Source organism: Hemibagrus wyckioides, linkage group LG22 (assembly GCF_019097595.1).
Source record: "Hemibagrus wyckioides isolate EC202008001 linkage group LG22, SWU_Hwy_1.0, whole genome shotgun sequence".
NCBI classification, from domain to species: Eukaryota; Metazoa; Chordata; class Actinopteri; order Siluriformes; family Bagridae; genus Hemibagrus; species Hemibagrus wyckioides.
The window spans coordinates 21,694,477-21,838,655 of NC_080731.1; the positions used below are offsets into that span (position 1 = coordinate 21,694,477).

Genomic DNA, 144,179 nt, shown 5'->3' on the forward strand with positions numbered 1-144,179 from the left:
ACTCCATTTGAGGTACCCCAGCCTCCAGCAGCCGTTCCCTAATGATGCGACCTCGATGAGCTGGAGCATTGTCGTCCATGAAGATGAAATTAAGCCTGTGTTGTTCATGCAGGGGCACAATGACTGGATTAATGATGTTATTCAGGTAGTATTGGCTTGTCACTGTACCATTCACAAGATGTAGGGCAGTTCTGTATTGAGTGGACACACCTGCCCAGACTGTAACACCACCACAACAGTGGCTGATGCATAGCGCTCTCCTTGACGTCTCCAACATCGTTGGCGGCCATCATTTCTGCTTAACGTGAATCGACTTTCATCAGAGAACAGCACTGACTCTTCCAGTCTCTCTGTATTTCTGTCCCAACCTGCTGATGACACTCTGTGACACTCTAAGCCCAGTGGCCACTTCCCTCTGAGAACATCCTGTTTGAAGCCTCACAATGGTGAGGTTCTGTTGATCAGTTGTTAGGTGTGGTCTTGGTCTCATGATGTCAAAATGTGAACAGCATGATGAAGAGGACTGTTTAAATACCAATTCTAACTGAACCAGAAAATTTATTGGTGGATTCATGGATCAAACACCAGTTGTGAATTTTGCCGTTAAGCACCTTGTTAGAGAACAGCAAGTTCTGCAAAAAGTACTGAAACACTGAACAATTGGACATGTGCATTCAAAAGGGTAGAGAAGGTCAAATTTCACCTGTAAAGGTTATAGTGCATTTTAGGTGCATACTGAAATTTCACCCGAAAGCCCAATATCCTTAACTTTTTGTGAGAAGTGTATTTGCAGTGCATCAATAACAGTAGGGCCTCAAGTGTATTGGAACTGTTTTGCACTGGTGTGCAGACCTTTGGGCTTCCTTTAAAAATATGCTGTGACCACATCATAGAGAACACAGGGATTGCATTGTATATTGCTGGAATGAAGAGGGTTAAATAGATGCAGTGTCATCGCTGGACACAGTGTCCACAATGAGAGGACAGAATGGTTGTGGGCAGTATCATTCCACTTCAGCATCCTGTTCACCTTCATGGAAAATGAGGGCATATTGGACTCCACAAATGATCTCCATCTCTTTTGTTTCCAATACATCTACTTGACAAGAGTCCAAAGGGCGGCCGCAGAGTTCCGCAATCAATGGAACAACCACAGATTATCTACACAGGGAAGAAAATAATGAAGAAATGCCTCTACAGTTAGAGACTGAAAACAAGATTGTTCTTGCAGTAAATGACTTTAATGCCAATCAAGTTTTGCACAGGATTCAATAGACATTAAATCCACTGAGAGATGATGAAAACCATGGCAGACAATTATTTGTAGACCTGGTGAAATTTTCTTAGTGAACAGTAACAAAGATTCAGAGGTATAAACATTGTACATAACTACTGTTGTACCCTCTACATAGGCATGTTGGGATCATCTGAGCCTGACTGGTGTTCCTGTCCACAAGAAAACACCAATTTGATCTACAATTACCTCACTTGTTTAACAATGTCATTATTACCCAGTAACTTATGTTATACATAACATAAGTACATAACATACAGTCACTGTAATGGACATAAGGCTGTCCATTACAGCGTGGTGTAGTTCCTCATCATCAGAAGAAAGATCAGATTGAAAGTTAGACAGCATTGTCATCATTGTTGGTTGATTAAATCTAGTTCACTGTGTCAGCTGTCAGAATCAGTGACAGTGGATGATTGCTGAGATGCAATTGGATGGTTCACTATGGTCACGGTGTTACTGGACTGTGTAGCGTCTCCAGGTCGGATCACTTGCTCATGGGGTCAGTTGCATCCTTCTCAAAACTCTATTAACCATTACGCAGCTCACAACTGGGCCTCACTGCTTATAGTTATTTCATTTTGACTCAGCTGACATGCTGTAACTCATGGGAGCCAGGCTCCGGGATGTCTGATGGCTCTGGATAACCAATGACCCCCCCAACGAGACTGGAGACAAAGGAGGAATCCTGCTTCCATGAATGTTGGAGTTCTGCAGACCATCAGTACTGATAGCCCAGCCTCACACCCCTGGAACTCCCCATCAACTTGTGACCTTAACATGCAAATCACCCTGCGCCTAGCAGTTTTACTGCCGTTAAAAGTCAACAAGAATTCCCTAATCTAAACCGAATCAATGCCTTGTCTGGGGGATGACCAAAGTTCTGACTGAAGACACATACACACACATACACATACATACACACACACACACACACACACACATACATACACACACACACACACACCCAAAGCGTCTGGAAGTGCTCCATCCTGACCCCCACACGCAGACACATAAGGAGAGTTCCTGTATTCAAGTTTCAATAAAACAATAGTAAAACCCTCCCTGACCCATGCCTAACACACCTGTATATGTATTCCCCTTTTTGCCTTTATATTTTTTTTTATTGTTGTATTACCACTCATGACCTGTTGTTCTGTGTTTTCATGAAACAGAACATGTTTTATAATATAAGATTGTATGTTTAATTGCCTATACCCAGTTTCCTCTCCTCTCATACTGTCTACTATCAAAATGATCCGCTTTTACTTTTAGAAGCAATAGTGTAGGCCATGTGGTCATTCTAGTACATAATATGAGCCTACTATACGTTAATATAAACTTTATCTATTCCCCGACTTCACCATAAAGTATGCAAATGAGTGCCCGAGCGGAGACAAAGAAACTTTTTCCCTCTAAAAGTTTCAGGTGTTGGATTGGTCGCTCTGAAAAACTGGGCGCAACCAAGGGATCAATAAAAACCCTAAGCACCCATCTATCGTGGCTACCCGACTTGACTCCGATCTTTCTCCGGGACAAGACTTTCACTTTTTTCTGAGACTTTGTCGGCAGCTTCAATCAAAGATTGAAGATTTATTTTATTTTTTTCTACACATTTCCCTCCCCACCCCACAAGAAAATCAACAGCCAGTCAGCAGAAAAAAAGGTTACACATCAAACAAAAGAATGGTAAAGAAACTGAAAAAGAAATCTTTCATTACAGATCCAAGTTATCTGCATCTATATGTTCTAAGTGGCTTATGAATGGTTACCAGACATAATAAAATTCCTGAGTGGATCCCATTATAGGATAGCCAATCTTTTCTAGATGAATAAAATACAAGACCTCTTTAATCGAGTGAGCACCCACTGGTGGCAACGGCTCCTTCCACTTAAACAGGATCATTCTCCTAGCAAGAAGGGAGCTAAAGGCTAGGAGGAGAAGACCACTTGAGTCAGAACCAAAAAGTGCAATGAATGGTTCTAGTGGTATTTGGCATATTTTTGACAGAGCATCAAAAATAAAATTCCAAAAATGATATAAATTTGGGCATGTCCAGAACATATGCAGCAGCATAGCTGGTTCCTGCTTACATCAGTCACATGTGGGATCAAAGTCCTCTCTGATCTTAGCTAGTTTTACCTTAGACCAGTGAAGCTGGTGGACAATTTTAAATTGAACTTCTGTGTGTTTGAGGCAGACTGATGATGAGTAAATTCTATGTATTATCTTTTGCCAGAGTTTATCTGAAATTTGTGCTTGTATATCATTTCCCCATTTACCTTTAAGTACATCTAATGTGTCTGAGTTACTTGTGTTTAACAACTTGTATACAGCCATAATCATCTGTTTAGCATCTGGCTTACATCTATAAACAAAATCTAAGAGGGATGAAGGAGAAAGGGAAAGTGTCAGAGTTACGGGAAATAAAATTCCTCAGATGTAGATACCTATAAAAGTGTGTCCTACGAGTTGTTCAAATGATCTAAAGATATTGTCAGTGTAAAGGTCGTATAATGGCAACACCATATCTTAACCATAGAATCTCTATAAATCTCTATAGGATGGAGCAAACATACAGTGCTCATTCAGTGGTGCTATCAAAGATAGATCAATAAGCTTGAAATGACACCAAAACTGATTCCAAATTTTAACGGAGTGTATAACCAGTGAGTTTGAGGTAAAATAAGATGTGGGCTGTTTTTGTGGCAATTTAGGGCATAATGATGATAAGAGAGATATTGATCCCATTGATGCTTCCTTTATAGCTACCCAGATGAAAGGATTGATGGATCATACTTCACCTAGAAGTATGTTGCCCTCACATTAGCAGCCCAGTAGTAATAAAGAAAGTTTGGAAGTGCCATTCCTCCTAATTTACGAGGCCTCTGTAGAATGCTTTGTTTAATAATTAGAAATTTGACTACTTAAGTGATTAAAAAATTATTTTGTTAAAAAGATTGTACAACACTGAAATAGGTATAGGAATTTTGGAAACAGATTCATTTAAACTGTGTTTATTCTTCCACCCAAGGAGAGAGGTAGCAGGTCCCATTGTTCAAGATCTAATTTTATTTTAGAGAGTAGAAGCTGATAATTAGCCTTGTACAGATCAGCATGGTTATGTGTTACCCAAATATTGAATTTTTCTCGGACTGATCTTAAAGTGGATTAACACAGGAAACTGTGCTATGTTGTTTTTAATTGACATCATTTCACTTTTTTGTAGATTAACCTTGTAACCAGATATTTCACCAAAGTCGTTCAGTAAATCCACAAGTTTTGGTAGGCTATGGAAAGGATCAGATATGAAAAGCAGCATGTCATCAGCATAAAGGGAAACTCTGTGTTCAACACCCCTATGAGAAATACCTTTAATATTGGTATTTTCCCTTCATGTGATAGCCGATGGTTCAATAGCCACAGTAAAGAGAACGTGTGACAGAGGGCACCCCTGTCTCGTACCATGCTGAAGCTCAAAGAAAGGTTATTATTTGTCTGAACGGCAGCCAGTGGGGATGAGTATAGCGCTTTTATCCATGATATAAATTTAGGGCTGAAACCAAATTTACTAAGAGTGTTGAAAAGAAAATCCCAATTCACTCGATCAAAAGCTTTTTCCACATCGAGGGAGATAATTGTTTCCAAAGTGTAAGATAGAGATGGGCTATATATAACATTCAACAGGCACCTAATATTAAAAAAAGAATATGTGTTCTTGATAAAGCCTGCTTGGTCAGGTGAAATAACACAAGACAGAACCTTCTCCAGACGGCGGGCCTGAAATTTTGCTAAGATTTTTGTATCTGTATTCAACAACGAATCTGGATGATATGAACTGCAGTCAGGAGGATTCTTTTCCTTCTTTAAAATTAAGGAGATAACTGCTTGGTGCATGGTTGGAGGTAACGATCCAGAGGAAAAGCTTTCTTGGAAAGCTGACACCAACAGAGGGGTGAGCTGATAGGGAAAGGTTTTAAAAAATTCTAAAGGGTATCCGTCTGGCCCAGGTGATTTACCAGATTGCATACTTTGGATTGCTAGGGCTATTTCTGTATCAGATATAGACTCATCTAATTGCGATGCTTTATCTACACTTATTGTAGGAATACATAAATTTTGAAAAAAGGCCTCTAATGTTGAAGAGTCAGCCGATAAAGGAGCAGTATATAATGATTTATAATAGTGGAGGAAATGGCCATTGATTGTTGAATTTTCAGTACACTTTGTATCATGTTCATTTTTAATTTCTGGTATAGCTTGTTTAGCCAATTGGCAAGGGGTTAAATCTCCAAGGGCGATAGTTAGATCTTGCACTGGGGATATGGATTAACAAAGTTAGTGGAGAGTGGTCTGATATCATTATGGCTTTATAATCAGAATCTTTATAATCAGAGGAAAAAGTTTTTTATCTAAAAGAAAATAATCTATACGTGAAAGTCTTATGTACTGGAGAATAAAACGAGTATTTTCTTGTAGTAGGATTTCGGAAACACCAAACATCTGCTAATCCATAAGCCTCCAAGAAACTCTAACTATAACTTTTGCTGAATTGGAGGTTGCCGTTTTCTTAGGGGAACTGCGATCTAAAACAGTGGAAAGAATGCAATTTCTATCACCACCTATAATAAGGTGGTGGGTTGCCATATTTGGGATCCGAGACAGGAAGCTAGCAAAAAAAAAACCTTCATCATCCCAATTGGGTGCATAAAAATTGGCCAGAATAGGTGGGAGCCCATATACTTGCCCCCGACTACAATAATATAGCAGCCCACATTAAATTCAAATTTTTATTTGTTACATACCAGTGTTAATTTCGTTGATGAAATATTTTCATTATAATTTTCGTCAACGACAAGTTTTCACTGATGAATACGAGACGATAACGAAATAAAAGTAAGTGATTATAACGAAAACTATAATTAAAATATATTGACATTTTCGTTAACTAATAAAAATGAGATGAAAATGAGTGACGTTTTCGGAAACGTCCATCGGTCCAATCCGAATTCATCTTGGGGCATGGTGTGGTAAAGTACTGATCCACCTGGCACGCGGGATGCGAGTCCACGATATCATTTTGCATACATTGGGTGTCTGTGTGACTTAAACGATAATGAAATGGCAACATTTGGGAGAAAAAGAAGAGAAGATATATGGGTCAATTTCACGTTTGATGTCAAGACAAACAAGACCTTGTGTAAACCGTGTGGAGTGGAAATCGCTGGTAAAAACACAACAAATCTAAAGTGATATCTGCAAGGGAATCATCAAGGGAATTCACGCAAAGGTAAGCACGCCATTTTTGCTAATGCTATTTTGTCAGCTTATCTGAGTCGGTGTGCTTTTGCATAACTGAAACAGTATAGCCTCTCACTGACCTGTACTAACTAGAGAAGTGTCTCCGTTAGATCTTACATTAAAAGTGTTTGACATGGTAAAGATAATAAATGGTATTTGTTGCAGTCCTCAAATTGAATCGGTTATGTAACAAAACGAAGAGTGCACGTTTGAAAAAAATGTTTTATTTAATGTAAGATGTAATGTAATGTAATGATGTTTCATTTGTGAGCGAATCTGCCTGTTTTAGTTTTAAGTAGGCCTAAACGAACTCGTTCACTTGATGTACTGACTCATATTTGTCGTTCACTGATCTCCCTCTTTGGTATGACAGTACAGCGCCGTATGTGTGCAGGCGCAGCTCTGTCAGTTCACCAATCAGTCATCAAAATGTTAATCAATCTTGTTTAACAAGGCAATACAAAGATCACTGAACGCAGCCCCACATTTAACATAATCTTAGATTTTTGTGTTAGTTCTAAATGCAAAAGATGTTCTAAGTGTTTTAAGACATAATTTATTTGTGTCTTGGTTGAAGATTTAAGGATTTAAAAATATAATGTTTTCATATGTTTGATAATGTTTTCACCACAAGAAGAGTGAAAGGAGTAGAAATATAGTACAGAGACTACTTGTGCATGTGAGCATAGGGGAGTGAGACAGAAAAAGATTAAACCTGATTTGTTCCCTATCTTTCTAGTTCACAGATAAAAAAGACCTCAAATGAGAAGGATGGGCCACTGAGTTCACATAAAACTAGTACATCCCAACAGAGTGTTTCAGCAGCTCTTTTTAATGCATCAAAGTACAAACGTGACTCTAAAGAACAGCTGACTAAGGAGGAGGCCATAGCAAGACAAACTGGCCACACAGGATTACCCGTCACGACAACTGAAGATGAGGACTTTATCTTAATGATGGAAACAGTAGATAGGAGGCTGACTGTTCCAAAGAAAAGTAAAATAAGCAATCTGATTGACAAACAATATGAAGATGAAAAACAAAAATTCAAAAAGAGAGTGTCTGCTGTCAGGAAAATATCTATAGGCATTGACTTGTGGACAAAAAAGGTCTATCTGCTTCATTCCTTGCCATAAGTTCATGCTACTTTTATACTGAACAAAATAAACCTGAACACATATTATTAAACCTTGAAGAAGTAGCCCACACACACACACACACACACTGCACAGTCAATTAAGGCATGTGTGGACAAATGTTTGCGTGGGAAATACCAAAGGAAAAGATCCTTACAATCATAACAGACAATGGAAGTAATATGGTCATGGCATTTAAACAGATCAGAACAGAAGAAGAAACCAGCTCTGGCTCTGAAGACTCCTCTGAAGAAGGGTGGAAAATGACTCTGATTCGGAAACAGATGATGACCTACGGTTAGAGTGATTTATTTGTTACTCTTTTACATAACAGTCAATGAATATGAGATGATGAAATATAGATACTACAGTATGTGCTCTAGTTGTGCATCTTATTCTTTTCATTTTTAAAATGTATTTGTAATGTCATGTAAAAGGATTTCCATCATGTAGATTTGAATTTGAGGGTTAAATTTGGTTGAATTTCTCATTAGGTATCATCATGATACCTAAAAAGCTGAAAAGCTGTTTCGTAAGTCATCCATTGCAACACAGAGGATGTTGGACATGTGTGGCCTTACTGTTGTAAATGACTGCCCCACGCGCTGGTCGAGCACATTCAACATGGTTGCACGACTTCTCAAAGTGAAAGACACAGTCTTCCAGCATGGGATGGGACAGCTTGCTTCCAAGTGAGTGTCAAAAGCTTTCATCTTTGCATGAGCTACTGCTGCCTTTTGCAGAACATACCAAAACCCTTCAGAGTGACACTATGTCCATGTCCCTGGTGGTCCCAGCCCTCGATGATCTACTCAGCCACCTTGCTGACTTTGAAAAGAACACTACCTACAGAGACCTTTCAACTCTTGCACAGAAAATGAAAACCAGTGTGAACCAGCGTTTTGCTTGGCTCTTGGATCCAACTGATGAAAAGTTCTCATCACTTGCAGCAGCTGCCTGCTTTGTCAACCCTACTCAACTAGTGAAACTCTAGTTGATGTGGCTGATGACTTCTTGAGGAACTTCTTAAACATGCGGAGGAGTATGTGATAAAAAAAATCCACTGCTACACACACACACAAGATGAGGATCAGTCTGAAGATGATGCAAAAGAGGAAAAAACTGAGGAACCAGAAGATGCACCCTCCTCATCAAAGCTGCCGCAGAAGGCCTAGACAGAAGACCTCAACCACCAGCATGAGGGAGCAGGTCAGAAAGTATAAGGAAGAGCTTTCACAGCAACCCATCACTGAAGAAACAGGAATAGACTTTTGGTTGCCATAAAGTGACACCTTTTGCTTTAGACTTGTTGGCTATGACAGCTTCTCAAGCCTTTGCAGAAAGGGTTTTCAGTGTCACAGGTGACCTCACTAGAGGTCGGCGCAATAAAGCAAGGGTCACATTGGCACAAAGTGCTTTCCTTAACATGAATCGAACCAAATAGAACTGTTTTATTTGGCTGCCACTGATAGCACTTCTTATAGCACCAACATGCACATTCTCAGTGTATGCTTACAGGTCTGTTAGTGTCATTTGATATCGACCTCTACTGTCAATGCTGAAAATAAGATGAGTTGGTTTTTAGTTCCATGCATTGTTGGCAATGTAGCCTAGCAGTTTTTTATTTTAATATTAAATTAGCACCAAAATAATATTTTGTTCTGTTTTGTTGAGGTGTAAGAAGGAGGGGGCTGTTTCAGTACAATTGCTGATTCCTTATGATATAAATAAACTGTTTATTATTAAAAGAGAACTGTTGATTTAGTTCATTTTTTTCAGGTCATACAGTATTTGCAATGGCATTACTGCCAAATACAGTTTTTCTTTTTATTTAGTTTTTCTTTTTATTATTTTAGAGTTGCACTTTTGCTTTAACGAATGAAGAATGTCATACGCAAGTCATAAACAATGCATATCTTTTGGCCTTTTGTGGAAAGGCTATATTCCATATATTTAATGAGATTTGGTTTTATCTAATTTAAAGTTAGAATATTAGTTTAACTAAATTACACTTAAATTAAACCAAATATATTTTCGTCAACTAAATCTACAGTAGATTTGGTCGACTAAAACTAGACTAAAACTAAAACAAAGCAGATGACTATAATATGACTAAAACTAAAATTGCATTTTAGTCAAAAGACTATGACTTAAACTAAATTAAAATCTACTGTCAAAATTAACAATGTCACATACACAATCCTACACAGTATGATGTGCAGTGAAATACTTACACGACTGTTTTTTTGACCCTTGAAAAGGAAAAAGGAACAAGGATGTCAAATGACAAAGGAAAGAATAATATATATTTAGAAAATTTTTACAGTAAGTAAAATAAAATATTAATAAAATATAAATAAAATAAGGTATAATTAGAAATCTGTAGAAATATGTATAAAGATGTAAAAAGTACAACTGTAAATATAGTTGCAAGCAACGCCCAAGCAATGGCACCATCGCCGCCCAGGTACACCAGACACAATGGGCACAGTGGGTACATACAATTTTCGGGGAAATACCAAAAGGACAAAAGTGACAATTTTGGTGTAATGAAAGTGATCAAAGCAATATACACTGATGGCAGAAAGAAAACTTCTCTCCCTCTGAACTATATAAGGACAAAAGTGACAGTTTGGGTGTAGTGAAACAAATGACCCAAAACATGTATACACATTTCAGGAAAAGAAAATTTGTATAAGTATTTTATTACTAAATTTATTGATATATGTTATATATTGATATACAGCTCTGGAAAAAATAACAGACCACTGCAAAATAATCAGTTTTTTCAAGTTTTTTCTTCCAGGTTCATGTATTGGTGGGATGAACAGTTTTGTTTCATTTTTTGTGAACTGCTGACAATATTTCTCCTAAATTCAAAATATAACTATTGCTATTTAGAGCGTATATTTAAAGGAAATGACAACACATCAAAATAACCCAAGATCATGCAGTATTTGCAGAGCTTTAATAACTCAAATAAAACAAAATGCAAATAATTTGTAAACAAATTGTGTTAATGCTTTGGATAAATGACATTAAGAGATCAGTATTTGGTGGAATAACCCCGATCCGTTTTGGCTCCATGATCTCCACCAGTTTCTCACATTGCTGTTGGGGAACTTTGGGGAACCACTCTTTTTGCAAAAAAGCAAACAGCTCAGCTTTGCTTGATGGTTTGTGACCATCCATCTTCCTCTTGATGACATTCCAGAGGTTTTCAGTAGGGTTCAAATCTGGAGATTGGGCAGTGCTCTCTTATTTTTTTCCAGAGCTGAATATGATGATATTATGATAATAATATGGTACTTTTAATAATATTATACTAATATAATATACATCATACTGTTTTTCTTTTCCTGAAGTGTATATACATTTTTTGGTTGACTCTGTGTATGTAAATTATGAACATGAAGCCATATTTTAAAAAAGAAAATAAAGTGGAAAGAGCTTCTAGTGGACAGAGTCTAGTACTGCAGGAGTCAGGCCAAAACCATGTCCAGTCAATGGACTGATGAATGTAAAAATTTGTTGTGAGCCGTTTGAGCATCACAAAATCATGAAACTAAACAAACTTACTCACAACCAGTTGTTCTTTCTATGTGAAATGTTTTGAGACATTAGGACTTTCCACTGTTAAGATATAAGAACATTAATTTTCTTCTATTATGTCCTTATTTAAATCCTCACCATAGCAACATCATTCACAATATCACAAATTCCTTCACAGTTTTACATCAGTCATGTCCTGACATTATTCTGACTGATTTTCAACAAAATCACATAAAAGAAAGGGACAAAACATTAGAGATTTCTAAAAGTGACACACTGAGATGACTGAGACTCACAGTAGTCATGTCCGTGTGATCAGCTTTCTTCTCTTAACATAAAGTTGAGGTTTGATGATCACTCAATATTCACCGAAGTTATTAGCCACTTCCTGTTTCCTTTTATTTGCCATAAGTTTAAGGGCTTCTCACGGCTGAACCGTTTGAGATCAAAAATCCCTTATCAACTTTAGATCCTCAATGTCTTCAGATTTTGTTTGATCAAAATCATATAAATCCCCTAGAAGGAGTATATCAAATTCTAATGGGTGTGTTTTACAAACATCCCAAAATAACTGACTTCCTGTTAAGCAGATCCCATGACAGGTGGGTGAACGTCATTTAGCTCAATGAGATCTAATTGTATATGTCATGCATATACGTGCAAGTGAATATGAGCTGTGCAGCTATATTTCTGACAAAGTTCCAGGGGGCGCTGTGACAGCCCTGTGCCACGCCCGGGGACCAGCCACACTGGACTTTCTTATACCCATTTACACTCTCTATGGGAAATAATTTGGAACATTAGGCCTTTCCACTCGGAAGATATGAGAAGATTCATTTTCTTCTATTATGTTCTCATGTAAATCATCGCCATAGTAACATGATTCAAGGTATCAAAAATTCCTTCACAGTTTGACATCAGTCATGTCCTGACATTATCCTGACTGATTCTGAACCAAATCAGGTGAAAGTAAGGGAGAAAATATTAGAGATTTCAAAATGTGACACACTTCCTGCTGCCAGTTGGTGGCGCTATGACCGAGACTCACAGTAGTCATATCAGTGTGATCAGCTTTCAATGCTTAACATAATCCTAAGGTTTCATGTAGATCACTTAATGTACACAGAAGTTATTACCCACTTCCTGTTTCGTTTTATTTGCCATAAGTTTAAGGGCTTCTCATGGCTGAACCGTTTGAGATCAAAAATCCCTCATCAATTTACATTATCAATGTCAAGATCATATTAGCCTGGGTTTGGTGGCGGTTGTATCAATGTCGAGATCATATTAGCCTGGGTTTGGTGGCGGTTATAATAATGTCTTGAGATCATATTAGCCTGGGTTTGGTGGCGGTTGTATCAATGTCGAGATCATATTAGCCTGGGTTTGGTGGCGGTTGTATCAATGTCGAGATCATATTAGCCTGGGTTTGGTGGCGGTTGTATCAATGTCGAGATCATATCAGCCTGGGTTTGGTGGCGGTTGTATCAATGTCGAGATCATATTAGCCTGGGTTTGGTGGCGGTTATAATAATGTCTTGAGATCATATTAGCCTGGGTTTGGTGTTTCAAATTCCATTTTGCAAACAATTCAAAATAACTCACTTCCTGTGGATTAGCCTTAATGACATGCAGTGTGAAAGTTGTTCAGCTCAATGAGATCTAAGTGTGGACCAAGTTTTACATGGATACGTGCAAGTGTGTATCAGCTATGCAGCAAGATTTTCCAGGGGCACTGTGATGGGTGTGTGCCACGCCCAGGGCTGAGCCAGAGTGACCTCCTAATGGCCGCAGATTCCAACCTGTCTACTGATTTTCATGAGTTTTTGAGCATGTTAAGACCCCCAAAAGTGCCCAGAGGATTGAAAAAAAATTATAAAAAAAAGAAAAGAATAATCTTTAGACGAACAAGAGAACAATAAATAAACAAACTATATAAAGTGTGTGAAGTGTACAGACAGCAGCAGTACGGGGTGGTCATGGAGTTAAATGAAATGAAGAGCAGCAGTGTTATTGTCCATCTTTAAAGGGCAGTAGTGCGCAATAGTCCTCTTTATGTGTAAACAAGAGCAGAAATGTGCAACATGTTTTATGTTTTTATACTTTGGTCCTGCAATGTGTAAATGTAGAGAGTGGTTGGTTTGGTGTGTTCCAACACGTGTGAAGGAAACAGCAAGTCCAATCAGTTGAGTCCTATGTGGAGTTCTGGTTGACGCATTATCTGCGTCTACAGTTGTTGCTATGGTAGGCTTTTATTAATCAGAATAGCCACCTCCCTCGCCTTTGAGCGGAAGTTGGAGTGATATAATTGTCCGATCCAGCCCTCCCTTAATTTAATTTGGTCATAGGTGCGCAAATGGGTCTCTTGAAGAAAAGCAATATCAGCTTTGAGGTGTTGCAAATGAATAACTTTTTTTCCTTTTCACAGGATGGTTAAGAGATTTAACATTCCAACTAACAAAATTAATTAAACATCCATTTGTCTGTCTAGAAAAAAACAGATTTTTGTCATGAAGGGTTAATAGAAAAAGTGAAGCTCCAAATTGCCAAAAAATAGAAAAGGAAAAAAAGAAAGAGGAGAGAGAGAGAGAGAGAGAGAGAGAGAGAGAGAAAGTGAAAAAAAAAAAAAAACTACTTACTGGCATGAATCCCATCCCTATCACCCATTAGAACCAGGTGTTGACCCAACCCACACGAACATATCCACACATTGTGCTTATTTGGATTCCTATTGAGCCCAAACCAGGCTCTCACTGAACCATCATAATAACTTGAAACATGTAAGTTACATAAACAGGTCTAAGCATAAACTAGTCAACATCATCCTTAATACGGTTATGAAGCATTAATTACAAGGAACATTCTACTAGAATAAAAACTGAAACTTAAACATTATCACACTAACGTAATAAAAACATTAAAGTTTTTTCCCGATCAGTACTGCGTTTACCATCCAGGTGCCAATGTTACGGAATATGAACATCCTTCATCCTTCTGCAGGAGTAATAACAGTATGCCTAACACAGTGCATGGCTTTATCTTGTCCTTGCCCTTATAGGTGATATAAAATCGTGCAGAATACAAAATGCTGCAGTGTACACATTCCTGGCCTTGTAAGAGTTTTTTTGACCTCTCTAAGTGCCGCACGAGCCTTGGCCACACTCAGAGTGTAGTCAGGAAATATAGCTATTTGCTCCCTGTTAAAGCGAAGCAGAGTTCGGGACCGGACACGGCACAGTACCTCAGCACGGTCCTGATGGTAGTGTGACTTAGTGACAAAGGTGCGTGGTTTCCCTCCTTGCTTCTTGGGAGCAGGACTTCTATACAAGTGATCAATGAGGAGGTCCTTATCCATCTGCAGGACTTCAGTCAGTAATTTAGATACAGACCAGGTGGAGCTTGACCCTGATTTTTCCAGGACTCCCAGAATTAGAATGTTACATCTTCGCAGTTTCCCTTCCATATCATCATACCTCGCTCTCAGTTTGGTCAGTCCTGCATGGAGGCTCGTTATTGTAGTTTGCATTGTGACCACTTCATCAGACCATGTAGACAGTCCGCCTTCCTTATCCTTTACAGTAGCCTTAATCAGGTCCATTTCGACATGGGTTAACGCAGTGCATCTGGTGATTCCGGCCTTATCAGGTATCTGTAACTCAGCCAAAATGGAGTTCAGTTCTTCGGCCAGTGCACTTCTCAATTCTTCTTTAATCACAGTTAAAATGTCACTCTTGAGGGATATGACAATTTGGAATTTGAGGTCTGTGACATCCATTTTATCCATTTTTTGCATAGGTGAAGTAGCGATGTGGCTGGAGCTCGGCTCACTAACAGGGCTGAGGGCCGAGGAGGTGCTTGGCCTAGTGCTAGATGATCCACTAAATTTGTATTTTCTTAAGTTCGCAGCTACAGCCGACAACAAAAAAGTACTGTACTTGTCACTAAGTTATGAGTACGTATTGTTGACCAGTAACTGAATTAAACTAACAATTAAAATAGGGTTTTAACATATAAAATATTATTGTTCAGCGAGAGCCTGACAAAACGCATCCTACTCCATAATTATCTCCATAAACTCCACCAAACTTCATAATTTTAGAGGAGCATGACTTGCAGAGTCTAGCGAGTAACTTATTTAAGATAAAAATATTTGGAAATTCACATTCACCACTGGTCAGTGTGACTGCACTCTAACTATACAAAATAAACTATACAATGAACACCATAAACACCCTAACTACACACTACACACTTCTCACTCTCTTTATTCTCTCTTTTAGCTCCTGTATCAGCTCTTGAGGTCTGTCCTACATGAGTGAAACTTCATCAGTCAGTGACGCTCTCATGTAAACGTCAGTGTTCTGGTTTGTTGCAATGGTCCTTACGTGATTATCGAGATGTTGTCCTGGCTGAGTGTGATCGGACATCATGCAGGTCAAAGGAGGGATTTAACATCTCTCATGATCAGTACCTGAGAGGAGATTCCTCTCTCACCATCACTGCAGCTGATTACAGTCAGAGGAACGTGTACGCATGTGAATGTGAAGACTCAGACTTCTCTTATGTTCGCCTCATCATAGAGAGTAAGTGTCTTTATCTCTTCTCCTGCTGATAAAACCTTCACTTATTATTATTATTATTATTATTATTACTATTAGGATCATAATCAGAGTGGAGTTCATCAAACAGTGAGGGTTTAATACTGAAATGACAGACATCAGGATTCAGACCTCAGACGTAACTGCAGACTTCACCTTTATTCAGAAGTTATGTGAGAGTCAAAGGTGTGGGTGGAGTTTATCTAAACAAAGGCGTGTCTCAGTTCCACTCGATTTTCACCTTGAACTCCAGCATTTTTTTCTAGCCTGATTTCGGATTGAGGGATTCTGCAGGGTTGAGTCCAGCGCCACCATCTGACCGTTTGAAACTACAAAATGTCCGACTGAACTGTGTGTTTTGTCTGTAAACACAATCACACACACTGTGGAATGTCATTCAAGGACAAGCTGAAATAATTCTCATTATTAATAAATGAATATCATTGTCCATTTAAAGTCCACTAAACTATTGATTTAAACTATAATTTTAATCTATTGTACTTAATGTTTAATCAGAGACATTAAAGGTGAGTGTCTGTGGTTAAAGGCAGTCTTCTAGACACTACTGAAAAACTCAGAAATCTGGCAGCCTCACAGGTGTGAAGTCCACACAGGTGATGTTCAGAATCTGAAACAGTCTTAAGGAGCTGAGGAACCCGACTCTGACCACCAGGAACTTCCCCCACATCAACACTGCACTCTGAATGGGACTGTAAGGCTTTATGTTTGTATCTAAATCTAGCTGAAGTTCCTCCATGTTTTTTCTCCTCAGCTGTGTTCTCACAGGTTCAGATGGAGTCTGGTGAAGATCTGAAGCTGCATGTGTCTGTACCAGAACCAGTGGAGGTGATTTATAAAAGCAGTGGTTCAGCTGATGAAGTGATCTGCAGGGTGAATAATCTCTCACTGCAGTGTAAAGATAAATACAGAGACAGAACATCACTCACTTACCCTGAGCTCACACTGAGACACATGGAGCCGAGGGATAGTGGAAGTTACACCATCCGGGACACGAAGAATGAGGAAGACATTCAGATATACGCCGTCTCTGTGGAAGGTACAGTGAGGGAAAAAATTATTTGCTCCTCTGCTGATTTTGTACGTTTGCCCACTGACAAAGAAATGATCAGTCTGTAATTTTAATGGTAGGTTTCTTTGAACAGTGAGAGGCAGAATAAGAACAAAAAAACCAGAAAAACAAATTTCAAAAAATTTCTACATTGATTTGTATTTTATTGAGTGAAATAAGTATTTGATCCCCTATCAATCAGAAAGATTTCTGGCTCCCAGGTGTCTTTTATACAGGTAAGGAGCTGAGATTACAGTAGGAGCACTCTCGGGGAGTGCTCTTAATCTCAGCTCCTTAACTGTATGAAAGACACCTGTCCACAGAAGGAAGCAATCAATCAGATTCCAAACTCTCCATCATGGCCAAGACCAAAGAGCTGTCCATGGATGTCAGGGACAAGATTGTAGACCTACACAAGGCTGGAATGAGCTACAAGACCATCTCCAAGCAGCTTGGTGAGAAGGTGACAACAGTTGGTGCGATTATTCCCAAATGGAAGAAACACAAAAGGACTGTCAATCTTCCTCGGTCTGGAGCTCCATGCAAGATCTCACCTCATGGAGTTTCAATGATCATGAGAATAGAATAGAATAGAAGTTTTATTGTCATTGTACCATTTGCATGTACAACGTAATTTAAAAGTGCCAGCCAGTCAAAGTGCAGCAGTCATACATACATTCAAACAATTTTAAAAAGTACTAATTAGTATATAAAAAATAAAAAATAAGATAAAAAATAAATAAATAGGTACAGAAAATTGTACACAGTCACATTCACCATCTGTCTATTTTGTTTCACATCTCATGAAAACAGTGTTTTTTGATTATTGAGAGTGGTTATGGCTGTTGGATAAAAACTGTTTTTCAGTCTGTTTGTCCTGGCTCTGATTGTCCTGTATCACCTCCCTGATGGTAACAGTTCAAACAGATCATGTCCAGGGTGTGATGTGTCTTTGAGGATGCTTTGGGCTTTCCTAATACAGTGTGAAGTGTGTAGATCTTCCAGTGTTGGGAGCGGGCAGCCGACGATCTTCTGGGCCATGTTTATGACCCTCTGGAGCACTTTCCTCTGAGCCACTATGCAGCTGGTGAACCATACGTCGATGCAGTAGGTTAGTATGCTCTCTATGGAGCACCGGTAGAAGGACACCAGTAGTCTCTGAGTGATGTTGTTCTTCCTCAGCGCCCTAAGGAAGTAGAGTCTCTGCTGGGCATTTTTCAGCAGCTCAGAGGTGTTTGTGCTCCAGGTTTGTGTGTGTGTGTGTGTGTTGTAGACAAGCAGCATGCTGTTCCTGTGTGGGTGATAGTGCTGATTCTGATTATTCTGCTCAGCTGCTGTGTTGGAGTGGGAATATACCTAAAGTGGAGACACCATCTGAGAATTTTGGTAATGTGTGTGTGTGTGTGTGTGTATGTGTGTGTGTGTGTGTGTGTGTGTGTGTGTGTGTGTGTGTGTGTGAGAGAGAGAGATCTAATACTGATGTTTGGTTTCTTTTGGAGACACCAGAACAGAACAAGAGCTTCCTGAGTGTCTTTTTACTGAAGAAGAAAAATCCATAAAACCTTCTTTTCCTACAGGATATGATGTAATCTTTACCCACATGTCCCCTGAGACAGGATCTATCTTACCTGGACTTATTTCTACTGTCTGTTGTATAGAAGGGAAAACACACACTGATGTTTCCAGACACGTTCACACACACAGTCTGGAAAACATTACTGACGTTACTGACGGATTCGGAGTAAAATCCTAGAGACGCTCCGGAATAATGACATCACACACTTTCCTCAGTCACTTTTTTCTTTAAGGTGCTGACAAGCTTCAATACAACAAACTACAGACGACTCGTTAGATTTCATAAACTTTTTATCAGGAGCAAATCGTCCAGCTAAACAGACAGACAGACCTTACGAAGAACAAAAACAAGGAAGTGACCATCCACCAAAGTGGAAATAAAAGCTTCTTAATTTTGTTTATTTTAAACACAAATTTGTTTAGAAAAATATTTATTACATAGAAAACATCTAATTCACTAAAGATGTGTGTGTGTGTGTGTGTGTGTGTTGGAAGTTGAACAGACGACTGCAACAGGTATTACAGCTTGCACAGCAGGCTGAAGAAGGAACAGAGGAGAACATCACAGAAGCGGAGCAGTCGTTCAATCAGCTGGAGCAGCATTACAACACTACTGAGTATTCAGAACAGATCTCAATGCTCTGCACGGCAAAGAAGAAGCAGTTGCAGCAGCGTAGAGAACGTCTAAGGAGAAAAGAGGTATGTTTCCTGTTTGTTCTCTCACTCACACACACACACACAAGCACACACACACACACACACACACAAAGCCAAAGCAGCAGTAATTTTTTATCATCTGAGTGTGAGTATGTGCATGTGACAGTGTTAAGTGGACACAGAGTTTGGCCACACAGAGAGTGGACTTTGAGCAGGTCCCAGTCCAGGTGGGATTCATCGTGTCTGATTACTGCTTGGTGATGTGCAGCTCTCTGTCTCCCTCTGGTGGTGAGAGTGACTCTGACCACAGCCTGGGTCAGGTTTTTGCTGGTCACGCCTGTGGCAGAGTGAGGCTGAGCCCTTCCTAACACAGCAAAGCGTTATTAGCTGATTTCACATCCTTAAGCAGCTGCATGAGCAGCTTTCATCTGAATCAATTATGGTGGCCTTCAGATTTTTAAAACGAGATAAGTCATATCATGGAAATCAGACGGAGATTCAGCTGTACATAGAAACATTTGAAGATGGCATTAATACCTTCAGGAACAAATATCAGTTTACAACATCTGTCCTGAATCCGTGGAATCAAGTGACTGGCTGCTTGACTTCTTAACTGATGTGCTGAGAGGCAATGAGCTTCATCACCATGTTTGTGATAGGAACTACAGGAATGCAATAGAAGCTGCATAATCTGTCAGAATGAAATCAACTTGCAGCTCAAATTCAGCTTTTCAGATCAAGACATTGTTTAAAATTGTGAAGGGAAATTGACCAGCTGCTGATCAAGATGACACACCACAACTCCCTGAGGGGTTTTGATATTATGATGGATCAGGATTGTTAGTCCTGGTGTTGTTGAGAACACATCTGCAAACTGGTCCACCAGCTCTCTTAGGTCTTAAGGTTGTGTTCCTGGACGATCAGAACCACTCGGTTGATTTCCTGGAATGAGTGAGCTTTGGGTGTCTCTTGGATGTCACAGAAGAATTAGGGAAGGAGGAGGTCTGAGTTCTTTTCTTCCTTATCTACTACCCGCTTGAGCATCTATTTTAGTGTCTGTTTGAAAGTTCCACCAAACCACCTGTTTGGAGGTGGTAGATGGCTGTCTTCAAATGGTAAACCTTTTTAAGGTGGCTTTCTGAAGTGGGACCACCTCTGGGTATCTGGTGGCATAGTCCATGATGACCAAGATCTACTCGAGATGTACTCGTGGCTAACTTCAGTAGCAGACTGACAAGATCCAGATGAGCCAGGTGCATCAGCAGGGGGGTTCTGGATCAAGGGACCAGGAGAAGGTCACAGGGTTAGCCCCACTGTTCCATGTAGAGGTACAGGAGTCCCTCAATGAACCACAAAGTACACTGCTCAAAGAAATGAAAGGAACATTTTGAAAACACATCAGATCTCAATGGGGAAAATATCATGCTGGATATCTATACTGATATGGACTGGGTAATGTGTTAGAAAAGAAAGGATGCCACATTATTTGATGCAAATGAAAATTATCAAACTACAGAGAGCTGAATTCATAGACACCCCAAAAATCAAAGTGAAAAAAATGATGCGTCAGGCTAGTCCATTTTGCAAACTCAAAATGGTACTCAGTAGTTGGTATGACCCACATGTGTTTGTATGTATGCCTGACAATGTCAGGGCATGCTCCCAATGAGACAAAGGATGGTGACCTGAGGTACAACCTGGTGGCGTAGGATGGACCAAAAAATATAATGTCCCAGAGGTGTTCTATCGAATTTAGGTCAGGCAAGCGTGGGGGCCATTTAATGGTATCAATTCCTTTATTTTCCAGGAAAATTCCCACTCTGCCTGCATTTTATTAGTGCGACAGCCTGTGTTGCCAGGGTCACCAAATACATATACACATATACATATAGACACTTATATTTGTCCTATATAATTTTACACAATAGCAATTGGCATAAGCAATGACATGAATTAGCTCCACCACCACCAATGGTGAGTTTTGTGTAATTGAGATATCCATTTTGGTAAAGGCACTCGAATACACTTGCATATCTGTAATGAAGCCAAGTCGACTCTACATAATAGAAGTTAGCATGCTGGAGTATTTTAGTGGTTGGACATGCAGCTTCTATGTGAAGAGTCCAGTCCGTGTCCGTACAGCAGGGGTGGAAGATTTTCCATCTCGGGTGTGGGTCTTGAAAGCTATGCAGTGCTTCCAAGGTTGACATCAAATTGCAACATGTCTGCATGGAAGAGTTCTCTGTCTATGGTGGCCGTGGGCACAGCGATTACACTGGAGGGTTGCACTAGGACTTTCAGCCATAGGTCCTGCACACAACATATACATATACGCACACCAAAGGGGAATACAACACAGAGGAAAATACAGAGAGAAAAACACACAAGACACAACACATAACAGCAATTTCAGCAATCTTTAGCAATAATGTGCTATATTGTCCAACAAGGGACAGTCAGACTCTTGCGCCAGCTTTTTATCATCCCCGTTGCCATCTGTAGCGTCTCCAATGGGGACTCCAGTGGTGTCTCCATCAATCATGTCCTGCATATGGAGCTGCATATACTGGCCAAAAAGAGAGTGTACCATCTTTTCTAATAGGGCACGCAAGCATGGTATTCCGCAACAAACAATGAGTCCTACGACCAGTAGTACCATCAGAATGGTCGTTCCGATACGAGTGAGACCAGCTACCCAGTTAGTAGAAAATAGCCATTCAAGCCAGTCTGGGTCTGAAGAAGCATTATTGGACATCATCTCATCCCGAGCTGCTTTCATGCGCAATATCAGTGTGTTGAGTGGGCCCGCAGGTCCAGTGTGCAACGGGACAATGGTACAACAATCAGATCCTATCATCTCACACACTCCCTGATCGGGCCCACGCATCATGTCGATGGCGAAACGATTCTGTATAGTCATAAGGGTCGTTGCATGGAGTTGTTCTGATACTAATTTTAATGCCTCGATGGTGTGGTTAATGAAACGCTGCTGGTTATACCAAATATAATTGACCCATGCTGTGTTTCTGCTGATCTGTACCATTGGAAGCAAGATGTTCAATGCCATGGATGAGCCTTTCCAAAGGGCTAAATGTTCGTCGGGAACTCCAATCGGTATTCCTGCCCAGTTTATATGAATTTTTTTGTTTGGACCCCATTTCGGGGGTATTGAGGAATTAGTTACTTGCAAATGTTTTTCCGATAAGTGCCCCATGAGCCAGTGCAGGTGAATACACTGCCAGCTGTCTTAGTTTGTTCTTTGAAATCACGTTTGTGACGGCGTAAATGTTCAGGCTCATACATGGACGCGAGTTGTGAGTCATTAAGGGCAACTACTGTGAGCCATCCTTCCAGTACCACTGGGGCACAAAGCCCATGCCACAATCTAGGCAAAAATTGTAGGACCTGTGTTCCTCCACAATACCAAAAGATATCTGCAACCGGCATGGTTCCAAGATGTAAGCTTGGGATCTTCAGCTGGACTGAAATGCCAGGTTCACATCCATATTCTGATGCATTGCATGTTGGCATCACATTAACTATAGGGTGAGCTGCTTCCATTATTTTATCACAAGATGATTTAGATAAGTCTTCTACATATTCTGTATCTCTGGAACAAATGCATAGTGGAAACAGTTGAAGGGGGTATGAGTGCACACGTATGTCAGTAGCTGCTTGAGTAGAAACTGGATGAAAAGTACAAGAGGAGCTTAACTTGCGCATCCAGTCTGCACCATGAGTTCTTGCTACAGACCCCAGGAGACATACAGCAGGGCATAAATAGCTTTCATTATATGGTGGGTTTGCACATTCTTGAATTCCCCTGGTAGGCATGACAAGCAATGGGTGATGCATGCGATTATGGCATACCATGCATGTGCTGTTGGTAATAGTCTTGTGTGCCGTGTCATGTAACTACTGATGATACAGATTTTGTGGAGAGCTGGTTTTATCTGTGCCATTGTACCGGGTGATTTTAATGCTGGTGACATATCTTTTTGCATCATTCACGTTTTGGTTTAAGTTGTCTATGGTCATATTACAAATTGTGTTTTTCTGACAGTCCTTAGGAATTTTCACCCAAAAATCAATCCCGGGCTAGCGGATCTCTGTGTATGGATGTCCAGTGGGCACAAACACTCAAGCTTGATGATCATCTATAATAACGTTTTTTTGAAGGTTACGCTTAGAGGTGAAATTTCCAAAGACACTATAATACCAGAGTGGATGAACCACTCTGCAGTATGCTTTCATTGGCTCTCCTGTTATAACTATGCTGCGGGTTGGATTGGACTCGTTCCATCTGTCGTGAGGTGATTTGACGCGTACTTCAGCTGTCACTGTATAATTTACCGCCGAATTGTTTTTTTTCCATTCAGCTGGATTCACAGTAGATGGTGGGTTAGGCCCCATGTACTCAAAGGAGTACATGACAAACAACGTATCATCAGTGGGCACCATGTTTGGTTTTAAGGCATGTCCTATCAATCCTATAGCGCACTTCAGATGATTTTGGACTGCAGTCTGAGCTTTGTCTTTTGTGAGATCGAGTGTGGGTTGTTGTCCTTGATATACCATGCGACCTTTAATGAACGCTTGGCCCGTACCTATGCTTCTTCTATGCCGTGGACTAGCCTGTTTTGCAGAGGGTTGTTGTTTATCTTGGGTTGGTGGGAGATATGAATTATTCTCGCTTCCTTGAGTAACGTTTGTAAGTGTTCTATCAGCTAGTATGGTAGCCATGTGGCTAAATAACGTTACAAACATCCAAATTGCCCCTATGTATATGCTTATTAGCACAGCTGCCATAGCACAGCCTCGCAGCACCATTCTGACTCTTCCAGGTCTTCTAGGTCTTTGTCTTCTTCTGAATGAGCAAGTTGTATCAACTTTGGGCATGAGCTTTTATCCTTTGGTTTGTTTTCCGCAGCTCTACAACAAAGTTCAAGTGATACCAATGTTCTCTGCCTTCAACTTTGACAGCCGTTGAACGTTGAGCCTTGAACTGTCTTTCTCTCCTTGGCTGGCTCCAATGTTTCCTTTTGAACGTTGAGCCTTGAATGGTCTTTCTCTCCTCGGCTGGCTCCAATGTTTTCTTTTGAACACTTTGATATACACATAGTCCCCATGGTTCCACCTGTCGAAGGTCCTCCTGTTCTACCTTCACCCCATGTGTAGCTTCACAGACCTGTGAATACAGAGTTCTATGTATTTGGGTTAGGTGTCTTACATAACTTGACATTTCACCTTCTAGTTGCTCTAGCGATGGGCCCTTGTAGGGTCCTCGGATGAAAGCAACTGGCATTGGTCGCCCTGTGAGCATTTCATATGGTGTCAAATGAGTGTTCCTGTTGGTTTGGGAACGCATTTTCATCAGTGCCAATGGCAATGCCTGTACTCAATTCAACTTAATGCTTGCACAGATTTTAGCTATTTTCTCTTTTAGCACTCCGTTCGCCCTTTCTACAATCCCTTGAGCTTGTGGATGATACACGCATCCTTGATGGTGTTTCAGGCATAAGGCCTCTGCCATAGCCTTCACTACTTCATTCACAAAGTGGGGACCATTATCTGAGCTCATCTGATCTGGGATGCCAAAACGGGGAATTACTTCCCTACACAAAAACTTAACCACTGTCTTGGCATTGTTTTTAGCTGTAGCCTGAGCTTCCACCCACCGGCTGAACCGATCTATTACTACTAGAATGTACCTTTTTACCTCCTTTCTTTCTGTGGTTCCCATATCCACAAAATCCATCACTAGGTGTCTGAATGGTCCCTTGGGTTCTGGTATGTGACTAATAGGTGCAGTGAAATGTTTTCTGACATTGCATACTGCACAAAGTTCACACGCATGCAGGAATTTGTCCATCATACTCGCTAAGTATGGAGACCACCAGTCCTTTCTAACTGTTTCAATGATTTTCCTGCGATCACAATGATCTATCCCATGTGCCTCTTTAATCAACACTGAAAGAAAACTTAGTGGGGCTACAAACACTCCATCACAACTTCTCCATATCCCAGTCTTAGGATCTAATGCCGCACCACGTTTTCTCCACAACTCTTTCTCTTCTGCTGAGGCTGACTATTGGAAGTCTCTGACGTCACCTATTGTGACCTGCATCTGTCCCTCACTATCCGGCTCCCCCGCCTGTATTATTGCCATGACACATGTATCTCCTACTGCTGCCTTTTAGCTGCCTTGTCAGCTGCTGCATTTCCCTTACTGACCCATTCCCTGTCTTGTGAGCTCTACACTTCACGATTGCCAATTTGCTAGGGAGCATCATCGCTCCTAACAGTTCCGAAAGTGCTGGCCCGTGCACAATAGTTGACCCATCTGCTCTCCGGAAACCCCTCTGTTCCCAAATTGTCCCAAATACATGACACACTCTGTAAGCATACACCGAATCAGTGTATATTGTACATGTTTTGCCCGCTTCCAGTTTGCATGCTGTGGTTAGTGCTTATATTTCTGCCAACTGGGCAGAGAACAGTTGTGGCACTGCCACAGTCATCACGGTGTTAAATGCTCCTGATTTGTCATCATATTGGACTACTGCATAGCCTGCTTTGTTTCCCTCGTTACTACGATAGCATGATCCATCCACAAAGAGGACACACTGAGCAATAGGCAGCGGTTGCGCTTCTAAATCTGATCTGGCTTTTAGGTATTTTTCTGTCTCTTCAGTACACTCATGCAGGGCTCCTTCCTCTGGGAGCATCATCTGTTGGATTAATTGTGTGGCATTTCTCAATTGTTAATTCAGGGGCTGACAGAATGACATCATAGCCAGTTTTTTGAGCATTAGTTATTACAAATTTTTGACTAGTCAATAGTGCATGCAAGGCATGAGATGTGTACAGTGTCACTGGATGCCCCATTGTGATTGATGATGCATTCTAATAGGCAAATTCCGCTGCTGCCAATCCCCGATAGCATGGTGGCATGCCCTTCTCCACACTATCGAGTGCTGTACTAAAGTATGCTATTGGTCTTTTCCCTATGCCTTCTTGTCCCTGTGCTAACACTGCTGAAGCAAACCCTTTTTCAGATACATACAAATAGAATGGCTTACCTTAATCTGGGCATGCTAGTGCTGGTGCAGATGACAAGGCAGCCTTTAGTGTATCAAATGCCGTTTCCGGTTCCTCTGTCCATGTCAATGTGGCATTAGATTTTGTGTGGTCTGCTGCTTTCACTATGTCTCTAAATGGTTGTGTTTTCATAGCAAAATCACAAATCCATGGTCTGCCCAAGGCAAACCCAAGAATGATAGCATTTGCTGGACAGTTTGGGGTCTCTGAGCTTTTTGAATTGTTACTACATGCTCTGGGGAGATTTTTCGTGTAGTGCCTTCGAGCACTCTACCTAAGTATTCTACCTTTTGCTGGCAGAATTGCAAATTTTCTTTATTTACTTTATGCCCGTTTTCTGCCAGAGTTTTTAAAACTTGCACTGAGTCTTGTACACATTGTTCTTTAGTTTGACTGCAGATTAACAGATCATCCACGTACTGCAATATTGTGCTGGACACATTCAAATTGGTCAGATCTCGAGCCAGAACTTGGTTGAAAACTGATGGACTTTCACAATAGCCTTGTGGCAGCCTTGTGTATGTATATTGCTGTCCACCATAGGTAAAAGCAAACAAAAACTTCAAATTTGGGTGCAATGGAACACTAAAGAATGCTGAGCACAGATCAATTACTGTATGCCATTTTGTTCCTTCTGGAATGTTGGACAAAAGGATGTGTGGATCTGGGACTACTGGGTTTTCAGCTTTCAGTTTACTGATCGCAAATCATGGACCAGCCTCCATTTATCAGAATTTGGTTTTCTGACCGGAAAAATGGGAGTGTTGCACTGACTTTTTGTTGGGACCAGAACTCCTGCCTCCACTAGTCCCTCAATTTTTGACTTTATCCCCACTATTGCCTCTTTCGACAAAGGATACTGTTTTTGATATGGTAACCATGCTCCTGGTTTAAGCTGTATCTTAACTAGACCTGCTGACTTCACTAGCCCTACATCTGTTTGATGTTTGGTCCACAACTGGTCTGGTACTTGCGCTAACGCTTCCTCCCTTTCTTCCTCTGTGAGCTCCTGCTCTTCTGCCCATTGGGGCAGTTGGTTCGTCTTGCTCTTTTCTATTCTCACATTTTCGGCCCTGCTTATGAGCACAGTCTGTGGCTTCACCTCATCTACCGCTGCCTGCTCTATTCTGAGAAACTTTCTATCTAGAGATATACTGACCCCCTGTCCTATCTGTGTCCACTTTGTTACCTTACTCGCTTCCCTCACCATTGGTCCTAATTCTTTTGATTCAAAACTTTACCCAATCAGCAGTGAGACATGAGGAGCAGCATTTGGATACACCTTGTCCATTGAACACAGTTCCAATTTTGTTTCCATCATGATGTATTGTTGAATTAGATGCTCCGGGAGCTCCACCCATACTCCACTTTCTCCACAATGCATTTTAGCTCCTAACTTGCAAAGTACATCTCTTCCAAGCAGATTCACTGGAGTTTCTGGGGAGAACAATAATGGTGCTTGTACTGTCACTCCTTGTATATTTAACTCTTGAGGCTCAGTAAACTGTAAAGTCTGTGTTTTCCATGAGAAGCCTACTGTTTTTACTGCTTTACTTGAGAGGAGACCTTTGAGCCTTCTTTACCTATACTTGTGAATGTTGCACCTGTGTCAATTAAGAATGATGAGCGAATTTGTCCTCCCACTTTTACTGAGATGGTGGGTTCCTGTGCAGGGTGCAGAGAGGTGGTACACTGCACCAGCTCCCCCTCTGGCTTCTCAGGGCTTCTTCACATGCTCCCCGGGGAAGGCCCCATAGGGCCTGTTCCCAAGTTCATTGGTCCTTGGAGCTGTTGATTAGGCCCCATCCAAGGCCCCATCCAATTTTATGGGCCTTGCCATCCTTGATTTTGCTGTGAACTTCCTCTTGGGGGTGCCATTTCCTGTTGATAGGCATATGGACAGTCCCGTTTCTGGTGACTAAGGTCTTCACATACCCAACATCTTCTTCCTCTTCCACCTTGATTCATTAGATTCCCTCCTCTCCATGGTTGCTGAAATGCACCTCCTCCTCGACTGCGCCCAGGTGAGCCCCCAGGTCCCTGACCCCATTCTGGATACTGGGGTGGGTACTGTTGGAATGGGGGCTACATTACCACTGGTGCTGGTGCATAATTAGCAGGTTGCATCTGCTGCAGCGGGATCACTGGCGTGGTTTGTGTTATGGCTGCTGGCTGTGGCACCGCCGGTGCAGGATGAGCCACTGGGGGCGCAGGTTGCACCACCAGCACTGCTGCCTGTTTTGCTATGTTCTTCTCTTCTTTCTTCCTTTCCAGACTTTTTTGTTTGGTTCGGGCCAGCTCACTCAGCTGGGCCTTGTGGAGTTGCATTACCAGGCTTTCCGCTGCCTTCTTTGCTTCTTTTTCTCTTCGTCTGTGCAGCTCCACATAATGAATTACATTAGCCTTGAAGGTGGGCCAAGCCATTGAATTCAGTCCCACTACTGTGTCCAGTTGATCTTGGACCTCCACTGGAAGAGCTTACTTTATCATCATGCGGAACAGGGTTTGACTTGCTGCTGTTTCGTCCCATGCCCCTCCCATCTCTTCTCTCCATGTCTTTTCTAGCTTCAGTACAACCTCTGCTACGCTTTCATTTTCTTCTAATTTAATTTTTTCCACTCTTCCTGGATCTGCTCGTGTCAGATATGACTCTCTTAGTGAGCACCAGATTTGATTACGGTGGGTCCCGAATGGGCTTGGATCATATTTCTGTCTCACTGCCTCTCTTCTTAGGTCTACATTGTGAAAAATTTCAATCATTTTGGCCTTACCCAGCGACTGAGACAATATTACTTTGACATCTCCCAATGCCAGCACTTGTCCCATTGTTTGCTCCTCAAACCATGTGATCCATTTTTGAGCTCCTTCACAAATGCTCGGCAGTCTGCCAATTAATCTTGTTAGGTCCATAAATGACCATGGGACGTAGGCCACATCATTTCCTTTTATTATCACTGGCATCTGGGATGACATTGTCGGCTGCTTATCACCTTTCTCTTCTTCATTGTCTTCCTGGGGCCATTCCTCAGTGTCCTCTTCATTCGCCCCTTGTCTATGCGTAGATCTCGAAGTCATAGTCATGGGCGGCACCATTTTCTTTGCTCTTTCTTTTTTTACCTCTATTAACTGGTCCCGTAATTCCCTCACCGTCTGCCAGGCTTCGTCCACCCTCTGCTCCAGATTACTGCGTGCTTCTTTTAACTCCTGGTGGAGCTGGACCAGTTCTTCTTCATTTTCTTTAATTCTTACCCAACTTAGTTCGGCCAACTCCCCTTGTGAGTGCTCTAGTCCATGCACTTTCTGCAATATTTGTTTATGCAGACTTTTGTTCTCTTTTACATCTATTTCCATCTTTTCCAGTCTCCTCCTTGTTTCTTCCAGTTCTTCTTCTGCATGTGCTTGCGTCCGGTCCTTCAGCTCTTCCATTGTTAAGCAGCTGTCTTCTAATCTTTCTTCTGTCTTTCCCAGCCGTACGCTTATTTCTTGAAGTTCGCTATCTTTCTTTCTTTTTATTGATGGTGTTAGTTACTTTTCCTGTTATCAGATACTCTTCCTCTTGTTTTCCAGCTTCATTTTCTTCCTCTTCCTCATTACACTCATCTTGTTCTTCCCTCTGGGTTAAGGGGAGGGGTCTCTCCTCCCTCGTTCGTTTCAACTCCTCATCCTCTCCAAGCCAGGTAGATACATTCGCTTTTTCCCTTTCATCGTCATGCTTATCCGAGTGTCTTTCAGGCGATCTTCCGTCCTCCCTGTTTGCCCTCGATGGTGGGTCTTTTTCCCCCTTTCATGCGGGTGTGCTTGAATAGCCTTCTGATCCTCGCCACTGCATTTTACTGTCATACTTTCCTTTATCCAAATTCATCTGATACTCTTTCCATATATATATGCTTTCCATATCCAGTCTCTTGTAGGGTTCTGGCTGCCACGTCAGACTTTCCTCGCTTCCTTCTAAGTTCCCCCTTTTCCAGGTCCTCTCTCTCTTTGAGCTTTGTGCTGCTGCTGCATCTCCACTTGGCCTATATATTACTTTGCCCTTGAATTGGCCTTCCACTATTTCCAGATTTACTTTCTGTGGTCATCCTTCTTCTAGGAGAGGATAGAGTCCTGCTGTCTGTGTGGTGGGCATGTCTCTGTATGGGTGTGGTGGTTTCTCCTGCTCCACAAGCTCCTCTGCTGGTGGGGCTGTAGCTTTCTTTTCAATGTCACCTCTGAGCTCTCTGAGTGCTCTCTGCCATTCTCCTTCCACTTGGAACCATTGTTCAATTTCTTTCTTCCTGTTTGTCTTTTCACTATTTTCTTTCTTTGTCTCTCCCCAACATTCTAGTCTTTCCTTCATTTTTTCACACCTACCATTATTGAATGTGCCCTCTAGTGGCCACTGCAACTCCCCATGTGTCCAGTCATTCCATTTTTTCATATACTTTTTAATCTCTTTCTCTGCTTCTTGTGTTTCAATATATTTACCCCTAGGGGCGTGGTTGGTGTCTCTTCTTTACTCATGACACACCCCCTTGTCCAGCCCTATGGGCGTCACTTTTATGACCTAGGTTACTATTTAGAGGTGTCCAGGACAACAGCACATAAATTTTTCCTTCCGTCACACACGGCTTTACTGGATTTAGTCTAGATTGTTCTTCCAGCAAATTTAATCAATTATATCTATCAATAATGCACACTATTGCAGCACTACTACCACCCTGGGTTCGGCCGAAATAGCAGCCTTTAATCCACTAACACTCTGTGCTGGTCTAGCTCTAAACAATCTCCACTACTGGCTCAAAGTACACCACTTCCCTACTTGAGTGTAAGTACAAATACCACTTATTCAGCATTACTCCGTTACAAGTAAAAATTATAAAGACAGATTTTTTCCTTAAGTAAAAGCATGGAAGTAGAGTTCTTGGTTTTCAAAAGTATTTAAGCATCAAGAAAACTAACTGTACTGTAACTGTAAATGTTTACAAATGTTAATTAAGAGCTTTTGGTATGCTACAAATCCTATAGCAATTAAGCGATCGGATTGACAAGTATAATGAAAATCATTTTAAGCTCTAAAACCCCGGCACAAAAATGTACAACAACACTGCTTTAACAACTAGCAAAACAGAAAGACTTATTCTGCCATCAAACCAACAATTTCAAAGCATCAGTCATGGCAATGATACTGTCTCACAGATCACTAGTAGAGAGAAATACTATGACATACTATGTTCAAATTAGCCCAACTTAAAAATTTACTTAAGTACAGTGCTCAAGCAAATGCACCTTGCCACTGTCTGCTCTGTATGAATCATCGGTCAAATCAAACACATAGGGGTTTTGGAGATTCCACAAATGCACATAGTACACTGTAAAAACTGAGACTGGGATGAAGTAAAATTGAATACAATTAAAAGCAACAAACAAAATGCATTGAATAAAAACAATCCACAAAGCCGAAAAATACTCTGAAAAAATATAGTGAGTAGAATTTAAGCCAGGAAAATCAGACACCAAAATGCTCAAAAGAAAGTTCAGCTTAGATATTTAGTAAATATCATTTAGAAGTTACAAAATTAACCAAATTCTATGAGTAAGTGAAAAGTTGTTTTACCCAACTATGTTTTGAATGCGGCACAATTTAGCTAATTTTAACAAATGTCGCCAGTGCCTACAATTTATCACACATGCTCTTTTGTCTATCTCCTTTCAACCCGCCTCTATTTTTATCTATTTTTCCCCAAAATGCGCTCTCAACCCCTTGCTAAATCTGTCATACACCACACACACCACACTGCTGATACTCTCACTTCTCACTTTCACAATTTCACAATATGTATATATTTATGTGTATATGCACGCGTCTATGTGTGGGTGCTTTGCATGTATGTGTATGTGTGTATACTTCCGTTTACGCTTATCACAGTATTCACATCACAACAACCATCTAATTATCCACACCACTATTCTATTCTATTTCTATCCTATTCTATTTATCCTACCACAACTAATTCCCCAAACACCTCTGCTCCTACCTCCTTTAACAACACATTCTCCACCACAGAGACATACCACAACAGTTCACAATATCATGTTAAGAATACATTAACACATTCCACCTGTGCAGGAATTTTCTTGTACCACCTGTCTCAACCAACAGGAATTTCCTTGTACCACCTGTCTCAACCAACAGGAATTTCCTTGTGCCACCTGTCTCAACCAACAGGAATTTCCTTGTACCACCTGTCTCAACCAACAGGAATTTCCTTGTACCACCTGTCTTGACCGACAGGAATTTCCTTGTACCACCTGTCTTGACCGACAGGAATTTCCTTGTACCACCTGTCTCAACCAACAGGAATTTCCTTGTACCACCTGTCTCAACCAACAGGAATTTCCTTGTACCACCTGTCTTGACCGACAGGAATTTCCTTGTACCACCTGTCTCAACCAACAGGAATTTCCTTGTACCACCTGTCTTGACCGACAGGAATTTCCTTGTACCACCTGTCTCAACCAACAGGAATTTCCTTGTACCACCTGTCTTGACCGACAGGAATTTCCTTGTACCACCTGTCTTGACCGACAGGAATTTTCTTGTACACACATATTAAACCTTAAACTTCAAGACGTCTATCTGCCAGTTCTCATCTGCTTGTTTTTTTTTCTTTTCTTTTTCTCTACTTTCACTTCCACCCTCTAGTTCTCGGCGTGAGGCCAACCGCCTACACCCTCCCCAGGGCCACTCTTCTCAGACTACAGATACAAATTTAACACAGACTTTTAGCATAACAGGTGTCTGCCTACCTTTCTGTTTTAGTGCCGGCGATCTGTAGCCTGTAATAGTCGCGGTCCTAGCTCAGGTTTGGGACTCATGTCAGCCTTCCTCCCGGGTTTCGGCACCAATACATATGTCGGAACTCAGAGCCCCCTCCTAGTGGACATATCACAGGGTGGAATCTTTAACAGTACCAATTTTATTATTTTACTATTATTTTCAACAATTGTACCAAATGAGTGCAATAAACTATCAAATAATCAAATACTGGAGATTGAAATGAAGGAGATCTCAGTCAGCAGATGAGAAGAAGCAGGTTTATTCAGCCATGCAGTCAATCACATGCCCCATGTCGTCTCCTTTTCCAAATTTAAATATTTCTAGAAGTTTCCACATTATACTCAATGCATGTATACTCTTAATCCCACCTTCCTTAATTTACATACTTACTATATTTTCTTATTTGTCCTGATACCGCCCCTAAATTAAAACATCCTCCCTTTAATGACATCAATGTTCCTTCTCTCAGTGTTTCCTGGACTTTTGACATGTGACCTCAACCTTTCGTGTACATGATGTATACAACAATGTGCACGTACGCATGTAGATGTGCTTCAATTTCTCGGAAAACCATACTTCCATTTCTAAGTTTAACTCTTTGTGTCTAGAACTAAATGTGCTCCTCTGTTGCTTATTATGCAATGCTAAAGCTCATAAGATGCCTAGGTTATGTCTAGGTTATGTCTGTCTGGGTGACTATTCTTGGTGAAATTCCCCTTACGTTTGCACTTTTCCGCACAAAAACATCTCTATTTCACCCATCTCAGAACTATTTCTGCCTAATGATTATGAAATTTACAAAAACATCCTCATCTCAGTACTGCTTGATGATTATGAAAGTTACCCATGTGCATTAATCAAAAGCTCCAAAGCCTGATATTATAAATGATATATATTTGATATACTTGCATTACTCAAAAGCTTACTATTAATCAGATAGATATTTGGTAGATATTTGATATGTGATCGATAACTACTTATATGCAGAGCGTTTGAAATCTAGGCTAATGTATGATGTATGATATCTATGTCATTTCTCTGACAATTTCTAACAGTCTGTTATCTTGTTAGAGATTTTCCTCTTTACACTTTATTCTATTCATCAAATTCATCTGTAGTTTTATTTAAACATCTGTGAACTGTGGAAGTCCTGTTTCATTCAGTTCACTGCTGAGTTTGGGAAGGGAATAAAATGTTTTTATACTTAAGCAAAAAAAGATATACTAATACTGTTCAGAGAAATGATGGATAAATAGATGATTAATTGACTAAATTCACTAAAGAGTGTGTGTGTGTGTGTAACAGTTGAAGTGGCGAATGCTACATGTGGAACAGCTTGTACAGCAGGCTAAAGAAGGAACAGAGGAGAAGATCAGAGAAGCGGAGGAAGCGATAGACGAGCTGGAGCAGGAGTATGAGGACATGGTCTATTCAGATCAGGTCTCAGTGCTCTGCACAGTAAAGAGGGAACAGCTGAAGGGGCATCAGTACAGCAAAGAAGAATGTCTAATAACTGAGGACTTAGAGGTATGTTTCTTATTTATTCTCTCTCTCTCTCTCTCTCTCACACACACACACACACACACACTGTGGCAAAATAATAATAATAATAATAATAATAATAATAATAATAATAATAATAATAATAATAATACAGACAGACAGACAGACAGACACTTTATTTATCCCAAAGGGAAATTTTCTGGCAGTATCCACAAACACAAGTAATAGATTAAATAAGATGAATATAACAAACAATAGTAAAATACCCAAATTTAGGGGTACAAAAATGTAACAAAAAATATAACAAATAACAAAATATTACACAATTTAACAAAATATAGCAGAAAAATACTAAATACAGAGATTTAAGAAATAAATATAGGGAATCAAGTGTTTAAAGTTACAGACCTAGTGAGGTGATGTGCAAAAACTGTTTATGTGCAAAAACTGAGTCCTGTGCAAATCCCAGTGTATTAAAGTTCTGTTTAAACTGGAGTGTATTGTGTGTAGTGTGTAGTTTATTGTACAGTCCAGGACAGAGAGAGAGAAGAGTAGTGTCAGCACTGACTTCTCACACCCCGTGTGGAATTAAAGAGTCTCATGGCATGGGGGAGGAACGACCTCCTCAGTCTGTCAGTGGAGCAGGGCAGTGACACCAACCTGTCACTGAAGCTGCTCCTCTGTCTGGAGATGATGTTGTACAGTGGATTGTCCATGAGGGACAGGAGCCTGCTCAGCACCCGTCTCTCTGCAACTGATGTCAGGCTGTCCAGTTCTGAGCCCACAATCAAGCCCGCCTTCCTCACCAGCTTGTCCAGACGTGGGGTGTCATTCTTCTTTATGCTGCATCCCTGTGCGATTCCACATATATTGGGGGTTGGCGCGCATGTGGCATCATGTGACTTCTCCAGGACATATGTTATGCACTTCCACTCACTGTGCTGAGCCTTTTGATATGTCACGTGTATGTTGCTGTAATTTTGCAATTCTGCTTATTTTGGGGGTTTGATGTCACACGTCACGAATAGATAGATAGAGGTGAGTGGACAGATAGGGTGCCAATACTTTTAGAGGTGAGTGTATAGATAGTGTGGAGTGGAGAGGTAAATGAATGGAGAGTGCCCTGTGCAGTTGGTGCATGTCGCTCGAAAGCTCTTTTTCAAACCAACATAATAATTCAGTTTGAAGTGAGACTCTCTTGAAGCTAATCTGTCTGACTCCAAATCACCACACTGACCCAACTAACTCAGTCTAATGAACAGACTCTAATGAGATTTATTTTAGTCATCACTGAGTACAAATTACAAGGTGCTCACATGGAACATCTTATCAACCCTACGAGCTTTCACTTTCAGAGCTCCGTGTCTACATCCATGTTTCTTATCACACATGATGACATCAGCCTAACTCCTTGCACGTAACAGAGGTGTTGTGAAAATTAGCGTTGTGTCTGTAAACTGTCATAGTCGTACATTTTGGAGTTGTACTCTAACAAACACACAAAATCTGTAAACTGTGGTGGCCGTAGACTTTGGAATCCGACTCGGACAAAACACAGAATTACATACAATAGTTTTTTATTACTCACAAGTGAATTACAATTACACACAAATGTTCTGAATTACCCACCATTATTTATGACAGTGACTTTATTCCATAAACATGATGATGATGTTTCTAACAGTCTTTCAGTCAGAGAAAGGATAATGTTTGTGTGTGTATGTACCAGTTGAAGAGGAGACTGCAGCAAGTGGACCAGCTTGTACAGCAGGCTGAAGGAGAGATACACTATATTGCCAAAAGTATTCGCTCACCTGCCTTGACTCGCATATGAACTTAAGTGACATCCCATTCCTAATCCATAGGGTTCAATATGACGTTGGTCCACCCTTTGCAGCTATAACAGCTTCAACTCTTCTGGGAAGGCTGTCCACAAGGTTTAGGAGTGTGTTTATGGGAATTTTTGACCGTTCTTCCAGAAGCGCATTTGTGAGGTCAGACACTGATGTTGGACGAGAAGGCCTGGCTCTCAGTCTCCGCTCTAATTCATCCCAAAGGTGTTCTATCGGGTTGAGGTCAGGACTCTGTGCAGGCCAGTCAAGTTCATCCACACCAGACTCTGTCATCCATGTCTTTATGGACCTTGCTTTGGTCACTGGTGCACAGTCATGTTGGAAGAGGAAGGGGCCAGCTCCAAACTGTTCCCACAAAGTTGGGAGCATGGAATTGTCCAAAATGTCTTGGTATGCTGAAGCATTCAGAGTTCCTTTCACTGGAACTAAGGGGCCAAGCCCAGCTCCTGAAAAACAACCCCACACCATAATCCCCCCTCCACCAAACTTTACACTTGGCACAATGCAGTCAGACAAGTACCGTTCTCCTGGCAACCGCCAAACCCAGACTCGTCCATCAGATTGCCAGATGGAGAAGCGCGATTCGTCACTCCAGAGAACGCGTCTCCACTGCTCTAGAGTCCAGTGGCGGCGTGCTTTACACCACTGCATCCGACGCTTTGCATTGCACTTGGTGATGTATGGCTTGGATGCAGCTGCTCGGCCATGGAAACCCATTCCATGAAGCTCTCTGCGCACTGTTCTTGAGCTAATCTGAAGGCCACATGAAGTTTGGAGGTCTGTAGCGATTGACTCTGCAGAAAGTTGGCGACCTCTTCGCACTATGCGCCTCAGCATCCGCTGACCCCGCTCCGTCAGTTTACGTGGCCTACCACTTCGTGGCTGAGTTGCTGTCGTTCCCAAACACTTCCACGTTCTTATAATACAGCTGACAGTTGACTGTGGAATATTTAGGAGTGAGGAAATTTCACGACTGGATTTGTTGCACAGGTGGCATCCTATCACAGTTCCACGCTGGAATTCACTGAGCTCCTGAGAGCGACCCATTCTTTCACAAATGTTTGTAAAAACAGTCTGCATGCCTAGGTGCTTGATTTTATACACCTGTGGCCATGGAAGTGCACCTGATTCAATCAAGAACACCTGATTCTGATTATTTGGATGGGTGAGCGAATACTTTTGGCAATAGAGTGTATATATATATATATATTAGGCTGGGCAAGTTAACGCGTTATTATTGCATTAAATCATTATTAATTAACGTGGACAATTATTTTATCGGCATTAATGCAGTTTTTATTATTCTGTTAATTATTTTAAAAGTCTGTTGCTCACTGGCTCTGAATACACATACAGACAAAGCATGGGTGACGGGAGAGGTGGCATCTAGATCCGTATTGGCTTGGGATGAACATCATCACACGTCTCAACCAATGAGAGCATTTGGGATGACCGTAAGACTAATGCAGTGTTCACAGGAACTGGAAAAGAAATAGAACTGGCGGATAAATAAACATGGAGATAGATAGATAGATAGATAGATAGATAGATAGATAGATAGATAGATAGATAGATAGATAGAGACTACCTGTTCAATTTTGCATATAACAATAAGATTAATCACGATTAATCGCAGAGAAATCATGTGATTAATCACGCTTAAAAAATGTTATATATATTTATTCTGAATCTAGCTGAATGTAGCTGTGTGCTCTGCCTGTGAACGAAAAGTAAATTCGACATTTTTAAGTGCTTCCTTATCCCATGTAGCTTTATGTCAGTGATATGTACAGAAAAATGCTTTACTTTATATTTTGTTTCAACTAATTTTTATGTAATAAAAGTCTTTACAAAATTCAATTCAAGTTCAGTTCAATTCAATTTAATGCTCTCTCTCTCTCTCTCTCTCTCTCTCTCTCTCTCTCTCTCTCTGGAGTGATGACATCACCGGATGTTTGGAAACGAAACTCAAAGGTTTAGGCAAGACAAGCTCCTGGTAAGTTTACACACACACACACACACACACACATATTTAGCTATATTTCTTTTAAAAAAATCTTTTATCCACTCGTACACTGTCATTTGAATGCGACTGTACTGAAGCTGAGCCTTGAGTGTTTGCAGTTTAAGAAAAGTATTCAAAGTATGCAGCTCAATAGGTTTGCGGAAGTAGAAACAAACCTGTGTCTGGGTGTGTAGTAGACACACAGACACACACACACAGACACACACACACAGACACACCCAGACACAGGTTTGTTTCTACTTCCGCAAACCTATTGAGCTGCATACTTTGTGTGTAGTAGACACACAGACACACACACACACAGACACAAATATTTGAATGCGTAAAAAGAGATTATAGTAATATAAACTATAAGATAATAGCCCCAAGTACAAAGGTCATGCAAACAGCATTAATAAAGTCAAGCAAATAAAGAGAAAAAAATAAATAAACTAATAAATAATTGAGCTAATTCAAATAAATCTAGTATAAAGACTAGAAAGACTACAGTTTAAAGACAGAGATCACATTTCCAAATTTCTGTCACTGCACTAGCATTTGCCTCTTTGTTCATTTGTATGCTGAAGATGTTTTATCGTCTGCACATGTAACATTCAATCTGTGAAAAAAAGACTAACATAAAAATACCCTAATAGTTACAATATAAGGACTATAAAGACAGGGAAAATGTTTTAATCAGTGAGTTTATGACAGATTGATGCTGAAAGTGTAGAAGGTCAGAAATAAGTGAAGTGTTCAGTCTTTAAAGCTGATTAGAAATCTAGAAAAGTGTTTATTAGGATCAAAGCTGACTGACTGCTGAATGTGTGTAAAAGTGAGTGAATTCAGTAAATTGCAGCTTTAATGATAAAGTGTTGCTATGAGTCCATGTCTGTCTCCTGCTTTATTCTCCACCTGTGCAGTGCTGATGGTGGTGTTGTGTCTCCACAGCCATGCAGTTCTGCAGCCTTCATCACTGTGTCCTGGTCTTCCTCATCCTCACATTCACCACTGGTAAGTGGCATTACACAACAACTATACAATAAATACTACATTACACAACAACTACACAATATACACTACACACTCTAACTATACTATATACACTACACACTACACCACAACTACACAATATACACTACACACTCTAAATACACAATATACAGTACACACTACACATTAATCACTACACACTACACAATATATACAAGGGTAGTTTCAGTCTCCCTTAAGGTGTGAAGTTTCGAACGTAAAACTGCCAAGACCTGTAACATGATTTAAATAGTAAGTATCTAAACTAGTACTGTTCTTGTTCTGATGCATTTTAAATTATATTTTAATCTCAGTTTTACTAGACTACAGACATATGCCTCAAACCCATCTCTGTAGTCACCTCTTACAGACACAAGCACTCTGGTCACATTTCCAGTAACCTTACCCTCCTCTGTTGTCTCAGTCTCAAACTGTGGTGGTAGGTGGGCTCTGGAATTGCCAGTCTGCTGTAAAGAAAGCTGATTTCATCTCAGCTTTAACATCCTACTACTCCTTTGATATTCTGGCACTAACCAAGACCTGGATATCTCCACAGAACACCGCTACACCTGCTGCTCTATCCTCTGCCTGAGCTTTCTTTCACTCCCCATGTGAAATAGGCAGTGGTGGTTGTACAAGTCTGCTGTTGTCTTGGAGATTGTCTCATCTAACCATTTCTTCTTTTGAACTCTATGCAGTTTCAGTTACAGCTTTAATCAAAATTCATCTACTGCCCTCCTCATCCCTTAGGAGATTTCCTGGAAGAAATGGACACATTCCTCAGTTCTTTCCCTTCTGACAGCACCCCTCTACAATCCTTTGTGATTTAAACATCCCGTCTGACAAGTCTTCTTGCCTACATTGCACAGCCAGGATTCCCCTACTCCTTATTTGTCACATTTCTTAATTGTAGCCACTGAAGAGATTCTACATAAGATCATTCAGTCTTGCAATCCAAGCTGTCATCTGTCCTCATCCTCTTTGACCTTCTGTAGCATTTGACACAGTAAACCACAAGACTCTCTTGTCCAACCTCAGGAGTCTTGGAATTTGTGGAACAGTATGAGAATGGTTTGCTTCCTACCTGGATGGCTGCTCACATAAGGTAACATGGAGAGGATCAACATTTGCTCCATGCAGACTCTCCACTGGTGTCCCACAATGCTCAGTATTTGGTTCTCCAATTTTCTTCCTATATACTCACTTTTTTGGCAAAGTTACATCCTCACATGGGTTCTCTTACCACTGTTATGCTAATGACACTCAACTCATCTGATCCTTCCCTCCCTCAGATACCATGGCTTCAGCTTGAATCTCGGTATGTCTGGTGGACATATCATTGTGGATCATCATCTGAATCCCAGCTAAACTAAACTTCTGGTAATCTGAGATGATTCAACCCCAGCCCAGGATCTTGCAATATCCCTGCACAACTCTCTGATTTCCCCTTTGGCTACTGCTTGCAACCCCCCAGTAATCACGGACAATCAACTGTCCTTTTCATTCCATATTGCTAATGTGACGTGCTCATGTTAGTATCTTCTCTACAACATAAAAAGGATTCGGCAATTATTATCCCCATATAGGCTGCTCAGGTGCTTGTTCACTCTCTGGTCATTTCATCTGGCAGGTCTAGATCTGAGCACAATTTGCAAGTTCTCCAACACCACCACACTGCTGCATTCCCTGGCTCCCGGTAGCTGCTGCATCAGATTCCAGACACTGATTGCATACAAACCAAAATTGAACTACTTCATGCACTGCACTCACGCTCCATTACTACACGCACTGCACCATGCTCCCCTCAGATCTACTACCCACCATCTCTCAGGATAAGAGGTAGGTATACATCAAGACTCTTTCTGTTCTGGTACCGAAATGGTGGAATGAACTTCCACTAGAAAAGTTGATCTTCAAATAACTTCTTCTTCCTGTAGCACTTAAACTAGCTCTTATTTCCCTTGTTTATTTTTAAAAAAAGTGCTATAATACCTCTTTACAGAATATTAGGCTGATCATATCCTAAGTCTGTGACCTAGAAAAGGCAGTGTTAATGTATTCATTGATAGAGACTTCAAAGCATTTTGTACGTTGCTTTGGATAAAGGCTCCTGCCAAATGCCATGAATGTAAATGCAATAAACACTACACACTACACACTATACAATTTATTATATATTATAGAATATACAATATACTACACACGTACACTATAAATTACACACTGTACACTATATACTATACACTAAACTACACAACTACACTATACTCTGCCCACTATACACTACACGCTATACCATGCACACTATATACTCACATTCACCACTGGTCAGTGTGATTGCACTCTAACTATACAAAATAAACTATACAATGAAAACCATAAACACTGTAACTACACACTATACAATGCACACTCCTCACTCTCACTTTATTCTCTCTTTCAGCTCCTGTATCAGCTCTTGAGGTCTGTCCTACACGGACAAAGCTTCATCAGTCAGTGACGCTCTCATGTAAACATCAGTGTTCTGGTTTATTACAATGGTCCTTACTTAGTAATCGAGATGTTGTCCAGGCTCGGTGTGATCAGACATCATGCAGGTCAGAGAAGGGATTTAGCATCTCTCATGATCAGTACCTGGATGGAGATCTCTCTCTCACCATCACTGCAGCTGATTACAGTCAGAGGAACGTGTACGCATGTGAATGTGAAGACTCAGACTTCTCTTATGTTCGCCTCGTCATAGAGAGTAAGTGTCTTTATCTCTTCTCCTGCTGATAAAACCTTCACTCTGAATTATTAGGATCATAATCAGAGTGGAGTTCATCAAACAGTGAGGGTTTAATACTGAAATGACAGACATCATGATCATCGTAACTGCAGACTTCACCTTTATTCAGAAGTTACGTTAGAGTCACACTTGTGGGCAGAGAGGTGGGTCTCAGTTCCACTTGATTTTCACTTTGAACTTCAGTACTTTTTTCTAGCCTGATTTCACCTCAAGTGAGGATAAAGTCCAGCACTTAAGTCCAGCACTGCCATCTGACAGTTTTATGGAACTACAAAATGTCAGTGTAATGCAAATTCTGACACCGGAGTAGAAGAATCCATGTGCAGAGTTTAATGGAGAACAATAAATTCAAATTCAAATTTTACTTGTTACATACATAATCGTACACAGTATGATATGCAGTGAAATGCTTACACCACTGTTTTGACCCTTGAAAAAGGAAAAAGAATAAGGACAGAAGAAAAGACAAGGATAAAATATAAAAATATGAAATATAAAATAGGTAGGTATAAAATAGGTAAAAAATAAAATAGAATAAAATAGAATAAATATAAATAAAGTAAGGTATGGTATATATGTATATAGAATATGTATATAAAATAGAATATATATATATATATATATATATATATATATATATATATATATATATATATATATATATATATAGGAAGTGTAAAATACAACAACTGTGTTGTTGTAGACAGCAGCAGTACAAAAGGTGCAGACAGCAGCAGTACAAGATTTTGCAAAATTATATAAAGTGAAGTGTGTAGTGTGCAATAGTGTCCAAGGGGTCCAAGGTGCAGACAGCAGTAGTACGGGGTGGTCACGAAGTGGAATAAGGTGATGGGGTGAAGAGAGCAGTGGTATTGTCCATCTTTAAAGTACAGATGTGCATAAGTCCTCTTTGTATGTAAACGGGAGCAGACTGTGCAACATGTATATTTATGTGTTCAATCCTGAAATGTGCAAATGTGCAGATGTACATTTGTGTGTTTATTGTGTGCCACAGTCCTGTAATATGCAAATGTCCGGTGTGGTTGGTTGGAGTTCCAACATGTGTGTAGGAGCATAGTAGGTCTAATCAGTTGAGTCCTATGTGAGATTGAGAGACCATATAGCCTACGGGAAGAAGCTTCTCCTCAGTCTCTCTGTGTTGGCCTTCAGGGAGTGGAAGCACTTGCCTGACCTCAACAGTGAGAAAAGTCCATTATTGGGGTGGCTGAGGTCCTTCACGATCTTCCTGGCCTTGGTCCAGCACCGCTTGTTGTAGATCGAGTACCTTCCCAAACATTTCTGCTGCGACTGAACCAGTCATCCACTGCTGGAACATTTGATGGTTCCCCTTACCAGGGAAATAAGGGGGGTTGAAACCCTAGGATGCATTGGAAGGGGGTTAATCCTGTGGAGGAGTGAATCAAAGAGTTTTGGGCATGCTCAGTCCAAGGAATAAACTCACTCCACCAATTTTGCTCTTGGCTGCAGTAGCAGCATAGGTATCGCCAAATCTTTTTGCCACTCCGCTTGGCCATTAGACTGTCGATGATACCCCGATGTTAGGCTGATGTTAATATTATTGTTCCCTCATAGCATCTTTGCCCCATAGCAAAGAAGTAAGTGAAGCAGCACCATGTTGTAATTACAGATAAAACATTTATAGAAATTTGCAAACCCCAGGAACTTTTGCAACTCCATGGTCGTCATGGGCATTGGCCATTCTGTCACCGCTTGTACTTTGCATAGATCCATCTCTACCCCATAGTGTATGCCAAAAAGGATATAGTGGTATGGTGGATTTCACATTTTTCTAAATTGACAAACAGATTGTGTTGTAGGAGGCAGAAAAGGACATTTCTTAAATGACAGACATGTTGTTCTCTGGACTTGGAATATATAAGTATATCATCGATATAGACTATGACATAGTGAGTGATTCTGGGATGGATAGGGGTATCCTTTGCTTTTAGCTGGATAAGTGTTGGGCAGGAGGCCGATGACACAGTCTCATTGTGGTAACTTGGCGGCTTTCTCCTTGCTGAATACCTCTTTCAAATCGTAATACTAGGTGGGGATAGTAAAAGCCTTGCAACATTTTGGGCTTTCCACAGAGGTAGTGCAACATGACAGTACTGGCATGGTTTGTTTCAAACAATGTTCATGACAAGACAGGGACCAGCAAGTAACTTTTTTGTGGGCCCAGGAAATCTGACAGTCATGGAGACATAGCCATGGGTATCCCAAAATTATAGGGTTGAGTGAAAACTCTGCATGTGTAATATCCCCAATGGGTTGATTATCAATTGTTGTGATCTTGACCTTCATGGCGCAGTAGAGCACACAATGAGCATGTTGTCTCATTGTAGGAGGGGTGAGCTTGTGAGGCCACTTTGAATGACTGCTTGTGCAACAGATTATCCAATTGTATACTTAGGTTTATGAAATGTGATACAGTTAGTGATTGGTCCTTACGCTAGTTCTGGTTGTAGGAGAGGATTGAGTCCTTTCCTGAAGATAACTCACAAAGAAGTATCATTCCAGCCAATTGTGCAACTAAGGTATGGAATTGGATAGTGTAACCAGCTCCTATGCCAGTGCCTTAAATGACATAATTGTAGCAGCTGTACTGAAATGTCCTTATCTCCTGAAGTATATTCAAAAAACATCCAGATCTATTGGGAAAAGTAGATAAATAAACTCTGGATTTGGGGGTCAGAATCCCCCACCGCTAAAGCACATTCTAATGCTTTGCCCATAAGAAGAGTCACTATTAATGCACATTGAGTCGCTTCATTCGAGTAATGTTCAGATTGGTGAGTGATATAAATGATACATTGGCTTAAAATCCCCTACATTTATCCGATGAACTATCAAACTAACCTGTGAGTGCCATCATGGTGAGTTCAGGTCTCAGTGATGGAATTACTCGCACAGTCTTAGTTAGTTGCTTATTTCTGACCTGCAGCTGGGTGATCTGCTGAGGACAGGCCAGGAGTAGTTCTTCCTGGTGTGCTAAATGGGTCTGAAGATGAGAAAACACCACTGAATTCATGTTAGGTATAGTATTCTCTAATGCATACACTTAGACAGGAGTATAAGAATCGATGGAGTACAATAGAAAATAATCCAATACATGAGGCAGAGGCAAAAACAGGCACAGTACAAATAACCAGAAAACAGCAATAAATACAATACAGAAATCCAAAAGCGCAAAACCAGAAAACAGAAAACTAGGTCACAAACATGGAAAGCAAACAAGAACAATGAAACAAGGCTTGGTAACACAGAAGAGCTGTCGATGCTTCATACCTAGCTAAGCATGAGGATAGATTAAATGGCTTAAATACAGGAAGTGAACTGAGTGACCTAGAAGTGTCAGTATTCGGGTGAGGGCTCCCTCTGGTGATGAAGAGTGGGAGGCATGACTGAAGATGTTATAGTCAGACTGAACTGTGTGTTTTTTCTGTAAACTGTGGAATGTCATTCAAGGACAAGCTGAAATAAATATCATTATTAATAAATGAATATCATTGTCCCTTTAAATTTAACTAAATGATTTTCACCTTTTTTGTACTTAAAGTTTAATCAGAGACATTAAAGGGGAGTGTCTGTAGTCAAATGCATTTGACTAGATGCAACTGAAAAAGTCCACACAGGTGATGTTCAAAATCTGAAATGGCCTTAAGGAGCTGAGGAACCCGACTCTGACCACCAGGAACTTCCCCCACATCAACACTGCACTCTGAATGGGACTGTAAGGCTTTATGTTTGTGTCTAAATCTAGCTGAAGTTCCTCATGTTTTTTCTCCTCAGCTGTGTTCTCACCAGTTCAGATGAAGTTTGATGAAGATCTGAAGCTGCATGTGTCTGTACCAGAACCAGTGGAGGTGATTTATAAAAGCAGTGGTTCAGCTGATGAAGTGATCTGCAGGGTGAATAATCTCTCACTGCAGTGTAAAGATAAATACAGAGACAGAACATCACTCACTTACCCTGAGCTCACACTGAGACACATGGAGCCGAGGGATAGTGGAAGTTACACCATCCGGGACACGAAGAATGAGGAAGACATTCAGATATACGCCGTCTCTGTGGAAGGTACGTCTCAGTGTGGTCTGTAACATAGAGTTTAACACTGAATTATAGGAAACATGTCACTCCATAACTGACAGCAGAACTGATTTAGATTTCTAATAAGAATTCTATTAGACAGGGCATGAATCCAGTGGACAGAATCGTCTCAGAATGAAATACCACCTTATCAGTATTTATCATTAACAGCTGATCTTCAAAGGCATCCAGGATTTAGTTGATTTTATGTTAGTTCTTTTAGTATCAGTATCTTTCTTGTGCAAATTGATTTGTTGTAATGGGGAATGGGAGGTCTTTGGGGAATAAAATGGAAGAACTGTGAGCACGTTTTTTAACAGGTTCAGCACAGGATCCCCTGATGGGCCATACCACACAGAAACACTCTTGCTGACACCAATTACACAACCACAGCAACATCACACAGGTTTGCTGAGTATTCCTGACCACAACCCACCAGTTCTGACCTCCACTGGGCCAACCACATTCTCTTATTTGACTGTGACGGCCAACCAGGTGAGAAGGCAGCTGGAGAGATTTGATCAAAGTTACGCTGCAAGCCCTGATGGTATTAGTCCCGGGGTTCTGAAGTCCTGTGCTACTTAGCTGTTTGGCATCTTGAAGTACATCTACAACCTGGGTCTGATGCAGGAAAAGGTCCCGGTGCTATGGAAAACATCTTCTCTAGTACCCAAGAAAACCACCCCATCTGGCCTCAGAGACTTCAGACCAGTTGTTTTGACATCACATGTCATGAAGGTGTTGGAGAGAATAGTTAGATAGTCCATCCGGTCCCACAGGTGAAACCTGCACTGGATCGACTCCAGTTTGCTTACCAGCTTCATATGGGTGTCGACAATGCTGTCATCTATCTGCTGCAGCATGCTCACTACTACCTGGATAGCAGTGGTGGTACTGTGAGGATCATGTTTTTTGATTTTTCTAGTGCCTTCAACACCATCCAACCTTTTCTGCTGAGTGAGAAGCTGCTTAGAATGGGTGTCAACCACTAGCTCAACCACTATCTCCTGGATTGCTGACTACCTGTCATTTAGGCCCCAGTTTGTGTGATCGATGGTCTCCCTGTCTGAGACAGTGATCAGTAACAGAGGAGCACTTTAGGGGAGTGTCCTGTCTCCATTTTTGTTCACTCTGTACACATAAGACTTTCAGTACAACTCTGAATCATGTCATCTGCAGATGTTTTCTGATGACACTGGACAGAACTGTAGAATCTGCACTGATGTTGAGTACAAGAAGGGGATGAGCAGATTCTATTACCTGAGGAAGCTCAGATCATTCAATGTCTGTAACAAGATGCTAGAGATCTTCTACCAGTCTGTGGTGGCAAGTGTCATCTACTGTGTTGTGGTTTGCTGGGGGAGGTATGGGAAAACATATACTACTCACAAAAAGTTAAGGATATTCGGCTTTCAGGTGAAATTTCAGGATGCACCTAAAATGCACTATATCCTTTACAGGTGAACTTAATTTGACCTTCTCTACACTTTTGAATGCACATGTCCAACTGTTCAGTGTTTCAGTACTTTTTGCATAACTTGCTGTTCTCTAACAAGGTGCTTAACGGCAAAATTCACAACTGGTGTTTGATCCATGAATCCACCAATAATCCACTTTGATATCATGAGACCAAGACCACACCTAACAATTGATCAACAGTACCTCGCCATTGTGAGGCTTCAAACAGGATGTTCTCAGAGGGAAGTGGCCACTGAGCTTAGAGTGTCACAGAGTGTCATCAGCAGGTTGCGACAGAGATACAGAGAGACTGGAAGAGTCACAGAAAGGCATAGAAGTGGACGTCCTTTGGCCACATCCCACGTTGATGACCGCTTCATTGTGAACAGTGCCCTGCGGAACCGGATGATGAATGCCACTCAACTCCAGGCACATTTAAGGGAGGTGAGAGGCACCCAAGTGTCACGTCAGACCATTCGAAACCATTTACATCAGCATGTTCTGCGTGCTAGATGATGTGCAAGGGTATCTGACCACACCACCAGGCACAGACGGCATCATCTTGCATGGGCCAGGGAGCATTTACGCTGGATGAGGGACCAGTGAGCCTCAGTGCTGTTTTCTGATGAAAGTCGATTCACGTTGAGCAGAAATGATGGACCCAACGATGTTGGAGATGTCAAGGAGAGCGCTATGCATCAGCCACTGTTGTGGTGCTGTTACAGTCTGGGCAGGTGTGTCTACTCAATACAGAACTGCCCTACATCTTGTGAATGGTACAGTGACAAGCCAATACTACCAGAATAACATCATTAATCCAGTCATTGTGCCCCTGCATGAACAACACAGAACTAACTTCATCTTCATGGATGACAATGCTCCAGCTCATCGAGGTCGCATCATTAGGGAATGGCTGTTGGAGGCTGGGGTACCTCAAATGGAGTGGCCTGCACTTTCTCCAGACCTGAATCCCATAGAAAACCTATGGGATCAGCTGAGTCGCGTAGGCTCAGTACGAGCTGAGGCTCGTAACCCTGCACCCCAGAACCTCAATGACCTGAGGGACGCCCTTCAAGAAGAGTGGAATGCCATGCCTCATCAGACAATAAGTCGACTCGTGAACAGCATGAGACGTCGTGGTCAAGCTGTAATTGATGGTCAAGGGCACATGACAGATTATTGAGACATTGAGATTTTTTGTTGTGGTATACCCACCACTGTTGGCTTTTGTTTCAATAAATTGTTTGAGATGAGGAAATCACCATTGCATACTTCTACTTAAATGTCCTACTTTCATGATATAATATCACTGTAGTGTGAACATTTTACATTTTACATAAATTTCACCCAAAAAAACAAATATCCTTAACTTTTTGTGAGTAGTGTATTTTGAGGTCACTCTAGAATCTGCTGTAACATACATTTCTTTTTGAATAACATTTACATATCCTAGCTCTCACCACCAAATGGTGATCAAATCAGACGGTGATCAAGAACTGTGAACTAGCTGACAGTTAGGGGGCCAACTCTGGGGACCTTTCTCCCATTCAATGATTTGTTTAAGAGTATTTTTTTAGAGGCTTTTGTATTGTCACACCTTCAAGGCCTGCCCACCCAAGCCCTTAAAAACTGTAATGCAAGCTTCTTTTCATTGGACTCGGTGACTACAGTACCACCAGTGTGTTCTGATCTACAATAAAACATTCCTGCTGAACACTACTTTTGAGTCCCCTGGTCCCCTATCTCTTAGGCTGCATTGCATTCTGGGACTTTGAGTCCACTGGAACTGTGCAACAATCACATTAACAGTGTCTCCCTGTGACATAAGAGCAACAGTCACACCTACACAACAACTAATTGCACAATAGACACACAACAACCAATAGCAGTTGACAGTGTGTGTGTGTGTGTTGTAGATAAGCCTGGTTTTCCTGTGTGGGGGATTGTACTGATAGTCCTGAGTCTGCTCTGCTGCTGTTGTGTTGGAGTGGGAATATACAGGTACCTACTGTGGAGAAATAAGGTAAGAGTGACTGTGTTGAGCACCTCTTTGTGTTTGTGTGGATATCATTTTAGGAGATCTCATCTGTCCTTTTAAACCTGTCCATCTATCCTTTTATATTGATTTTTGTGTTTTAAACTGGGCTTTGTGTTTGATTTCTGATGCATATAAAAGAACAAAAGGTTCCTGAAGTGTCTTTTTACAGAAGAAGAAAAAACTCTCAGAACTACACCAGGTTATAAATGTAACCAGGTTCCCTGAGAAGAGAACGAGACGCTGCGTCGGGACTGATGCTATGGGAATGCTTCATTGAGGAAGTTGTGTCTGAAACCCAATTTATTGGTTTGGATGGGACACAGGACGGAGAGAATACACGCCAATAAGTCAATATAAGGGCATCTATGTCACATCACTCCAGCTTCTATTTGTCTGAAGGAAGCACGAATGGATGCCTGGCGTGTGGCAAGTGATGCAGCCTTCTCAGGGAACCGGGTTACATATGTAACCTGGTGTAGTTCCCTTTCGAGGGAACTCAACACTGCATCATGACTGGTGCCATGTGAACATGAATACCCACACCACCACCCACCATTTGATGTCTGTCCCAGGGGCCATGAGAGAGCATGAGCAAACCAGGAATAGAACATCAATTAGCCCTGAAGGACCTGGGATCCTGGAGTGTAGTCCAGGTCCAGGTTATAGAACCTGATAAAGGTGTGCAAAGAGGACCACCCTGCCGCAGCATAAATTTCCTGGAGGGGAATACCCCTAGCCAAGGCATTTGACAAGGCGATACCTCTAGTGAGCTCTGACAGTTAGAGGTGAAGCAATACCATGCCCCTTGTAGGCCTTGGTAATGGTCTCTACTACCCAGTATACCAAACACTGCTTAGAGTCCAGTTTGCCCTTGTTCTGTATCCTAAAGCAGATGAACAGGCAGGAGGACTTATGCCACAAGCTTGAGCGGTGGACATAAGTTCTCAGGACCCTTACTGGGCAAAGCAGGTGCAGCCTCTCTTGTTCTGTCAACTCATGGGGCAGAGGACAGAAGGCACCTTCTCGTGATCGTGAGCACCTTGGGGACATATCCCACCCTGGGGTGCAGGACAGTCTTGGACATGCCAATGGCATATCAAAAGCAGGTGGGGGTGACTGATAGAGCCTGCAGATTACCTATTATTCTAAGTGAGGGCAAGGCTAAGAGCAGAGCCATCGTTAGGGTCAGAAACTTCTCAGATGCTGACTCCATTGGCTCAAAGGGAGCTGACATTGGCTCAAAGGGAGCTTCCAGCAGCCCCTCCAATCTTGAGTGGGCCAGTAAGGAGGGACTAGAAGAAGGTGGACTTGATCATGGCACACGCTGGCTAGGACTTTTGGGAGCAGAACTACTGGGGGAAAGGCATACAGGTGTAGCCTCAGCCCCATCTCTACCAGAGCATCCAGGCCCAGAGGGAATACCACAGTGGACTGTGGGTCAACTCCTTGTAGATGAACAGATCCACTTCCACACAGCCGAAAATCTGCGGCTGTTCAAGATTGCTCCATGGCACAGAGCCACAGTCAAGCTTTTTCAGCAGGTCAGCCCGGTAGGCCTGCAAAACTGCCATGGTGTGCAGGGACACACCAGCTTGGCCTGCTGCCAGGGATTGCCAGCCTCCTCCATGTTGGAGAGATAGCTTGCAAGCTTCTTTTCAACCTTGGGTATATTAGCATAGCCATAATTGTCCAGCCCCACAATAGCCAAATATTCAGAGGAGGCTGGGGAAAAAAGGCTTGCCAAATATGGATTATTCCAGGACTTTGATACCTCAGAATAGAGGTTTGGGAAAACAGCAGCTGTCTGCGTGGGTAGGGCACGCAGCCTGAAGTGAGGAAATGGTTGTCAAGCTTCTTCTTAAGGTCAGTTTAAATTTAACTTACCAATAGCTCATATTAAAACATCAAGGAGCTTCTCAAACGCCACTGACTGCAGTGGCAGATTAATGGAGGAATTCCCCCCCTCGTCTACATTGACCTCCTCAGAGCCTAACGCAGACAACAAAATATCCTCTTCCGGGTTGGTAGAAATCACAGCACACGAGCTCCCAAAACCAAAGCAAATATATCAGAATCAGGGAAGAGGACAAGAGAAAGGGAAGGACCAGTCTTTTGGTCCACTTCTGCCAACTCAACCTGCAAACCCCATGATCTAAGCCACTGTGCTTAAAGTAGAAACTCCAGCAAAACAAAGTGAGAGGTCTGGAGTGGCATGAGAACCATGATGAGTTTCAGGATGGCTGGCAGTGGAGCTGATGGAGAACTGGATAAGACTAATGAACAGGTTTGATTCAGTGACCCTCACACTGCCTCAGCACAGAGCTGTGAAAGAGTATCACAGTCACCTCTTTAATCTCCCTCTCTTTGCTGCCCCCTTCTTCAGTGAAGGTTCCCACCTCATAGACACTATTACTAGTTGCCCTTCACAAGAGAACAATGCCATCCCCATTTCACTGGTAACCACAACAATGTAGTTCACAGTTGACCAGGTGACAAAAAAGCTGCCGGCCCTGATGGTGTCAGTCCCAGGCTGCTCAAGGCACATCATGAATACTCTTGAGAAACTCGTCTTTCAACAGCTAGGGACCATGTTCAGCCCACATCTAGACCCATTCCAGTTTGCCTACCAGCCGAGACTGGGAGATGAAGACGGCATCATCTACCTGCTAAACTGTATGAATGCACACCCAGATAAACCGATGAGCACTGTGAAAGTCATGTTCTTTGACTTCTCCAGTGCTTTTGACACCATCAGGCTGTCAAAACCATTTGGTTGAATATCCCGGTGGTAATAGGTGTCATGTATCACTAGATCATTAGTGTGGCGCAAATCTCGTGAAACAGCAGCCCAACAGTTTCAATACCCTCTTCCTTTTCAACAGACAGATGATATTGTTTAAAATACACAGGGGATGATGAACAAAGGTTAGTGACATACAGTGTACTGTACATTGATAGGATCTCAGAGAGCTTGATATGAATTGCACAACAAAAGAAATACAGAGATTAGTCAGAATACTGAGAACAGGACATCCTCCTACAAAAGATAAAAAATAGTTCAACTTACCCAAACATCATGACCCAACGGATTGAATGGTGAGCATAGAATGACAACTAATTGTATGCTAAAAGAAAATTTCAGGATCATTTGTACTAGTAGTTGTAAGTGAGAATGTTTTAGTACAAGTGACAGAAACCCTGTCTATTCCCACAGAGTTAATACATGAATTTTATACAGGCCCATTCTACTGTTTTCTAAAGGAGGTGCATGTAGCACCTGTGTCAACCATAAAAGGGTAAAGAACATCAACACATAGATTTATAATTGGTAATGAATTGAATCAGAACACCGGACAATGCACAGCATAGAAAGGGGGTCCTATTGAAGTTGATGCAATTGCTACTGATGAGGAGTGTTACCTTGACATTTCTGCATCTCTCTTGTGTGTGTGTGGATTCCTGTCTTTCTACATTCTTTCTCCCAGTGACCAGGGATGTGGCAATAACAACATTTGCCAGCACTTTTATTTTAAACAGTCTTAGGAGTGTTAATTTTGAGCACCAGCAGATTTGAGGTTGTAACTTTGGTTTGAGAAGGGGGGGCACAAAATGGGGGAAATATTTTTGACATGAATGGATTTAAATACCAAGTTGATTATAACGATAAAGTCTGCTAAAAAGAATAGTAGGCTACTAAAATATGTATATTAAAAATGTCTTACTTTCTTTATTGTTTAATAGGGGCCAATCACCAAGACTTGTGAGAATAATTTTATAAAGTAAAAAATGTTCACCATTAATGTTCTGTGTGTGAATAAAATGTAAATAATGTGAGACTCAATTTCCACTGTTGAACAAACTTTATTTTAAACCAACCACTGTACCTGAACACTGTACAGTGGCTTGTAACACTGTACCTGAACACTGTACAGTGGCTTGTAACACTGTACCAAACACTGTATTACAGCAGGGTAGGAAGTAACGATCAGTAATCCTTACTTTTGTAATCCAAAAGAATAGGAAAATTGATAACACAATAGATGCACTACTGATTTGTTACACAGGATGCAAGATTGTTACACACTCTCACAAACATAAAAAATTAACTTTAATATAAAGAACGTTTTTCATTGCCCTCCATCTGTCCATTCAATCCCATCTCTCTGTGTCCTAACTGTCTTCCATCTGTCCATTCAATCCCATCTCTCTGTGTGTCCTAACTGTCCTCCATCTGTTCATTCAATCCCATCTCTCTGTGTCCTAACTGTCCTCCATCTGTCCATTCAATCCCATCTCTCTGTGTGTCCTAATTGTCTGCCATCTGTCCATTTAATCCCATCTCTCTGTGTATCCTAACTGTCCACCTCATCTGTCCATTCAATCCCATCTCTCTGTGTGTCCTAAATGTCCACTTCATCTGTCCATTCAGTCCCATCTCTCTGTGTCCTTACTGTCCACCTCATCTGTCTTCTGATATGAAAACCACTGAGTTATGATCATATTGAGTCTAACATTAAACTAGCATCCAGAGTCTGCTTGTCAGAAAATCCGTGGTTTAAAGTGAACTCGTTTTCATGCTACACAGAATGTTCTAATCTACATTACATATTTAGCTAACAGTTTCAAGTTACCTAGCAACAACAGTGTACGTTAACGTTAACTCAGTCAGTCGTAGGCTAACATCAACAGATGTAGACAGTAAATATGATTATCCTGACCTGAGCTAATTTACTAAATCAGTCAACTCACATCTCCTTTCTTTCTTTTCAGCCATGATGACATTAAATCTGTTGCTGTTTTTGGCATTTCATCACTGACTGTGCCGCAACCGCCATACCTGTTCATTACACCTTTCAGTGAGCTAGTGTTAGAGTGTGCACGTGACATTCCTGGATGCGGACACATGCATCGAAACACAGGCAGACTCTCTGTGTCCGGCTCTGTCCTGCTCCATCCATGGTGGTGACGGCGTGCGGTTAAAAAATCATAAGAAAAGCATTTTAAAAGTGGGGGGGAAAAAACACGATTTTAAAAAGTGGGGGGACATGTCCCCCCTGTCCCCTGTGGAAATTACGCCCCTGACTGATTCAGTCTCCACCTGTGCCAAAGCCTACCTATCTTTAACTTCCCTCAGCATGGGTGGAACATATGGGAGTGGTATGCAGAGCAGGGAACTTCTCACTACAGCTTAGCTAGGATTAACTCCTCAGCTCCTTTCAGTTATTCCTTACATGACTCATATGGCAATCATTTTTAAACAGAATTACCATGACACAAACACGGCAGGTTAAGATGATGAAATGATGAAATGTGCAATACCCACATGGATTTAGATACAAAGAAGTATTTTTATCTCCACATGGTTATCCCGGATGAGCCCCAAGGCATATAAAATTTTGGGATTCACTCAGATTTGGTGAAGAAGTCTAAATCATGCTGCTGCTACCTCCGAGCTGAATTCAGGGAAGAGCCAAAAAAAACTACATAGAGACAGTGATTCAATAGGAAATCTCTTGAGAATGTACTAACCAACAGGGAGTATTTACACAGAAGAAAATTAAAATATTCTGTGTTATCTACAGGCAATGTTGAAGAGGCGACTTGGTCAAGTGGATCAGCTTGTACAGCAGGCTGTAGGAGGGACAGAGGAGAAAATAGATGAAGCAGAGATGTCAGTCGATCAGCTGAAGCAGCAGTACATCAACACTGAGTATTCAGACAAGGTCAAATTATTCTGCAATGAAAAAAGGAAACAGCTGCAGCAGCATAGAGAACGTCTAATGAGAGAAGAGGTACACACACACACTCTCACACACAAACACACACACACACACACACACAGTAAGACAGTAGGATTGTGATGATGTTTCTAACAGTGTTTTATCTTGTTAGAGATTTTCCTCTTTACACTTTATTCTATTCATCAAATTCATCTGTAGTTTTATTTAAACATCTGTGAATAAAACTTCATTCAGTTCACTAAAGTGTGTGTGTGTGTGTGTGTGTGTGTGTTTGTGTGTGTGTGTGTAACAGTTGGAGAGGCGGCAGCAACATGTGGAGCAGCTTGTACAGCAGGCTGAAGAAGGGACAAAAGAGAACATCAGGGAAGCGAAGGAGTCGCTCGATCAGCTGAAGCAGCAGTATGAGAACACTGAATATTCAGACAAGGTCTCAGTGTTCTGCAGGGCAAAGAGGAAACAGCTGGTATGTTTCTTATTTGTTCTCACACTCACTCTCATTCACCCTAATTAACACACACACACACACACACACACAAACAAACCAGACACCAAAGCTGCAGCAAAGTGCTTATATCAGCTTAGTGTGTGAGATATAACAGAGGTCACAGAACCTGCATAATGGATACAGATGGACACACTCACACATGGGATTCTAACAATTGATTGATCCTCAGCAGCAACACCAGTCATTTTGATAGAAAGAGGGTGTACAAATCAGATTGTCTGTGTTACTACAGACATGCATGAAAGACCACAGCAGCAACACACGAATCTTATTGTGTGTGTGTGTGTGTGTGTGTGTGTGTGAGTAACAGGTGAACAGCCAACTGCTACAAGTGGAACAGCTTGTACAGCAGGCTGAAGAAGGGAAAGAGGAGAACATCAGAGAAGCGGAGGAGCAGATCAAGCAGCTGGAGCAGCAGTACTCTGAATATAGAGTCTCATCATTTTGCAGTGCAAAGAGGAGGCAGCTGAAATGGTTTCAGAGGATTAATGAACATCTAACGACTGAGAAAATAGAGGTATTTTTCCTGTTTGTTGTTTCCTCATACACACACTCACACACACGCACACACACACACAGACACACACACACACCGAGTAACAAACCTGAGTCCAAAACTGCAGTAAAGTCTTTTTATCAGCCTAGTGCAAGTGTGTGCATGTGATGTTATTAAATGGGCACGAATGTTGAATTATAGTCTCATGTAGAATTATTCATTGTAAATTCAAATTAAATAAAAATGTTATTTGTCACATACACAATCATACACAGTAAGATATGTTGTGAAATGTTAATCACTCTAAAATGATGGAAATAAAAATGTAAAACTAGAATATAAAATATAAGAAATACACTAGAAGAAAAGAAGAATTTAAAATACAAAAAGTGTATTAGTCAAAGTGAACTACTGCTACAGTACTGCTACTACTGCTATACAAAGCAAAAACAAAGTACAGGATGACGTGCACAAACATAGTGCTAAACTATACTTCCTATTTTTAAGCTAAACATACAACACAAGTGCAGAGGATGACGAGACAGTGCAGACAAACAAGCCACATAATACTGACTGAGTGCAAAAAAATAGTGTTGGACAGTGAGTGCAAAAACAAACAGGGTTAGGGACAATGAGTGATAGCAGCAGAAATTGTTATTTTAGTTATAATAATTAAAGTGCAGTTCAAAATATTTTAAAGTTACATGAATGTAAAGAAGATCAGTTGTGTGTGGGTGTGTGTGTGTGGGTGTCCATGTCCAGCTCAGTTCCGTTCTTTGTTGAGATACCTGATCGTCAGAGGGAAGAAGCTGTTCAACAGTCTGACTGTGCGGGTCCGAATGCTTCGGTACCTTTTTCCAGATGGCAGAAGGATGAAAAGTGTGTGTGTGGGGTGTGTAAGAGTGTGTGTGAGGGGTATGTGGGGTGTGTAAGAGTGTGTGTGAGGGGTGTGTGGGGTGCGTAAGAGTGTGTGTGAGGGGTGTGTGGGGTGTGTAAGAGTGTGTGTGAGGGGTGTGTGGGGTGTGTAAGAGTGTGTGTGAGGGGTATGTGGGGTGTGTAAGAGTGTGTGTGAGGGGTGTGTGGGGTGTGTAAGAGTGTGTGTGAGGGGTGTGTGGGGTGTGTAAGAGTGTGTGTGAGGGGTGTGTGGGGTGTGTAAGAGTGTGTAAGAGGGGTGTGTGGGGTGTGTAAGAGTGTGTGTGAGGGGTGTGTGGGGTGTGTAAGAGTGTGTGTCAGGGGTGTGTGGGGTGTGTAAGAGTGTGTGTGAGGGGTGTGTGGGGTGTGTAAGAGTGTGTGTGAGGGGTATGTGAGGTGTGTAAGAGTGTGTGTGAGGGGTGTGTGGTGTGTGTAAGAGTGTGTGTGAGGGGTGTGTGGGGTGTGTAAGAGTGTGTGTGAGGGGTGTGTGGGGTGTGTAAGAGTGTGTGTGAGGGGTGTGTGGGGTGTGTAAGAGTGTGTGTGAGGGGTGTGTGGGGTGTGTAAGAGTGTGTGTCAGGGGTGTGTGGGGTGTGTAAGAGTGTGTGTGAGGGGTGTGTGGGGTGTGTAAGAGTGTGTGTGAGGGGTGTGTGGGGTGTGTAAGAGTGTGTGAGGGGTGTGTGGGGTGTGTAAGAGTGTGTGTGTGGGGTGTGTGGGGTGTGTAAGAGTGTGTGTGAGGGGTGTGTGGGGTGTGTAAGAGTGTGTGTGAGGGGTGTGTGGGGTGTGTAAGAGTGTGTGTGAGGTGTGTTTGGGGTGTGTAAGAGTGTGTGTGGGGTGTGTAAGAGTGTGTGTGAGGGTTGTGTGGGGTGTGTAAGAGTGTGTGTGAGGGGTGTGTGGGGTGTGTAAGAGTGTGTGTGTGGGGTGTGTAAGAGTGTGTGTGTGGGGTGTGTAAGAGTGTGTGTGTGTGGTGTGTAAGAGTGTGTGTGAGGGGTGTGTGGGGTGTGTAAGAGTGTGTGTGAGGGGTGTGTGGGGTGTGTAAGAGTGTGTGTGTGGGGTGTGTGGGGTGTGTAAGAGTGTGTGCGAGGGGTGTGTGGGGTGTGTAAGAGTGTGTGTGAGGGGTGTGTAAGAGTGTGTGTGTGGGGTGTGTAAGAGTGTGTGTGTGGGGTGTGTAAGAGTGTGTGTGAGGGGTGTGTGGGGTGTGTAAGAGTGTGTGTGAGGGGTGTGTGGGGTGTGTAAGAGTGTGTGTGAGGGGTGTGTAAGAGTGTGTGTGGGGGGGGTGTAAGAGTGTGTGTGTGGGGTGTGTAAGAGTGTGTGTGTGGGGTGTGTAAGAGTGTGTGTGAGGGGTGTGTGGGGTGTGTAAGAGTGTGTGTGAGGGGTGTGTAAGAGTGTGTGTGTGGGGTGTGTAAGAGTGTGTGTGAGGGGTGTGTGGGGTGTGTAAGAGTGTGTGCGAGGGGTGTGTGGGGTGTGTAAGAGTGTGTGTGAGGGGTGTGTAAGAGTGTGTGTGTGGGGTGTGTAAGAGTGTGTGTGTGGGGTGTGTAAGAGTGTGTGTGAGGGGTGTGTGGGGTGTGTAAGAGTGTGTGTGAGGGGTGTGTGGGGTGTGTAAGAGTGTGTGTGAGGGGTGTGTAAGAGTGTGTGTGGGGGGGGTGTAAGAGTGTGTGTGTGGGGTGTGTAAGAGTGTGTGTGAGGGGTGTGTGGGGTGTGTAAGAGTGTGTGTAAGGGTGTGTGGGGTGTGTGGGGTGTGTAAGAGTGTGTGTGGGGTGTGTAAGAGTGCGTGTAAGAGTGTGTGTGAGGGGTGTGTGGGGTGTGTAAGAGTGTGTGTAAGGGGTGTTTGGGGTGTGTAAGAGTGTGTGTGAGGGGTGTGTGGGGTGTGTAAGAGTGTGTGTGAGGGGTGTGTGGGGTGTGTAAGAGTGTGTGTGTGGGGTGTGTAAGAGTGTGTGTGTGGGGTGTGTAAGAGTGTGTGTGTGGGGTGTGTAAGAGTGTGTGTGAGGGGTGTGTGGGGTGTGTAAAAGTGTGTGTGAGGGGTGTGTAGGGTGTGTAAGAGTGTGTGCGAGGGGTGTGTGGGGTGTGTAAGAGTGTGTGCGAGGGGTGTGTGGGGTGTGTAAGAGTGTGTGTGAGGGGTGTGTAAGAGTGTGTGTGTGGGGTGTGTAAGAGTGTGTGTGTGGGGTGTGTAAGAGTGTGTGTGAGGGGTGTGTGGGGTGTGTAAGAGTGTGTGTGAGGGGTGTGTGGGGTGTGTAAGAGTGTGTGTGAGGGGTGTGTAAGAGTGTGTGTGGGGGGGGTGTAAGAGTGTGTGTGTGGGGTGTGTAAGAGTGTGTGTGAGGGGTGTGTGGGGTGTGTAAGAGTGTGTGTAAGGGTGTGTGGGGTGTGTGGGGTGTGTAAGAGTGTGTGTGGGGTGTGTAAGAGTGCGTGTAAGAGTGTGTGTGAGGGGTGTGTGGGGTGTGTAAGAGTGTGTGTAAGGGGTGTTTGGGGTGTGTAAGAGTGTGTGTGAGGGGTGTGTGGGGTGTGTAAGAGTGTGTGTGAGGGGTGTGTGGGGTGTGTAAGAGTGTGTGTGTGGGGTGTGTAAGAGTGTGTGTGTGGGGTGTGTAAGAGTGTGTGTGAGATGTGTGTGGGGTGTGTAAGAGTGTGTGTGAGGGGTGTGTAGGGTGTGTAAGAGTGTGTGTGAGGGGTGTGTGGGGTGTGTAAGAGTGTGTGTGAGGGGTGTGTGGGGTGTGTAAGAGTGTGTGTGTGGGGTGTGTGGGGTGTGTAAGAGTGTGTGTGAGGGGTGTGTGGGGTGTGTAAGAGTGTGTGTGAGGGGTGTGTGGGGTGTGTAAGAGTGTGTGTGAGGGGTGTGTAAGAGTGTGTGTGTGGGGTGTGTAAGAGTGTGTGTGTGGGGTGTGTAAGAGTGTGTGTGAGGGGTGTGTGGGGTGTGTAAGAGTGTGTGTGAGGGGTGTGTGGGGTGTGTAAGAGTGTGTGTGTGGGGTGTGTGGGGTGTGTAAGAGTGTGTGCGAGGGGTGTGTGGGGTGTGTAAGAGTGTGTGTGAGGGGTGTGTAAGAGTGTGTGTGTGGGGTGTGTAAGAGTGTGTGTGTGGGGTGTGTAAGAGTGTGTGTGAGGGGTGTGTGGGGTGTGTAAGAGTGTGTGTGAGGGGTGTGTGGGGTGTGTAAGAGTGTGTGTGAGGGGTGTGTAAGAGTGTGTGGGTGGGGTGTGTAAGAGTGTGTGTGTGGGGTGTGTAAGAGTGTGAGTGAGGGGTGTGTGGGGTGTGTAAGAGTGTGTGTAAGGGTGTGTGGGGTGTGTGGGGTGTGTAAGAGTGTGTGTGGGGTGTGTAAGAGTGCGTGTAAGAGTGTGTGTGAGGGGTGTGTGGGGTGTGTAAGAGTGTGTGTGAGGGGTGTTTGGGGTGTGTAAGAGTGTGTGTGAGGGGTGTGTGGGGTGTGTAAGAGTGTGTGTGAGGGGTGTGTGGGGTGTGTAAGAGTGTGTGTGTGGGGTGTGTAAGAGTGTGTGTGTGGGGTGTGTAAGAGTGTGTGTGTGGGGTGTGTAAGAGTGTGTGTGAGATGTGTGTGGGGTGTGTAAGAGTGTGTGTGAGGGGTGTGTAGGGTGTGTAAGAGTGTGTGTGAGGGGTGTGTGGGGTGTGTAAGAGTGTGTGTGAGGGGTGTGTGGGGTGTGTAAGAGTGTGTGTGTGGGGTGTGTGGGGTGTGTAAGAGTGTGTGTGAGGGGTGTGTGGGGTGTGTAAGAGTGTGTGTGAGGGGTGTGTAAGAGTGTGTGTGAGGGGTGTGTAAGAGTGTGTGTGTGGGGTGTGTAAGAGTGTGTGTGTGGGGTGTGTAAGAGTGTGTGTGAGGGGTGTGTGGGGTGTGTAAGAGTGTGTGTGAGGGGTGTGTGGGGTGTGTAAGAGTGTGTGTGAGGGGTGTGTGGGGTGTGTAAGAGTGTGTGTGTGGGGTGTGTGGGGTGTGTAAGTGTGTGTGTGAGGGGTGTGTGGGGTGTGTAAGAGTGTGTGTGAGGGGTGTGTGGGGTGTGTAAGAGTGTGTGTGAGGGGTATGTGGGGTGTGTAAGAGTGTGTGTGAGGGGTGTGTGGGGTGTGTAAGAGTGTGTGTGAGGGTTGTGTGGGGTGTGTAAGAGTGTGTGTGAGGGGTGTGTGGGGTGTGTAAGAGTGTGTAAGAGGGGTGTGTGGTGTGTGTAAGAGTGTGTGTGAGGGGTGTGTGGGGTGTGTAAGAGTGTGTGTCAGGGGTGTGTGGGGTGTGTAAGAGTGTGTGTGAGGGGTGTGTGGGGTGTGTAAGAGTGTGTGTGAGGGGTGTGTGGTGTGTGTAAGAGTGTGTGTGAGGGGTGTGTGGGGTGTGTAAGAGTGTGTGTGAGGGGTATGTGGGGTGTGTAAGAGTGTGTGTGAGGGATGTGTGGGGTGTGTAAGAGTGTGTGTGAGGGGTGTGTGGGGTGTGTAAGAGTGTGTGTGAGGGGTGTGTGGGGTGTGTAAGAGTGTGTGTCAGGGGTGTGTGGGGTGTGTAAGAGTGTGTGTGAGGGGTGTGTGGGGTGTGTAAGAGTGTGTGTGAGGGGTGTGTGGGGTGTGTAAGAGTGTGTGTGAGGGGTGTGTGCGGTGGGTAAGAGTGTGTGTGTGGGGTGTGTGGGGTGTGTAAGAGTGTGTGTGAGGGGTGTGTGGGGTGTGTAAGAGTGTGTGTGAGGGGTGTGTGGGGTGTGTAAGAGTGTGTGTGAGGGGTGTGTGGGGTGTGTAAGAGTGTGTGTGTGGGGTGTGTGGGGTGTGTGAGAGTGTGTGTGGGGTGTGTAAGAGTGTGCGTGAGGGTTGTGTGGGGTGTGTAAGAGTGTGTGTGAGGGGTGTGTGGGGTGTGTAAGAGTGTGTGTGTGGGGTGTGTAAGAGTGTGTGTGTGGGGTGTGTAAGAGTGTGTGTGTGGGGTGTGTAAGAATGTGTGTGTGGGGTGTGTAAGAGTGTGTGTGAGGTGTGTGTGGGGTGTGTAAGAGTGTGTGTGAGATGTGTGTGGGGTGTGTAAGAGTGTGTGTGAGGGGTGTGTGGGGTGTGTAAGAGTGTGTGAGGGGTGTTTGGGATGTGTAAGAGTGTGTGTGAGGGGTGTGTAAGAGTGTGTGTGTGGGGTGTGTAAGAGTGTGTGTGTGGGGTGTGTAAGAGTGTGTGTGAGGGGTGTGTGGGGTGTGTAAGAGTGTGTGTGAGGGGTGTGTGGGGTGTGTGGGGTGTGTAAGAGTGTGTGTGGGGTGTGTAAGAGTGTGTATAAGGGTGTGTAAGAGTGTGTGTAAGGGTGTGTGGGGTGTGTAAGAGTGCGTGTAAGAGTGTGTGTGAGGGGTGTGTGGGGTGTGTAAGAGTGTGTGTGAGGGGTGTTTGGGGTGTGTAAGAGTGTGTGTGAGGGGTGTTTGGTGTGTGTAAGAGTGTGTGTGAGGGGTGTGTGGGGTGTGTAAGAGTGTGTGTGAGGGGTGTGTGGGGTGTGTAAGAGTGTGTGTGAGGGGTGTGTGGGGTGTATGAGAGTGTGTGTGAGGGGTGTGTGGGGTGTGTGAGAGTGTGTGAGAGGGGTGTGTGGGGTGTGTGCGGTGTGTCAGGGTGTGTGTGAGGGGTATGTGGGGTGTGTCAGAGTGTGTGTGAGGGGTGTGTCGGGTGTGTGAGAGTGTGTGTGGTGTGTGAGAGTGTGTGAGAGGGGTGTGTGGGGTGTGTGGGGTGTGTGAGAGTGTGTGTGGGGTGTGTAAGAGTGTGTGTGAGGGCTGTGTGGGGTGTGTAAGAGTGTGTGTGAGGGGTGTGTGGGGTGTGTAAGAGTGTGTGTGTGGGGTGTGTAAGAGTGTGTGTGAGGGGTGTGTGGGGTGTGTAACAGTGTGTGTGTGTGGGGTGTGTAAGAGTGTGTGTGAGGGGTGTGTAAGAGTGTGTGTGAGGTGTGTGTGGGGTGTGTAAGAGTGTGTGTAAGAGTGTGTGTGGGGTGTGTTAGAGTGTGTGTGAGGGGTGTGTGGGGTGTGTAAGAGTGTATGTGAGGTGTGTGTGGGGTGTGTAAGAGTGTGTGTGTGGGGTGTGTAAGAGTGTGTGTGTGGGGTGTGTAAGTGTGTGTGGGGTGTGTAAGAGTTTGTGTGAGGGGTGTGTGGGGTGTGTAAGAGTGTGTGTGAGGTGTGTGTGGGGTGTGTGGGGTGTGTAAGAGTGTGTGTGAGGGGTGTGTAAGAGTGTGTGTGAGGGGGTGTGTAAGAGTGTGTGTGAGGGGTGTTTGTGGTGTGTAAGAGTGCGTGTAAGAGTGTGTGTGAGGGGTGTGTGGGGGGTGTAAGAGTGTGTGTGAGGGGTGTGTGGGGTGTGTAAGAGTGTGTGTGAGGAGTGTGTGGGGTGTGTAAGAGTGTGTGTGAGGGGTGTGTGGGGTGTGTAAGAGTGTGTGTGAGGGGTGTGTGGGGTGTGTAAGAGTGTGTGTGAGGGGTGTGTGGGGTGTGTAAGAGTGTGTGTGTGGGGTGTGTAAGAGTGTGTGTGTGGGGTGTGTGGGGTGTGTAAGAGTGTGTGTGTGGGGTGTGTGGGGTGTGTAAGAGTGTGTGTGAGATGTGTGTGGGGTGTGTAAGAGTGTGTGTGAGGGGTGTGTGGGGTGTGTAAGAGTGTGTGTGAGGGGTGTGTGGGGTGTGTAAGAGTGTGTGTGAGGGGTGTGTGGGGTGTGTAAGAGTGTGTGTGTGGGGTGTGTGGGGTGTGTAAGAGTGTGTGTGAGGGGTGTGTGGGGTGTGTAAGAGTGTGTGTGAGGGGTGTGTGGGGTGTGTAAGAGTGTGTGTGAGGGGTGTGTAAGAGTGTGTGTGTGGGGTGTGTAAGAGTGTGTGTGTGGGGTGTGTAAGAGTGTGTGTGAGGGGTGTGTGGGGTGTGTAAGAGTGTGTGTGAGGGGTGTGTGGGGTGTGTAAGAGTGTGTGTGTGGGGTGTGTGGGGTGTGTAAGAGTGTGTGTGAGGGGTGTGTGGGGTGTGTAAGAGTGTGTGTGAGGGGTGTGTAAGAGTGTGTGTGTGGGGTGTGTAAGAGTGTGTGTGTGGGGTGTGTAAGAGTGTGTGTGAGGGGTGTGTGGGGTGTGTAAGAGTGTGTGTGAGGGGTGTGTGGGGTGTGTAAGAGTGTGTGTGAGGGGTGTGTGGGGTGTGTAAGAGTGTGTGTGAGGGGTGTGTGGGGTGTGTAAGAGTGTGTGTAAGGGTGTGTGGGGTGTGTGGGGTGTGTAAGAGTGTGTGTGGGGTGTGTAAGAGTGCGTGTAAGAGTGTGTGTGAGGGGTGTGTGGGGTGTGTAAGAGTGTGTGTGAGGGGTGTTTGGGGTGTGTAAGAGTGTGTGTGAGGGGTGTGTGGGGTGTGTAAGAGTGTGTGTGAGGGGTGTGTGGGGTGTGTAAGAGTGTGTGTGTGGGGTGTGTAAGAGTGTGTGTGTGGGGTGTGTAAGAGTGTGTGTGTGGGGTGTGTAAGAGTGTGTGTGAGATGTGTGTGGGGTGTGTAAGAGTGTGTGTGAGGGGTGTGTGGGGTGTGTAAGAGTGTGTGTGAGGGGTGTGTGGGGTGTGTAAGAGTGTGTGTGAGGGGTGTGTAAGAGTGTGTGTGTGGGGTGTGTAAGAGTGTGTGTGTGGGGTGTGTAAGAGTGTGTGTGAGGGGTGTGTGGGGTGTGTAAGAGTGTGTGTGAGGGGTGTGTGGGGTGTGTAAGAGTGTGTGTGAGGGGTGTGTAAGAGTGTGTGTGTGGGGTGTGTAAGAGTGTGTGTGTGGGGTGTGTAAGAGTGTGTGTGAGGGGTGTGTGGGGTGTGTAAGAGTGTGTGTGAGGGGTGTGTGGGGTGTGTAAGAGTGTGTGTGAGGGGTGTGTGGGGTGTGTAAGAGTGTGTGTGTGGGGTGTGTGGGGTGTGTAAGAGTGTGTGTGAGGGGTGTGTGGGGTGTGTAAGAGTGTGTGTGAGGGGTGTGTGGGGTGTGTAAGAGTGTGTGTGAGGGGTATGTGGGGTGTGTAAGAGTGTGTGTGAGGGGTGTGTGGGGTGTGTAAGAGTGTGTGTGAGGGGTGTGTGGGGTGTGTAAGAGTGTGTGTGAGGGGTGTGTGGGGTGTGTAAGAGTGTGTGTGAGGGGTGTGTGGGGTGTGTAAGAGTGTGTGTGAGGGGTGTCTGGGGTGTGTAAGAGTGTGTGTGTGGGGTGTGTAAGAGTGTGTGTGAGGGGTGTCTGGGGTGTGTTAGAGTGTGTGTGAGGGGTGTGTGGGGTGTGTAAGAGTGTGTGTGAGGTGTGTGTGGGGTGTGTTAGAGTGTGTGTGAGGGGTGTGTGGGGTGTGTAAGAGTGTGTGTGAGGGATGTGTGGGGTGTGTAAGAGTGTGTGTGAGGGGTGTGTGGGGTGTGTAAGAGTGTGTGTGAGGGGTGTGTGGGGTGTGTAAGAGTGTGTCTGAGGGGTGTGTGGGGTGTGTAACAGTGTGTGTGAGGGGTGTGTGGGGTGTGTAAGAGTGTGTGTGAGGGGTGTGTGGGGTGTGTAAGAGTGTGTGTGTGGGATGTGTAAGAGTGTGTGTGAGGGGTGTGTGGGGTGTGTAAGAGTGTGTGTGAGGGGTGTGTGAGGTGTGTAAGAGTGTGTGTGAGGGGTGTGTAAGAGTGTGTGTGTAGGGTGTGTAAGAGTGTGTGTGTGAGGTGTGTAAGAGTGTGTGTGTAGGGTGTGTAAGAGTGTGTGTGAGGTGTGTAAGAGTGTGTGTGAGGGGTGTGTGGGGTGTGTAAGAGTGTGTGTGTGGGGTGTGTAAGAGTGTGTGTGTGGGGTGTGTAAGAGTGTGTGTGTGGGGTGTGTAAGAGTGTGTGTGAGGGGTGTGTGGGGTGTGTAAGAGTGTGTGTGAGGGGTGTGTGGGGTGTGTAAGAGTGTGTGTGAGGGGTGTGTGGGGTGTGTAAGAGTGTGTGTGAGGGGTGTGTAAGAGTGTGTGTGTGGGGTGTGTAAGAGTGTGTGTGGGGGGTGTGTAAGAGTGTGTGTGAGGGGTGTGTGGGGTGTGTAAGAGTGTGTGTGAGATGTGTGTGGGGTGTGTAAGAGTGTGTGTGTGGGGTGTGTGGGGTGTGTAAGAGTGTGTGTGAGGGGTGTGTGGGGTGTGTAAGAGTGTGTGTGAGGGGTGTGTGGGGTGTGTAAGAGTGTGTGTGAGGGGTGTGTAAGAGTGTGTGTGGGGTGTGTAAGAGTGTGTGTGTGGGGTGTGTAAGAGTGTGTGTGAGGGTTGTGTGGGGTGTGTAAGAGTGTGTGTGAGATGTGTGTGGGGTGTGTAAGAGTGTGTGTGAGGGGTGTGTGGGGTGTGTAAGAGTGTGTGTGAGGGGTGTGTAAGAGTGTGTGTGTGGGGTGTGTAAGAGTGTGTGTGAGGGGTGTGTGGGGTGTGTAAGAGTGTGTGTGAGATGTGTGTGGGGTGTGTAAGAGTGTGTGTGTGGGGTGTGTGGGGTGTGTAAGAGTGTGTGTGAGGGGTGTGTGGGGTGTGTAAGAGTGTGTGTGAGGGGTGTGTGGGGTGTGTAAGAGTGTGTGTGTGGGGTGTGTAAGAGTGTGTGTGAGATGTGTGTGGGGTGTGTAAGAGTGTGTGTGAGGGGTGTGTAGGGTGTGTAAGAGTGTGTGTGAGGGGTGTGTGGGGTGTGTAAGAGTGTGTGTGTGGGGTGTGTAAGAGTGTGTGTGTGGGGTGTGTAAGAGTGTGTGTGTGGGGTGTGTAAGAGTGTGTGTGAGATGTGTGTGGGGTGTGTAAGAGTGTGTGTGAGGGGTGTGTAGGGTGTGTAAGAGTGTGTGTGAGGGGTGTGTGGGGTGTGTAAGAGTGTGTGTGAGGGGTGTGTGGGGTGTGTAAGAGTGTGTGTGAGGGGTGTGTAAGAGTGTGTGTGTGGGGTGTGTAAGAGTGTGTGTGAGGGGTGTGTGGGGTGTGTAAGAGTGTGTGTGAGGGGTGTGTAAGAGTGTGTGTGTGGGGTGTGTAAGAGTGTGTGTGTGGGGTGTGTGGGGTGTGTAAGAGTGTGTGTGAGGGGTGTGTGGGGTGTGTAAGAGTGTGTGTGAGGGGTGTGTGGGGTGTGTAAGAGTGTGTGTGAGGGGTGTGTAAGAGTGTGTGTGTGGGGTGTGTAAGAGTGTGTGTGTGGGGTGTGTAAGAGTGTGTGTGAGGGGTGTGTGGGGTGTGTAAGAGTGTGTGTAAGGGTGTGTGGGGTGTGTAAGAGTGTGTGTGAGGGGTGTGTAGGGTGTGTAAGAGTGTGTGTGAGGGGTGTGTGGGGTGTGTAAGAGTGTGTGTGAGGGGTGTGTAAGAGTGTGTGTGGGGGGGTGTGTAAGAGTGTGTGTGTGGGGTGTGTAAGAGTGTGTGTGAGGGGTGTGTGGGGTGTGTAAGAGTGTGTGTAAGGGTGTGTGGGGTGTGTAAGAGTGTGTGTGGGGTGTGTAAGAGTGCGTGTAAGAGTGTGTGTGAGGGGTGTGTGGGGTGTGTAAGAGTGTGTGTGAGGGGTGTGTAGGGTGTGTAAGAGTGTGTGTGAGGGGTGTGTGGGGTGTGTAAGAGTGTGTGTGAGGGGTGTGTGGGGTGTGTAAGAGTGTGTGTGAGGGGTGTGTAAGAGTGTGTGTGTGGGGTGTGTAAGAGTGTGTGTGAGGGGTGTGTGGGGTGTGTAAGAGTGTGTGTGAGGGGTGTGTGGGGTTTGTAAGAGTGTGTGTGAGGGGTGTGTAAGAGTGTGTGTGTGGGGGGTGTAAGAGTGTGTGTGTGGGGTGTGTAAGAGTGTGTGTGAGGGGTGTGTGGGGTGTGTAAGAGTGTGTGTAAGGGTGTGTGGGGTGTGTAAGAGTGTGTGTGGGGTGTGTAAGAGTGCGTGTAAGAGTGTGTGTGAGGGGTGTGTGGGGTGTGTAAGAGTGTGTGTGAGGGGTGTTTGGGGTGTGTAAGAGTGTGTGTGAGGGGTGTGTGGGGTGTGTAAGAGTGTGTGTGAGGGGTGTGTGGGGTGTGTAAGAGTGTGTGTGTGGGGTGTGTAAGAGTGTGTGTGTGGGGTGTGTAAGAGTGTGTGTGAGGGGTGTGTGGGGTGTGTAAGAGTGTGTGTGAGGGGTGTGTAGGGTGTGTAAGAGTGTGTGTGAGGGGTGTGTGGGGTGTGTAAGAGTGTGTGTGAGGGGTGTGTGGGGTGTGTAAGAGTGTGTGTGAGGGGTGTGTGGGGTGTGTAAGAGTGTGTGTGAGGGGTGTGTGGGGTGTGTAAGAGTGTGTGTGAGGGGTGTGTAAGAGTGTGTGTGTGGGGTGTGTAAGAGTGTGTGTGTGGGGTGTGTAAGAGTGTGTGTGAGGGGTGTGTGGGGTGTGTAAGAGTGTGTGTGAGGGGTGTGTGGGGTGTGTAAGAGTGTGTGTGAGGGGTGTGTGGGGTGTGTAAGAGTGTGTGTGAGGGGTGTGTAAGAGTGTGTGTGTGGGGTGTGTAAGAGTGTGTGTGTGGGGTGTGTAAGAGTGTGTGTGAGGGGTGTGTGGGGTGTGTAAGAGTGTGTGTGAGGGGTGTGTGGGGTGTGTAAGAGTGTGTGTGAGGGGTGTGTAAGAGTGTGTGTGTGGGGTGTGTAAGAGTGTGTGTGTGGGGTATGTAAGAGTGTGTGTGAGGGGTGTGTGGGGTGTGTAAGAGTGTGTGTAAGGGTGTGTGGGGTGTGTGGGGTGTGTAAGAGTGTGTGTGGGGTGTGTAAGAGTGCGTGTAAGAGTGTGTGTGAGGGGTGTGTGGGGTGTGTAAGAGTGTGTGTGAGGGGTGTTTGGGGTGTGTAAGAGTGTGTGTGAGGGGTGTGTGGGGTGTGTAAGAGTGTGTGTGAGGGGTGTGTGGGGTGTGTAAGAGTGTGTGTGTGGGGTGTGTAAGAGTGTGTGTGTGGGGTGTGTAAGAGTGTGTGTGTGGGGTGTGTAAGAGTGTGTGTAAGAGTGTGTGTGGGGTGTGTAAGAGTGTGCGTGTGGGGTGTGTAAGAGTGTGTGTGTGGGGTGTGAAAGAGTGTGTGTAAGAGTGTGTGTAAGAGTGTGTGTGGGGTGTGTAAGAGTGTGTGTGAGGGGTGTGTGGGGTGTGTGTGAGGGGTGTGTGGGGTGTGTAAGAGTGTGTGTGAGGGGTGTGTGGGGTGTGTAAGAGTGTGTGTGAGGGGTGTGTGGGGTGTGTAAGAGTGTGTGAGGGGTGTGTGGGGTGTGTGGGGTGTGTAAGTGTGTGTGAGATGTGTGTATGGTGTGTAAGAGTGTGTGTGAGGGGTGTGTAGGGTGTGTAAGAGTGTGTGTGAGGGGTGTGTGGGGTGTGTAAGAGTGTGTGTGTGGGGTGTGTAAGAGTGTGTGTGTGGGGTGTGTAAGAGTGTGTGTGTGGGGTGTGTAAGAGTGTGTGTGAGATGTGTGTGGGGTGTGTAAGAGTGTGTGTGAGGGGTGTGTAGGGTGTGTAAGAGTGTGTGTGAGGGGTGTGTGGGGTGTGTAAGAGTGTGTGTGAGGGGTGTGTAAGAGTGTGTGTGTGGGGTGTGTAAGAGTGTGTGTGAGGGGTGTGTGGGGTGTGTAAGAGTGTGTGTGAGGGGTGTGTGGGGTGTGTAAGAGTGTGTGTGAGGGGTGTGTAAGAGTGTGTGTGTGGGGTGTGTAAGAGTGTGTGTGTGGGGTGTGTGGGGTGTGTAAGAGTGTGTGTGAGGGGTGTGTGGGGTGTGTAAGAGTGTGTGTGAGGGGTGTGTGGGGTGTGTAAGAGTGTGTGTGAGGGGTGTGTGGGGTGTGTGTGTGGGGTGTGTAAGAGTGTGTGTGTGGGGTGTGTAAGAGTGTGTGTGAGGGGTGTGTGGGGTGTGTAAGAGTGTGTGTAAGGGTGTGTGGGGTGTGTAAGAGTGTGTGTGAGGGGTGTGTAGGGTGTATAAGAGTGTGTGTGAGGGGTGTATAAGAGTGTGTGTGAGGGGTGTGTGGGGTGTGTAAGAGTGTGTGTGAGGGGTGTGTGGGGTGTGTAAGAGTGTGTGTGAGGGGTGTGTGGGGTGTGTAAGAGTGTGTGTGAGGGGTGTGTAAGAGTGTGTGTGTGGGGTGTGTAAGAGTGTGTGTGAGGGGTGTGTGGGGTGTGTAAGAGTGTGTGCGAGGGGTGTGTGGGGTGTGTAAGAGTGTGTGTGTGGGGTGTGTAAGAGTGTGTGTGAGGGGTGTGTGGGGTGTGTAAGAGTGTGTGTGAGGGGTGTGTGGGGTGTGTAAGAGTGTGTGTGAGGGGTGTGTAAGAGTGTGTGTGGGGGGGGTGTAAGAGTGTGTGTGTGGGGTGTGTAAGAGTGTGTGTGAGGGGTGTGTGGGGTGTGTAAGAGTGTGTGTAAGGGTGTGTGGGGTGTGTAAGAGTGTGTGTGGGGTGTGTAAGAGTGCGTGTAAGAGTGTGTGTGAGGGGTGTGTGGGGTGTGTAAGAGTGTGTGTGAGGGGTATTTGGGGTGTGTAAGAGTGTGTGTGAGGGGTGTGTGGGGTGTGTAAGAGTGTGTGTGTAAGAGTGTGTGTGTGGGGTGTGTAAGAGTGTGTGTGTGGGGTGTGTAAGAGTGTGTGTGAGATGTGTGTGGGGTGTGTAAGAGTGTGTGTGAGGGGTGTGTAGGGTGTGTAAGAGTGTGTGTGAGGGGTGTGTGGGGTGTGTAAGAGTGTGTGTGAGGGGTGTGTAAGAGTGTGTGTGTGGGGTGTGTAAGAGTGTGTGTGTGGGGTGTGTAAGAGTGTGTGTGAGGGGTGTGTGGGGTGTGTAAGAGTGTGTGTGAGGGGTGTGTGGGGTGTGTAAGAGTGTGTGTGAGGGGTGTGTAAGAGTGTGTGTGTGGGGTGTGTAAGAGTGTGTGTGTGGGGTGTGTAAGAGTGTGTGTGAGGGGTGTGTGGGGTGTGTAAGAGTGTGTGTGAGGGGTGTGTGGGGTGTGTAAGAGTGTGTGTGTGGGGTGTGTGGGGTGTGTAAGAGTGTGTGTGAGGGGTGTGTGGGGTGTGTAAGAGTTTGTGTGAGGGGTGTGTAAGAGTGTGTGTGTGGGGTGTGTAAGAGTGTGTGTGTGGGGTGTGTGGGGTGTGTAAGAGTGTGTGTGAGGGGTGTGTGGGGTGTGTAAGAGTGTGTGTGAGGGGTGTGTGGGGTGTGTAAGAGTGTGTGTGAGGGGTGTGTAAGAGTGTGTGTGGGGGGGGTGTAAGAGTGTGTGTGTGGGGTGTGTAAGAGTGTGTGTGAGGGGTGTGTGGGGTGTGTAAGAGTGTGTGTAAGGGTGTGTGGGGTGTGTGGGGTGTGTAAGAGTGTGTGTGGGGTGTGTAAGAGTGCGTGTAAGAGTGTGTGTGAGGGGTGTGTGGGGTGTGTAAGAGTGTGTGTGAGGGGTGTTTGGGGTGTGTAAGAGTGTGTGTGAGGGGTGTGTGGGGTGTGTAAGAGTGTGTGTGAGGGGTGTGTGGGGTGTGTAAGAGTGTGTGTGTGGGGTGTGTAAGAGTGTGTGTGTGGGGTGTGTAAGAGTGTTTGTGTGGGGTGTGTAATAGTGTGTGTGAGATGTGTGTGGGGTGTGTAAGAGTGTGTGTGAGGGGTGTGTGGGGTGTGTAAGAGTGTGTGTGAGGGGTGTGTGGGGTGTGTAAGAGTGTGTGTGTGGGGTGTGTAAGAGTGTGAGGGGTGTGTGGGGCGTGTAAGAGTGTGTGTGAGGGGTGTGTGGGGTGTGTAAGAGTGTGTGTGAGGGGTGTGTGGGGTGTGTAAGAGTGTGTGTGTGTGTGGGGTGTGTGGGGTGTGTAAGAGTGTGTGTGAGGGGTGTGTGGGGTGTGTAAGAGTGTGTGTGTGGGGTGTGTAAGAGTGTGTGTGAGGGGTGTGTGGGGTGTGTAAGAGTGTGTGTGAGGGGTGTGTGGGGTGTGTAAGAGTGTGTGTGAGGGGTGTGTAAGAGTGTGTGTGTGGGGTGTGTAAGAGTGTGTGTGTGGGGTGTGTAAGAGTGTGTGTGAGGGGTGTGTGGGGTGTGTAAGAGTGTGTGTGAGGGGTGTGTGGGGTGTGTAAGAGTGTGTGTGAGGGGTGTGTGGGGTGTGTAAGAGTGTGTGTGAGCGGTGTGTGGGGTGTGTAAGAGTGTGTGTGAGGGGTGTGTGGGGTGTGTAAGAGTGTGTGTGTGGGGTGTGTAAGAGTGTGTGTGTGGGGTGTGTAAGAGTGTGTGTGAGGGGTGTGTGGGGTGTGTAAGAGTGTGTGTGAGGGGTGTGTGGGGTGTGTAAGAGTGTGTGTGAGCGGTGTGTGGGGTGTGGAAGAGTAGGTGTGTGTGGCGTGTAAGAGTCTGTGTGTGGGGTGTGTGGGGTGTGTAAGAGTGTGTGTGAGGGGTGTGTGGGGTGTGTAAGAGTGTGTGTGTGTGGGGTGTGTGAGGTGTGTAACAGTGTGTGTGAGGGGTGTGTGGGGTGTGTAAGAGTGTGTGTGTGGGGTGTGTAAGAGTGTGTGTGAGGGGTGTGTGGGGTGTGTAAGAGTGTGTGTGTGAGGGGTGTGTGGGGTGTGTAAGAGTGTGTGTGAGGGGTGTGTGGGGTGTGTAAGAGTGTGTGTGAGGGGTGTGTAAGAGTGTGTGTGAGGGGTGTGTGGGGTGTCTAAGAGTGTGTGTGAGGGGTGTGTGGGGTGTGTAAGAGTGTGTGTGAGGGGTGTGTGGGGTGTGTAAGAGTGTGTGTGAGGGGTGTGTAAGAGTGTGTGTGTGTGGGGTGTGTGGGGTGTGTAAGAGTGTGTGTGAGGGGTGTGTGGGGTGTGTAAGAGTGTGTGTGTGGGGTGTGTAAGAGTGTGTGTATGGGGTGTGTAAGAGTGTGTGTGAGGGGTGTGTGGGGTGTGTAAGAGTGTGTGTGAGGGGTGTGTGGGGTGTGTAAGAGTGTGTGTGTGGGGTGTTTGGGGTGTGTAAGAGTGTGTGTGAGGGGTGTGTAAGAGTGTGTGTGAGGGGTGTGTGGGGTGTGTAAGAGTGTGTGTGAGGGGTGTGTGGGGTGTGTAAGAGTGTGTGTGTGGGGTGTGTAAGAGTTTGTGTGAGGGGTGTGTGGGGTGTGTAAGAGTGTGTGTGAGGGGTGTGTGGGGTGTGTAAGAGTGTGTGTGAGGGGTGTGTGGGGTGTGTAAGAGTGTGTGTGAGCGGTGTGTGGGGTGTGTAAGAGTGTGTGTGAGGGGTGTGTGGGGTGTGTAAGAGTGTGTGTGTGGGGTGTGTAAGAGTGTGTGTGTGAGGTGTGTAAAAGTGTGTGTGAGGGGTGTGTGGGGTGTGTAAGAGTGTGTGTGAGGGGTGTGTGGGGTGTGTAAGAGTGTGTGTGAGCGGTGTGTGGGGTGTGTAAGAGTGTGTGTGAGGGGTGTGTGGGGTGTGTAAGAGTGTGTGTGTGGGGTGTGTAAGAGTGTGTGTGTGGGGTGTGTAAGAGTGTGTGTGAGGGGTGTGTGGGGTGTGTAAGAGTGTGTGTGAGGGGTGTGTGGGGTGTGTAAGAGTGTGTGTGAGGGGTGTGTAAGAGTGTGTGTGTGTGGGGTGTGTGGGGTGTGTAAGAGTGTGTGTGAGGGGTGTGTGGGGTGTGTAAGAGTGTGTGTGTGGGGTGTGTAAGAGTGTGTGTCAGGGGTGTGTGGGGTGTGTAAGAGTGTGTGTGAGGGGTGTGTGGGGTGTGTAAGAGTGTGTGTGAGGGGTGTGTGGGGTGTGTAAGAGTGTGTGTGAGGTGTGTTTGGGGTGTGTAAGAGTGTGTGTGTGGGGTGTGTAAGAGTGTGTGTGAGGGGTGTGTGGGGTGTGTAAGAGTGTGTGTGAGGGGTGTGTGGGGTGTGTAAGAGTGTGTGTGTGGGGTGTGTAAGAGTGTGTGTGAGGGGTGTGTGGGGTGTGTAAGAGTGTGTGTGAGGGGTGTGTGGGGTGTGTAAGAGTGTGTGTGAGGGGTGTGTGGGGTGTGTAAGAGTGTGTGTGAGGGGTGTGTGAGGGGTGTGTAAGAGTGTGTGTGAGGTGTGTGTGAGGGGTGTGTGGGGTGTGTGGGGTGTGTAAGAGTGTGTGTGAGGTGTGTGTGAGGGGTGTGTGGGGTGTGTGAGGGGTGTGTGAGGGGTGTGTGTCTGTCCTCACTATCCCCTGAAGGGTCTTGTGATCTGAGACGGTGCAGTTTCCAAACCAGGCAGTGATGCAGCTGCTCAGGACGCTCTCCATGGTCCCTCTGTAGAAGGTGGTCAGGATGGGAGGTGGAAGGTGAGCCTTCCTCAGCCTTTGCAGGAAGTAGAGACGCTGCTGGGCTTTCCTGGTGATGGATCCGGACTGACTGAGGTCTCCCAGTCAGGAAATCCAGGATCCAGTTGCAGAGGGAGGTGTTCGCAGGCTCAGCTTCTCAATCAGCTGCTGAGGAATGTTTGTGTTGAATTCTGAACTGAAGTCTATGAACAGAATTTGTACATAATTTTATCAAGTATAAAAAGAATATAAGAATATAATACAAAATAGAATATAAAACAGACTATCATTATACAATATATAAAAATAGAATAAAAATAATCAATAGAAGAGAATAAGAAAGAAATCAGCAGAAAAGTAATATGTACAGTGAGATGGGTGGATGGTGTGGACAGAAAATAGATATAAGTTGAAATATTGATACAGTTAAGGTTAAAGTGACATGTGGAATATGCAGCGGTGTGCCAGTCCTGAATTATAGTGACTTATGTGCAAAGTGATGTTTTGTGTACATGTGCTGTGCCAGTAGACCGATTCTGCAAATTATGAGGCAGGGAGAGTAGTCCAGGAACTAGGTGTTCTCCTGGTTCAGAGGCGAATGGCCTGCAGAAAGAGGTTTCTCCTCATTCTCTATTAATTTGCCTTCAAGGAGTGGAAGCATTTCCCTGAATGCAACAGAGAAAAGAGTCCATTGTTGTGATGGCAAAGGTCCTTCACCATCTTCCTGTCCCTGGTCAGCAGGTGTAGAAAGTCTGTATAACCTAAGAGGGTGCAGACGCTTCTTCACCAGGGTGTTGATATGACAGGACCATGACAGGTCCTGCATGATGTGAACACCTAGGTACCAAAAACTGATGAGTGTAGAGGGAATTATGGTGTTAAACACTGAACTGCAGTCCACAACATTTTCACATAATTCCTTTTCCTGCATTTGTGTGGAGAAGATGTGTAACGGCATCCTCAGTAGTGTGGTTATGGCGCTAAGCAACTTAAAGTGGATCCCACGTGTCTGGTAGTGAAGCAGTGATAAAGTCTCTGTCTTTCAAAGCACTTCATCACTACTGAAGTCAGGGCTACAGGTTGGTAGTCATTAAGGTAGGGTGGCTCTTGTTTCTAGTAGAAATTAGTAAAGAAAATGTGATGAAACCTATCTGGACAGGTAGCAGTGCACTGGGACACCTTGCCCAAGACCAACCCACATGGGATTCTATAAACTTTGATTGATCCTCAGCATTGACACCAGTCATTTTGATAGAAAGAGGGTGTACAAATCAGGTTGTGTGAAACTGTGTAACTGCTAAATCTAATTGTGTATGTGTGTGTGTGTGTGTGTGTGTATGTGTGTGTGTGTGTGTGTGTAATAGATGAACAGCCAACTGCTACAAGTGGAACAGCTTGTACAGCAGGCTGAAGAAGGGAAAGAGGAGAACATCAGAGAAGCGGAGCAGCAGATCGAGCGGCTGGAGCAGCAGTACTCTAAATATTTAGTACGAGTCTCATCATTTTGCAGTGCAAGGAGGAAACACCTGAACTGGTACAGAGTACAGCATAGCAATGATGAACATCTAATGACTGAGAGAGAAGAGGTATTTTTCCTCTTTGTTGTTTCATTATACACACACACACACACACACACACAGTAACAAACCCGAGTCCAAACAAGGAGCAAACAAGGGGTATGCAAACAAGACCAACCTCTGTGTGGAGATACTTGTAAATTTCTCACAGTCAGATCCCTGTTTCAGTTTCAGCTTTATTTGCCTTTTTATAACTGTGTGTGTGTATGTGTGTGTGTGTGTGTGTGTGTGTAAAACAGTTGAACAAACGGCTGCTACATGTGAACCAGCTCGTACAGCAGGCTGAGGGAGGAACACAGCAGAACATTAGAGAAGCTGAGAAGGAGCTTGATCAGCTGGAGCAGCAGTACAAGAACAAGGATTATTCAGAACAAATCAAATTCCTCTGCAGGGTAAAGAGGATAGAGCTGAAGCAATACAGTGGACAACCCAGCAATGAACAACATCTAATGTGTGGGGATGGAGAGGTATGTTTCTTATTTGTTTTTGTATTTGTATTTAAACATCTGTGAACTGTGGAAGTCCTATTTCAATCAGTTCACTGCTGAGTTTGGGAAGGGAATTTATTTATTGATTTATTGACTGATTGCCAGATTGAAATGTGTGTGTGTGTGTGTGTAACAGTTGCAAAGGCAACAGGAACAAGTGGAACAGTTTGTACAGCAGGCTAAAGACGGAAAAATTGAGACCATCAGGGAAGCGAAGGTTGAGATTGATCACCTGGAGCAGATGCAGTACCTGAACACTAAAAATGTAGTACCGGTCACACCGTTCTCCATGTTAAAGAGGGCAGAGCTGTACTGGTACAGACTACTGAACAGTGATGACAAATAATAATGACTGAGAAAACAGGTATGTTTCTATAGTAAATAACCTGACTAACATAACTCATCTAAAACACCAAAACACTGACCAAATTAACCTAAACAACCTAAATGACCTGAGCAACCTTCAGCCACACAGACTAACCAGAACCACCTGATTAAATCAAACTAACCTAAACAACCCACCTAACTAACTGAAATAAGCTGTTTAGTTAACTAGCTATGACCTAAATGACTTTACTGACCAACCTTAATGAAGAATCTCCAGCACCAGTGTCTTCATATCAGATCAGACTCCTAAACCCAACTGTGAAAGATGGCTCTGTAACCTTGTAGAAGCAGCAGATGTGCACACGGACTGACTGTATGGGAGGCAAAGCTGATGACACTTTGTGGTGGTGACTACAGAAGAGCATGAAGATGAACAGAACTCAGGCAGGAGGTTAGAGGGCATACACAAAGAGACAGAATTCTTCCAGAAACACAAAGAATTCAGAAAAAGATTTCAGAAAACCTGTAAAGAAAAATCAGACATCATGCTGCAGGAGCTGGAACTTCACCAGACCACAGAAAGGATCTCTGCCCAGACAATGATGCTGTAAATCACCAGTGCTACAGGACAGACTGCTACATGGACCAGTGGAATACTGTGTGTTCTGGGAACATATCCCAGTTCCTCTAATGGGATGTCCAGGATGAGGGACTTGGTGACTGGTGTGCTGGAATGGTTCTGGTTCTTGAGCCTGATTACACACTGTTGATAAACTGAACAATGCCGTTAGACTAGTAGACGAGTTCATCTTGCTCTTAGCAGACCACATGCTCAGCAAGATCAGCAGAGCAAATATCTTTACAAATGCAGAGTTCACACTGCACGATTTCAGCCCTGATTTTCAGTCCCATAAGTTTTGCAAAATGGCAGACAAATGCCTGAAATTGAAAATTGCAAATCAGAGTTTGTGCATGAGAGTGACAATCACACAGTGTAAATTATCAAAGACGTGATCTGAGAGAATCACTGATGCATCGCTGATGCCTGTGAACTATTTGGTATGCTAAATATCTGGACCTGTCAGCGACTCAAAGTCGCGCATTGACTGAAAAATACCCCGGCAATGACCTACAGCCAATGAGAGAGTGAGATTCAGGGCATCAGGCAGTTCAGGGCGGAGTTATAGACCACAATATCAGCAAGCATGGCTTTAGTTGGAGCACATTCAAACAGAAATAAAGCAAAACATTTGCTTGACCAATCACTTGAGCAGCAGCACATTGCTAAATTATTAATTTTTCAGAATGCACAATCCTTGTTCCCCATGTGTTCCCAACCATTTCCTCCTCCTCCATAATCTTTTTCACTTTTTCACCTTTTCATTGCAAATCAGCACACTGACCATTTGGATCGTGAACCTTTTGCAGGATTCAATTTCCTGTCTTGAGCCAGCTCCTGTCACCAATCCATTGTGCAGTGTGAACACAGCAGCAACTGAAGGCTCCCCCAGATAGTTGTGCAGTGTGAAAACAACAGTGATCTGACCACTTTGAAAATCATGCAGTGTGAAGTCATACACTATATTGCCAAAAGTATTCGCTCACCCATCCAAATAATCAGAATCAGGTGTTCCAATCACTTCCATAGCCACAGGTGTATAAAATCAAGCACCTAGGCATGCAGACTGTTTTTACAAACATTTGTGAAAGAATGGGTCGCTCTCAGGAGCTCAGTGAATTCCAGCGTGGAACTGTGATAGGATGCCACCTGTGCAACAAATCCAGTCGTGAAATTTCCTCGCTCCTAAATATTCCACAGTCAACTGTCAGCTGTATTATAAGAACGTGGAAGTGTTTGGGAACGACAGCAACTCAGCCACGAAGTGGTAGGCCACGTAAACTGACGGAGCGGGGTCAGCGGATGCTGAGGCGCATAGTGTGAAGAGGTCGCCAACTTTCTGCAGAGTCAATCGCTACAGACCTCCAAACTTCATGTGGCCTTCAGATTAGCTCAAGAACAGTGCGCAGAGAGCTTCATGGAATGTGTTTCCATGGCCGAGCAGCTGCATCCAAGCCATACATCACCAAGTGCAATGCAAAGCGTCGGATGCAGTGGTGTAAAGCACGCCGCCACTGGACTCTAGAGCAGTGGAGACGCGTTCTCTGGAGGGACGAATCGCGCTTCTCCATCTGGCAATCTGATGGACGAGTCTGGGTTTGGCGGTTGCCAGGAGAACGGTACTTGTCTGACTGCATTGTGCCAAGTGTAAAGTTTGGTGGAGGGGGGATTATGGTGTGGGGTTGTTTTTCAGGAGCTGGGCTTGGACCCTTAGTTCCAGTGAAAGGAACTCTGAATGCTTCAGCATACCAAGACATTTGTGCAATTCCATGCTCCCAACTTTGTGGGAAGAGTTTGGAGCTGGCCCCTTCCTCTTCCAACATGACTGTGCACCAGTGACCAAAGCAAGGTCCATAAAGACATGGATGACAGAGTCTGGTGTGGAGGAACTTGACTGGCCTGCACAGAGTCCTCAACCCAATAGAACACCTTTGGGATGAATTAGAGTGGAGACTGAGAGCCAGGCCTTCTCGTCCAACATCAGTGTCTGACCTCACAAATGCGCTTCTGGAAGAATGGTCAAAAATTCCCATAAACACACTCCTAAACCTTGTGGACAGTCTTCCCAGGAGAGTTGAAGCTGTTATAGCTGCAAAGGGTGGACTGACGTCATATCGAACCCTATGGATTAGGAATGGGATGTCACTTAAGTTCATATGCGAGTCAAGGCAGGTGAGCGAATACTTTTGGCAATATAGTGTATAATCTCAGCATAAGGTAGATAATTCTGGATTTTGGTAGATCTGCTCGGCTGGGGAGCCTTGATAGCTGACTACCTTCATTGGACCATTTGTTCTTTATTTATTTACATGGCTTCTGGTTTGGATGGCCAGCACATCAGAGCTCTTCCAGATGAGAATGTGTCAGTGTTTAGATGAACTGGATGGAGCTGTGGGTCACATGGATGATGTCCTTGTATATAGAAGGTGTCCTGAGGAACATACCATTGTTGATGCAGCACTGAATAAGCTGCAGAAAGCTTGACAGAATTTAGGTTCCTGACCAACAAGCTGTCTTCAGCTGGATTCCAACCTGACTCTGATCTTCTACCAGTGTGTCTGAGGTCTGCAGCTTTCTTGGAGTGATGAACCAAAGTTTGTTTTAGACCTGGACAAGAAAACAAAGCTCCTGTGAGTTCTCCGCTCGCAGAGAAATCTGTTGTTCTGGGAGAAACTACAGCAGGAGTCATTTTCATTGCTGGAAACAGCAGAGAGCTTGTTACTGTGTAGGTCTGCAGTAAAGTTCATTTAAGATGCTGCTGTTGTGTCTCCACTCGTTCACCAACACAACAGACTACTAACCAAATAACCTGATTAAACTAACCTAACCTCCCTGACTAACAACTAACTGCCTAACAATATCTAACTACTTAAATACCCTAAATATCCAGACCAAACAACTTAATTAATCTGATTAACATTAAATACTACCTCAAAGACTAATTAACTTAACTGGCCTAAACTCCATAACTAACAGTAATGGCCTAACCCACCTTAGCATAAAATACCTGACTTAACTAACCTAAGCAGCCTGACAAACCTGTGTGTGTGTGTGTGTGTGTGTGTGTACTGAGCAGGTGAAGAAGAAGCTGGAGAAGTGGATGGTTGGTTTACAGAACCTCATAGTTGAAGCAGAGCAAGATCAGAAGACAACGAGCTCCACAGACGTGGACGAGATGTAGTAAGATCTGATGGTGATGGAGTGGTGTGGAGAGATAAGGAAGGAGATAAACTACCTCATATAGCACAGAGGTGGATTTGTAAAACTTGGAAATTCTAGGATTAAATTATTTTATTTATTTAATTTTTTAAATAGTTTCTGCTCCTGAGACTTAGTGAAACAGCTGTTCATCTCCTTGATGTGGACTGGAAATTAAAATATTATAGTCATAAAAAATTCTTAATGATTTCAACTTGAACCATCATCACAGTTAAGTGCAAACTCACTGCTACAGTTACAGGTGACACCATCCATGTTAACTAATTTAGCTCTGATTATTAACTGTTAGTTCTGCGAAATGTCCTGCCCTGTGGGATGGTCAGATTCTGTCCTTCCTGTGGGACAAAGTGCAGGGGATAATAGAGAAGTGATGGTGCTTTTTTTGTTGACTGAATGAAGATCTAGACATCAGGAGTAAATATAAATGATTTGACTAAGTGGTTCATGAGCCATGCCATCAGACTTACACTTGTCAGGATTAAACTCAATGATCATCACTATTCACTTCATCTCTTCTGACTGGATTTGCTTCAGAACAAAAGTCAAAAGCTTTTCTGTATTTTTTGTCACAGAAACATTTCTGCAAAACAAAATTTTTCTGCTGTTTTTACATTAAAGGGCAGTGCCGCTGCTTTATATCTTACACAGTAATACACACTTAAAGCAACACAAACGTATACCTCACTTAGATACACAGCTACACAAACATACACAACACACTAACACACTTAAAGCTACACAAACATACACAACATTTATTTACACAAATCATTTTCTCCTTTTGTGTTTTTAAAGCCAAAATAAATAAAAGTATCTTATATTGCTTTTGTCTTGACTTTATTTACGTGTGACTTTGATGTAATCCAAAAGTAATCTCAAACACACACACACACACACGTTCTTCCTCTGTACCTGTTCCACCAGGTGATTAAGATAAATACAGAAAGCTGTAAATTTCTCTCTCTTTATAATCACTACAGCTGTCAATCACTTCAGGTCAGCACGAGATCACAGACTCCTGGCCTTTGGTGGAAAATCTGGTTATAATCAAAAAAGCACAAAGAGACTCTTATTAATATCGTGTCCACCAGTTGGTCAAACTGTAAAAAAAACTTTCCAGGGGGGTCCAGTATTCCTTTGGTGTGTCGGGGAGCTCACCTTACACAATGATTACAAAATATAAAAAACATTACAAATTTTTAAACACCTTTTTATCTTCACAATATATACATTTATTAAATTAACTTGGAGCCACCAAAAAAACACATACACTTCAACATGCAATTATGAAAATAATCTTGAACTTTAACTTACACTACATTACACTACAATATTCTCCACTATGGTTCATAAACACTGGTCTGTAAATAATGTTACATCTACAAACCCCTCTCCTGTCCACCAAAGAGAGCCCGTGAATAGAAACATCGGAGTCCATGCAAATACTGTAAGCCACACCGAAACCTCACCTGAGGACCATCAGTGCTGACAGCAATATGGGCTATGCTTCTGCTGCAGCCAAGCCAGTCATCGCTGGGCAGACTGCCCAGAGAGACCTCCCAGCAGACCTAGCTTTGTTTCTTCAGTTTGCTATTGCCAGTAATGCTTCACCTTGTTAACTCTAATAACTCCTGTTGTTTCAGCCCTTGTAGACTCTGGATAGGAATCAATATTTTCTACCACTGTCCTTGAAGAAAGAAAAGAGTACAAATTAAAGTGTGTGGACAGGAAAAATAAAGGGATATAGTTAAAAATATATAGAGGAAAAAATAGGGAAAATTAAATGGTAGGAATTAAAGACGAAATAATTGTAAAAAAACAATTGTTATCGGATATGCATATGCAAATATAGGTATATATATATATATATATATATATATATATATATATATATATATATATATATATATATATATATGTGTGTGTGTGTGTAAATAAATATAAATATAAACAGTAAATTATAATAACAATAAAAAATAATAATATAATATAAATGTAAATATAAAATAAAATATAAAATAGTATAATACAGTGAGGGAAAAGATTATTTGCTCCCCTGCTGATTTTGTACGTTTGCCCACTGACAAAGAAATGATCAGTCTGTAATTTTAATGGTAGGTTTATCTGAACAGTGAGAGACAGAATAACAACAAAAAAATCCAGAAAAACACATTTCAAAAAAGTTCAACATTGATTTGTATTTTATTGAGTGAAATAAGTATTTGACCCCTTTGCAAAACATGACTTAGTACTTGGTGCCAAACCCTTGTTGGCAATCACAGACGTCAGACATTTCTTGTAGTTGGCCACCAGGTTTGCACACATCTCACATCTCAAGGAATTTGGGCCCACTCCTCTTTGCAGATCCTCTCCAAGTCATTAAGGTTTTGTGGCTGACCCTTCAGCTCCCTCCACAGATTTTCTATGGGATTAAGGTCTGGAGACTGGCTAGGCCACTACAGGACCTTAATGTGCTTCTTTTTGAACCACTCCTTTGTTGCCTTGGCCGTGTGTTTTGGGTCATTGTCAGGCTGGAATATCCATCCATGACCCATTTTCAATGCCCTGGCTGAGGGAAGGAGGTTCTCACTCAAGATTGAACGATACATGGCTCCGTCCATCGTCCCTTTGATGCGGTGCAGTTGTCCTGTCCCCTTAGCAGAAAAACACCCCCAAAGCATAATGTTTCCACCTCCATGTTTGACGGTGGGGATGGTCTTCTTGGAGTCATAGGCAGCATTCCTCCTCCTCCAAACAGGGCGAGTTGAGTTGATGCCAAAGTGCTGGATTTTGGTCTCATTTGACCACAACACTTTCACCAAGTTCTCCTCTGAATCATTCAGATGTTCACTGGCAAACTTCAGATGGTCCTGTACATGTGCTTTCTTTAGCAGGGGGACCTTGCGGGCGCTACTGGATTTCAGTCTTTCACGGTGTAGTGTGTTAACAATTGTTTTCTTGGTGACTATGGTCCCAGCTGCCTTGAGATCATTGACAAAATCCTCCAGTGTAATTCTGGGCTGATTCCTCACCGTTCTCATGATCATTGAAACTCCATGAGGTGAGATCTTGCATGGAGCCCCAGACCGAGGAAGATTGACAGTCCTTTTGTGTTTCTTCCATTTGGGAATAAACTGTTGTCACCTTCTCACCAAGCTGCTTGGCGATGGTCTTGTAGCTCATTCCAGCCTTGTGTAGGTCTACAATCTTGTCCCTGACATCCATGGACAGCTCTTTGGTCTTGACCATGATGGAGAGTTTGGAATCTGATTGATTGCTTCCTTCTGTGGACAGGTGTCTTTCATACAGTTAAGGAGCTGAGATTAAGAGCACTCCCCGAGAGTGCTCCTACTGTAATCTCAGCTCCTTACCTGTATAAAAGACACCTGGGAGCCAGAAATCTTTCTGATTGATTGGGGATCAAATACTTATTTCACTCAATAAAATGCAAATCAATGTAGAACTTTTCTGAAATGTGTTTTTCTGGATTTTTTTTGTTGTTATTCTGCCTCTCACTGTTCAAATAAACCGACCATTAAAATTACAGACTGATCATTTCTTTGTCAGTGGGCAAACGTTCAAAATCAGCAGGGGATCAAATAATTTTTTGTATATAGTATATATAAAAAATAAAATAATATAAATAAATAATATATATGTGTAAACTCTATAATATATAGAAAGATACAATATATACATATAAGTAGATGTAAATGGACAAATTTATGATATGAATTTACTGTATGGTCTAAACTGTTGTGTTTTCACTGTGCATATGACAATAAAACTCTTGAATCTTGAATACTGTCAACAGCACTGCCTCAAGAGAGCCCTTCCTTTACCCTCTCTCACCACTACTATCGAAAGCCCAGACACCACACTAACCATGGACTTGCCGAAAGGATGTCAGGACCTGAGGAAGTCTTCAGCAAAGTCTGTCCCATGAAGTGTGTGACTGCACTGAACACCCCAGGAGAACCCCACAACACACCAATATGTACAGCGCCCTCCACAATTAATGGCCCCCCTGTTTAAGATGTGTTCTTAGGCTTCTAATAAATTCATTTTTATTGCAGAAGCATAATCTCACACTGAAAATTTTAGAAAAATCTAACCTTTAATTCTAATTAATAATTTTTTTTTTATAAAATCAGCTGTTCCACAATTATTGGCACCTGTAACAATTCCTATAAACTAAATGTAATTGAAGCATTTTTGTAATTTTTACTGTGGTTTTAAAGTTTATCAGAGTATCCAGAAACATTTAATTAATAATTCATGACTTCCTGTTTCCCTGGGGTATAAATATGACGTGACACAGAGGCCTATTTCTCTTATCCACTCTTCAAGATGGGAAAAACAACAACTACAAGAAAATAGCCACTCACCTAAACTTGCCCAGATCTACAGTCAGAGGAATCATTAAGAAGTTTAAAACAACTGAAACAGTGGCAAACAAGGCTGGATGAGGACCCAAGTTTATCTTGCCACCACACACAGTGAGGAGGATGGTAAGAAAAGTAAAAAAAAAAATCTCCAAAGCTCACTGTTAGAGAACTGCATAAAAGAGTCCCAACTCAGATGCTATCTACATGCCAACAAGCTAGCAAAAAGCCTTTTCTCACCTACAGTCACAAATATAAATGTCTGGAGTTTGCTAAGTGGTGCTGGGACTTCAACTGGGCAACAAAAACTGTAAGTGGGTCTGGCATAAAACAAAAGATGTATAGGGAAAAGCACCTAATGCTAAAGTATGGTGGAGGATCTGTGATGCTGTGGGCCTGTTTCTCTTCCAAAGGCCCTTGGAACCTTGTTAGAGTGCATGCCATCATACCAAGACATTTTAAATCAAAACCTGATGGCCTCTGTCAGAAAGATGAAGATGGGTCGTCATTGGGTCTTTCAGCAGGATAATGACCCAAAACATGTAGTGAAATCTACACAAAAATGGTTCAGCCGACACAAAATCAAGCTCCTCCCATGGCCATCTCAGTCCCCAAACCTCTACCCAATGGAAAACCTGTTGGGTGAGCTGAAGAGGAGAGTGCATAAGAGAGGACCCAGGACTCTGGATGATCTAGAAAGATTGTGCAAAGAGGAATGGTCAAAGATCCCTCTTTCTTTATTCTCCAATCTTGTGAAATTTTATAGGAGGTGATTAAGTGCTGTTTTGTTGGCAAAAGGGGGTTTACGAAGTATTAACATCAGGGGTGCCAATAATTGTGTCACACATGATTCCACTGAATAATTGCACTTAAATTAAAGGATGGATTTTTCTCTTTTTTTTGCATTGTGGTTCTATGTTGTTTAAAGATGAATTTATTAGAAGCCTAAGAACACACCTTAACCAGGGGTGCCAATAATTGTGAAGGGCGCTGTATCTATGAACCATAGAGTAGGTGTCAACGCTTGCCCCGTCTGTCTTCTGGAACCCCTCTCAGTGCCAGCACCCCTGGTCATACATTTCAGTTAATTTTATCACCAACCTCCCCAGCTCCCATGGTTGTACTACAATCCTCATTGCAGTGAGACCAAGTGTCACCAATTGAGTCTGAAAAGCCTTCTGCACATGGTTGGACATTAACATAAGCCTGACCTCTGGATATCACCCTGAATCTAACAGCCAAGTAGAACAGCACAACCAGGAGCTGGGGCAATATCTCCATACTTTAGCCAGGACCAACAGAGGTGAAATGAGGTCATCCCATGGGCCAAGTACACCAGAAATTCTGTCACACAAGTAGCCACTGGCCTCACGCCATTTCAGTGTGTTCTGTGCTATCAACTGCCACTGTTTCTTTGGTCAGGGGAACCACCAGATGCCTGGCAGTGGACAACTGGAATAAATGGAGCAGAGAAAATTAGGAAAGCATAGATAAACATCTTCAAAGAATGGTATGCCAAAAAGTACAATGTAGAGTACTGGCACTTCCAGGTTACAATGGAACACATTACCCCACCACCTCATCCTCACAAAGTGGTACATGTCAAAGTGACATCCAAATGGATGGCAGAACCCAAGGTTTCCCAGCAGAACATTGTTCAAAGCATGACACTGTTTCCGCCAGCTTGCCTTCTTTCCATAGTGCATCCTGGTGCCATGTGTTTCCCGTTAGCTGACCCACACGCACCCAGCCATCCACGTGATGTAAAAGAAAACGTGATTCATCAGACCAAGCCACTTTCTTGCTCTGTGGACCATTTCTGATGCTCACATGCCCATCATTGCCACTTTCGGTGGTGCACAGATGTCAGCATGAGAACCCTGACTGTTCTGCGGCTATGTGGCCCTCTACGCAACAAACTGTGATGTACTGTGTATTCTGACACCTTTCTATCAGAACTAGCATTAACGTCTTCAGCAATCTGAGCAACAGTAAGTTGTCGCTGGTTCACCACTGTCCTTTCCTTGGACCACTTTTGATAGATACTGACCACTGCATATCACGAACACCCTACAAGAGCTGCAATTTTGAAGATGATCTGACCCAGTGGTCTAGCTAGAAAAATTTGGCCCATCATCAAACTTGCTCAAATCCTTATGTTTGCCCATTTTTCCTGCTTCTAACACATCAACTTTGAGGAGGATATCATCAGTCTTATTCACTTCACTTGACAGTGGTCATAATGTTGTGGCTGATTGATGTATTGCCATTTCTGTTGGGGAGTTTGGGTTTTCTCTCTGGTTTTTCTTGGTAAGGGAAGTTTGAGAGGTCATTGTCTTTCTGTTTGTTTCTCTTTTTGTATAGGTTAGTTAGTCCCTAACCCTGAGTTTTTCTGTTTGTTATTTTGGCTAGGTCCTCCCTGACGTCTTCCCCGGTTCACTGTATTGTATATATCATGACATTATAATATATCTGCCATATTTCACTGCTGTGTTGTGTGTTGTTATTCCTACCTCTGGGGCATCATATTCATGTCTGTTCCATCTCCTATACATATATAAAACCCTGTTGCACTTCTCACGCTTTGGGTCCCAACCCTAGACTGGGTCGTAACTGTACATATGTCTATACTGCACTACTACCTTGCATTTCTGGTTAAATGCTAACTGCATTTTGTTGCCTTGTACCCATGTGCAATTACAGTAAAGTTTAATCTAATCTAATCTAATCTAATCTAATCTAATCTAATCTAATCTAATCTAATCTAATCTAATCTAATCTAATCTAATCTAATCTAATCTAATCTAAACTAATCATTTGGGACAAGCAGGTGTATGAATGTAGCTGTGTGCTCTGCCTGTGAAGGAAAAGTCAATTTTACATTTTTTAGTGCTTCCTTATCCCTTTATAGCCACAATTTGTACAGAAAAATGCTTTTTCTTTATATTTTGTATGTCTCTCTCTCTCTCTCTCTCTCTCTCTCTCTCTCTCTGGAGTGATGATATCACCGGATGTTTGGAAAAGAAAGTCAAAAGTTTAGTCAAGAGAAAAGCAGAGTGAGCTCCGGGTAAGTTGATAAACACACACACACACACACAGTCAGCTATATTTCGTTAAAAAAAATCTCTTTTATCCACTTGTACACTGTCATTTGAAAGTTTGAAAGCGATTGTATTAAAGTTGAGCATTGAGTGTTCACAGTTTAAGAATAGTCTTAAAAGAATGCAGCTGAACAGGCTTGTGTCATTATTTAGTGCATACACACCCAGACACACAAATATTTAAATGTGTAAAAAGAGAATATAATACTAGAAATTACAAGATATAAAAAAGATATAAATAAATAATAGCAACAAAGTACAAAGGTCATGCAAACAGCATTAAAAGTCTGTATATTTGGCAGATAAAGAAAACAAACAAATAAATGACAAATAAATAAATAAACAAACAACTAATAAGTAATTGAGCTAATTAAAATAAATCTAGTATAAAGACTAGAAAGACTACAGTTTAATGACAGAGATCACATTTCCAAATTTCTGTCACTGCACTAGCATTTGCCTCTTAGTTCATTTGAATGCAGAAGATATTGTTTTATCGCCTGCACATGTAAAATTTAGTCTGCAAATAAACTAACATAAAAAACGCTGAGTTATGATATTAGGACTATAAAGATATTTATGATTACAAAAACATCTGTTTAAAACCGACACACTCAATATCTTCTGAAAACCTGCTATTCCACAACATGCTCAAACATGTTGATGCTGTTTGTGTTCTTTGACCCATCAACTGCCAGTTGTCATACGTGATCATGTTTACAAGAATCTTTTATTTACACACTGCTCCATACAGACTGTACACTGGTCAGTACTGTTTTATATATTTATTTTATATATCTGTCCTGTAGTGTATTTACTGTAGCTGGAATCCTCTTCTGTGTGTTTTAGTAAAGTGTTTTCTCTGTTACTCCAATCCTCATTAAAGCAGAGTTTTTATTGAGTGTTAAATAAAGTTCCAGAGTAATTCAGTCTAATGCTGTGGAAGAAATGCTGGAGATGTTCTACTGACGTTCCTCTCGGCTTCTTTTCTTTAAAACAGCTGAAGCAGGAGAAAGTGTCATGTAGAAATGATTTCTGTCTGCAGTTTGAGGAACTCAGCTGCTGAATTTTCAGCACAGTTATCAGAAGCTGGAGCTGATGATTAAACCCTGAAGCTTTTCTTTCAGTTTTTAAAGCATGTGTGTGTGTGATGTTTGTTAGAAAAGTGTTTATTAGGATCAAAGCTGACTGACTGCTGAATGTGTGTAAAAGTGAGTGAATTCAGTAAATTGCAGCTTTAATGATAAAGTGTTGCTATGAGTCCATGTCTGTCTCCTGCTTTATTCTCCACCTGTGCAGTGCTGATGGTGGTGTTGTGTCTCCACAGCCATGCAGTTCTGCAGCCTTCATCACTGTGTCCTGGTCTTCCTCATCCTCACATTCACCACTGGTACGTGGCATTACACAACAACTACACAATATACACTACACACTCTAACTATACTATATACACTACACACTACACCACAACTACACAATATACACTACACACTCTAAATACACAATATACACTACACAATATACACTATGCAATGCACATCAGGCATAACATTCTGAGCAGTGAGAGGTGAAGTGAATAAGACTGATAATATCCTCATCATGGCACCTGTTAGTGGGTGGGATATATTTGTGAGCAGCAAGTGAACATTTTGTCTTCAATGTTCAATGTCAAGCAGGAAAAATTGTTAGGATTTGAGCGAGTTTGACAAAGGGCAAATTGTGATGGCTAAACCACTGGATCAGAGCATCTCCAAAACTGCAGCTCTTGTGGGGTGTTCCCGGTCTGCAGTGGTCAGTATCTTCCAAGGAAGAAAGAGTGGTGTACCAGCGACAGGGTCATGGGCAGTCAAGGCTCAATGATGCACGTGGTGAGCGAAGGCTGTGGTGAGCGAAGTGAGCGAAGGCTGCCCTGTGTGATCCGATCCAACAGATGAGCTACTGTTGCTCAAATTGCTAAAGAAGTTAATGTTGGTTCTGATAGAACGTGTCAGAATACACAGTGCAGGATAGTTTGTTGCATATGGGGCTGCATAACTGCAGACCCCTGGGCACCTCTGAAAGCACTAACAATGGGCACATGAACACCAGAACTGGACCACAGAGCAATGTAAAAAGGTGGCCTGGTCTGATGAATCACATTTTCTTTTACATCAAATGGATGACCAGGTGCATGTGTGTCTCTTACCTGTGGAACACATGGCACCAGGATGCACTATGGGAAAAAGGCGAGCCAGTGGAGGCAGTGTCATGCTTTGGCTAGTGTTCTGCTGGGAAACCTTGGGTGCTGTGGATGTTACTTTGACACATTCCACATACCTAAGCATTTCAGCAGACCATGTACACCCATTCATCAAAATGGTATTGGCTGTGGCCTCTTTCAGCAGGATAATGCGCCGTGCCACAAAGCAAAAATGGTTCAGGAATGGTTTGATGAGCACAACAACCAGTTTGAGGTGTTGACTTGGCCTCCAAATTTCCCAGATCTCAGTCCAATCCAGCACCTGTAGGATGTGCTGGACAAATCATTTTGATCAATGGATGCCCTACCTTGCAACTTACAGGACTTCAAGTATCTGTTGGTGCCAGATACCACAGCACGACATCAGGGATCTAGTGGAGTCCATGCCTCGATGGGTCAGGGCTGACAGCAAAAGGAGGACCAACACAATATCACAATATTAGGCAGGTGGTCATAATGTTATGCCTGATTGGTGTATAATACAATACACAATCTAACTACCCAGTAAAGACTACTGTATCATGCTGAGCAGGGACAGAGAACAACGCACACAGAGCCAGGGAGCATGTTAACACCAAACTTTTAATTATTATGTCAAACTTAAGGCAGGGGAAGAAAAGAAACTTAAGTGAGCAGAAAGAGAGAATGAAAAAATAGCAAAAAAAAAGTCAACTAAGCCAGATCTTCTTTGAAGAAGCATAGGATAGGCAGCCGAGGTCCTCTCTGGGGCTGGGGCAGAGGCCAAAAAGGGCTGGAGGCAGCAGCAGGGTCCTGACAAAGGCTGAAGATGGCAGGAGACAGCTGGCACAGATCCAGGAGCGAGGCAGAGCTTCAGCGGTTCCACAGTGGCCTGGCTTTAGTCTGAGCTGCCTGTAAACAAAGCATAGGGTGCTTCAATGGGGTGAACCCTGTTGAGGCCTGAGGGGTCTCTCAAATGGTGTAGAGTACATAGGGAAGGAGGAGGTCCCAGTTCCTACCCTCCTCCTGTACCACCCGGCATAGCATTCTCTTAAAGGGTTTGGTTGAACCGTTCTACCAGCGTATCAGTCTGTGGGTGGTACACAGACGTCCACAGACGTCCTGTAAAAGCCGGCACAGATCCGCCATTAGTCATGAGGTAAAAGGTGTACCTTGATTGGTGAGGATGCCCTTGGGGATTTTCACATGGCTAAAGAGCGCAAGGAGCTCTCTGGCAATGTTACAGGAGGTGGCCCTCCAAAGTGGGACAGGCTTTTCTCTACCATAAGCCATCTCCAAAGGCATTTCAGAAAATTTGGCAGTACATCCAACTGGCCTCACAACTGCAGACCACGTTTAACCACACCAGCCCAGGACCTCCACATCCAGCATCTTTACCTCCAAGATTGTCTGAGACCAGCCACCTAAACAGCTGCTGCAACAATCAGTTTGCATAACCAAAGAATTTCTGCACAAACTGTCAGAAACCATCTCAGGGAAGCTCATCTGCATGCTCGTCGTCCTCATCGGGGTCTCGACCTGACTGCAATTCGTCATCGTACCCGACTTGAGTGGGCAAATGCTCACATTTGATGGCGTCTGGCACTTTGGAGAGGTGTTCTCTTCACGGATGAATCCCAGTTTTCACTGTACAGGGCAGATGGCAGACAGCGTGTATGGCGTCATGTGGGTGAGTGGTTTGCTGATGTCAATATTGTGGATCAAGTGGCCCATGGTGGCAGTGGGGTTATGGTATGGGCAGGCGTATGTTATGGACAACGAACACAGGTGGATTTTATTGATGGCATTTTGAATGCACAGAGATACTGAGACGAGATCCTGAGGCCCGTTGTTGTGCCATTCATCCACGACCATCACCTCATGTTGCAGCATGATAATGCACGGCCCCATGTTGCAAGGATCTGTACACAATTCCTGGAAGCTGAAAACATCCCAGTTCTTGCATGGCCAGCAAACTGGACATGTCACCCATTGAGCATGTTTGGGATGCTCTGGATCGGCGTATACGACAGCGTGTTCCAGTTCCTGCCAATATCCAGCAACTTTGCACAGCCATTGAAGAGGAGTGGACCAACATTCCACATGCCATAATCAACAACCTGATCAACTCTATGCGAAGGAGATGTGTTGCACTGTGTGAGGCAAATGGTGGTCACACCAGGTACTGACTAGTTTTTGAAACTAGTTTTGGAAACAATGTTCCTCATAGACCAAAGGTGCAACACAGAACAAAAACAGGTACAGGATGACAAGACAGTGCAGACAAACAAGACACATAATGCCGACTATGTTCAAAAGGGCAGTGTTTGACAGTGAGTGCAAAAAAGGATAGAAACAGATTTAGGGACAGTGAATATAGCAGCAGAAGTATTTTTGTTATAACAGATACAAATATTTAAAGTGACGTGTGTATTTAAATATTTAAAGTGAACAGATAACAGATACAAATATTTAAAGTGACGTGTACATGTAAACAAGATCAGTTGTGTGTGTGATTGTCAGTGTTCAGCTCAGTTCAGTTCTCTGCTGAGACACCTGATAGCCTGAGGGAAGTAGCTGTTCTGTAGTCTGGTTGTGCGGGACCTTTTTCTTACCGGATGGCAGAAGGGTGAAGAGTGTGTGTGAGGGGTGTGTAGGCATGCAGTGTGTGGAGAAAATGTTCATAACAGAGGAAGAGAGAGTCAGACCATCTTCTCAGCTGTCCTCACTATCCACTGCAGGGTCTTGCAATCCGAGAGGGTGCAATTCCCAAACCAGGCAGTGATGCAGCTGCTCAGGATGCTCTCGATGGTCCCTCTGTAGAAGGTGGTCAGGATGGGAGGTGGAAGATGAGCCTTCTTCAGACTTCAGAGGAAGTAGAGACGCTTCTGGGCTTTCTTGGTGACGGAGCTGGTGTTGAGTAAACAGGTGAGGTCCTCCACCAGGTGAACACCAAGGAATTTGGTGCTCATGTTGGACCCGTCATTGTTCAGTGGAGAATGGTCACTCTGTGCTCTCCTGAAGTCAACAACCATTGTCAGAGAAAAATAACATACCCAGCTTTGAATTATATACCTAGCTTTAAAAGTAGCTTAAGAAATAATGTACTCAATGCTCTAAGCTCTGACTTAGCAATATTCTGCCTAAAAGTAGTGTGTATCTATCAAGAATTATTTAGCCATTGATTAAGTAGTTGGCTTTGATCAATAGAAGTCTATAATAATCAGGTATAACCTTTATGAAAATCATAATCTTTATAATAATCATGCAGAATTATTAATAGTAGCATGCTAGCATAATAACCACACTGAGACTGGAAATAGAAAAGAGAAATTTATTGGAACATTAGGAGTTACAGCTCAGTCAGTCAGGCTATCCAGTGGGATCAGTGGGACCGGAGGGTCAGTTGTAGAGGACAGGATCTCAGGTTCCTGAGGAGAAGTTGGAGAGTAATCAGTGGGAGAAACTGGAGGCGAATAGATGGGAGAAGATTGGGGAATATCATGGCAACGTGCGAGGTCAGGATGATCCGAGGAAACAACTTGGGAGGTGGCGGTCAAATGATGTCGATGAGGAAGTGGCGCTTATAAGTAAGCTATTTTTTTCTAAAAACTGTTGACTTAGCCTAAAAATAAGGGGAACTGGAGAGGAGGAAAATTGACGTCATCGAGGGGAGGATGGGATTAATTTAGGGGCGGTATTGGGACAAATAAGAAAATAATGGGAACTGGTAAAACATATGTAAATTAAGGAAGGAGGGATTAAAGTAGCCATACACTGAATATAATGGGAAATTGCTGGAAATATTTAAATTAGAGAAAAGGAGGCGCCCCGGGGCACCCGGGGTATAAGTAGAGGGGAATTTTTCGGGGTTTTCAGACCAGCTGCTCTCTTCAGAAATGCATGTTGTTGACTGCATGGCTGAATAAAGAAACCTGCTTCTTCTCATCTGCTGACTGAGATCTCCTTTATTTTGCCTAAGTTTTATAGTTTGTTGAGTTCATTGGGCAAGATTATGGAAAGCTAAGAGAAATAGTCACAATCTAAAATTCCACCCTGTGATATGTCCACTCGGAGGGAGTTCCAACACCGTCTCTTTTGTTTTCTTCAGGTTCAGAGACAGGTTGTTGTCTTTACACCAGGCTGTTAGCTAGTTCATCTCCTCTCTGTATGCTGACTCGTCATTCTTGCTGATGAGACCCACCATGGCTGTGTCATCAGAGAATTTGATGATGTGGTTGGAGCTGTGCAATGCTTCGCAGTCGTGAGTCAGCAGAGTGAGAATGAGTGGAGCATTGAATGCAGCCCTGAGGAGCTCTAGTGCTCAGTGTGGTGGTGCTGGAGATACTGTTAAGGAATCCCAGGATCCAGTCGCAGAGGGAGGTGTTGTTGCCCAGTAGACTCAGCTTCTCTATCAGGTGCTGAGGAATGATCATGTTGAATGCTGAACTGATGTCTATGAACAACATTCATATATAAGTGTCTTTATTGTCCAGGTGTGTGAGGGCCAGATGGAGGATTGTGCTGATGGCATTGTGGAGCGATTTGGACAATACACAAACTGCAAGCCAAGATCTCAAAGCTTTTTCCATAGGTCATCATGCACATTGGCTGGTGCATGATTCCCATATCTCAGTAGTGTCTGGCGGTCGTATACACGAACACCATTGTATCTGGTGTCCATTTACTGTGGTAGTCACGCTATAACAGGAAAATAGCACCATTTTTGATCCGGAGTGGCCGCTGTGTGCTACTGTGCTACTTGGTCCTCTGCCTGTTGTGTCTGACAAGGTCACAATGTCCATTACATTTTAGCAACCTGCTGTTCAACATAACATGTCATACATTGTATTCCAACGAATAGAGACGCACTAGTTTGTGAACAGGAAGTTGCAGCATCTCCTTCTTCATACATACACATTACACACTATTCACTACACACTCCTTACTCCTTGCTTTATTCTCTCTTTCAGCTCCTGTATCAGCTCTTGAGGTTTGTCCTACACGAGGGAAGCTTCATCAGTCAGTGACGCTCTCATGTAAACATCAATGTTCTGGTTTATTGAAATGGAACTTACTTAGTAATCGAGATGTTGTCCTGGCTGAGTGTGATCGGACATCATGCAGGTCAAAGGAGGGATTTAACATCTCTCATGATCAGTACCTGGATGGAGATCTCTCTCTCACCATCACTGCAGCTGATTACAGTCAGAGGAACGTGTACGCATGTGAATGTAAAGACTCAGACTTCTCTTATGTTCGCCTCGTTATAGAGAGTAAGTGTCTTTATCTCTTCTCCTGCTGATAAAACCTTCACTCTGAATTATTAGGATCATAATCAGAGTGGAGTTCATCAAACAGTGAGGGTTTAATACTGAAATGACAGACATCAGGATTCAGACCTCAGACGTAACTGCAGACTTCACCTTTATTCAGAAGTTATGTGAGAGTCACACATGTGGGCGGAGTTTATCTGAAACATAGGCGTGTCTCAGTTACACTTGATTTTCATCTTGAACTCAAGCACTTTTTCAGCAGGATTAAGTCCAGCACCGCCGTCTGACAGTTTGATGGAACTACAGAATGTCCGACTGAACTGTGTGTTTTGTCTTTAAACACAATCACACACACTGTGGACAATGGAATGTCATTCAAGGACAAGCTGAAATAATTATCATTATTAATAAATGAAAAGTCTCTTATCCTTAAAAAGGGAAGACTTTGATACTAAATGTAATATTAATTTTGAAAACAGAAACCTGACACTGTATTGGATGTTATGGGCTTAAATAGTAGAAATGGGAAATATTAAAGAATACTTTACTCTGAAACACCATCTGCACCTGCATCTTCATTTAGATTCCTTCACCACTTTTTTGTCCAGTCTTGTTGCTAGCTGTGTGTGAAATCAATTGATAAATTTGTCTGTGGAGTCAGATTCCAACGAAAAGGGGCGGGACATCTATGAAATTGATTGTGATGAAATTTAAACAGGTTTATTAATTTAAATACATTTGATCAATTTTTTACATATTAAATATTATATAAACCTGAGATACTCAGAAGCAACAAATTGGAGACCCCTGAACTAGACACTACTGAAAAACTCAGAAATCTTGCAGCCTCACAGGTGTGAAGTCCACGCAGGTGATGTTCAGAATCTGAAATGGTCTTAAGGAGCTGAGGAACCCGACTCTGACCACCAGGAACTTCCCCCACATCAACACTGCACTCTGAATGGGACTGTAAGGCTTTATGTTTGTGTCTAAATCTAGCTGAAGTTCCTCCATGTTTTTCTCCTCAGCTGTGTTCTCACCAGTTCAGATGGAGTCTGGTGAAGATCTGAAGCTGCATGTGTCTGTACCAGAACCAGTGGAGGTGATTTATAAAAGCAGTGGTTCAGCTGATGAAGTGATCTGCAGGGTGAATAATCGCTCACTGCAGTGTAAAGATAAATACAGAGACAGAACATCACTCACTTACCCTGAGCTCACACTGAGACACATGGAGCCGAGGGATAGTGGACGTTACACCATCCGGGACACAAAGAATGAGGAAGACATTCAGATATACGCCGTCTCTGTGGAAGGTACGTCTCAGTGTGGTCTGTAACAAAAAGACTTTAAAAATTATCCCTTTATTTGCCACATACCACTTCATCAGTATTTATCATTAACACCTGATATTCAAAGGCATCCAGGATTTATTTGATTTTATTTTAGTTTCAGTTTGATTTTATTTTAGTTTTAGTATCTTTACTAAAACTTTAGTAATTTACAAATTGATGTGTTTTCACTTCAGTTCACTGTTTTATAAATGACAAAAATCCAGGATTCCACTAACTGCTGCCCCTCTCCATCTTATAGCTCTGTAACTAGCCGAGTCTCTGCTGTAACCGTCCTTTAGCCGCCTTGCATTCTGGGACTTTGAGTCCAGCGCTCCCTCCAGCGGCTCCACTCTGTCTACACAGACTCATTAATACGACTCTGAACATGGCTGGAAGATCAAACGTGTGTTAGAAAAGAAAGGTGTTCTAGTGACTGTATGAGAGAAGAGTGGAAGCTGAGTTTTTATTTCCATTCTTTCCACATTAAAGTCCACTGGAACTGTGCAGCAATCACATTAACAGTGTCTCCCTGTGACATCAGAGCAACAGACACGCCTGAACTTCTCAACACAACAACCAACAGCAGCAGAACTCTGAACTCTTCAATTCTAAACCCCTCACATCAAATACATGGGATTAAATACACAGTTATTCTGTGAAGGGCTTAATAAATGTACATTCTGAATGTTTATGGAGCTTCAGTTTGTGCACAGGGACGCAGTTACTCAGTTTAAGATTCGCTCTGAAACGAAGAAAACACAACAGCTTTAATAACACACATCATTCATCAACACCGTGTGTGTGTGTGTGTGTTGCAGAGCCTGGTTTTCCTGCATGGGGGATTGTATTGATAGTGCTGTGTCTGCTCAGCTGCTGTATTGGAGCGGGAATATACCTAATGCGGAGCTACCGTATGAGGAAACAGGTAAGAATAACTGTGTAAAGCACCTGTGTGTGTGTCTCCCAAATACAGGACACCAGGCAGAAATCTGGTTTAGGGCTTTTAATGAGGGAAAAGGGATCACAAAGCCTCTTGCAAAGCTCTGAGAAGAAAACAAACAGTTTCCAAAGTCTTAGTGCACACAGGGGCAATATCACTGAGTTCAGAACAGTCATCCACAGAGCAGGGGTAGCACAATGTAGCTGTGCTTAATAAACAATATTCTGCAGTCCAGGAGATACATGAGGTAGCAGAGTTTCATGAACCAAAATGTTAAATTGTTAATGAATTTAAGATATGAGGGCTCACAACCAACAATCAGGCTTGTACCAGCTTGAGGCAGGAGACTGGGAATGCCAAATAGATTCTGAAAGCCCTGGGGATCTTGAGAAGAATGGCTGTGGAATTGAGGATCTTAGAGCTGCGGAATGGCCCAACTAGGCTAAATTGGAGGACCAGGCAGAGGGGTCTTTGGCACAGAGGTTACAGAGTCCCTTCTCAAGCTCTTGGTCAAGACAATCCATCTGGCCATTGGTCTTGGGATGAAAACCAGAAGACTGTTCTCCCAGGAGCTGCCAGAATTCTTTCCAGAAATTAGAACTGAATTGGGGGTCTTGGTCCACGAAAATGTTGCAGGGCAGGCTGTGCCTTTGGGTAGCACAATGAAATGAGCCATTTTGGAAAAGTGGTCAACCACAGTAAGGATGGTGGTGTAGCCGGATGATAGGGGAAGACTTTTGCCAAAGTTGATGGAGATGTGGGGCCATGTTCTCTTGGGTACTGAGAGAGGGCAGGGAAAACCGGCAACTCTTCTGCTGGGCAAGGACAGGACAGGCCACCACGCAAGTCATCAATGACCTTCCTGACCGACAGTCACCAGAAGTGTAGACACGGGGCCAGTGTACGGGCGGTTCCAGGATTGCAGGAGTTGTAGACAACCTGGGAACGCGAGTTTCCCCTCTGGGCAGCCATCGGGAATGGGTAAGTGTTTCCTCATCAAACCTTCCTTGATCCCATACAGTTTGCCTACCAGCCTCAACTTGGAGTGGATTATGCCATCATACATCTGCTTCACTGCACCTACACCCACCTAGAGAAACCAGGGAGCTCTGTGAGATTTATGTTTTTCGACTTCTCAAGTGTTTTTAACAAAATCAGGCCCACCCTACAGGGAGAGAAGTTGAAGAACATAAATGTGCACACATCTGGTTTTATGGATTATGGACTACCTCACTGGACATCCCCAGTATGTCTGAATACAGAACCGTGTATCTAAAACCGTGATCTGCAGCACTGGTGCTCCTCAGGGAACAGTTCGGTCTCCCTTCTTCTTCACAATGTACACATCGGATTTCAGACACAACTTGGAATCCTGCCACTGTCAGAAATTCTCTGATGACTCTGTGATTGTCGGATGTATCCAGGGAGGTAACACCTTAGAATATCAGACAGCAGTGGACAACTTTGTCACCTGGTGTGAACTCAATCACCTACAGCTCAATGTTGGGAAAACAAAGGAACTGGTAGTGGACTTTAGAAAATCCAGAACCCCAGCCTCTCCTTTGTCTGTCCAACAAACTGGACTGGACACTAAACTCAACAGTGCTCTACAAGAAAGGACAGAGCAGGTTGTATTTTCTGAGGAGGCTCAGGTCCTTCCACGTCTACAACACCATACTGCGGATGTTCTATGAGTCTGTGGTGTCTAGTGTCATTTTCTATGCAGCGGTCTGTTGTGGAAGTAACATGAAGGTGGCAGTGAGCTCTGTAGTTGGCATGGAGCTGGACCCAGTTCACATTGTTGTTGAGAGAAGAATGCTGTCAAAACTCCATTCAATCCTGGACAACACTTCTCATCCCTGTGGCAATTAAACTGGATCCTAACTGATGGGAGGTTGGTTAGGAGGACAGATTTGAGGCAGTAGGTGTTGCAGAAGTATCCCTGTCTGTCATTTGGACATTGGTCCAGTCAATGTGAGGGCTATGTCTCTGCCAACAGGGAAAGCCAAAAATAACAAGCACTTGGGGCAAGGGTATAACATGGAAATATAGCCACTCTTAATGATGCTTAGATGTGGTTACCAGCAGAGGTTTAGTCCTGTATCATGCGAGGACATGGCCATTTAGGGCTTGAATTTGGAGAGGGGCCGGTAGAGGCTCAGTCTCCAACCTCCATGCCAGAACCTGATCCATGAATTCAGAATCTATCAAAACAGCCAGATAAACAGTGATGCAGATTCTTAACAGTGGTTTAGAGGAGACTGGGAAAAGTGCACTTAGAGGATCAGGGCACCTGCTGGGTCCATGTCTGGCCAGATAGTGCTGAAACAAATGAGAAGAATGGAACCCAAATGCAGGACACTAGGCAGAAATCTGGTTTAGGGATTTTCATGAGGTAAAAGGGAACACACAGTTTATTGCAAAGCTCTGAGGTCAATACAAAAAGTTTCCAAAGTCATCCAGAACAGTCATCCAGAGTTTAATAAACAATAATTCACAGTGCAGGAGGTAACACAAGGTAGCAGAGTTTATGACTGCAGGAGCTGGAGTTATTTGTACTTCCTGTATAGAAGGGAAAACACACACTGATGTTTCCAGACACGTTCTCACACACACAGTCTGTAAAACATTACTGATGTTACTGACGGATTCGGAGTAAAATCCTAGAGACGCTCCGGAATAATGACATCACACACTTCTCAGGGGGATTAGTGGTTTATAAGAGGAGATGGGAAGCAGAATGTGACTCATTAAATTTAAACTACGGATGACTCGTTAGATTTTAGAAACTTTTTATCAGCAGCAAATCATCTTACATCATCATACAGAGATTTTCCTCTTTACACTTTATTCTATTCATCAAATTCATCTGTAGTTTTATTTAAGCATCTGTGAACTGTGGAAGTCCTGTTTCATTCAGTTCACTGCTGAGTTTGGGAAGGGAATAAAAATGTTGTTCTAAAAAAGTAAAAAACTTTTAAAAATACACAAAACGGTAATAGCGCTCTGTCCTGTGGAGACTAAGGAAGGAATCACTAGGACAGACAGGCAGTCAGATACGCACGCGCACACACACACACACACACACACACACACACACACAAACTGTTTACAAAAATGTTATACATAAGATAATGATGTACAAGTCACTAAATATTTGTGTGTGTGTGTTTGTATGTAACAGTTGAAGAGGCGACAGCAGCTAGTGGAACAGCTTGTACAGCAGGCTGAAGGAGGGACAGAGGAGAACATCAGAGAAGCAGAGAAGTCACTCGATTTGCTGAAGCAGCAGTACTTCAACACTGGATATTCAGCCGAGGTCTTTGTGTTCTGCATGGAAAAGAGGAAACAGCTGGTATGATTCTTATTTGTACACACACACACACACACACACACACACACACAGTAGTTTTATTTAAACATTTGTGAACTGTGTAAGTCGTATTTGATTCAGTTTAGTTTTGTTTAGAATAAAACATACGCATACACAAATTGTTTAGAAAAATGTTGATTAAATAGATATTGTCTAAATCACAAAATCACTAAGTAGTGTAGTGTGGTCTGTTGTGTGTGTGTGTGTGTGTGTGTGTGTGAGACAGCTGGAGTGGCGAATGCCACAACTGGATCAGCTTGTACAGCAGGCTGAAGAAGGGACCGAGGAGAAGATCAGAGAAGTGGAGGAGTCACTCAATCACCTGGAGCAGCAGTACAACAACACTGAATATTCATACAAGGTCAAATTCTACTGCAGCAAAAACAGGAAACAACTGGTATGTTTCTTACTTGTCCTCTCACACACACAGTAACAAACCTGAGTCCAAAGCAGTAGTAACCTGCCCTTTCTATCAGCTGTGTGTGAGTGTGACAGCATTAACTGGCCACAGAGAGTCACTAAAGATCAGGGTCTAGAGTGTGTGAGACTAATACTGAGAGTGAGTGTGTGTGTGTGTGTGCATGTGTGTGTGTGTGTGTGTGCATGTGTGTGTGTGTGTGTGTGTGTGTGTGTGACAGATGGACAGGCGATTGCAATGTGTGGAACAGCTTGTACAGCAGGCTGAAGGAGGGACAGAGCAAAATTTCAGAGAAGTGGAGAAGGAGATCAATCAGCTGGAGCAGCAGTACATCAACACTGAAAATTATGAAAATGTCGAATTGTTCTGCAAGGAAAAGAAGAAACAGCTGCAGCAGTATAAAAAGAGAGGAGAGGTAAGTTTCCTGTTTATTCACACACACACACACACTATTCTATTCATCTGTAGTTTTATTTAAACATCTCAGAACTGTGTAAGTCCTATTTCATTCAGTTCACTGCTGAGTTTGGAAAGGCTCCATCCTGTGGAGACTAAGGAGGGAATCACTAGGACAGACAGTTAGAGGGGCAACCTACTCAAACAGATAACACAGGGTTAGCAGGTGTGTGGCTCACCTTCAGAGGAGGTTTACCACCCAGGTGGTAGTTGAATGAGGAGTGTTTTTCTGCTGCCTCTTCAGCACTGGAAAATAATATACATCCATATAAACACCTCTCCTGTAAAATGAGGAAAATAAGAGAAAAAGAAGTAATGTAACAAGAAAAAAAAAGAGAGAGGTAGATAGGAGAAACACACACAAAACATAAGCCACCCAAAGCAAAACAGTTGCACACACATTCATTATATTAATAGAGCAGATGGAAATCTGTAGAATATAGCAATCATTAATAATAATAATAATAATAATAATAATAATAATAATAATAATAATAGTGAAGAAGCAGTGAAATCACACTGCACATGTGCGTACACACCAATTGAGAAACAATCACCAACATGGACCTATAAGTGACACTGAAGATTGTCGGAACTCAGAACTCCCTCCGAGTGGACATATCACAGGGTGGAATTTTAGATTGTGACTATTTCTCTTAGCTTTCCATAATCTTGCCCAATGAACTCAACAAACTATAAAACTTAACCAAAATAAAGGAGATCTCAGTCAGCAGATGAGAAGAAGCAGGTTTCTTTATTCAGCCATGCAGTCAACAACATGCATTTCTGAAGAGAGCAGCTGGTCTGAAAACCCCGAAAAATTCCCCTCTACTTTTACCCCAGGTGCCCCGGGGCGCCTCCTTTTCTCTAATTTAAATATTTCCAGCAATTTCCCATTATATTCAGTGTATGGCTACTTTAATCTCTCCTTCCTTAATTTACATATGTTTTACCAGTTCCCATTATTTTCGTATTTGTCCTGATACCGCCCCTAAATTAATCCCATCCTCCCCTCGATGACGTCAGTTTTCCTCCTCTCCAGTTCCCCTTATTTTTAGGCTAACTCAACAGTTTTTAGAAAAAAATAGCACTTACTTATAAGCGCCACTTCCTCATCGACATCATTTGACTGCCACCTCCCAAGTTGTTTCCTCGGATCATCCTGACCTCGCATGTCGCCCTCCACAACAATGTGTAAGTACCCTGCTCTCTTCCTCTATGTCATTATGACTTTTCTCTACCTGCTTGATCTAAGTTTTATTATTATTATTATTTTTAAATAAGTCTTGCCATTATGCTGCCTCATATCCTTCCCTCTTTTCATCACTGTTGGTTACTGGTATTCCAATGCTATTGTCTCCCCTAGCCGCCTACCACTGTCATGTCACAGTAACCTGGCCTACTCCCCACACTGTTTTCCTCTTGCCTTAGTGCATGCTCTCTCTTGTTGATTACATAGTCACGCAATATGCACTTCACTCATCTCTTCCCATTTCCCATTCTTCCTTCTAGCTCAGTCAGCCCGCTGCGCTATCTTCCGGAGAAGTCCCGGGGGTGCTCTGCGACGCTATTGCCAGTATCAGCTGTCCTGCCTGGCCATTGAACTTACTGGTTTCCTGGAACACCTATCTGAATCCTCTATTCCTGAGTCTCCTTACCTCGCTCACCACATCGTGAGAGATACTGTCTGTCTTGATCAGATCACCCAATTTCACCCCACAACCTGTGATCAGTCTACTCAGACCTTCTACTGGCATTGGACACGCACCACCTCTCAAGGCGTCCAGACTGAGGATGTCCCTGTTGAGATCTCCTCTGATGATTCTTCCTCTGACTCTTCTTCACCTCCTAGTTCCCCTGACGTTTCCCAACGTTCTCCTGGATTTGCGCCTTTGCCTTACAGTATTCATGATATTCCCCAATCTTCTCCCATCTATTCGCCTCCAGTTTCTCCCACTGATTACTCTCCAACTTCTCCTCAGGAACCTGAGATCCTGTCCTCTACAACTGACCCTCCGGTCCCACTGATCCCACTGGATAGGCTGACTGACTGAGCTGTAACTCCTAATGTTCCAATAAATTTCTCTTTTCTATTTCCAGTCTCAGTGTGGTTATTACGCTAACACGCTACTATTAATAATTCTGCATGATTATTATAAAGATTATGATTATCATAAAGGTTATACCTGATTATTATAGACTTGTATTGATCAAAGCCAACTACTTAATCAATGGCTAAATAATTCTTGATAGATACACACTACTTTTAGGCAGAATATTGCTAAGTCAGAGCTTAGAGCATTGAGTACATTATTTTTTAAGCTACTTTTAAAATTCAAAGCTGGGTATGTTATTTTTCTCTGACAAGATATTTATAATAACGTCTGTATAGTGGTACCTCGGTGTTCGACCTTAATTCGTTGCAAACGTCTAGTCGAATACTGATTTGGTCAAAAACAGTATTATTTTTCTCCATAGGAAATAATGTAAAACGAATTAATGTTTCAAATTAAACTTTTCTCTTGGCAACACTGATGCCTGATTTCCCCTTTTTCGGAGACATGGCTACTGAAATTATACCATAGAAGATAGCGTGTTATAATACAAGCGTTATAATACAAGCACTCATAGATGATACTTTCAGAACAGATGACCCACATAACTGCTTCATCTCTATTGTCTACACCAGGGTACGCTGCATGGAATGTGTGTGCGTCATGGGCGTCACTAGGACCTTTTTTGGGGGGGGGGGGGCTAACATTTCTACTGTGCACAAATTGGTGATCTCCTCAGTCCCTTTTAAATTTCATATGAAAACAGCGGCAGACTTCGGCTCCTCTCCGTCTTTCAGTGCGTTCTTCAAACTGCAGGGGTGTGTGTGTGTGTGTGTGAGTGTGTGTGTGTGTGTGTGTGTGTGATCAGGAAGACTCGCATTTGGTTTGTTCAGTACTCAAATGTTATACACATTGAAATAAGTTTACCATCCTACCCTGTTAGACAAACCTTTATTTTATTTTATTTATTTAGTTATTTTTTACTATTATACCCTCATTGGGGTCTGAGCCCCCCTTAAATGAAAATCCTAGAATTGCCCCTGGTGTGCAGTCACAATAGTAATTTTCAGATCAGGTCAAACACAGAAAAATATTTTCGAAAACTGAAAATTTGTGTAGAAAATACAGTTCACATTAACATTCATTCGAACTTTGTTTGAAATGTTGATATCTGTTACAATCCTGTATGAAAGTAGAACCGGCATTCTTGACAGTCGAGTCGTACACCGAAAAAATTTTGGTACACCGAGATCAAATTTACTCAAAAATTTTAATAGAATATTGAACATTCGAACACAGGGCTGGTCGAGGACTGAGGTACCACTGTATTTGAAACACGACAGAACCTTAAACACCACAATCATTATAAACCATGACACAGTGACTATGGTGTGTTGCTAAAGGGTTAATTCACCATACTGACATGTCTGTGATCAGCTCTTCACCAATCATTAGATTCAGTCTGATGAGATACGAAGGAACAGATATATTCTTTAGCTGAGTTCGGTGAGTTAAACTGTGTCACCACACCTTGCCCTAATCTACAAATATGAACTAGAAAAGAGGAACCTATGTGGAAGTCTTCCCCCTCGGGTTGGCCCCCTAGTCTGTCCCTTTTGGTGGTGGAACTACGTTGCAATGTGAGACATGAGTCCACATCTTTTCTCCATGGCACAATACCACTGCATCTGTAACTATGTTCGTACGTTGGCACTTCTGAGGTCAATGACCTCAGGGTTAGACTTATACACAGAGGCTGCCACAATTTTTGGTTTCATCTGAGTCTCTATCCCAGGTAGCCAGTCTTTCTAAGTTATTCCATAGGCTTCTATTAGACCATGTGAGGTTAGGGTTAGTTTGAGGCACGGAATGACGTGACATCGAGAAAGACCACCCCTCCTCCAGAGGAAAACTCTACACAGCTGGACCAGACAACATTGGCAGAGTGCTCAGGGAATGTGCAGAACAGTTAGTGGATGTTTTTACTGACATTTTCAACATCTCCCTGAGCAGCGTTGTTGTCCCAACATGCCTAAAGACCACCACCATCATCCCCATGCCGAAGAAGTCTCCAGTGTCCTGTCCCAACGACTACTATCCCATTGCACTTACACCCATCATCATGAAGTGCTTCAAGAGGCTCATCATGAGGCATGTCATGAACCTGCTGCCACCATCACTAGACCTCATGCAGTTTGCATATCATCCAAATGGCTCCACAAATGATACCATCAACACAACCCTCCATCTGGCCCTCACACACCTGGACAATAAAGATATTTATGTACGAATGCTGTTCATAACCTTCAGTTCAGCATTCAACACAATTATTCCTCAGCACCTGATCGAGAATCTGAGTCTGCTGGGCCTGAACACCTCACTCTGCAACTAGATCTTGGACTTCCTGACTGGGAGACCTCAGTCAGTCCGGATTGGGAACAGCATCTCCAGCACTATCAAACTGAGCACTGGAGCTCCTCAGGGCTGCGTGCTCAGACCACTGCTGTTCAGTCTGCTGACTCATGACTCTGCAGCAATGCACAGCTCCAACCATATCATCAAGTTCACCAATGACATGACCATGGTGGGTCTCATCAGCAACAATGATGAGTCAGTAAACAGAGAGGTGCAGCAGCTAACAGCCTAGTGTAAAGCCAATAACCTGTCTTTGAACGTGGAGAAAATGAAATAGATAGTTGTTGACTTCAGGAGAGCAATTCTCCACTGAACACTGACAGGTCCAACATGGAGATCATCAAGAGCACCAAATTCCTTGGCGGAGGACCTCACCTGGTCACTCAACACTAGCTCCATCACCAAAAAAATAAACAGCAGCACCTCTACTTCCTTTGAAGACTGAGGAAGGCTCATCTTCCACCTCCCATCCTGACCACCTTCTACAGAGGGACCATCAAGAGCATCCTGAGCAGCTGCCTCACTGCCTGGTTTGGGAATTGCACCGTATTGGATCACAAGACCCTTCAACGGATAGTGAGGACAGCTGACCATTGGAGTCTCCCCTCAATTATGGACATTTACTCCACACGCTGCATCTGCAAAGCAAACAGCATTGTGGATGACCCCAAACACCCCTCACACACACTCTTACACACCCCACACACCCCTCACACACACTCTTCACCCTTCTGCCATCTGGAAAGAGGTACCAAAGCATTCAGGCCCGTACAGCCAGACTGCTGAATAGCTACTTCCTTTAGGCAATCAGGTGTCTCAACGGAGAACTGAACTAGTTTACATGCACAGGTCACCTGAAATATTTTGAACTACTATTTAACTATTATAACTAAAAAATTCTAAAATTCTTCCCTGACAAAGTAGAAGATAAACTGTTTGTTAATGCGCAACTGTGGTTAACCTTCTCTGCTGAAACAGAGAATAAACCACAATCTTCCGTGCCAAAACAGAGGATAAACCATTTCTTTCCTACTGAAGCAGAGGATCAACTATTTGTTAACACACAACTGTTGTTAACCTTCCCTGGTGAAGCAAAGGATAAACCAAATTCTTCTCTGACAATGCAGGGGATAACCAATATTGTTAACAAATGATACAACTGGTGTTAACCTTCACTGCTAAAGCAGAGGATGACCTGTTTGTTAAAACACCCTCCAGCTGTGTTTAACACTCCTAGCAAAGCAGAGTATAACTTAAATACTGATCTGTAGTGGTTCGTTGATAGAGTGACAATCACCAAATCATAGCTAAGCTGAAGAAATTCAGTCTGGACTGGTTTTAAATGATAAGCTCTATCCGGGTCACGGCACCATCTGTTGTGAATTCAGGGGACTCGGAATTAGCGTTCAGCAGGAATGTTTAATTGGAGATCAGAACGCACTGTGGTGGTACTGTACTCATCGAGTCCAGTGAATACAGTCCATACTTGCAGTTTTAAAGACCTTGAGTGGGCAGGCCTTGAAGGTGTGACAATATAAAAGCCTAGAGATGATACTCTTCAACAAAGAATTGAAACACAGTTCCTGATTACCATCTGCTTTGATCACCATTTGGTGGTATGAGCTGGGATATGTAAATAATTACTCAAAGAGCAATGTATGTTAGAATATATTTTAGAGTAACCTCAAAATATGTTTTCCTACAAAGTGTTCAGAGAAATTATAATGACTAAATCACTCTGTGTGTGTGTGTGTGTGTGTGTGTGTGTGTGTGACAGTTAAACAGGCAACTGCTACATGTGGTACAGCTTGTACAGCAGACAAAAGAAGAGAAAAAGGACACCAGTAATGTGGAAAAGGAGCTCAAACAGCTGAAGGAGCATTACAAGGACACTGAACATTCAGACAAGGTCTCATTGTTCTGCAGTGACAAAATATCAGAGCTGAACTGGTACAGACTACAGCATGACAAACAACCAATGACTGAGAAAAGGAGAAGAATGGTATGCTTCCTGTTTGCTGTTTGCTCACACACACACACACACACACACACACACACACACACACACACACACACACACACACACAGTAAGACAGTAGGATTGTGATGATGATGTTTCTAACAGTGTGTTATCTTGTTAGAGATTTTCCTCTTTACACTTTATTCTGTTCATCAAATTCATCTGTAGTTTTATTTAAACATCTGTGAACTGTGGAAGTCCTGTTTCATTCAGTTCACTGCTGAGTTTGGGAAGGGAATGAAAATGGTTTTCTAAACAACAGATAAATATTTAAAAATATACAAAACTGTAATGGAGTTCCGTCCTGTGGAGTTTAATTTTAACACACACATTATACAACACACATGCTCACGCACACAAGCTGCCTTCACCTTTGCCCAAACCCTTCCAAGACACCGAATCAGCACACAGATTGTTTTCCTTAACAAACCCAATGGACTGGACACTCTGGACACTTGGGTCTCTAAACATCTTTTGTTGGTGTTCCAGTTCGACTGGAAAACTGTGCACAGGAAGTCTGATGTAGAATTCTTCATTGTAAAGAAAATGTGATGAAATCTACCTGGACAGGTAGCAGTGCACTGGGACACCTTGCCCAAGACCAACCTCTGTGTGGAGAAACCTGGACATTTCTCACACTCAGATCCCCGTTTCACTCAGTTTCAGCTCCATTTGTCTTTTATTAACTGACACACTGAACATTGATCACTAAAGTGTGTGTGTGTGTGTGTGTGTGTAACAGTTGAACAGTCGATTGCTCCATGTGCACAAGCTCATACAGCAGGCTAAAGAAGGGAAAAAGGACAGCAGTTATGTAGAGAATGAGATCGATCAGCTGGAGCAGCAGTACTGGATCACTGCGTATTCAGAACAGGTCACAGTGCTCTGTGAGATAAAGAGAAAACAGCTGAAGGCAAACGAACCACAGCATGGTAATGATGAATGTCCAGTTCCTATGAACGAAGAGGTATGTTTCTTATTTGTTCTCTCACTCACACACACACAGTAACAAATTTGTATTTATGTGTTTATTAACTGCCAAATGTTGAAAAATGTGCGATAAATGATAATGTCTAAGTCACTAAAAATAGTGCGTGTGTGTGTGTGCGTGTGTGTGTGCACACCAGTTGTACAGGCAAATGAAACAGCTTGTACAGCAGGTTAAAGGAGGGACAGTGAAGAAGATCAGTGAAGTGGAGGAGGAGATCAATCAGCTGGAGCTGCAGCACATGACCAGTGAAGATTTCTCAGTGGTCTCATGGTTCTGCATGGTAATGAGAGCAGAGCTGTTCTGGTACAGACTACTGAATAGTGACAAAGAACAGCTAATGACTGAGAAAATAGAGGTAAACACACACACACACATTTATTTTAGTTAGATTAGTCATCTAATCATCTAACATCTAATTAGATCATTTAGGTTATTTATGTATCTGATCAAAGTAAAGTTAGTCAGATTGTTTGACTTTAACTGACTTGACTATCTGAACTAAACTAATTTTAAATACCTGAATAAAGTAAATAACCTGACTAACAGAACTAACCTAAAACACCTGACTTACTTACCTAACTGACCAAAATAACCTTACTGAGCTAACTGACCTAAAAAACCTTCAACTACAAAACCAGACTAACCTGAACCATCTGATTAAACCAATCTAATCTAAACAACCCACATAACTAACTGAAATAAGTTGTTTCACTAGGTGTCTTAGGGTGATTATGCCGAGGGAACTCGATGCTGCATCATGACTGATGCTATGGGAACACTTTGTCAAGGAAGTGTGTCTGAAACTCTCTGTGCAGACACACCAATTCATTGGCTTGGATAGGACACATGATGGAGAAATATGCACCAGCATGTCCAGATAAGAGAATCTATGTCACATCTATTTAGCTTTTTTTGTATTCAGGAAGTGCTCTGCTGTATGTGTGTCAAGTGTCTGTCCGAGACAGGTATGGCTTGGACAGACAGTTTTCTTACGGAGGATGACACACATGCTCTTTGTTTGGATGAGGAGCATGCCCGGTTGGCTCTCAAGGGGTCTGGCTGCGTGCATTGCGGGAGATTTCCCTCTCACAAGCTTGGATCCCATTTGACAGTGTTAACCAGCCAAAACCAAAACTGATTGCATCACAGATCATGTCTGATGACTGGTTTGTGACAATAGACCTTAAGGATGCCTATTTTCACATAAGCCTCCAGCCAAAACACAGGAAATTCTTCAGGCTTGCTTTCGGGGGCGAAGCTTACCAGTATCGGGTTCTTCCTTTTGGGCTAGCTCTGCCGCTGCACACTTTCATGAAGTGCATGGATGCTGTCTTGGTGCCGTTGCATCAACAGGGCATCAGTGCACTCAATTACCTGAACAACTGGCTCATCCTGGCCCACTCCAAGGCCATGAAAGCTAGTCACCAGGATGCGGTGCTTGCCCATATGAGGTCTCTAGGCCTCAAGACCAACCCAGAGAAGTGTGTGCTTTCTCCATCTCAGAGTCCCACCTTTTTGGGGGTAATTTGGGATTCCACCATGATGCAGACATGTCTATCTCCTACTCGGGTGGCTTCCATACTGTCAACAATAAATGCTATGCCTCGGCCTCATGGCGGCAACAGCCAATGTGATCCTTTTGGGTCTGCTTTACATAAGGCTATTCCGGTCCTGGCTCAGAGGTCCGGGCATTCATCCCCTCAGGCATTCCCTCAGTGTCTTCAGGGTTATGGGTCGTGTGCTTCGTACCCTACATATTTGGACAAGACCCCGGTTTCTGGCCTTGGGTTCCACTCTAGGGGCATGTCACCTTCGCAGGACTCTTTTGATGGATGCCTCACTTTCGGGCTGGTCTACAGTCTTGGATGCCCCATTTAGGGTCTTTGGGAAGGCCCTCAACTCTTGTGGCACAAAAATTGCCTGGAGATGAGGGCCATGTTTCTAGCACTGAAACACTTTCTCCCACACCTCAGGGGCTTCCATGTGCTGGTGCACACAGACAGCACCACAGTGGTTGCTTATATCAACCATCAGGGCGGTCTGCGTTCATGCCTTCTGTTCAAGTTGGCGCAGCAGATCCTGCTCTGTACAGAGACCAGACTTCTTTCGCTGAGAGCACTTTTTGTTCCAGGGCACATAAATTGGTAGGCAAACTTACTGTTAACACTGGTGGTGGAGACTGTCTGGCGGATTTACGGCGGAGCAGAAGTGGATCTATTCACCTCTGGCCCGTCTGAGCCTGAATGCTTTGGTACAGACCTGGCTAAGGCTGCATCTGTACACCTTTTCTCCTGGTAGTTCTGCTCCCATAAGTCATAGCCAGAGTGCGCCACAACAGGGTCCACCTTTTTCTAGTGGCTCCTTGCTGGCCCACTCAAGTTTGGTTCACGGACCTTGTCTCCCTCCTAGATGGTGCCCCTTGGGAGATTTCCATCAGGAAAGATCTCCTGTCTCAGGTGCGAGGGGCAGTTCTTCACCCCCACCCAGAGATGTGGAAGCTCTGGGTCTGACCCCTGAGGGGGACCAGTTCCTAGAGGCAGGCCTCTCATCAGAGGTTGTGGAGAGTCTGCTGAATGCTAGGGCTCCCTCCACTAGGAAGCTGTAAGTTCTAAAATGGACGCTTTTTAGTCTCTGATGCACTCAGCACGAGCAGGACCCCGTGCACTGCCTGATTGGTACAGTGCTGGGATTCCTACAGTCCTGCCTTTTTTGGGATCTGTCCCCCTTTACTTTAAAGGTGTATGTGGCCGCAGTTGCTGTGAACCACTTCCTTGTCCTTGGTGCCTCCCTAGGTAGGCACCCTCTGGTCTCTCTCTTTCTGCACAGTGCCAGATGTCTGAGGCCTTCCTGCAGACCCTTCCTCCCCTCCTGGGACGTCTCTGGTTGAGGGTTATTGGCCTATTAATACCGGCATAATGAGGGATTTTTGGTAGGTTTATAAGGAAACATTGTTTTAGAGCCTGATTTTCTGTATGTCTAAAGAACTGCATGTTTCTTATAATTGATCTGCCCTCTTACGAATATTTTTGTGACAGATAGCATATTTTCATTTTCAGAAATTAAACAACTTTGCCCATTTTCTTTTGTTAAAGCTAAAAAATATTACAGCTGTTAATGCAGTAAGAACAAACTTTTAAAAATACCTAATTTGGATAGTTAGATTATTGGTATTCCTATTCCTGTTATCAGAATGTGTCACTTCAGCCATGTTTCGGAAAGCATGTATAATCCTAAATGATCCAGATCACCCACTCCATCTGGATTTAATTCCCCTTCCATATGCCTATAGTTATAGACTACCTGTGTGTAGGAGGGCTAACTATAGTAAGAGTTTTGTTCCTACAGCTGCACATGCTGTAAACACAGAGGAAATCGACCATCATCTTACGCTCTTGCATATGTTGTGTTTTTGAATGATTTTGAATGTGTTTTGACACATTCATATGTAATGTGTAGTTGTCTAGTGTTATACACACACACACTGTGAAAATGAATTTCAAGTAAACTAACTATCTATCTATCTATCTATCTATCTATCTATCTATCTATCTATCTATCTATCTATCTATCTATCCTAAATATCCATACCCAACAATTTAATTAATCTGATTAACAGAAAACCTTAATGACCTAATGACCTAATTAACCTAACTAGCCTAACTAACAGTAATGAACTAATCTACCTTACCCTAAAATACCTGACTTAACTAACCTAAGTAGCCTGACCAACCAACTAACCTGATAGATCCGATCTGAACAACAGCCAACCTGATTAACCTCAGTATCCAAAATTATTTAACTAACCAATCCATACAACACTACCTAACTAACTAACCTACATGACTTACTCATCTAACTAATCTTAACTACTTAACTAACCAAACTACCCAACCTACACAACCTGACTTACCTTATCTAACAACCAACCAGAAATTAAGAAATTATCTGTTGTCTGTGTGTGTGTGTGTGTGTGTTGAGCAGATTCTGTTGAAGGTGGAGGAATTGATGAACAGTTTACAGAAGCTCAGAGACGGAGCAGAGCGAGAGCAGGAGATACCGAGCTTTACAGTGATTTACGAGATGCAGAAACGTCTGATCGAGTTCAAGAAGTGGTGTGAGGAGAAGAGGGAACAATAAATGACCTCATACAGCACAGAGGTGGAGCTGTGTGAGACCAACACACACACACACACACACACACACACAAAGTGATCAGATTCAGGTTAGTTATTTTGTAAAAATTAGAATTCAATCAGGATTTTTTTTTTCATTTAAGCCCAAAGAAATGACTCTTGTAAAATAGTGCAGTACTGACAGCTGTGCGGTTCTGATTCTGGTTCTCTCTGCCTGATGTGAGTCACATGGAAACATCATCACAGTTCAGTGCAAACTCTGTGTTGTAACAGTGAAGACTGCAGGTTTATATATTAAAGGGCAGCATCGCTGTACTATATCTTACACACTAACACACACTTACATCTACACAAACATTTACAACACACTAACACACAGCTACACAAACATATACAACACTTATAAACGCACAATTACAGTTACACAAATCATTTACTCTGTATGTGTTTTTAAAGCCAGAATAAATTATTAGAATTAAGTATTTTAGTTTATTACACTTTTCTCTTGATTTTATTCATGTGTGACCTTGAAGTAATCCAAAAGTAATCTCTCACATACAGACACACACACACACTTTTTCTCTGCACCTGTTCCACCAGGTGATTAAGATAAATACAGAAAGCTGTATACAGAAACCATATTTTTCACTGTGGTTCATAAACACTGTGTTTGAACTGATCTCACTGGCATTCCTAGGCAGTGAAGGTGTCTGTGTGTTTGTAGGTTTTGTGTCATCTGAGGCCAAAGTTTGATTCTGACAAAAAATAAAATGTATTTTACTAAAATACTGGATATATTGGACATGACAGTTTGATGTTTGTACAAGTTGCTGTGTAGTTCTGAAATTGTGTGTATAGTTGTGAGAAAATGGTTTCATAAAGTGTGTGTTAGCAATCAAGAAAAACTGAAATATACTCTACTCACAAAAAGTTAAGGATATTTGGCTTTTGGGTGAAATTAATGGAAAATGTAAAAAGTTCACACTACAGTGATATTATATCATGAAAGTAGGGCATTTAAGTAGAAGCTGCAATGGTGATTTCCTCATCTCAAACAATTTACTGAAACAAAAGCCAACAACAGTGGTGGGTATACCACAACAAAAAATCTCAATGTCTCAATAATCTGTCATGTGCCCTTGACCATCAATTACAGCTTGACAACGACGTCTCATGCTGTTCATGAGTCGACTTATTGTCTGCTGAGGCATGGCATTCCACTCTTCTTGAAGGGCGGCCCTCAGGTCATTGAGGTTCTGGGGTGCAGGGTTACGAGCCTCTACACGGCGACTCGGCTGATCCCAGAGGTTTTCTATGGGATTCAGGTCTGGAGAAAGTGCAGGCCGCTCCATTTGAGGTACCCCAGCCTCCAGCAGCCGTTCCCTAATGATGCGACCTCGATGAGCTGGAGCATTGTCGTCCATGAAGTCCATGAAATTAGGCCTGTGTTGTTCATGCAGGGGCACAATGACTGGATTAATGATGTTATTCAGGTAGTATTGGCTTGTCACTGTACCATTCACAAGATGTAGGGCAGTTCTGAGTAGACACACCTGCCCAGACTGTAACACCACCACAACAGTGGCTGATGCATAGCGCTCTCCTTGACATCTCCAACATCATTGGCCGCCATCATTTCTGCTCAACGTGAATCGACTTTCATCAGAGAACAGCACTGAGGCCCACAGGGCCCTCGTCCAGCGTAAATGCTCCCTGACCCTTGCAGGTTGTCTAGCACGCAGACCATGCTGATGTAAATGGTTTTGATTGGTCTGACGTGACACTTGGGTGCCTATGAGTATTCTTCATCCAGTTCCGCAGGGCACTGTTCACAATGAAGCAGTCATCAACGTGGGATGTGGCCAAAGGACATCCACTTCTATGCCTTTCTGTGACTCTTCCAGTCTCTCTGTATCTCTGTCCCAACCTGCTGATGACACTCTGTGACACTCTTGTTAGGTGTGGTCTTGGTCTCATGATGTCAAAATGTGAACAGCATGATGAAGAGGACTGTTTAAATATTAATTCTAATTGAACCAGAAAATTTATTGGTCGATTCATGGATCAAACACCAGTTGTGAATTTTGCTGTTAAGCACAATATTTTTTATGGAATAACTGTTTTATAATTGCACCAAACCCAGTGAGGCTATGGTTTACAGTGTATTTAGAATAGCTAAAGTGTTTTTTCTGCTTTACATCAAACCTGAACTCCTGTATACTGTAACTACCTATTTTCCCCTTTTTAATAAACTTTATTTTAAATAAAACAAGAACACTACCATCCAAAACAGCACAGCAATGGAGGATAAAAATAGTAAATAGCAAATAACAGATAAAAACACTGATACTCCGCCCCCTCATCCACTGATGTCTCCTTCCTCAATGAGCTAAACAACTTTTATGCCCACTTTGAATGAGACAACCAGGAGATAGCCACCAAGACCAAACCCCTTGAGAACCATCAACCCCTCACACTCTCCACCCCAGACATCTGTGCTGCTTTGAGCCGGGCTGACGTATGTAAAGCTTCTGGACCCAATGGCATACCAGGATGTGTACCTATGCTGGACAGATGTCTGAAAATTTGATTTTTCACATTTTCACTCTGTCTCGATCCCAAACAAAAGTGCCAACTTGCTGGTTCCTCTCAAGTTTTCTTCCTCTTACCATCTAAGGGAGTTTTTCCTTGCCACAATCCCCTTAGGCTTGCTCACTAGGGATAAATTTGTCGTACATTAATCTTGGACTGTATGTTCTGTAAAGCTTCTTTGAGACAATATCCATTGTTAAAAGTGCTATACAAATAAAATTTTATTGCATTTCTTCAAACCCACTTTAATCGTTCCACTGCCTAAGCTGGAGTGCCTGAATGACCACTGCCCTGTAGCACTTGCACTCACTCACATCTCAAAACCAGCCTTCCGTCCACACTGGACTGTCACCAATTTGCTTACTGTAGAATCAGGTGCACTGAGGATGTTGTACTAACGCACCTGCATAACAAGAACACATATACAAGAACGCTGTTTTTTTAATTTTAGTTTGGCATTTAACACAGTCATCCTCTCCAAGCTGATCACTAAACTTGCCAATCTTTGCATCATCACTTTTGTAATTGGATACTGGACTTTCTGACGAACAGACTGCAGAATATTAAGTTAAATAATATCACCTCCTCGACCATCACAGTTAACACCAGCATACCCCAATGATCACCTATCTTATTCTCTCTCTTCACCCATGACTGCAGGCCTGCGAATGGTTCTAACACCATAATCAAGTTTGCAGGCAACACCAGGGTGATTGGCCTCATCAGCGACAACAATGATTCACCAGAATTAATCTAACAGAGGTAATCCAACATCCAGAACATAGGATTCAGGAACAACAAAAGGCAAGCCAAGCAGTCCTAAATCCCAGCACAGGTACAGAACAATGAAGGGCAGGCAGGAAATCAGAGTCAAAAAAACAGGTTAAGCAGGTTGAAGCAAGGAAAGATAGCTAGTCAGATGCACAGAGCAAAGTGAGAAGACTATCTGGCGAGGAGCATGTGCAGCCAGTTGGCTTATATAGGGCTGATAAGCATAACTAGCGAACAGGCTTGGACAGGCTTGAGTCTGGAGTCATGGAAAGTCAGATGGATGCGAAGGCCCTGTGGAAGATTGAGTCCGATGGATACTGGGTTGAGAACTTCGAGATTGGAATGGACCGACAAAGCAAAAAGTGAGTTTCTGACAGACAATTTTTGGGGCAGATCACGATTGGATAACCAAACTCGTTGGCCAATGCCGTAGGGCGTGCCGGGTGGCGCTCACAGTTGCCCATCGATCATAGCTTTGGCATTGAGTGGAGAAGAACTGGGTCCCCCTCCAGACTCATCAACACCATTTAAACTAAGCAAGGGCAGAAGGTCATCTGGGAGTCGGAAGGGGGCGGAGGAGACTGGCTTGCCCGGTTCTGGATGATTTATGCTGAGAACAGGTGGGACAAGCTGCCACAAATCTCTGGACATCATGCTTGAGTGAAGGCTACCATAAACACAGTTGGAGGTTGAATAAGGTACGGGAAACCCTGGGATAACAGAAGAGGCGACTGCTGTGGCACCACTGGAGAACCTGAGATCTAAGTTTTTTGGGGACAAAGAGTCTGTTCATCTTGACAACCTTCTGGAAACAGTATCCCAGAGGTTGCTTGCTGTATTCTTCTCTCGATCCCCAGGTGGAGGGCACGGATGGTCACTGACGAAGGGTGGATGTGTTCAGGAGCCGGGTCATCCTCGTCGGGGCCGAATTGCCATGTAAGGGCATCGGGCTTCCCATTCTTCAAGCCGGGGTGGAAAGAGAGGGTGAAGTTGAAACACCCGAAGAACAGTACCCCTGTCACAGATTGAGTCACTTGGCCCCTAGGGCCCCTAAGGAATTCTAGGGTTCTGTGTTCTGTCCATTCTATAAAAGGCTGCTCTGCGCCTTCCAACCAGTGGTGCCACTCCTCCAGGGTCAGTTCTACTAACAGGAGCTCCCATTCACCAATGGAATACTTCTGTTTGGCTGGGGAGAGGCGGTGAGAGAAGAAGGTGCAGGGATGAAGGCAATTGTCCTTAGGGGCCCCCACACCACAGGTCTGATGCATCCACTTGAGATCGATGGATCTCCAACTTCCTGAGAGACAGACCTCAGGCAGTACGGGGGGGGCAACCATGTCTCACCCTCCCTCACCCTCAGCACTGGAGCCCCCCAGGGTTGTGTTCTGAGCCCCCCTGTTGTACTCACTGTACACCTTTGGCTGTGTGGCCACTTCCAGCTCCACCAACATCGTGAAGTGCCAGATCAACAATCTCTTCCTGAACTTCAGCAAGACTAAGGAGCTGATAGTGGACTTTAGCACAAAGCAGGGGAGGAATTACCAGCCCCTCACTATCGACGGGACCCCAGTGGAGAGAGCGGACAGCTTCCGGTACCTAGGTGTTTACATCACGCAGGACCTGACATGGTCCTCTCACGTTAACACCCTGGTGAAGAAGGCCTGGCAGCGTCTTTATCATCTCAGACGCCTGAAGGACTTTAAACTGCCCTCAAAGGTGCTAAAGACATTCTACACCTGCACCATTGAGAGCATCCTGACAGGAAGTATCACAGCCTGGTTTGGGAACAGCACCAAACAGGACAGGCAAGCTCTCCAGAGGGTGGTGCGATCAGCAGAGTGTACCATCCGCACCGAGCTTCCTGACCTGCAAGCGGTGCTGGACCAAAGCCAGGAAGATTATGAAGGACCTCAGCCATCCCAACAATGGACTCTTCTCTCTGTTGAGGTCAGGGAAACATTTCTGTTCCTTGAAGGTGAACACAGAGAGAATGAGGAGGAGCTTCTTCCCACAGGCCATTCAGGCCCTCAACCAGTACACCTAGGATCTGGACTTTCTGGACTTACCCCCACACGACATGACATTCTACCCCAGCTGATTGTTGCACATGCAATAATTGCACTACTTTGTACTCTGCACTACTCTGTACACACAATAACACTCTCACTGTACATCTTTTCTGTACATCTTTGTGTGTACACTGCACTGTCACTTTACTCCCTGTTCAATTGGACATTTTTATTTGCCTATATAAACATCTAAATATATATTTATATATTTATGCACACTGTACATACTGTATTCATTTGCTACACCATTTCAAAGTTGACCATTTTATCTACATATATGCATATACTCTATCTTCTATATGAGTCTACACATATATATTTATTTATATATTGTTTTATTTTTCACATATACTATATATATACTATATTGTACTGTATTATATTAGTGTATAATATTTTTGTTTTTATATTTGTTTTTTATATTTAGTTTTTATAAAGCAGTTTTATATTTGTATACATTATATATTATATTACTATTTTGTTACTATTTTTATTATTATTATTTTTATTTTATTTTATTTTTTATTATTTATAATACTTTAATCCACACCATTTATAATACTAATCCACACTTTACATTTTTCTTTTTTACTCTTTCTTTTTTATGTAAGACAGTCGTTGTCTTACCGTGTTGTACCGTGTATGATTTCGTATGTGACCAATAAAATTTGAAATTGAATTTGAATTTGAAACTGGTGGCACAGGTCCGGAAGGGTCAGGATAGGTGACTCTTAATTCTGGTAAAGGCTCTTTTGGCCTGGGTTCCATGAAAAGGGTTGCAGTGAGGAAGTGAGTCAGTGCAGGGGTTCTGCAATGACACTGTAGCCTCTCTTGAACTTCCGGGAGAAGCTGACAAACCCCAGGAACTGTTAGAGCTGCTTCCAGCTTTCAGGGTATGGCCAGTCCCTCAGTGCCTCCACCCAAATAGGATACTACCAGCCAAGAGTATGAAACCCAAAAAGGTGGTGCTGTAGGTGTGGAATTCACACATCTAGGCTTTCACATACAGGCAGTTCAGGAGCAGGTGCCGGAGCACCGACCAAACGTGGTGGGCATGCTCCATCAGAGAGTGGGAGAAGATGAGGATGTCATCCAAGTAAATAAAGATAAACTACAGTAATTGATGGACGCAGGATGGACACAGGGGCCCATCATTCTTCCCCACAAAGAAGAACCCAGCCCCAGCAGATGAGGAGGATGGACAAATTATCCCACCAGCAAGGGACTCTTGGATGTATTGGGTCATGGAGTCTCTTTCAGGTCCCATCAACTGGTAGAAATGACCACAAGGAGGGGTGGCCAGGCACGAGGTCTATGGCATCGTCGTATGGGCGATGCGGAGGCTTGGGCTTTGGTCATTAAGGGTTCAGAGCTAAGGTCAGGGAGTGGTCTGTCCACATTGGCCACCCTGGTCAGAGGTTCAGGGCCTAGGCAATGGGCTAGGCAGTAGGTGTCCCATTTCAGAATGTGGCACTGGTCCAATCCAGGTGGGGATTGTGCTTCTGGAGCCACAGAAAACCCAGCATGACTGGGGCGAATGGTGATGGGATGAGAAGAACAGACATTCACTCTTGGTAATGTTCAGTGATGGTGACAATTAAGGGCTTGGTACGATGAGAGGCATGATATAGGACATGGCCATCCATAGTATGAACCTGAAGGTGAGAGGTCAGAGGCAATGTCTTGAGGCCTAGCTCCTGGTCCATGAATTCAGAACAGGCCCCAGAGTCCACAAAGGCAGTTCATGGCCCTGCTGGTTGACAAAGATACCAATCTTGAGGAGTGGTTCTGAAGGGACAGTGGATCGTAGACTCACTGCTGGCCCTTCCTTCAGTGATGAGCCTGGTCTTTTGTTGGGCAGAAAGCAACAAAGTGTCCAGCCTCTCCACAATACAGGCATAGTCCTGAGGCCTGGCACATATCCTTCTCAGTAGGCAATAAGTGGCAACGGCCAATCCCCATGGCTTGGGTGAGATGTGAGATATAAAAAAAAACAGACTCAAAGGAGGAGCAGAGTTCAGACTGATGCTCCGACTTGGCGATCATCCAGAGCTTGGCCTTGCTTGACTACAGGAAACTGATGAACGCTACCTTGGAGCAGTCTGACGGAAAGAAAGAGGATTCTCTAGAATAAGAATAAAACAGAGGAACTTTATATCAGATACGCTTTTATCCAAAGGGACTTACATTGCTTTCAATCTATATGTTTATCAGAATGTGTTCCCTGGGATAGCCTTTTGCATTGCTATTGCATTGCTCTACCGAATGAGCTACAGGAATTCACAGAAATATAATATACACTTATCTTTCTTATCTGCCTGTCACAAAACATAACATAACAGCATTTATTCACAAACTGTGGCTTTTATGTGACTCCAGGGTGATGGCATTAAAGTGTTCCCGAAAACTTGTATCATCCTCACCCATTACTTTCAGGATCAACACAAGCTGAGGTAGGAAGTATTTTCAGTTATTTATATCTTTTGCTGTATTGTGTCAGTAGGAAGTATCAGTTTACATTTACAAACAATTATTTTGCCATTATTTGTAATAATCCAGTGAGATTTTTGTTTGCACAAGGAGTCTGACAACAGCCAGTGCTTCACACAGAGATCTGATCTGATCATCATCCAGTCTGTCTGGAATGACACGAAGAAACAGAACAAACTGAGACAGACTAAATCCAGAAGAACTGTGACAATATCTCCAAGTTGCTTTAAGAAACCTGAAGGGCCAGAAATGGTGGACTCCTCAGTTCGAAAAATTAACGGTCACTGTCGCGGGGTTCATCTTTGCCAATCAACCAATAGGAATACAAGGATGATGCAATACATCTACGCCACCAGAGGGCATTTTTATGATTATTTGTTTTTAATCTTCAGGTTAGATTAAACCATCACAGTATGGTATGGTATAAAATAAAGAAAAGACCTGGATAGTTTATTTATTTTACAAAATAATTTGTCAAAAACTATTTCTATAAATGAACTATAATAACCAGAAAGAGCTGGCTGATATGATGGAGAGAAGGAAGGTGGATATACTGTATGTACAGGAGACCAGGTGGAAGGGTAGCAAGGCTCGTAGTATAGGAGCAGGATTCAAGCTGTTTTATTATGGTGTGGATAGTAAGAGAAATGGGGTAGGTGTGGCCCTGAAGGAGGAGTTTGTGAGGAATGTTCTGGAGGTGAAGAGAGTGTCAGACAGGGTGATGAGTCTAAAGTTAGCGGTTGAAGGGGTGATGTTGAATGTTGTTAGTGGTTATGCCCCACAGGTAGGTTGTGAGTTAGAGGAGAAAGAGGGATTCTGGAGTGAATTAGATGAGGTGATAGAGAGTATTCCCACGGGGGAGAGAGTGGTGATAGGAGCAGATTTTAATGGACATGTTGGTGAGGGGAACACAGGTGATGAGGAGGTGATGGGCAAGTTTGGAGTTAAGGAAAGGAACCTTGAAGGACAGATGGTAGTGGACTTTGCTAAGAGGATGGACATGGCTGTGGTTAACAATTATTTCCAGAAGAGGGAGGAGCATAGAGTGACTTACAAGAGTGGAGGTAGGAGCACACAGGTAGACTACATCCTATGTAGAAGAGGCAATCTGAAAGAGATTAGTGACTGTAAAGTGGTAGTGGGAGAGTTTGTAGCCAGACAGCATAGGATGGTGGTGTGTAGGATGACTTTGATGGTCTGTAAGCAGAGGTCAAAGATAGAGATGGAGAAGAAAACCAAGTGGTGGAAGCTGAAAAGAGGAATTTAGACAGAAGTTGAGGCAGGCTCTGGGTGGTCAGGTAGTGCTGCCAGATGACTGGGAAACTACAGCAGAAGTGATCAGGGAGACAGGAAGAAAGGTGCTGGGTGTGTCATCTGGAAGGAGGAAAGAAGATAAGGGGACTTGGTGATGGAATGAGGAAGTTCATGATAGTATTCAAAGGAAGAGGTTAGCCAAGAAGAAGTGGGACATGGACAGGACTGAAGAGAATAGACAGGAATACAAGGAGTTACAGCACAGAGTGAAGAGGGAGGTGTCTAAGGCCAAGCAGAAGGCGTATGATGAGTTGTACACTAGGTTAGACACTAGAGAAGGAGAGAAGGACTTGTACAGGTTAGCTAGGCAGAGGGATCGAGATGGGAAGGATGTGCAGCAAGTTAGAGTTATTAAGGATAGAGACGGAAAGGTGCTCACAAGTGAGGAGAGTGTACAGAGGAGATGGAAGGAGAACTTTGAAGAGCTGATGAATGAGGAAAATGAGAGGTAAAAAGAGTAGAAGGGGTGAACTCTGTGGAACAGAAAGTAGATAAGATTAGAAAGGATGAAGTCAGGAAGGCTTTGAAGAGGATGAAAAGTGGAAAGGCAGTTGATCCTGATGACATCCCGGTGGAGGTCTGGAAGTGTCTAGGAGAGGCGGCAGTGGAATTTTTAACTAGTCTGTTTAACAGGGTTTTAGAGAGTGAGAAGATGCCTGAGGAATGGAGAAGAAGTGTATTAGTGCCGATCTTTAAGAATAAGGGTGATGTGCAGAGTTGCAGCAACTATAGGGGGATAAAGTTGAGGAGCCATACAATGAAGCTCTGGGAAAGAGTAGTGGAAGCTAGGTTAAGGAAGGTAGTGGGAATTTGTAAGCAGCAGTATGGCTTCATGCCCAGAAAGAGCACAACAGATGCAATTTTTGCTCTGAGAATGTTGATGGAGAAGTATAGGGATGGTCAGAGAGAGCTGCACTGTGTGTTTGTAGACTTGGAGAAAGCGTATGACAGGGTACCAAGAGAAGAGCTGTGGTACTGTATGAGGAAGTCAGGAGTAGCAGAGAAGTATGTCAGAGTGGTGCAGGACATGTATGAGAGGAGCAGGACAGTGGTGAGGTGTGCTGTAGGTCAGACAGAGGAGTTCAGAGTGGAGGTGGGACTGCATCAGGGATCGGCTCTGAGCCCCTTCCTGTTTGCTATGGTGATGGACCAGTTGTCAGAGGAGGTCAGACAGGAGTCTCCTTGGACAATGATGTTTGCAGATGACATTGTGATCTGTAGTAAGAGCAGGGAGCAGGTGGAGGAAAACCTGGAGAGGTGGAGGTTTGCACTGGAGAGAAGAGGAATGAAAGTCAGTTGTAGTAAGACTGAGTACATGTGTGTGAATGTCAGGGAGGGAAGTGGAACAGTAAGATTACAGGGTGAAGAGGTGAAGAAGGTACAGGAGTTTAAGTACTTGGGGTCAACAGTCCAGAGTAATGGAGAGTGTTGGAAAGAGGTAAAGAAGGGAGTGCAGGCAGGTTGAAATGGGTGAAGAAAGGTGTCGGTTCTGTGTGATAGAAAAATTTCAGCGAGAATCAAGGGAAGGTTTACAGGACAGTGGTGAGACCAGCCATGCTCTATGGTTTAGAGATAGTGTCACTGAGACAGAGACAGGAGTCAAAGCTGGAGGTAGCAGAGCTGAAGATGTTGAGGTTCTCTTTGGGAGTGACATGGTTGGACAGGATTAGGAACGAGTACATCAGAGGGACAGCTCATGTTGGACGTTTGGGGGACACGAATGTTCAAACATAAGGGTGCCCATCAGTACACGTGGTACCAGGACACCTTAGGACGGAGGTCGATGATCGACTTTGTGGTCATATCATCTGACCTTCGGCCATATGTCTTGGACACTAGGGTGAAGAGAGGGGCTGAGCTGTCAACTGATCACCACCTGGTGGTGAGTTGGATCCACTTGCAGAGGAGGATGCCAGACAGACTTGGCAGACCCAAATGTATTGTGGGGGTCTGTTGGGAACGTCTAGCTGGACCCTCTGTTATGGAGGTCTTCAACTCCCACCTCCGGGAGAGTTTCAACAAGATTCCGAGGGAGGTTGAGGACATTGAGTCTGAGTGGACCGTGTTCTCCTCCCCCATTGTTGACACAGCTACCAGGAGCTGTGGCCGTAAGGTCTCTGGTGCCTGTCGTGGCGGCAATCCCCGAACCCAGTGGTGGACACTGGAAGTAAGGGATGCTGTCAAGCTGAAGAAAGAGACCAATCGAGCCTGGTTGGCTCGTGGGACTCCGGAGGCAACTCATGAATACGGGCAGGCCAAGCGAGCTGCAGCCCGGGTGGTTGTGGAAGCAAAAACTCGGGTCTGGGTGGAGTTTGGGGAGGCCATGGAGAAGGACTATCGGTCGGCCTCGGGGAAATTCTAGCAGACCGTCCGGCACCTCAGAAGGGGTAAGCAGCTCTCTGCCAACACTGTGTATGGTGCTGGTGGAGAGTTGCTGACCTTGACTGGGGATATTGTCGGAAGGTGGAAGGAATACTTCGAGGATCTCCTCAATCCTACTGACACACCTTCCGTAGAGGAAGCAGAGGCTGAGGACTCAGAGGTAGATTCATCCATTACCCAAGCGGAAGTCACTGAGGTAGTCCAGCAGCTCCTTGGTGGCAAGGCACCGGGAGTGGATGAGATTCACCCTGAGTACCTTAAGTCTCTGAATGTTGTGGGGCTGTCTTGGCTGACACGTCTCTGCAACATAGCGTGGCAGACAGGGACAGTGCCTCTGGACTGGGCGACCGGGGTGGTGGTCCCTCTTTTTAAGAAGGGGGATCGGAGAGTGTGTTCCAACTTTAGGGGGATCACACTCCTCAGCCTCCCAGCGAAAGTCTATTCCAGGGTACTGGAGAGGAGAGTCCGTCCTTTAGTCAAACCATGGATTCAGGAGGAACAATGTGGGTTTCGTTCTAGTTGTGGGACACTGGACCAGCTTTATACCCTTCACAGGGTGCTTGAGGGTTCATGGGAGTTTGCCCAACCAGTCCACATGTGTTTTGTGGACTTGGAGAAGGCATTCGACCAAGTCCCTCGTGGCATCCTGTGGGAGGTGCTCTGGGAGTATGGGGTCCGTGGCCCTCTGTTAATGGCTGTTTGGTCTCTGTATGACCGGAGCAAGAGCTTGGTTTGCATTGCCGGCTGTAATTCAGATCTGTTCCCAGTGCATGTTGGACTCCGGCAGGGCTGTCCTTTGTCACTGGTTCTGATCATTATTTTTATGGGCAGAATTTCTAGGCGCAACCAGGTGGTGGAGGGAGTCCGGTTTGGGGACCATAGGATTTCGTCTCTGCTTTTTGCAGATGACGTTGTCCTGTTGGCTCCATTGAGCCAGGACTTACAGCGTGTACTGGGGCAGTTCACAGCCAAGTGTGAAGCGGCTGGGATGAGGATCAGCACCTCCAAATCTGTGGCCATGGTTCTCAACCGGAAAAAGGTGGCTTGCCCCCTCCAGGTTGGAGGGGTGTTCCTTCCTCAAGTGGAGGAGTTTAAGTATCTCAGGGTTTTGTTTACAAGTGAGGGAAGGATGGAGCGGGAGATTGACAGACAGATTGGTGCAGCGGCAGCAGCAATGCGGTCTATGTACTGGTCTGTTGTGGTGAAGAAGAAGCTGAGCCGAAAGGCGAAGCTCTCGATTTACCATTCAATCTACGTTCCTACTCTCACTTATGGTCATGAGCTTTGGGTCATGACCGAAAGGACGAGATCCTGGATACAGGCGGCTGAAATGAGTTTTCTTCGTAAGGTGGCAGGGCGTTCCCTTAGAGATAGGGTAAGGAGCTCTGTCACCCGGGAGAAGCTCAGAATAGAGCCGCTGCTCCTCTACATCGAAAGGGGCCAGTTGAGGTGGCTTGGGCATCTGTTTCGGATGCCTCCTGGACGTCTCCCAGGGGAGGTGTTCCGGGCATGCCCAACCGGGAAGAGACCCCAGGGAAGACCCAGGACACACTGGGGGAACTATGTCTCTCGGCTGACCTGGGAACGCCTTGGAATTCCCCCGGAAGAGCTGGAGGAAGTGGCTAGGGAGAAGGAAGTCTGGGCATCCCTGCTTAGACTGCTGCCTGGCTACGGATTTTGGGTCTTGACTCCAAAAGCTTTGTGAATGTTTTGTGTAGGCCTATAATTATTGTGTTATTATCTTTAGTTTACGCTTCAGTCATAAAACATGAAGTATAGTACCATTTTAATAAACTTTGTTCTTTGCTCTCCAAGGGTTCTACATAGAACCATTTTTTGGTAAAAGGTTCTATTGGCCAAGTACACAACCCCAGGGTTCTATATAGAACCTCAAGGAACCCCCTTTTTTAGAGTGCACACTACACAATTCACTACAGATTATACACAATTCCTTACACACTGCACACTATACACACATACACTCTATACACTTCACTATTTACTACACACTACACATACACACTATACACTACACACTTCTCACTCTTACTTTATTCTATTTTTCAGCTGTATCAGCTCTTGATGCTCTTGATACGAGTGAAGCTTCATCATCCAGTGATGCTCTCATGTAAACATCAGTGTACTGGTATATTGAAAGGGAACTTACTTAGAGAAGGAACATGGCATACAGTCGATACAGTTGATATTGATTTAAAACTTGATCTATCTCTGGGTCACAGAGAGCATGTACCTATCTCAGGCATCATCAGGCATCAAGGCAGGATACACCCTGGACGGAGTGCCAACCCATCGCAGGGTGCACACACACTCATTCACTTATGCAATCACACAGTACAGTCAAATTAGAGACTCCAATCAGCCTAGAAGCATGTCTTTGGACTGTGGGAGGAAACCGGAGCACCCAGCGGAAACCCACCAAGCACATAAAGAACATGCAAACTCCACACACACAGTGAGAGTGGGACTCAAACCCAGGACCCAGAACACTGGAGGCTGACCACTAAGCCACCATGCCGCCTAACCTCAATAATGTAATGCTACAAATGATGAAGATTTTATCTGCCCTAAAAAGTTGAATGTTACAAGAGAAGCAGCAGCAGCAACATCAACAAATATTGAGAAGATATTTTTAGTATAAAAATAATACAGGATAAACAAAAACCAAAAAAAAATAAATTAAATGATTAAATACATATATACATACATATATACATACATACATACAAGTGTACAATCAGTTTATTTAAGGGTAATAATCATTACAATAAATAGCTTACAAATGACAAAACATTAACAGTTCATTAAAAACTGGAAGAATCCATGTGATATAACAGTAAAGCACACACACACAGTAAAGTAAAGAAAAAAATTAATTTGGTGTTGAATACAGCAGCAATTTTTTAAATCATGATCATGAGAGCTCTGCTTTGCCATGAAATATATAAATAGACAAATATATGTTGGTTATTTCTGTATTTAATTGGCACCTAATGAAGAGCACTCTTGATGCAGTGTTTCAACAGAGCTGCATTGTTTTTAAGAGATTTTTAATCATGTTTTTTTTTTAATTAAAGAAAACAATTAAGTGTTTTCAGTTCATTTCCACAGCACTTGTCCGAGATTGTCCTGACCCTGTCATGTTGTTGATCCATGGTTATGAATTCTCAGGCAATATATGGCCCTTCTGACTCACTGTGTAGACATGTGCTCTGTAGACCACAAAGCAAAGGTCTGGAGATTCTTGTGATGACCAACAAGAAGAAAACAAAAAAACCTTCAAATGATGCACTGCATTTAACCCTGGACCTGTCAGGCAGAACAGAGCATGCTGAATTACTGTATTCTGAGTTGGTGCTAAGTGAGATCTGATTGGTTCCAACAGCTCTGAGCTGTAAATGACCGATTCATCAAAGGCGAGGGGTGAAGGGTAAGAAGTGACCAGACAGTGAGTGCAGGGGAAGATGGTTAAAATCTTTGACCTTCAAAGGAAGAGTAAAAGTAAGTTGGTTAGGCAGATGGGGAGATGGAGCATGGAAGCTCATGGTGCACAACTGGGAGAAATTATACTGGAGAAAAATTCATCAGTTTTTATTGTGAACATATTTAACAATGGATTAAAATGATTTGATCACATTGTCTGATCTTAGGAATTTAATAAATAATGACTTCAAATTGTGAGCATTGAGTAGGTAACTATGAAATGATCTGAGATGGATTTATGAACAGACATTTTGAAATATCTATTTTATAATGGAATAAAAAATGCCTCCTGGAGCAATATGGTGACTTTGATGATGAAAATTCTACAGTAAAAAACTGCTTTCTGGATAAATTATTGTCACAAGACAGTTTGGGCCTGAACACCAGAGGGAGCCATCGCCCGAATATTAACTATCTCTGCCCACTTCCGGTACAGAGGCGTATTTAAGCAGCGCACCATCTCTGCCTTGTTGCGAAGCATTGTTTCGCATTGCGGTCCTTGCCAAGCCTTTATTCAGTGACTTCTAGTTGCCTCGTGTATGACCTTGCCCGTTTACCCCTATTTGACTACGAATTTCGGATTTTGTGTTTTTGGCTTTGGATTCCTAGTGTTTGCTTTCTGGTTTTTGACCCTTTGCCTACGTTACCTTGACTACGATTTTTGCCTGCCGTCCTCGACGAAATCTACATATGGATTCTAACACTCCGATGCCTGACGAGGCGTTACAAAATGCTTCGCCGGAAATGAGTCCAGTAGATATGCAAGCTGCGTTATGGCGACAACGAGTCCTCCTCCGTGCATATCAAGAAGAGGTTGACTCACTAAAAGCCGCGAATCAACAAGTTCAGCAACAGCCACGGGAACAAACAGCCGCCGCGGCATCAGCATTCCACATACGCAGCGAACTTCCTCGTTTTGCTTTACCAGAAAAGTTCGATGGATCCGCCGATCGCTGCCGGGGTTTTCTTCGTCAATACGACAACTATTTTGCTAATCAACCAGAGGCATACAGCGACGAGAGAACCAGGTGCGCGTTCATATCTAACCGGTAGAGCACTAGATTGGGCTGCAGCGGTTTGGGACTTAGACCCTCAAGTCAAAGCGTCCGCGGATTATTTCGCGAACTTGATCAAGGAAGTGTTTGAATACCCGGCGGGAGGCAAGGATGTGTCTGTACAGCTGCTGGAGTTGCGCCAAGGGAGGGACGCGGCCACGGATTACGCCATTAAATTCCGCACGTTGGCCACGCAGTCCGGATGGAATGCGACAGCTCTCATGGCGGTGTTCCGCGAGGGACTCAACCCAGAATTACAAGCGGAAATGGCATGCTGCGACACCAACGTGACGCTGTCACAATACATCTCCACAGCCATTCGTCTAGACAACCTGCGCCGCCAACACCGACCTGCAGCCACCAGTTCACATGCCATGCCACGTCGTATGATGGAGGTTCAACAACACACAGAGGATTTATCAGAACCTATGCAACTAGGGAGGGCTCGGGTTACCGGGGCAGAGCTTGAGCGGTGCACTAAGCTCAATCTCTGCTTTTACTGCGGGAAACCAGGCCACTGTGTGCTCCGATGTCCTGAGAAGCCAGCTACATCACAGGTAGAGACAATTGAACACTTATCCAAAGTTTCTCTTCCTGCTTTCTTGCTCCTTGCTAATTCCCAATTCTGTGTCACAGCGCTGATTGACTCAGGCTCGGCAGTTAACCTCATAGACTCTAATCTGGTGCATGACCTCCACATCCCCACGGTCCCATGCGTGCCCCCACTCCGAGTGACCGCCACTGACGATCAACCCATCGGAGGGGGCCTCATTTCTCACCACACACAACCCATTGATTTCCAACTTGGATTATTCCATCGTGAGCGATTATCGTTCTTTGTCATCTCTTCCCCATCTAACCCCGTAGTATTGGGCCTCCCCTGGCTGCAGCTTCATGACCCCGATATCTCCTGGAAGAACGGTGACATCCGTAGGTGGGCCCCATTCTGTATAAAAAACTGCTTTCAGAAACACGCTCCTCGACCATGCCTCGCTACGTCCATAGAAAGCCCAGGTTCAGCCAATCTAATATCGCTCCCTCAAGAATACTCCGACCTGCAGGAGGTTTTCAGTAAGGAGAATGCGACCAGGCTCCCACCACACAGACCATGGGATTGCACCATAGAACTCCTTCCCAACACCACACCACCCAAGAGTCGAGTTTACCCTCTCTCCATCCCTGAAAAAAAGGCCATGGAGGACTACATCGAAGAGGCCCTCGCTGCGGGATATATCCGACCCTCTACATCACCGGCGGCTGAGGGTTTCTTCTTTGTGGAAAAAAAGGACGGAGGGCTCCGGCCATGCATTGACTATCACGGTCTGAATGCAATCACAGTGCCTTACCCCTTTCCACTCCCTTACATGCTCCACAGTCACGTTATAGCTTACATCGATGACATACTGATTTATTCATCCAACTATGAGCAACATATTTCCCACGTTCGAGACATACTTCACCGTCTTGCAGCCCACAACCTCTTCGTAAAATTGGAAAAGTGTGAGTTCCACCGTCCCTCCATAACGTTTCTGGGTTAAGTTATTTCTCACAAGGGAGTAGAAATGGACCAGTCCAAAGTATCAGCGATCACATCCTGGCCGGAGCCCACCAACATTAAAGGCCTACAGCGATTTCTGGGGTTTGCAAACTTTTATCGCCGATTCATTCGGAACTATAGCACCATAGCCAGTCCCTTGAGCTCGTTACTAAAAGGAAAGCCACCGAAGCTAAGATGGACTGACCAAGCCAGCACTGCCTTCAATAAGCTCAAGCAAAGCTTCTCATCTGCCCCCATATTCCAGCACCCCCGACCGGACTTACCGTTCACAGTAGAGGTGGATGCATCGAACAGCGGCATAGGGGCGGTGCTCTCTCAATGCCAGCCAGAGTCAGGCAAACTACACCCATGCGCCTTCTTCTCCCGTAAACTAACACCGACGGAGATGAATTATGACGTGGGTAACAAGGAACTGCTAGCCATGAAGGCTGCTCTGGAGGAGTGGAGACATTGGTTGGAGGGGGCAGTTCATCCGTTCCTCATTCTCACAGATCACCGTAACCTAGCTTATCTATGTGAAGCTAAGCGCCTGAACTCACGCCAAGCCAGGTGGGCATTGTTTTTCTCGCGATTCAAGTTCACGGTCACCTATCCTCCTGGGTCCAAAAACGGGAAAGCTGATGCGCTCTCTAGAATTCATGAGGTCAGCGAGTCCTCCGCACACCCGGACACCATCCTTCCACCTTCTGTTCTGGTTGGTCCCATACGTTGGGATTTCATGAGGGAGATCGAACGGGCCTACACCTCCGAGTCACCACCCCCAAACTGTCCACCCTCCAAGCAGTTTGTGCCCACGGCGCTCTGTCACAGACTGATTAGGTGGACCCATGAAAGCCCCAGCACAGGCCACCCAGGCATACACCGCACTACCCAGCTACTGCGCCGGACCTTTTGGTGGCCTTCTCTAAATCAGGATGTTGAGGAGTTTGTACGCTCATGCTCCGTGTGCGCCCAGTCTCGAACTGACCGCCATTTGCCTGAAGGCCTGTTGGAACCGCTACCTGTCCCATGCCATCCCTGGTCTCACCTCTCTATAGACTTTCTCACAGACCTCCCCGAGTCGCAGGGCTTCACGACGATCATGGTCGTCATAGACCGGTTCTCCAAGGCTTGTAAACTCCTCCCTATGAAAGGCCTACCCACGTCTATGGAAACCGCCTTGGCGATCTTTCATAACGTGTTCCGAAATTTTGGCATCCCTGAGGACATAGTATCGGACCGAGGCACACAGTTTACCTCCAGAGTCTGGCAGGAGTTCTGTAAGCAGTTGGGGATCAAAGTCAGTCTGAGCTCAGGGTATCATCCCCAATCCAACGGACAAGCCGAACGCCTGAATCAAGAGCTGGGGAGGTTCCTGAGAGTATACTGCAGCAAGGAACAACATAGATGGAGTGAGTTCCTCCCGTGGGCCGAATATGCCCAGAACTCCTTAACTCATTCCTCAACGGGGCTGACGCCGTTCCAATGTGTATTAGGCTATCAGCCACCGTTGTTCCCATGGTCCGAAGAACCCTCCGATGTCCCCGTGGTGGACGACTGGTCCAAGCGTAGCCAAGAGACTTGGGAGCGAGCCCATGTCCGCCTTCAAAGGGCGATATACGAAGACAGGTAATTCAGGCCAATCGCCGACGTCAGCCTCACCCAGCCTACCAGGTGGGTCAGAGGGTTTGGCTATCCACACGCAACCTGAAACTCAAACTACCCTGCCGCAAACTCAGCCCCAAATTCATCGGCCCCTTCAAGATTGTTCGCCAGGTTAATCCTGTCTCGTATCGCCTGGAACTGCCTGCCTCTTATCGCATCTCGCCCACGTTTCATGTGTCTCTGCTCAAGCCCTATCACGAACCCCAGACTGCGAGTCCCGATGCCCATGAGCCACCCCCTCCCCTGGACATCGATGGCTCCCTCGCCTATCGTGTTCGCGCCATTCTCAACTCGCGTCGCCAGGGCAGCCACCTCCAATATTTGGTGGACTGGGAGGGGTACAGCCCAGAGGAGCGCTGCTGGGTCAATATGCAGGACATCCTGGACCCTGCACTCATAGAAGAGTTTCACCTGAACTTTCCCCACAGACTGGCTCCTCGCCCAAGGGGGCGCCCTCGACGACGAACACCTGGAGGTGTTCCTAGATGGGGGGGTTCTGTCACAAGACAGTCTGGGCCTGAACACCAGAGGGAGCCATCGCCCGAATATTAACTATCTCTGCCCACTTCCGGTACAGAGGCGTATTTAAGCAGCGCGCCATCTCTGCCTTGTTGCGAAGCATTGTTTCCCACTGTGGTCCTTGCCAAGCCTTTATTCAGTGACTTCTAGTTGCCTCGTGTATGACCTTGCCCGTTTACCCCTCTTTGACTACGAATTTCGGATTTTGTGTTTTTGGCTTTGGATTCCTAGTGTTTGCTTTCTGGTTTTTGACCCTTGGCCTACGTTACCTTGACTACAATTTTTGCCTGCTGTCTTCGACGAAATCTGCATATGGATTCTAACACTCCGACGCCTGACGAGGCGTTACAATTACATTATAGACATAGTGACTTTAAAGAGGAATATCTTCTACAATTCTACAATAAAATGATTTTTTTTCTGGTTCATTACAATTTTGTTTCTCTTAAAACCTTTTCCCCATTCTTAAAATGAGAAGGGTTACAAAAAAAAGTTTAGCCTTTATACTGTGCGAATTGTTATCTATACTGTGAATTGTTCTGTATTTGTTTTGTTACGTATTCTTTTTATGACCATCTTTTTGTAGTGCGTTCTTTTGCTGTGGTGAGGTCACAGATTTGTTTAAACGTGCTCTAAAGACGTCACTGGCTGTTGAGAAATGAAAGTGAAACGTTTAAAACAAAGAAAAGTAAAGAGCTCCTCCAGGTAAGTTAATACACACACAGTCAGTAATAAATCTTTTATCCACTCGGTCACTATTATTCGAAAGCGATTATACTGAAGTTGAGAGTTGATTGTTCACAGTTGGTCGCACACAGCACAAAGTATGCAGCTGAGTAGGGTTTTTTTATGCACACACACACACACACACACACACACACAGGGGTGTAATTTCCACAGGGGACAGAGGGACATGTCCCCTCCACTTTTCAAAATCCCATTTGCCCCCCCCCACTTTTTATATTTGTTTATTATTTTTTAACCGCACGCCGTCATCACCACAGAGGAGCTGGACCAAGCAGGACACTGAGAGTCTGTCTGTGTCGATGCGTGTGTCCACATCTAAGAGCATCTAAAACTAGCTGACTGAAAGGTGTAATGAGGTATCACGGTTGCATCACAGTCAGCGATGAAACGCTAGAAGCAGCACCAGAAGACTTTAATGTCATCATGGATGGAAAGAAAGAAAGGAGATGTGAGTCAGTTGATTCAGTAAATTAGTTCAGGTCAGGATAATCATATTTTCATGAACATTCTGTGTAACATGAAAACGAGTTGACTTTAAACCGCGCATTTTTCTCAGCAATGTATGACATGCAGACTCTGGATGCTAGTTTAATGTTAGACTCAATATGATCTTAACTCAGTGGTTTACATATCAGAGGACAGATGAGGTGGACAGTTAGGACACATGGGATGCATCCATGAATTGATAGATGTGATTGAATGGATAGATGGAGGACAATGTTCTTTATATTTTTTATGTTTGTGAGATTGTGTGCATCCTGTGAACCAAATCAGTAGTGTATCTATTGTGTTATTAATTTTCTCATCATTTTGGATTATAGCAGTAAGGAGTACAGAAGGTTATTCCTGCTATAATACAGTGTTGGAGGAATAAAAATGATCTATTTTAGGTATTTGTGATGCACAAAAAATTAGGATTGTAAATATTTTAATTTGTTCATTAACTAAGAGTGGTTGTTTAAATGATTATCATTTTCATATAATTGTTATAAAAAAATATAAAATTATATTTCATATTAATTTTGCAAAAATAGTGATTCAACACACACACAGCTGATAAAAGCTTTCTGTTGTTTCTAAACCCCTGAGGTTTGGTGGGCGTGTCTCTGACAGACGTCCTGTACAAGTCATTTATTTTACATTTTCAGCTACAGCAGTCAGTTTAAGATTAAAGTTTGTTTAACAGTGGAAATTCAGTCTCAAATTATTTACATTTTATTATTTTATTTTTTACACAAAACATTAATGGTCAACATTTTTGACTTAAAATAATTTGACTTAATAAATAAAATTTCTCTCTCAGGTCTTGGTGATCGGCCGCTATTAAACAATAAAGAAAGACATTTTTTTACATACACAGTTTAGTAGTCTACTGTTCTTTTTGACAGAATTTATCATTATAATCAACTTCATTATTTCCTGGTTTTTGTATCACCATAGTCTCTAAATTACATAAATGTATGTAAATGCAGGAATGGGATTCAGATCATAAAAATTTCCCCCATTTTGTGCCTCCCCCACTTATCGAACCAAAGTTACACCCTTGCACACACACACACACACACACAAAACAAACAAACAAATGAATAAACTAATAAATAAATGAACAAATTCAAATAAATCTAGTATAATGAGTAAAAAGACTACATTTTACAGACTCAGATCACAGTTACAAATTTCTTTCACTGCATTAGTACAAGTACTACTATTTTTTAACTACTAATTTTTACGCACTGCTCCATCCAGACTGTACACTGGTCAGTACTGTTTGATATATATAATTTCATACACTATATTGCGAAAAGTATTCGCTCACCCATCCAAATAATCAGAATCAGGTGTTCCACAGGTGTATAAAATCAAGCACCTAGGCATGCAGACTGTTTTTACAAACATTTGTGAAAGAATGGGTCGCTCTCAGGAGCTCAGTGAATTCCAGCGTGGAACTGTGATAGGATGCCACCTGTGCAACAAATCCAGTCGTGAAATTTCCTCGCTCCTAAATATTCCACAGTCAACTGTCAGCTGTATTATAAGAACGTGGAAGTGTTTGGGAACGACAGCAACTCGGCCACGAAGTGGTAGGACACGTAAACTGACGGAGCGGGGTCAGCGGATGCTGAGGCGCATAGTGCGAAGAGGTCGCCAACTTTCTGCAGACTCAATTGCTACAGACCTCCAAACTTCATGTGGCCTTCAGATTAGCTCAAGAACAGTGCGCAGAGAGCTTCATGGAATGGGTTTCCATGGCCGAGCAGCTGCATCCAAGCCATACATCACCAAGTGCAATGCAAAGCACCGGATGCAGTGGTGTAAAGCACGCCGCCACTGGACTCTAGAGCAGTGGAGACGCGTTCTCTGGAGTGACGAATCGCGCTTCTCCATCTGGCAATCTGATGGACGAGTCTGGGTTTGGCGGTTGCCAGGAGAACGGTACTTGTCTGACTGCATTGTGCCAAGTGTAAAGTTTGGTGGAGGGGGGATTATGGTGTGGGGTTGTTTTTCAGGAGCTGGGCTTGGCCCCTTAGTTCCAGTGAAAGGAACTCTGAATGCTTCAGCATACCAAGACATTTTGGACAATTCCATGCTCCCAACTTTGTGGGAAGAGTTTGGAGCTGGCCCCTTCCTCTTCCAACATGACTGTGCACCAGTGACCAAAGCAAGGTCCATAAAGACATGGATGACAGAGTCTGGTGTGGATGAACTTGACTGGCCTGCACAGAGTCCTGACCTCAACCCGATAGAACACCTTTGGGATGAATTAGAGCGGAGACTGAGAGCCAGGCCTTCTCATCCAACATCAGTGTGACCTCACAAATGCGCTTCTGGAAGAATGGTCAAAAATTCCCATGAACACACTCCTAAACCTTGTGGACAGCCTTCCCAGAAGAGTTGAAGCTGTTATAGCTGCAAAGGGTGGACTGACGTCATATTGAACCCTATGGATTAGGAATGGGATGTCACTTAAGTTCATATGCGAGTCAAGGCAGGTGAGCGAATACTTTTGGCAGTATAGTGTATATCTGTCCTGTAGTGTATTGTGTTGTGTGTCTGCACTGTCTCTTGTCTGCTCTGTTTGCACTCGGTTGCACAGTATACACTTTATGTAGCTAAAGCACCTTTCTTATCTCTGTGTTGTATGTAGCACCAGGAAGAAACAGTGTATTATGTCACTGTGTACTGTGTCAGCTACATATGCTTGAAACGAAAAAAAAGGCATCTTGACTTGAGAACATTTTTCAGTAGTATAATACAAGTAAAATATCTACCAGCTACCCGGACAGCTTATTTGAACTGTCCATTTTATAATGGATTATATGGATGAAATCTGCTCACTGACTGAATTATATTGACAGATATAGTGGTTTTAAAGAGAAAGAATTTTGTGTCCATTTTTAAATTGTAAATAATTATTTAAATAAATAAAGGTTTAGTTTTAATAGATACTGTGAATTGTTGTGTATTTGTTTTGTTACACATTTATTTAAAATGATATTTTTTAAATATAGGGCTAAAGTAGGGCTGGGCAAGTTAACGCGTTATTATCGCGTTAACTCATTAATTAATTAGCATCGACAACTATTTTATCGCGCATTAACGCAGTTTTTATTATTATTATTATTTTAAAAGTCTTATTTTAAGGGGGGGGCGTTGATCCCGACTGGCTTGGGATGAACGTCATCACGCGTCTCAACCAATGAGATATTTGGGATAACCGTAGGACTGTTGCGGCTCTCACAGGAACCGGAAACGGGAAGAATACACACCAGGGAAAGAAGTGGTGGATAAACGAACATGGAGAAAGGTACCGAACTTTTACATGGAGATTTTCATTTTAAACTTCTTCCAGGCGGCAGATAGACAGACAGACAGACAGACAGACAGACAGACAGACAGACAGACAGACAGACAGATAGATAGATAGATAGATAGATAGATAGATAGAGCGTTATTGTCATTTCAACTACATATAGCTGACGCAGTACACAGTGACATGAAACAGTGTTTCTCCAGGACCTGGTGCTACAGAAACAGAAAGATAGATAGATCTGCAAAGTGTTACATTTTGCGTCTAACAATGTGATTAATCGCGACTAAAAATTTTAATCGCTGCCCAGTCCTAGTATTAAGTTGTGGACCTGTTGTGTAGGATCTCTCTTTTCCATTCAGCTTTTCTTGCTGCTAAGTATCTAAAAGCCACGTTGCTTTAAACACAACGTGTTCATGATATTGTGATTTATTTATGTATTTAGACACCGATCAGCCATAACACTGTGACCAGTGACCGGTGAAGTGAATAAGACTGAGTATCTCCTCATCATGGCCCCTGTTAGTGGGTGGGATATATTAGGCAGCAAGTCAACATTTTGTCCTCAAAGTTGATGTTTGAAGCAGGAAAAATGCACAAGCGTAAGGATTTTAGTGAATTTTACAAGGGGCAAATTGTGATGGCTAGACCACTGGATCAGAGCATCTCCAAAACTGCAGCTCTTGTGGGGTGTTCCCGGTCTGCAGTGGTCAGTATCTATCAAAAGTGGTCCAAGGAAGGAACAGTGGTGAACCGGCAACGGGGTCATGGGCGGTCAAGGCTCATTGATGCACGTGGGGAGAGAAGGCTGGCCCGTGTGGTCCGATCCAACAGATGAGGTACTGTTGCTCAAACTGCTGAAGAAGTTAATGCTGGATCTGATAGAAAGGGGTCAGAATACACAGTGCATCACAGTTTGTTGTGTATGGGGCCGCATAACTGCAGACCAGACAGGGTGCCCATGCTGACCCCAGTGCACCACTGAAAGCGCCAACAATGGGCATGTTAGCATCAGAACTAGACCACAGAGCAATGGAATAAGGGCCTGGTCTGATGAATCATGTTTTCGTTTACATCACATGGATGGCCGGGGGCGTCTGCGTCTCTTACCTGGGGAACACATGGCACCAGAATGCACTATGGGGAAAAAGGCAAGCCGGCAGAGGCAGTGTCGTGCTTTGGGCAATTATATGCTGGAAAACCTTGGGTCTTGTAAAGTGTTTTCTCTGTTACTCCAATCCTCATTAAAGCAGAGTTTTTATTGAGTGTTAAAGTTCCAGAGTAATTCAGTCTAATGCTGTGGAAGAAATGCTGGAGATGTTCTACTGACGTTCCTCTCGGCTTCTTTTCTTTAAAACAGCTGAAGCTGGAGAAAGTGTCATGTAGAAATGATTTCTGTCTGCAGTTTGAGGAACTCAGCTGCTGAATTTTCAGCACAGTTATCAGAAGCTGGAGCTGATGATTAAACCCTGAAGCTTTTCTTTCAGTTTTTAAAGCATGTGTGTGTGTGATGTTTGTTAGAAAAGTGTTTATTAGGATCAAAGCTGACTGACTGCTGAATGTGTGTAAAAGTGAGTGAATTCAGTAAATTGCAGCTTTAATGATAAAGTGTTGCTATGAGTCCATGTCTGTCTCCTGCTTTATTCTCCACCTGTGCAGTGCTGATGGTGGTGTTGTGTCTCCACAGCCATGCAGTTCTGCAGCCTTCATCACTGTGTCCTGGTCTTCCTCATCCTCACATTCACCACTGGTAAGTGGCATTACAACACAAATACACAATATACACTACACACTACACCACAACTACACAATAAACACTATACGCAGGCAGGGGTGGTTGTACAAGTCTGCTGTTGTCTCATCTAACCATTTCTTCTTTTAAATTCTATGCAGTTTCAGTTACAGCTTTAATCAAAATTCATCTACTGCCCTCCTCGTCCCTTAGGAGATTTCCTGGAAGAAATGGACACATTCCTCAGTTCTTTCCCTTCTGACAGCACCCCTCTACAATCCTTTGTGATTTAAACATCCCGTCTGACAAGTCTTCTTGCCTACATTGCACAGCCAGGATTCCCCTACTCCTTATTTGTCACATTTCTTAATTGTAGCCACTGAAGAGATTCTACATAAGATCATTCAGTCTTGCAATCCAAGCTGTCATCTGTCCTCATCCTCCTTGACCTTCTGTAGCATTTGACACAGTAAACCACAAGACTCTCTTGTCCAACCTCAGGAGTCTTGGAATTTGTGGAACAGTATGAGAATGGTTTGCTTCCTACCTGGATGGCTGCTCACATAAGGTAACATGGAGAGGATCAACATTTGCAGACTCTCCACTGATGTCCCAAAAGGCTCAGTATTTGGTTCTCTCTTTTTCTCTCTATATACTCACTCTTTTGGCAAAGTTACATCCCCACATGGGTTCTCGTACCACTGCTATGCTGATCACACTTATATTATCGTTCCCTCCCTCAGATACCATGGCTTCAGCTTGAATCTCGGTATGTCTGGTGGACATATCATTGTGGATCATCAGCTGAAACTTAATCCCAGCTAAACTAAACTTCTGGTAATCTGAGATGATTCAACCCCAGCCCAGGATCTTGCAATATCCCTGCACAACTCTCTGATTTCCCCTTTGGCTACTGCTTGCAACCCCCCAGTAATCACGGACAATCAACTGTCCTTTTCATTCCATATTGCTAATGTGACATGCTCATGTTAGTATCTTCTCTACAACATAAAAAGGATTCAGCAATTATTATCCCACAACATTGTCTCCACAGCCATGCAGTTCTGCAGCCTTCATCACTGTGTCCTGGTCTTCCTCATCCTCACATTCACCCACAACACAAATACACACTATACACTACACACACTAACTACACACTATACACTACACATTACACCACAACTACACAAAATATAATGCACAATATACACTACACACTATATACTACACAAACACTGTTCACTACACATTGCACACTATACACTACACACTAGACACTCTCACTACACACTTTACACTAACATTGATGAAAAGTAAAACACTGTACATTATATTAGGGGTGGGTGCAGGTGTTTATTACAACCAAACTGAAACTACACCCGAGTCTACTGAAAGTCAAGATCAATTGATTAAACAGGTGGAATCAGGTGTGGCTCCTGCTCAATTGGAATGAAAACCTACACCCACACCGGCCCTATGCAGACAAGGTTCGACACCTCTGCATTATACGCTACACCCTAACTACACACTATAAACTACACACTGCACACTACACACCCTAACCACACACTGTACACTACACACTCTCAATGCACAGTACACACTAAAACATACTTTATACCCTACACTCTCTAACTACACAATGCACACACTACGCAATATACCCTACACACACTAACAACACACTACACACTAAGAGCACACTAGACACTCTACACTATACACTCCACACCCTAACTACACAGTATTCATTACACTCTAACTACACACTATCATAATCAGTATGAGAATACTTTATTGATCCCCTCAGGGAAATTGTTAAGTTGCAGTTGCTCACAGTACAATGTACAATCAGTACAATCAGTGTCATGCTTTGGGAAATGTTCTGCTGTGAAACCTTGGCTCCTGCTATCCATGTGGATGTTACTTTGACATGTACCAACTTCCTAAGCATTGTTGCAGACCATGTACACCCTTTCATGGAAACGCTATTTCCTGATGGCTGTGGCATTTTTCAGCACAATAATGCACTGTGCCCTAAAGCAGAAATGGTTCAGGAATGGTTTGATGAGCACAACAACCAGTTTGAGGTGTTGACTTGGCCTCCAAATTCCCCAGATCTCAATCCAATCGAGCATCTGTAGGATGTGCTGGACAAACAAGTGTGATCCATGGTGGCACCACCCTGCAACTTACAGGACTTGAAGGATCTGCTGATAACATCTTGGTGCCAGATACCACAGCACACCTTTAGGGATCTAGTGGAGTCCATGCCTTGATGGGTCAGGGCTGTTTTGGCAGCAAAAGGAGGACCAACACAATATTAGGCAGGTGGTCATAATGTCATGCATGATCTGTGTAAATTTGGCATGAAAATATATAACTATATCCAGAACCAAGTGTCTAACACTCAGGCAAAAATGATCTCCCTGTGGCGCTCTGTGGTGCACCGTGGTTGTATGAGTCTCTCACTGAAAGTATTCCTCAGACTGACCAGCATGTTATGGAGTGGGTGGGATAAGTTGTTCCAGATAGAACATACTTTAGGCAGCATCCTCCTTTGCCTTGCAGATCAGTCTGTTGAGTCTGTTGGTGTCTGCCACTCCCAACCTGCTCCCTGGCATGCCACATCATACAGGACAGCACTGGCTACCACAGACTCATAAATCTCAGCATTATCCACCAGATCTTGAAGGACCTCACCCTACTTAGAAAATAGAGGTGACTTTGGCTTGTTCCTGTAGAGTACTTTAAAGTTCTTAGTCCAGTCCAGTTTATTGGCTATATACACCCCCAGGTATTTGTAGTGCTCCATCACATCCACTGACACCTCAAATCAAGACAGGAGTTAAAGGTATCTTCCTCCTTCTCAGATCGACAACCAGCTCCATTGTCTTTGTCACATTTAGCTGCAGAAAACTGTCCTCACACCATGTGACAAAATTCTTCAAAACTGTCCTGTACTCATTCCTATCACCATCACTGATACATCGCACCACATGACCGAATCCTTCTGGTATTGTACAGAGGAAACCGACATCAGCGTGTGACAGCATGTGAGGCTAAGGACAGGTGATTGTCCATGGTTACCCCAAAGTTGTGAGCCATTGCTGAAGGGGAGATCAGAGAGTTGTTCAGGGATATCACAATATCCTAAGCTGGGATGACCAGCGGTTTAGTTTCTCTAGGATTGAGTTTCAGCTGATGAGCCATCAAAAATATAAGTTGAGTGTCATCAGCATAGCTGTGGTAAGAGAACATGTGAGGATTTATCTTTACCAAGAGAGTGAATATAAAGGGAGAAAAGGAGAGAACCAAGTTCTGAGTCTTGTGGGACACCAGTAGAGAGTCTGCATGGAGCAGATCCTCTCCATGTTACCTGATATGAGCGACCATCCAGGGAGGAAGCAAACCATTCCCATGCCGTTCCACAAATGCTGCTGAAATGTCTAGGAGGATGAGGACAGATGAAGCTTGGCTGATCTAGCAGTATGTAGTTTCTGACAGCCAAAAGCGCAGTCTGTTTGGAATAAGCTGCTTTGATGCCAGACTGGTTGGGGTTGTTCTGCGAGAGATAGCCAGACAGTTGATTATAAACAATGAGTTCAAGAATTTTAGAAAGAAAGGGGAGAAGTGATACTGGTCTCTAGTTGTTGATGTCTGAGAGATGCAGAGCAGGTTTCTTTAGGATGGGAATAACCCTTGCTCTCTTGAAGGTAGTGTGTACATGGCCAGATGCTATGCATCCATCAACAACAGTGATAAAGAGCAGGAGGTCTCGTGAGATGGTCTGGAGCATATTGTGATTGGATCCTGTGGGCAGGTGATAGGATTGCTAGACTGGATGATTTGCAAAATCTCTGCTTCTCCTGTTGAGAGATGCCATCCTGATTATTAACCTTTTATTGTTCTCATGCCAATCCAGACCGTTTTCATGTCATTTTGCTGGAGTTTCCACTACAGTTTCCTCCTGTATTGCCACCTTTAAGTCTATCTGGATCTTTTTTTCACACATCCTTGTTACCAGCTCTTAAAGCCCTCTTCTTGGCTTTCAAAATGTCCCCAGTGTCCCACATTATCCACAGTTGGTTGTTTCAGTAACAATGGAAAGTTCAGTGTGGAGTCCACACAGAAATGAATGTAGTCTATTATGTACTCACTAAGCCCATCAATGTCCTTTCCATAAGACTCATGAAGTGCATTCCAGTCAGTCACCTTAAACCTGTATGCATCCTTCACACTAACATACGGCAAGTCTAATGTCTTGTCCTCTCTTA

The 144,179-nt window shown here is 43.8% G+C and overlaps 3 protein-coding genes across 4 annotated transcripts in view; all 3 read left to right on the forward strand.

Annotated features, from left to right (window-relative positions):
• The first annotated feature begins 15,090 nt into the window (after window positions 1-15,090).
• On the forward strand, window positions 15,091-118,493 carry LOC131343268 (trichohyalin-like). Its single transcript, XM_058374820.1, has 12 exons — window positions 15,091-15,210; window positions 15,642-15,867; window positions 16,655-16,939; window positions 46,096-46,380; window positions 97,739-97,845; window positions 101,045-101,215; window positions 101,460-101,630; window positions 101,872-102,066; window positions 108,354-108,578; window positions 109,339-109,563; window positions 109,724-109,942; window positions 113,569-118,493. The coding sequence occupies exons 1-12, from the start codon at window positions 15,091-15,093 to the stop codon at window positions 113,722-113,724; spliced, it is 2,385 nt and encodes a 794-aa protein (XP_058230803.1). The 3' UTR covers window positions 113,725-118,493.
• LOC131343376 (uncharacterized) lies at window positions 88,791-97,653 on the forward strand. The gene is made up of 5 exons (XM_058375019.1): window positions 88,791-88,881; window positions 89,444-89,506; window positions 95,287-95,589; window positions 96,618-96,902; window positions 97,180-97,653. The coding sequence occupies exons 1-5, from the start codon at window positions 88,830-88,832 to the stop codon at window positions 97,185-97,187; spliced, it is 711 nt and encodes a 236-aa protein (XP_058231002.1). The 5' UTR covers window positions 88,791-88,829; the 3' UTR covers window positions 97,188-97,653.
• Window positions 118,494-138,032: 19,539 nt separating the features above from the next.
• LOC131343524 (putative leucine-rich repeat-containing protein DDB_G0290503) overlaps window positions 138,033-144,179 on the forward strand; it is a 64,040-nt gene continuing 57,893 nt past the window's right edge. The window contains exons 1-2 of one of the 2 annotated variants that reach the window (XM_058375267.1): window positions 138,033-138,167; window positions 139,858-139,920. In XM_058375267.1, coding sequence (XP_058231250.1) covers window positions 138,158-138,167; window positions 139,858-139,920 — 73 coding nt within the window. In that variant the 5' untranslated portion in view covers window positions 138,033-138,157. The remainder of the gene's footprint in view (window positions 138,168-139,857; window positions 139,921-144,179) is intronic. The other variant, XM_058375270.1, reaches the window with a different exon arrangement.

Bases quoted from the DNA above. Each gene is read 5' to 3' on its own strand.
- LOC131343268 (XM_058374820.1), top strand. From the start codon at position 15,091: ATGTGGCTGGAGCTCGGCTCACTAACAGGGCTGAGGGCCGAGGAGGTG. The intron at 16,940-46,095 runs GTACAGTGAGGG...TTTTCTCCTCAG, and splicing joins ATACGCCGTCTCTGTGGAAG to CTGTGTTCTCACCAGTTCAG. The intron at 101,216-101,459 runs GTATGATTCTTA...TGTGTGAGACAG, and splicing joins TGGAAAAGAGGAAACAGCTG to CTGGAGTGGCGAATGCCACA.
- LOC131343376 (XM_058375019.1), top strand. From the start codon at position 88,830: ATGTTTACAAGAATCTTTTATTTACACACTGCTCCATACAGACTGTAC. The intron at 88,882-89,443 runs GTCAGTACTGTT...GTGTCTCCACAG, and splicing joins TCCATACAGACTGTACACTG to CCATGCAGTTCTGCAGCCTT. The intron at 89,507-95,286 runs GTACGTGGCATT...TCTCTCTTTCAG, and splicing joins CATCCTCACATTCACCACTG to CTCCTGTATCAGCTCTTGAG.